Below are 103,613 nucleotides of genomic sequence, written 5' to 3'. Positions count from 1 at the left end.
GCCCCCGGGCACCCATGGAGGATACAGGGGCAAAATAACTATAATGATACAGAGCCAATCGGGCAGAGAATAGCCCCCGGGCACCCATGGAGGATACAGGGGCAAAATAACTATAATGATACAGAGCCAATCGGGCAGAGAAAAGCCCCCGGGCACCCATGGAGGATACAGGGGCAAAATAACTATAATGATACAGAGCCAATCGGGCAGGGAATAGCCCCCGGGCACCCATGGAGGATACAGGGGCAAAATAACTATAATGATACAGAGCCAATCGGGCAGAGAATAGCCCCCAGGCACCCATGGAGGATACAGGGGCAAAATAACTATAATGATACAGAGCCAAACGGGCAGAGAATAGCCCCCGGGCACCCATGGAGGATACAGGGGCAAAATAACTATAATGATACAGAGCCAATCGGGCAGAGAATAGCCCCCGGGCACCCATGGAGGATACAGGGGCAAAATAACTATAATGATACAGAGCCAATCGGGCAGAGAATAGCCCCCGGGCACCCATGGAGGATACAGGGGCAAAATAACTATAATGATACAGAGCCAATGGGGCAGAGAATAGCCCCCGGGCACCCATGGAGGATACAGGGGCAAAATAACTGTAATGATACAGAGCCAATCGGGCAGAGAATAGCCCCCGGGCACCCATGGAGGATACAGGGGCAAAATAACTATAATGATACAGAGCCAAACGGGCAGAGAATAGCCCCCGGGCACCCATGGAGGATACAGGGGCAAAATAACTATAATGATACAGAGCCAATCAGGCAGAGAATAGCCCCCGGGCACCCATGGAGGATACAGGGGCAAAATAACTATAATGATACAGAGCCAATGGGGCAGAGAATAGCCCCCGGGCACCCATGGAGGATACAGGGGCAAAATAACTGTAATGATACAGAGCCAATCAGGCAGAGAATAGCCCCCGGGCACCCATGGAGGATACAGGGGCAAAATAACTATAATGATACAGAGCCAATCGGGCAGAGAATAGCCCCCGGGCACCCATGGAGGATACAGGGGCAAAATAACTATAATGATACAGAGCCAAACGGGCAGAGAATAGCCCCCGGGCACCCATGGAGGATACAGGGGCAAAATAACTATAATGATACAGAGCCAAACGGGCAGAGAATAGCCCCCGGGCACCCATGGAGGATACAGGGGCAAAATAACTATAATGATACAGAGCCAATCGGGCAGAGAATAGCCCCCGGGCACCCATGGAGGATACAGGGGCAAAATAACTATAATGATACAGAGCCAATCGGGCAGAGAATAGCCCCCGGGCACCCATGGAGGATACAGGGGCAAAATAACTATAATGATACAGAGCCAATCGGGCAGAGAATAGCCCCCGGGCACCCATGGAGGATACAGGGGCAAAATAACTATAATGATACAGAGCCAATCGGGCAGAGAATAGCCCCCGGGCACCCATGGAGGATACAGGGGCAAAATAACTATAATGATACAGAGCCAATAACTAATGTTCCGGCTGCCCCTCCCTGTGCCCAGCGCCCCTAGAATTTGGGTTTTAGTGTTTTCTGCTGATGCCACATAATTGCTTCAGTCTATCATCTATCTATCCATCTATATCTATCTGCCATCTATATGAATCTATCTACCATCTTTATCTATCTATCTCTATATCTATCTATCTATCTATCTATCTATCTATCTATCTATATCTATCTATCTATATCTATCTATCCATCTATATCTATCTACCATCTGTATCTATATCTATTTACCATCTATATCTATCTATCTATCCATCTATATCTATCTATCTATCTACCATCTATATCTATCTATCCATCTATATCTATCTACCATCTATATCTATCTATCTATCTATCCATCTATATCTATCTATCTATCTATATCTATCTATCCATCTATATCTATCCATCTATATGAATCTATCTACCATCTATATCTATCTATCTATCTATCTATCTATCTATCTATATCTATCTATCTATATCTATCTATCCATCTATATGAATCTATCTACCATCTATATCTATCTATCTATCTATCTATCTATCTATCTATCTATCCATCTATATCTATCTATCTATCTACCATCTATATCTATCCATCTATATCTATCTATCTATCCATCTATATCTATCTATCTACCATCTATATCTATCCATCTATATCTATCTATCTACTATCTATATCTATCTATCTATCTATCTACCAATCTATCTATCTATATCTATCTACCAACTATATCTATCTATCTACCATCTATATCTGTCTATCTATATCTATCTACCATGTATATCTATCTATCTTTCTACAATCTATCTATCTAACTATCTATCTATCTATCCATTTATTTATATCTATCTATCATCTATCTATGTATCTATCTATTGATCCATTCATCTATATCTATCTATCTATCTATCTATCTATCTATCTATATCTATCTATCTATCCATTCATTCATATCTATCTATTTATCTATCTACCCATCCATATCTATCTGTCTATCTATCTATCGATCCATTCATCTATATCTATCTATGTATCTATCTATCTGTCTGTCTATCAATTGATCAATAATGTATCTATTCTTCATATCTCTCTATTACTTTCATCTATATATATATATATATCCATCAGTCTATGTATTTATCTATCTACATATGAAGTAATCATATAATTATTCCTATTTCTGATCATTACGTATCTTTCTATTTGCCAATAAATACTTTTGGACGTAACCGTAACCTTTCTGACTTTTTTCCTCACTTTGCAAATTTTTTCAGTTTGCAAAGTGGAATTTCGCAGCGAGTCCATGCCCGGCGAAAAAAATTTGCTCACAATATATGACTTTACATTCCTAGGGGTGTATCTGTTACACGGGATCAATCGGTAGCGTGACGCACGGCGCCGAAGGCTGCAATAAATCAGTGGCGCCCCCCGCGGCTTTGCACAATGTCACTCACAGCGAGTGTCTGTCACTAGGATTCCCTCGCTCACTGCGCCGCCCCATACACTCTTATGGCAAAGTCTGGAGGATGTAACTGGAATGAATGGATCTCAGCCAAAAAAGCAGTATTTGTGCCCTGTCCAGAGCCTTTATAATTATCATTCTGGGGGCAAACACAGGATTTATATTCTTGTAGGAAAAGCAGTGCCGCGGGGGGGGGGGGGGGGGGGGAACGAAGCTCCCACGCACCGGCCAACACAGCACCCATGCACCGGCCAACACAGCACCCATGCACCGGCCAACACAGCACCCAGGCACCGGCCAACACACCACCCATGCACCGGCCAACAAAGCACCCATGCACCGGCCAACACAGGTCCCACGCACCGGCCAACACAGCACCCATGCACCGGCCAACACAGCACCCATGCACCGGCCAACACAGCACCCAGGCACCGGCCAACACACCACCCATGCACCGGCCAACAAAGCACCCATGCACCGGCCAACACAGGTCCCACGCACCGGCCAACACAGCACCCATGCACCGGCCAACACAGCACCCAGGCACCGGCCAACACAGCACCCATGCACCGGCCAACACAGCACCCATGCACCGGCCAACACAGCACCCAGGCACCGGCCAACACAGCACCCATGCACCGGCCAACACAGCACCCATGCACCGGCCAACACAGCACCCAGGCACCGGCCAACACAGCACCCATGCACCGGCCAACACAGCACCCAGGCACTGGCCAACACAGGTCCCACGCACCGGCCAACACAGCACCCAGGCACCGGCCAACACAGGTCCCACGCACCGGCCAACACAGCACCCATGCACTGGCCAACACAGGTCCCACGCACCGGCCAACACAGCACCCATGGACCGGCCAACACAGCACCCAGGCACCGGCCAACACAGCACCCATGCACCGGCCAACACAGCACCCATGCACCGGCCAACACAGCACCCAGGCACCGGCCAACACAGCACCCATGCACCGGCCAACACAGCACCCATGCACCGGCCAACACAGCACCCAGGCACCGGCCAACACAGCACCCATGCACCGGCCAACACAGCACCCAGGCACCGGCCAACACAGCACCCAGGCACCGGCCAACACACCACCCATGCACCGGCCAACACAGCACCAGGGCACAGGCCAACACAGCACCCATGTACTGGCCAACCAGCCAACACAGCACCCATGCACCGGCCAACACAGCACCCATGCACCGGCCAACACAGCACCCAGGCACAGGCCAACACAGCACCCATGTACTGGCCAACACAACACCCAGCCAACACAGCACCCAGGCACCGGCCAACACAGCACCCATGCACCGGCCAACACAGCACCCATGCACCGGCCAACACAGCACCCATGCACCGGCCAACACAACACCCATGCACCAGCCAACACAGCACCCATGCACCAGCCAACACAGCACCCATGTACTGGCCAACACAGCACCCATGCACAGGCCAACACAACACCCATGCACCGTCCAACACAGCACCCATGCACTGGCCAACACAGCATCCATGTACTGGCCAACACAGCACCCATGCACCAGCCAACACAGCACCCATGTACTGGCCAACACAGCACCCATGCACAGGCCAACACAACACCCATGCACTGTCCAACACAGCACCCATGCACTGGCCAACACAGCACCCATGTACTGGCCAACACAGCACCCATGCACTGGCCAACACAGCACCCATGTACTGGCCAACACAGCACCCATGCACCAGCCAACACAGCACCCAGGCACCGGCCAACACAGCACCCATGTACTGGCCAACACAGCACCCATGCACCGGCCAACACAGCACCCATCTGGGCAAAGGTGAACAGGTGACTCGCAACAGGGACCATACTGTATTTGCTGGCCCCCATCATTACTATCCCGTAGGGGAATGTCCCTCTAGTGTCGTGGGGTTAAATAAGGCGGATCCTGCATTTTCTTCAGGTTAAACTTAAACCAAAAACTATCTTTATTAGTCTATAAATGTTTCAGGGGAATGTTAAAAGCAAAGTTATAGAAGGGGAAAACCAGATTGGGATAGGTCACTCATATTTACCTACGTATGTTAGTTCAGTTACATCAGAGCACAGCGCCCCCCGGAGGGTATGGGACCATAACAAATTGCAGTAAATGCCCCCTTGGCATCAAAAAGAAACAAGGCAGGACCCCTCACTCAGAAAGAACACAGAGATCGTAGGGGCACTTTCATTCAAAATGGTGTAGTCACGGCAACAAAACTGTGCATTATTTCCATGGCAACAGCAGCAACCTTATGGCAGTGAGGCTGGGGAATGCCCTATCGGGTGATGTTAGTTAGTGTGTATGTATGTATATATAAATATATATGTATGAATGTACGGAGAGATGTGGGGTAATTTATCAACCCTGAGCAAATTTGCCCATGGGCAATAACCCATAGCAACCAATGAAATTGTTGCATTCACTGTTCTACCTGCAATTGGCTCAAAAGACCTGATCACGGATTGGTTACTATGGGATACTGCCCGTGGACACATTTGCCCAGTGTTGATAAATGACCTCCTGTGTCTCTTCCCTATTGGGGGCCACAGAGCCTGGGGGGGGGGGGTCACACTGAGGGGTTGAACTTGATGGAGTTGTACTTTGCCCAATCAGCTGCACAGTAACACAATACCCAGGGAAATGTCACTGTACAGTGAGTGTGAGAGGCCGGGGTGCCCCGGGGCTATTAAGATTGTATCGTACATCAGGGCTATTGTACTGGGAGCTTTAGTACATAAGCCAGACACACAACAATCTCAGCCCCACATTCTGTAATCCTGAAAAACCACATTCTGCACTTCTGCTGTTATAACTACAAAGAAAGCCCTAATCCTCACCCAACCGGCTCTCAGGCAACCGGATTGTCAGCTGCATTGCTCTAAACCTGCGACTCCTGGCTATTGGTCTACTGGCGTATTATGTAAACGGCAAAATGTCATTTATTGTGCTTAGTACAGGGGAATCCCTATGTGCCATAGTTTTATGGTATCTCTCTGTACAGGCTATGAGCAAACTTAGGGGGCTGTTCCTGCTGAATTGTGCTTAGTACAGGGGAATCCCTATGTGCCATAGTTTTATGGTATCTCTCTGTACAGGCTATGAGCAAACTTAGGGGGCTGTTCCTGCTGAATTGTGCTTAGTACAGGGGAATCCCTATGTGCCATAGTTTTATGGTATCTCTCTGTACAGGCTATGGGCAAACTTAGGGGGCTGTTCCTGCTGAATTGTGCTTAGTACAGGGGAATCCCTATGTGCCAGTTTTATGGTATCTCTCTGTACAGGCTATGAGCAAATTTAGGGGGCTGTTCCTGCTGAATTGTGCTTAGTACAGGGGAATCCCTATGTGCCATAGTTTTATGGTATCTCTCTGTACAGGCTATGAGCAAACTTAGGGGGCTGTTCCTGCTGAATTGTGCTTAGTACAGGGGAATCCCTATGTGCCAGTTTTATGGTATCTCTCTGTACAGGCTATGAGCAAATTTAGGGGGCTGTTCCTGCTGAATTGTGCTTAGTACAGGGGAATCCCTATGTGCCATAGTTTTATGGTATCTCTCTGTACAGGCTATGGGCAAACTTAGGGGGCTGTTCCTGCTGAATTGTGCTTAGTACAGGGGAATCCCTATGTGCCATAGTTTTATGGTATCTCTCTGTACAGGCTATGAGCAAACTTAGGGGGCTGTTCCTGCTGAATTGTGCTTAGTACAGGGGAATCCCTATGTGCCATAGTTTTATGGTATCTCTCTGTACAGGCTATGGGCAAATGTAGGTTGCTGTTATTAAAGGCCACTCACTGAATGGCTGAAATTCTATAAAAGGAAGAGTGGTGGAACCAGTCATTTGTTATGGACCCTAAAGGCAGACATGTCAAAGCATTATTTGTTGAGTCAAATTTCCATGTTGAAGGTTATTACTGCAGCTCTTTTAGCCACAGCAGAGCCCTGGTTATGGCAGCCAGCAATGCCCGAAATGCGCCAAATCAAGTCCTCAGTCTGGACACTTACTGCAACAAAGGGGGGTGAAGCAATGGGTTGTTTATACAGAGCTCATACAGAGTAGGAAGAATCAGTAGGGGAGATAATGAGAAACACAATGCTCTTGTTACTGCTACAGGTATATAAAAATAATTACAGATTTAATTTTGAGAAGTTCTATTTCTGATGCCCCTGTTGGAACAAGGTGTAGGGGTATCTAGACATAGGGGTATCTAGGCATAGGGGTATCTAGGCGCAGGGGTATCTAGGCGCAGGGGTATCTAGGCACAGGGGTATCTAGGCGCAGGGGTATCTATGCGCAGGGGTATCTAGGCGTAGGGGTATCTAGGCGCAGGGGTATCTAGGCATAGGGGTATCTGGGCGTAGGGCTATCTAGGCGCAGGGGTATCTAGGCACAGGGGTATCTAGGCGCAGGGGTATCTATGCGCAGGGGTATCTATGCGCAGGGGTATCTAGGCATAGGGGTATCTGGGCGTAGGGCTATCTAGGTGCAGGGGTATCTAGGCACAGGGGTATCTAGGCGCAGGGGTATCTATGCGCAGGGGTATCTAGGCGTAGGGGTATCTAGGCGCAGGGGTATCTAGGCGCAGGGGTATCTAGGCGCAGGGGTATCTATGCGCAGGGGTATCTAGGCATAGGGGTATCTAGGCATAGGGGTATCTAGGCGTATGGTATCTGGGCGTAGGGCTATCTAGGCGCAGGGGTATCTAGGCACAGGGGTATCTAGGCGCAGGGGTATCTATGCGCAGGGGTATCTAGGCGTAGGGGTATCTAGGCGCAGGGGTATCTAGGCGCAGGGGTATCTAGGCGCAGGGGTATCTAGGCGCAGGGGTATCTAGGCGCAGGGGTATCTAGACGCAGGAGTATCTAGGCGCAGGGGTATCTAGGCGCAGGGGTATCTAGGCGCAGGGGTATCTAGGCGTAGGGGTATCTAGGCGCAGGGGTATCTAGGCGTAGGGGTATCTAGGCGTAGGGGTATCTAGGCGTAGGGGTATCTAGGCGTAGGGGTATCTAGGCGTAGGGGTATCTAGGCGTAGGGATATCTAGGCGCAGGGGTATCTAAGCGTAGGCTGCCCCTTTACCCCATGACTACACCCAATGAAACGCTATTGTTCTAATCAGAGTCACTGCAAACATTTACATTGTGACTTTTTATGACTTTCCTGTTTATCCAGAACTTTGATGAATGGATTCTGATTCTCTATGAGAATTCGGGGCGTGTAACCCAGTAGGGAAGGTCTATTGGGCATCACTGACTGATACCCTGTAACCCCGGGGCATCCGGGCAACACATTCTTTTACTGCCCCAAGTGCAAACACTCAGTCACTATTCTATACATGTAACTGGCTGTGTCTGCTCTGGAACTGGGATTCTGGGACTTAATTTAATGAACTAGTCCTCTTTAACTAGGTCCAATCTGAATCCTACTGTAAGCAGCAGTCCTGCCCTGCTTTATGGCTGAGATTCTAGCTATCTGTATAACAGAGCATTCTGTCACAGTGGCACAGATCCTATCTGATCCCCCCATTGTAAGCAGCAGTCCTGCCCTGCTTTATGGCTGAGATTCTAGCTATCTGTATAACAGAGCATTCTGTCACAGTGGCACAGATCCTATCTGATCCCCCCATTGTAAGCAGCAGTCCTGCCCTGCTTTATGGCTGAGATTCTAGCTATCTGTATAACAGAGCATTCTGTCACAGTGGCACAGATCCTATCTGATCCCCCCATTGTAAGCAGCAGTCCTGCCCTGCTTTATGGCTGAGATTCTAGCTATCTGTATAACAGAGCATTCTGTCACAGTGGCACAGATCCTATCCCCCCCCATTGTAAGCAGCAGTCCTGCCCTGCTTTATGGCTGAGATTCTAGCTATCTGTATAACAGAGCATTCTGTCACAGTGGCACAGATCCTATCTGATCCCCCCATTGTAAGCAGCAGTCCTGCCCTGCTTTATGGCTGAGATTCTAGCTATCTGTATAACAGAGCATTCTGTCACAGTGGCACAGACCCTATCTGATCCCCATTGGAAGTCCTATAGTGAGATTTCCATGTCTGGAACAACTAGGGTCGCCCCCTTACCCCTTTATTATTCAGATGCAATAGAAAGCTGGGCATCCAAATTGGCACTAGTCATAATGGCAATGACAAAACCATAAACCAAAAATATAAAGATAATTATGAAAAATGATGCAGCGCCTGAGGAAAATATTTTAGTCTGGTTGTGGCGCCGGTGCACAGTCCGGACTCCACTAGTTACATCCTATGATGAAGACAATGCTTGGACCAGAGTTTGGTTAAGTTGAAAGTTTGAAAAGGACTTTTTATGTCTGGGTGACAGGTCCGCTTTAAGTGTGGGGCTAGAGACCACCTCCCAAAAGCTTGTAGGGTCTAAAAATTCAGAGTAAGATAAAGATATCCAGAGGCATCTCATAATATGAATAAATTGTTCTCTGAAACAAATACGAGATATGCATTCAAAGGAAAGTGAAAAAGAGCAGGAACAAGTGGCTGAGGTGTTGCCTTGAAGAGGCAAAGGGAACAAGTACCTAAAGGTGTACAGCAAGGTAAAACTTCAAAAAAAGAGGTTGCAGGAATGGGAGTAGATAAGGGAAATGGAGAAGGAGAGGGCTGGAAGACAGAAAGTACAAAAATAAACAGTTTGGGGAACATCTTGATCTAGAAGATACTCCAGTTGTCATGACCTTCTCACTCAACACTGTAAATAAGTTCTTGGTGTTACTGAAACTTAGAATGACAGGGCGGAAAGGGAAGAGCAAGAGGAGATGGAGTGTATGGGAAAGGAAGAGCTAGAGGAGATGGAGAGTATGGGAAGGTTAGAGCAAGAGGAGATGGAGAGTATGGGAAGGGAAGAGCAAGAGGAGATGGAGAGTATGGGAAGGGAAGAGCAAGAGGAGATGGAGAGTATGGGAAGGGAGGAGCAAGAGGAGATGGAGTGTATGGAAAGGTTAGAGCAAGAGGAGATGGAGTGTATGGGTAGGGAAGAGCAAGAGGAGATGGAGTGTATGGGAAGGGAAGAGCAAGAGGAGATGGAGTGTATGGGAAGGGAAGAGCAAGAGGAGATGGAGTGTATGGGAAGGGAAGAGCAAGAGGAGATGGAGTGTATGGGAAGGGAAGAGCAAGAGGAGATGGAGTGTATGGGAAGGGAAGAGCAAGAGGAGATGGAGTGTATGGGAAGGGAAGAGCAAGAGGAGATGGAGTGTATGGGAAGGGAAGAGCAAGAGGAGATGGAGAGAATGGGAAGGGAAGAGCAAGAGGAGATGGAGAGTATGGGAAGGGAAGAGCAAGAGGAGATGGAGAGTATGGGAAGGGAGGAGCAGGAGAGTTTAGGAAGGGAGGGGCACTATGGGCTAAGATCATTCTTTCCAAACCTTTTTTATTAGGCTATCTGTACTTTGGAAGGGTCACAAGTATAAGAAGTACCTGACTCTATTAATGAAATTGATCCTCCATTTTCTATAATAGAGCTATAAATCTCTTGTGCAGAAAGGGAGTTTTCACTTGCCGGACCCCCTTGTCAAGAGAACGTTGGGCAGAAACGTATAACAAATATGATTGATCCCAAGGGTGAGTTGTAACAGCAAGTGAGGCCTTCCACACTTCTCTGTTCTGGACCGAGGCTTTGGATGAAGGGGGGGATTTCATTCTTCATGGAGGAAACCCCCGGGGCCTGATGTTTCCAATTTGGACTTTGAGCTTTTTTTGCTATCAACTGCCTCGCCACCTGAAAGGGGGTATCTTCCCGCTCTATGAGAGAATCCTTGTTGATCTTGCTCAAGGATCCAAAGCAGATTGAGAATTGGAAGCCAATTGCCCTTCTCAAGACCAATAGGAAGCTTCTTGCAAGAGGATACTTGTTGCTAGATTGATATTATATCCAGGCACTTTATTATATCCTATTCAGTTCTGCACGGTGAAAGGGCAAAGTATCTTTGGGGAGATCCTTATGATAAGGGTCCAAAACATTGGGTGCTATTTCTTTGTCTCTTGGCCAGGCTAAGGCCTCTAATTGAGCATCTGTTGGCAGTTTTGACAAAGTACGAATGTTCATTAGATGGCTATCAGATAGGGGTGCCCTTTAATCCCTCTGTGGAATGAAGGGTCCCTCTGTACCCTGTTACCGGCCTGCACAAATGACTTCACGGTGGCAGTCTCTTGTCCAGAATATGTGAGAGTGCTGTCTGAGAAGTTGCTCGGAGGCCTCTGCTCAACATTGGAAAGTCAAAAGTACTAACTCTGCTAGGACAGGGAAAGTTATCTATTGCCATGCTAATTAACTAGTCAGCTACTAGCAGGAGAGAGTGTTTGCATTTGATTGAACCCTGCTGGAGTACTTGTTGAGTTAATAGAACCTAACGAGTGCAGTGAGAGAGAGTGTTGACTACCTATTGGGTAAGGATAGATGGTGGCAATTCTCTAGGGTGGGTAACTTTTGGGGTGTGTGGCGTTAGTATAACCTGTGTGCGAGTTGGGTAAGGAACTGAGTGTGTAACTGAGCCACACCCGGGGTCACGTACGGCTGACAGTGCCGTCTTCCTGACAATAAGTGATAATTCAGTTTACACAGGCAGGTTCGTTTGTTATATGTCACTAATAAGTATTGTGTGTTGGGTTGTGTGTGTTGGGTTGGGTGTAGCTATTTTCTGCTCCGCAAACTTTGAACAATGGGGATTCATGACTGCTACAGTGAATTTATCATCTCCAGTGTTTAGATTAGCACTGAAACCTAGCTGTATAGCTGGCACACTTTATTAATGAGACCCTTTTATCTCCGCTACCTGTGGGTGCATGTTCCAAGGCCTACCAGTTATATGGTTCTATTATCATGGTGGGTGGTGCAAAGTTTGGTCCCATTGTAGTAATCAAAAACATAGTAACCAACAATGAGTATTTCTTGGTCGGCCAAGCATGGCTGCCATAAAGTTTGGTTTGGGGGGGGGTTCAAAGTTTGGTCCGATTGTAGCCGTCAAAAACATAGCAATCAATCAACAATGAGTATTTCCTGGTCTGTCAAGCATGGCTGCCATTAGGCTTGGAGGGTGGGAGGGGGAATTAAAGGTGCAAAGTTTTATCCCATTGTAGTAATTATAAACATAGTAACCAACAATGAGTATTTCCTGGTCTGCCAAGCATGGCTGCCATTAAGGTTATGGGGGGGTTGAAGGTTCAAAGTTTGGTCCCGTTGTAGTAGTCAAAAACACAGCAACCAATCAACAATGAGTATTTCCTGGTCTGCCAAGCATGGCTGCCATTAAGTTTATGGGGGGGGGTTTCAGGTTCAAAGTTTGGTCCCATTGTAACCTTCAAAAACATAGCAACCAATCAACATTGAGTACTTCCTGGTCTGCCAAGCATGGCTGCCATTAAGTTTATGGGGGGGGGGTTACAGGTTCAAAGTTTGGTCCCATTGTAACCTTCAAAAACATAGCAACCAATCAACATTGAGTATTTCCTGGTCTGCCAAGCATGGCTGCCATTAAGTTTATGGGGGGGGGTTTCAGGTTCAAAGTTTGGTCCCATTGTAACCTTCAAAAACATAGCAACCAATCAACATTGAGTATTTCCTGGTCTGCCAAGCATGGCTGCCATTAAGTTTATGGGGGGGGGGTTACAGGTTCAAAGTTTGGTCCCATTGTAACCTTCAAAAACATAGCAACCAATCAACATTGAGTATTTCCTGGTCTGCCAAGCATGGCTGCCATTAAGTTTATGGGGGGGGGTTTCAGGTTCAAAGTTTGGTCCCATTGTAACCTTCAAAAACATAGCAACCAATCAACATTGAGTATTTCCTGGTCTGCCAAGCATGGCTGCCATTAAGTTTATGGGGGGGGGGTTACAGGTTCAAAGTTTGGTCCCATTGTAACCTTCAAAAACATAGCAACCAATCAACATTGAGTATTTCCTGGTCTGCCAAGCATGGCTGCCATTAAGTTTATGGGGGGGTTGAAGGTTCAAAGTTTGGTCCCATTGTAGTAGTCAAAAACACAGCAACCAATCAACAATGAGTATTTCCTGGTCTGTAAAGCGTGGCTGCCATTAAAGGGGTGGTTCACCTTTGAGTTAACCTTTAGTAGGTTATAGAACGGCCAATTCTAAGCAACTTTTTCATTGGTCTTCGTTATTTGTTTTTCCTAGTCTTTGCAGCTTTACAAATGGGGGGTCACATGTCTTTCATTCAAACCACACCCTGGTTGCTTAGGTCATTTGGATCCTAGCAACCAAATATCTGCTGAAACTGAAAAGCCGGAGAGCCGCCGAACAAAAACTCAAAGGTGGAAAAGCCCAGTGTCACCCAATTATGTCAAATACTGAGAACGACTGTATATTTACTGTTCTTGTTCATTTTAATACAGTCTGACAGATATAGAAGGACAAATAAGGTAAAAACAAGCAGAAATTAGTCTTCTTCAGATCCCATAGGTATGGGATCCCTTATCCGGAAACCCGTTATCCAGAAAGTTTTGAATTACGGAAAGGCCGTCTCCCATAGACTCCATTATAAGCAAATAATTCTAATTTTTAAAAATGATTCCCTTTTCTCTGTAATAATAAAACAGTACCTGTACTTGATCCCAACTAAGATATAATTACCCCTTATTGGGGCAGAACAGCCCTATTGGGTTTATTTAATTGTTAAATGATTCCCTTTTCTCTGTAATAATAAAACAGTACCTGTACTTGATCCCAACTAAGATATAATTACCCCTTATTGGGGCAGAACAGCCCTATTGGGTTTATTTAATGGTTAAATGATTCCCTTTTCTCTGTAATAATAAAACAGTACCTGTACTTGATCCCAACTAAGATATAATTACCCCTTATTGGAGGCAGAACAGCCCTATTGGGTTTATTTAATGGTTAAATGATTCCCTTTTCTCTGTAATAATAAAACAGTACCTGTACTTGATCCCAACTAAAATATAATTACCCCTTATTGGGGCAGAACAGCCCTATTGGGTTTATTTAATGGTTAAATTATTTCCTTTTCTCTGTAATAATAAAACAGTACCTGTACTTGATCCCAACTAAGATATAATTACCCCTTATTGGGGGCAGAACAGCCCTATTGGGTTTATTTCATGGTTAAATGATTCCCTTTTCTCTGTAATAATAAAACAGTACCTGTACTTGATCCCAACTAAGATATAATTACCCCTTATTGGGGCAGAACAGCCCTATTGGGTTTATTTCATGGTTAAATGATTCCCTTTTCTCTGTAATAATAAAACAGTACCTGTACTTGATCCCAACTAAGATATAATTACCCCTTATTGGGGGCAGAACAGCCCTATTGGGTTTATTTCATGGTTAAATGATTCCCTTTTTTCTGATCGAAGGTGGGTTCGACCATCTCTTTGAGGCCAATGTTGGGAATGGAAATCTATATCTTCACGCATTTATCAGAGGGAGTTGAAGTCTGCAGATCTGATTGTCAGGCTTTCATCTTCTTCTCCACATTCACAGCTAATAATTGGGTTTAGATGGATGAGATACTTTTCCTTTTCAGTCAAATGATGACATGTTATTGTTCTATTCTCCACGGAATCGCTCTGTGTATACAGTAACGAGTTCACTTGCAGTCATTGTGTTTCTTTAGAATTACAGGTGCCAGAAAGAATGAAGTTGAACCAAATACATAATTGTTTCCTGGAGGTGAAGGAACCTGATCACTGGCCACTAGGGCTTCATTTGCTTTCTTAGCCACAGGTACAGGAGTGGGACCTGTTATCCAGAATGCTCGGGACCTGGGGTTTTCCAGATAAGGGATATTTCCTTAATTAGGATCTTTATAACTTAAGTCTGCTAAATATCATTTAACCATTAAATAAACCCAATAGGACTGTTCTGCCCCCAATAAGGGGTAATTATATCTTAGTTGGGATCAAGTACAGGTACTGTTTTATTATTACAGAGAAAAGGGAATCATTTAACCATTAAATAAACCCAATAGGGCTGTTCTGCCCCAATAAGGGGTAATTATATCTTAGTTGGGATCAAGTACAGGTACTGTTTTATTATTACAGAGAAAAGGGAATCATTTAACCATTAAATAAACCCAATAGGGCTGTTCTGCCCCAATAAGGGGTAATTATATCTTAGTTGGGATCAAGTACAGGTACTGTTTTATTATTACAGAGAAAAGGGAATCATTTAACCATTAAATAAACCCAATAGGGCTGTTCTGCCCCCAATAAGGGGTAATTATATCTTAGTTGGGATCAAGTACAGGTACTGTTTTATTATTACAGAGAAAAGGGAATCATTTAACCATTAAATAAACCCAATAGGGCTGTTCTGCCCCAATAAGGGGTAATTATATCTTAGTTGGGATCAAGTACAGGTACTGTTTTATTATTACAGAGAAAAGGGAATCATTTAACCATGAAATAAACCCAATAGGGCTGTTCTGCCCCAATAAGGGGTAATTATATCTTAGTTGGGATCAAGTACAGGTACTGTTTTATTATTACAGAGAAAAGGAAATCATGTTGAAAAATTAGAATTACTTGCTTTCATTTTTTGGTGTTACTGTTCCTTTAACTCCTAATTCAACAAGGATCTTGGCTTGGAGACCCCACGTAGATATAATATTGTTTGGTAACCTTCAGTTTTTCCATATTTAATCCTGTCATTCTAGTTCTGGTTTAGTTTTGTATCCAGTTGACTGCATGAGAATTTGTTGTTCTGTAACATTCTATTGCTCGTTGCTTGTACAGTAATTCTTTTGTTTAAATAATGAGATATTTAAAACCAGATATTTATGCACCATCCTGGTTTCTCCTGGCCCAGTTGCTGGCAGGTAACAGGTACTAAGCTTTCTGCTCTCCTTACATTAATATCCCCGGCTCTACTGACTACCCACAGTCCAGATAGTTCTGTCTTAACTTTTTTATGCTACTGAGGCCTTTCCAGGCTCTTGGGGTACAAAGGGGCCCATCTTGCCCCTGGACATGCCTAACCAGTAGATGGGCAATGGCTTCACCGACTCACTAAGAGACCCAGCCAATAGCTGCCATTCAGCCATTTCTGAGCAAGAGATGGACTCAACTCCTACTTTCCTACATTAATTTACACACCCCAACCCAACCGGGTCAGCACTTCAGTACCCCCCAATGGAGCTTACAATCTAAAGCCCCTTTAACGTCCAACAACAGAAGGGGCAACTTTATTAGTTGACCTTTTGGAGAGAAGAACCCTTTGGGAGGCTTAATGCCCTATAGCCCTATTGTCCCAATGAGGCTGGGAAGGCCATGAACACTGTGGGTGCCCGTTGCCCAAACTGCCCACGTTTGTTGGGTGGGGCCCTGAAGGCCGTGGACTCCAGTACTCAACCCACAACCGCAGGAGGTTTCTCAAGGATGTTTCCCAGTTGTCTTAGACAATAATGCAAGATACAACTCAATATTTGCTGCAGGGAGGGGGGAGCTGGGAGAGGGAGGACAGATGGAGCAGGGGGGAGTTGGAAGAGGGAGGACTCAGTAGGGAGTGGGAGGGAGGAGATGAAAGAGGGAGGACTCAGCGGGGAGCTGGGAGAGGGAGGACGGATGGAGCAGGGGGGAGTTGGAAGAGGGAGGACTCAGTAGGGAGCGGGAGGGGGGAGCTGGAAGAGGGAGGACTCAGCGGGGAACGAGGAGCTGGGAGAGGGAGGACGGATGGAGCAGGGGGGAGTTGGAAGAGGGAGGACTCAGTAGGGAGCGGGAGGGAGCTGGAAGAGAGAGGACTCAGCAAGGAGCTGGGACAGGGAGGACTCAGCAGGGAGCGAGGAGAGGGAGGACAGATGGAGTGGGGAGTTGGAAAAGGGAGGACTCAGTAGGGAGGAGGGGGGAGCTGGAAGAGAGAGGACTCAGCAAGGAGCTGGGACAGGGAGGACTCAGCGGGGAGTGGGGAGCTGGGAGAGGTAGGACTCAGCGGGAAGCGGGAGCTGGAGGATGGACGGAGCGGGGGGAGCTGGAAGAGAGAGGACTCAGCGGGGAGTGGGGGATGGAGCTGGGAGAGTGAGGACTCAGCAGAGAGCGGGAGGGGGGAGCTGGGAGCACTCAGGGGGGAGCTGGGATAGGGAGGATAGACGGAGCGGGGGAGCTGGAAGAGGGAGGACTCAGCGGGGAGTGTAGTTTGACCCCGCAGCAGGGAGCTGGAGCAAGGGAGGAGAAATTGAGAAGACTATACCCTAACAGTCTGAGGGACCCCTGATGTAGAGCATAAAAAAGGTATTACACAATTAGTAAATGGGATTTTTTGTTTCTGGTGGCACGCAGAAACAAGATCTTCTAGACGTATTTAGCTAAAAAATCCATCCCTTCATTCAGAGAAACCCAAAGAGCCGATCTCGTTACAGAAGGAAATGAAATACTTTTCGGTTCGTGTTTCTTGTAAGCGACAAGATTTGTCCCCTTTTGTTGGAGAAATCCAATAATGGAACAGAACGCGGAAGAAAATCACTGAGAAACTAAAGGGCTAAAGGGCTGCGAGTCCGAATAACCCAAGCAACTTGGGGCAAATTCATCAAAAAAATTCATTTTATTTGCATTTTTACTAAAAAAAACTTTCTTGATCAGGTTAATTTGTAGCAAAAATGTGACTGAGTTTGAAATTGGAATTGTTCCGTTCGTTTCAAATAAAGCTTTACCATCTTGAAAGATTTAATAAACTTGAAATCCTTTTCATGTCTCAAACCTGCAAAAACTGAAATTGCAATTTGAATACATTTCTCCATAATAGTCTCAGATGATCTGTTACAAGAAGGCTATGGTTAGCAGAATTATTACATTTATTTGAAATCTTCAAGGAATTAATCTACAAAATTAACTCAATAAAATACAACTTATTTACCCAGGAAAGACCAGAAGCCTCAGATGCCTTTATCCATCTCCTCCCTGAGCAACATCAGAACCCTTCTCAGTTTTCCTTCTGGAGGGATATCTCTTTCTCTGTACAGTTACAGGAACTGACCAACAGGTGGTGCCGTTGTTAAAAATGTCATTATGTTGGCAGTTAATAAAAACTTAAATTTGCCTTGGAACTGAGCCCATTCTGTGCACTTTACTTGACTTGGCATACAAAAGATACCAATAGGCCAATAAAAGGGCAAACATGGGTAGGACAGGCCAGACCAGGGGTGAGTGAGGGTAGGACAGGCCAGACAGGGGGTGAGTGAGGGTAGGACAGGCCAGACCGGGGGTGAGTGAGTGTAGGACAGGCAAGACCGGGGGTGAGTGAGTGTAGGACTGGCCAGACCGGGGGTGAGTGAGTGTAGGACTGGCCAGACCGGGGGTGAGTGAGTGTAGGACAGGCCAGACCGGGAGTGAGTGAGTGTAGGACTGGCCAGACCGGGGGTGAGTGAGTGTAGGACTGGCCAGACCGGGGGTGAGTGAGTGTAGGACTGGCCAGACCGGGGGTGAGTGAGTGTAGGACTGGCCAGACCGGGGGTGAGTGAGTGTAGGACAGGCCAGACCGGGGGTGAGTGAGTGTAGGACTGGCCAGACCGGGGGTGAGTGAGTGTAAGACTGGCCAGACCGGGGGTGAGTGAGTGTAAGACTGGCCAGACCAGGGGTGAGTGAGTGTAGGACTGGCCAGACCGGGGGTGAGCGAGTGTAGGACTGGCCAGACCGGGGGTGAGTGAGTGTAGGACTGGCCAGACCGGGAGTGAGTGAGTGTAGGACAGGCCAGACCGGGGGTGAGTGAGTGTAGGACAGGCCAGACCGGGGGTGAGCGAGTGTAGGACAGGCCAAACCGGGGGTGAGCGAGTGTAGGACAGGCCAGACCGGGGGTGAGTGAGTGTAGGACTGGCCAGACCGGGAGTGAGTGAGTGTAGGACTGGCCAGACCGGGAGTGAGTGAGTGTAGGACAGGCCAGACCGGGGGTGAGTGAGTGTAGGACAGGCCAGACCGGGGGTGAGTGAGTGTAGGACTGGCCAGACCAGGAGTGAGTGAGTGTAGGACTGGCCAAACCGGGGGTGAGCGAGTGTAGGACAGGCCAGACCGGGGATGAGCGAGTGTAGGACAGGCCAGACCGGGGGTGAGTGTAGGACAGGCCAGACCGGGGGTGAGTGTAGGACAGGCCAGACCGGGGGTGAGTGAGTGTAGGACAGGCCAGACCAGGGGTGAGTGAGTGTAGGACAGGCCAGACGGGGGGTGAGTGAGTGTAGGACTGGCCAGACTGGGGTTGAGTGAGTATAGGACAGGCCAGACCGGGGGTGAGTGAGTGTAGGACTGGCCAGACCGGGGTGAGCGAGTGTAGGACAGGCCAGACCGGGGGTGAGTGAGTGTAGGACTGGCCAGACCGGGGTGAGCGAGTGTAGGACAGGCCAGACCGGGGGTGAGTGAGTGTAGGACTGGCCAGACCGGGGGTGAGCGAGTGTAGGACTGGCCAGACCGGGAGTGAGTGAGTGTAGGACTGGCCAGACCGGGAGTGAGTGAGTGTTGAACTGGCCAGACCGGGGGTGAGTGAGGGTAGGACAGGCCAGACCAGGGGTGAGTGAGTGTAGGACAGGCCAGACAGGGGGTGAGTGAGTGTAGGACTGGCCAGACTGGGGGTGAGTGAGTGTAGGACAGGCCAGACCGGGGGTGAGTGAGTGTAGGACTGGCCAGACCGGGGGTGAGCGAGTGTAGGACAGGCCAGACCGAGGGTGAGTGAGTGTAGGACTGGCCAGACCGGGAGTGAGTGAGTGTAGGACTGGCCAGACCGGGGGTGAGTGAGTGTAGGACTGGCCAAACCGAGGGTGAGTGAGTGTAGGACTGGCCAGACCGGGGGTGAGTGTAGGACTGGCCAGACTGGGGGTGAATGAGTGTAGGACAGGCCAGACCGGGGGTGAGTGAGTGTAGGACTGGCCAGACCGGGGTGAGCGAGTGTAGGACAGGCCAGACCGAGGGTGAGTGAGTGTAGGACTGGCCAGACCGGGAGTGAGTGAGTGTAGGACTGGCCAGACCGGGAGTGAGTGAGTGTTGAACTGGCCAGACCGGGGGTGAGTGAGGGTAGGACAGGCCAGACCGGGGTGAGCGAGTGTAGGACAGGCCAGACCGGGGGTGAGTGAGTGTAGGACTGGCCAGACCGGGGTGAGCGAGTGTAGGACAGGCCAGACCGGGGGTGAGTGAGTGTAGGACTGGCCAGACCGGGGGTGAGCGAGTGTAGGACAGGCCAGACCGAGGGTGAGTGAGTGTAGGACTGGCCAGACCGGGAGTGAGTGAGTGTAGGACTGGCCAGACCGGGAGTGAGTGAGTGTTGAACTGGCCAGACCGGGGGTGAGTGAGGGTAGGACAGGCCAGACCAGGGGTGAGTGAGTGTAGGACAGGCCAGACAGGGGGTGAGTGAGTGTAGGACTGGCCAGACTGGGGGTGAGTGAGTGTAGGACAGGCCAGACCGGGGGTGAGTGAGTGTAGGACTGGCCAGACCGGGGGTGAGCGAGTGTAGGACAGGCCAGACCGAGGGTGAGTGAGTGTAGGACTGGCCAGACCGGGAGTGAGTGAGTGTAGGACTGGCCAGACCGGGGGTGAGTGAGGGTAGGACAGGCCAGACCGGGAGTGAGTGTAGGACTGGCCAGACCGGGGGTGAGTGAGTGTAGGACTGGCCAGACCGAGGGTGAGTGAGTGTAGGACTGGCCAAACCGAGGGTGAGTGAGTGTAGGACTGGCCAGACCGGGGGTGAGTGTAGGACTGGCCAGACTGGGGGTGAATGAGTGTAGGACAGGCCAGACCGGGGGTGAGTGAGTGTAGGACTGGCCAGACCGGGGGTGAGTGAGTGTAGGACTGGCCAGACCGGGGGTGAGTGAGTGTAGGAGTGTGTCCCCTTTATATATTGATAATGGGGGAGTGCAGAGGGACTCTTGTTTCTGCTTATATGAAGGTCATACAGATATACATTTATAAATCAGGAGTCCGTCCCACCTCCTCTTCTGTATAAGGGAGCCAATCAGTGCAGAGGAACCCTGAAGCTACCACAATGTCCAAGCTGGTGGTGATTCTGGGGCCTTCTATGGGCAGTGCCGATAGGCTCTGTAGACTTCAATCAAGAGCGAATGTCAAAACTGTGTTCATTGTAACAAAGAATTGTGGTGGATGCAACTCGCAACTACACAATGATGCTAGAACTGTCAGAAAAGCCTTGCATTGTGGGTAATAAACAACAACAGTTTTGGTGAAAGTAACGCTGAACTGCAAACAGGTTTTACAAAGGGATCTAATGGGTCTGAGAAAGTAGGAGTCATTGCAGTCTCACTATACTACTTGGTTAATGGAATCCACTTCGTACCTTCAGGGCTGTTTGTGAGTATGACGGCAAGAACCCTTTGAACTGTGGGAAAACTGGGCTAAAAAGACAATAAACTGGAATAATCTCACACTGGTCTGACTTACCAAGAACCGCTAATAGGCAAATTGTTACACGGAAATACTCTTGTATCAGAGCGTATTGTCCCATCAGCCATTGGGGGTGTAATGACCAGGCTCTACACATTATACCATCCAGCCATGAAGCACCTAGAACCAACCCAATAAAATCAATGCCAAATATCCAGCGTTCCACTTCCAATTCTGGTCAAGCCCAAAAGGACTAGAGAACTAGTTACCCTCACACCACTCATTTTGTGCATGTATCTAATTCATATTGCTACTAACTGCCAACTGGGTTCTACAGAAAAACAGGTAAATCAACCCTCCAGCTCAGGAGTCTGGCTCTAGACAACATAATAACAGCTTTGGAACATTCATCAGTCACAAAAACAGGATCTCCTTCTTCACTGGAAACCAGGGCAAAACAGTGAGAGCAAAAGAATGATTAACTGTGCCCGGAAAAAGGGGGGAAAAGCTGAAACTGACAGTGATTGGCTAATACACAGAGGTTTCTGAAGAACTCTAAATATAGTACAAAGCAATAGTGGAATGTTTTTGACCTTCCTATGCACCCATCAATACTCTGAGCTTTACATGGACAACATTGGGGTGCCTGGTGGGCAATGAATGTCCTAATGCACCTTGGGGGGTAGTCAGAAGTTGCAAACATTGTACCCCAAGCCTATCACAGACTTTTGACCAACCAAAACCCTAGAAATGCCCAAGCTTCAGTGTTCTATAGATAAAAAGAGTCAAGAAGGTCCATGGAACTGTCTGAATGTCCCAAATGATCCAACTTTTTGAAATTCAAGCATAGGAAGGTGCCCAGCCAGAGTTCTAGATAAGGAAAACCCTCACTGCTCAAGACTACAAGCCTTGTAGCTCAGAAGCCAACTCCAATGTCAGATGTTTTCCACTGTTGGAGGCACCATGGCAGGAGATGGTAGGTATGTCATTGCTAGAGACTTCACTCATTGGGCCACATTTAAGAGTTTAGAGCAGGGACCCCCAACCTTTTTTACTTGTGAGTCACACCCAGATGTAAAAAGTGTTGGGGGAATAGTGTCTCATCATGGTGCAGACCCCCGCTGGGAGGGCCACATACTGGGCGCTGGGGGGATATTAAACTTGGCAGTGCCCAATGCCCTGCGGTTGGTGGGGGCCTGGAGTTTAAGCAGGGTCTTCCCAAGAACAGGTGGGGGGCTCCTGGGGGAGGAGTGATAGGGTCTCAGGGGGGCCCATCTGGAACACTGCTCCTGCTTGTATGGGGGAAAATGGCCCCTGGGACAAAGCCCTGAGGGGACACAACTGTGCAAAGAGGAGGGTGGCACCCACCCTGATGACGGTGCTAGTGAGTCTGGCCATGCTAAGCTTCTGTCTCCCTAGCACCAGGAAGTGCAACCAACATGTGCCCCAATCAAACCCCTCCCTCCTCATGCCCGAACCTGACCACGCCCCCTCCCTCCATACCTGTCTCTGTGCCAGTTTGGATGGGGACTTGGGGAGGGTCTGGTATTGAGACTAGTGGGTGGGCGCTGGGTAATTATAGATTTGACATAAAACATAACAAAGGGGGTATAATGGGGATCCCTATACTAATAAATACAGCAGCTATAGTAATAAATACTGCCCCCCTTGGGGCAGATTCTGAACAGTTCCACGAACATTTCACCCTACCCTCTACTTTAAATAAGCCCCACCATTCACTTCCTGGGTGCCATTAACTATATTTAGACCTCTTTTATGGGGTTTCACTGTAAAAGTTCATTTGAAACCCTGGCAGGGGAGGAGGGACTAAAACACTGACGTTACAAACCGTAACAACTTCTCCACATCTTACAGACACAAGCTGGGAAAAAAGTTCTTAGGGGGTGACAAATGAGGACTGTGATTGGCTATTGGGTAGCCCCATGGGGACTGCTGGCCTGCAGGAGGCTCTGCTTGGGGTAAAACTGTGTCTCTGGGCTTCCAAAACTTGCCTCCAAGAAATGTAAAAATGGCACCTACTTTGAGGCCACTGGGAGCAACATCAAAGGGGTTGGAAGTAAGTAAGTGTTAGTTTTAATTCAAAAGACAAAAGGGCTATATTATTAATTAATAATGAACTCTTACCTTCAGAACTTGATGCTCTACAGCTTATTGTGGAGGGAGAGGAGGGTAAGGAACATGAAGGAACATGGTCATATTTAAGGTCCCCATACACGGGCCGATTCTAGCTGCCGATATGGGTCCCTTAGACAGATTCGGCAGCTAATCGCCCCATGTATGGGCACTAACGACGGGCCTGCCCGACCGATACCTGGCCTGAAATCGGCCAGATCTCGATCGGGCAGGTTAGAAAATCTAGTCGGATCGGGAACCGCATCGGCTCGTTGATGCGGTCCCCGGACCAACTTTGCCTACACCCGTCGTTATAATTCGATAGTTTGGCCCCAAGGCAAAACAATCAAATTACCCTGGATTCTCCTGATATCGCCCACCCGTAGGTGGAGGATATCGGGAGAAGATCCTCTCGCCAACATCGACAAACAATCGGATCTGAAGGTGTATGGGGACCTTATGTTATAAAATACAACTAGGAAAAGGCAGAGATATAACATTTACAGCATAGGGCTATATTATTTATTAATAATTATCTCTTATCATCAGAACTGGGTGCTCTACAGCTTATTGTGGGGGGAGAGAAGGACAAGGAACATGAAGGAACATGGTCATATTTAGAGTTTTTACTAATAGGCATGGTAAAGATGACAGTGGGGGTCATTTATCAACACCAGCAAACCTGCCCCTGGGCTACAGTCCATTTGTCAGTCCAAATCTTGATTCTGGTGAGTTTCTAGTAGGACATGGGTGTAGTAGTATGTATGGGGACTATCATTTAATTGTATGAATGTACATAGTACACAAGATAGCTTTGATCAGTGAGTCAGTCAGATGTTAATTAAGTTGCTTCAAAGTGCCTTTGTGATGGTTCCCTTGATAGGCAGGTCATCAACACCAAGATATCCCAGGAAGCCAACTGGAGGGTCTTTAGCATTTCAAAGTAAACTAATTGTTGAGCTGTTTATGGTGAAACCGCATCCTAATGGAAATGACCTGACTGACTAACACAACAAGATTATGATACCTGATTATCTTGTCAGCCAATCAGAACACACCCCTACTTGTAACGATTATAAGGAAGGTCAGGGAGAAGTCCTCTGAAGGCTGTTCCCTATAGAATAGATACAATCTGAATAAAATCCCTTTATCTCTGGAAAAGGACCGTGGTTGTTTCTATTTACCTGGCTGTGGTAAATAGTGGAATCTCCAGTATATTTGTAATAATATACTATATTCCTGTATCTACACTATACAACATACATACAATGGGTTGACTGAAAGACCCTAGATCCGGGTGCTCTATTCTTTAACTTATTTCTCTATTCCCTAACCCAGGGATCCCCAACCTTTCTTACTCGCGAGCCACAGTCAAATGTAAAAAGACTTGGGGAGCAACACAACCACCATAAAAGTTCATGGAGGAGCCAAATAAGGGCTGTGATTGGCTATTAGGGACCTCTATGCACCCTATCAGCTTACAGGGGGTTTTATTTGGTAAGAAATCTTGTTTTTATTCAACCAAAACTTGCCCCCAAGTCAGGAATTCAAAAATAACTCCCTGGTTTGGGGGCACTGAGAGCAACATCCAAGGGGTTGGGGAGCAACACAAGCACCATAAAAGTTCATGGAGGAGCCAAATAGGTTCTGTGATTGGCTATTTGGGGCCTCTATGCACCCTATCAGCTTACAGGGGCTTTATTCAGTAGGAAATCTTGTTTTTATTCAACCAAAACTTGCCCCCAAGTCAGGAATTAAAAAATAACTCCCTGGTTTGGGGGCACTGAGAGCAACATCCAAGGGGTTGGGGAGCAACACAAGCACCATAAAAGTTCATGGAAGTGCCAAATAGGGGCTGTGATTGGCTATTAGGCAGCCTCTATGCACCCTATCAGCTTACAGGGGCTTTATTTGGTAGGAAATCTTGTTTTTATTCAACCAAAACTTGCCCCCAAGTCAGGAATTAAAAAATAACCACCTGGTTTGGGGGCACTGAGAGCACCACCCAAGGGGTTGGGGAGCAACACAAGCACCATAAAAGTTCATGGAGGAGCCAAATAAGGGCTGTGATTGGCTATTAGGCAGCCTCTATGCACCCTATCAGCTTACAGGGGGCTTTATTTGGTAGTAAATATTGTTTTTATTCAACCAAAACTTGCCCCCAAGTCAGGAATTCAAAAATAACTACCTGCTTTGGGGGCACTTGTTGCTATTTACTTTGGCTCAATGTTTTGTAACCTTCCTCCTCTTTATATATTTTTGCATTAGAATTTGAACGTTTTATGCTCATTCTGTTTAAAAAGAAAACAGTTACCTAATGGAAACGCAGTATTGGTCCCAAACTGGAACTCTAAATCCACAGTTTTTGTATGGTACTTAACATATAAACTCACCCACGTTCAATTCATTCCTATGGGGGAATCTGCCCAAGGGGGGGATTTAGTAACATTCTGATTTTCATGGTTTTAGAGGTTTTTGAAACGGCGAATAAAGCTTATTTCCACTAAAACCCTGCATGTCTAGGCATTTATTACAAGATCCCAACTGAAAACCAAAAACATGAAAACCACTCATTTCTCGTGGTTTTTACATTTTTCCTTGAATCTTCATGGACTTTCAAATGAAGGAAAAAACAGAAACAAATGAAATAACGATTATTACAATTTGCCTGGGACAATTCCCATTGACTTCTACGTGACCTCGACGCCTTTTAGAAGGCAAAGTTTTGTATTAGTGGTTTTTACACTTACTAAATCATGAAAAAATGAAGATTTCTTTGCACAAAAAATACGAGTTTTAGTACAAAAAACACAAATCGTAAAAAAAAGGACCGTTAAATGGCCGCCATAGGGTTTCTGGCTGAGCACAGGAGAAACTGGCCATAAATGAGGGAGTAAAATATATATCTCCCGACAAGAGATGAACCTCAAGGAACAATGTAACTGTGGCTCCTATTGGCTCCGGTCATGTTATCCTGTATTCCCAGAAGCCATTGGGAAACGGGAAACAAAAGGGAGTAAAATATATATCTCCTGATAAGAAATGGACCTCAAGGACCAATGTAACTGTGGCCCTATTGGCTTCAGTCATGTCCTGTATTCCCAGAAGCCATTGGGAAACGGGAAACAAAAGGGAGTAAAATATATATCTCCTGATAAGAGATGAACCTCAAGGAACAAAGTAACTGTGGCCCTATTGGCTCCGGTCATGTTATACGATATTCCCAGAAGCCATTGGAAAACGGGAAACAAAAGGGAGTAAAATATATATCTCCTGACAAGAGATGAACCTCAAAGACCAAAGTAAATGTGGCCCTATTGGCTCCGGTCATGTTATCCGATATTTCCAGAAGCCATTGGGAAACGTGTTTGAAGTTGCCCAGCTCCCAGTTAACTGCAAAAGATCCCATAGGGGGTTCATATTAGTTCAGAATCCTGGCATTTCATATCAATAACATTTTGGGGCTGTTCTGAAGAAGAAAAAAAATCACTTCATCTGATAGGCATGGTTAAAAAGACAATGGGGGTCATTTCTCAACACCAGCAAATCTGCCCATGGGCAATAGTCCAAATCTTGATTCTGGTTTAGTTTAGAGCAGGGATCCCCAACCTTTTTGTACTTGTGAGTCACACTCAGATGTAAAACATGTTGGGGAGTCACACAAGCTGGAAAAAAGTTCTTTGGAGATGCCAAATGAAGACTGTGATTGGCTATTGGGTAGCCCCATGGGGACTGCAGAAGGCTCTGCTTGGGGTAAAACTAACTCTGAGAGTAGGGCAAGGATCATGGTCATATATCTGTACTGATAGGCATGGTTAAGAAGACAATGGGGGTCATTTAGTCCATGTCAGTCCAAATCTTGCTTCTGCTGAGTTTCTAGTAGGACCTGGGTTGGCTGAAAGACCCTAGATCCTGGCGCTCTATTCTTTACCCTAGTTCTCTGTTCCCTAACCAATACTTTGAGATTTTGTCCTATGAAATAAGCCGGTTTATGTGTTACACGCACACTTGTTGCTATTTACTTTACCACAGAAAGCTTTTACCTAAAGGAACTGCACTCAGCTCAATGTTTTTGTAACCTTCCTCCTATTTATATATTTCTGCATTAGAATTTGAAGGTTTTATGCTCATTCTGTTTAAAAAGAAAACAGTTACCTAATGTAAACGCAGTATTTGTTTCCAAAACTGGAACTCCCCAACCTTTTTTTACTTGTGAGTCACACTAAGGGGCTGATTTACTTACCCACGAACGGGTCGAATGGAGTCCGATTGCGTTTTTTTCGTAATGATCGGTACTTTGCGATTTTTTCGGATTCTGTACGAATTTTTCGGATCCAATACGATTTTTGCGTAAAAACGCGAGTTTTCCTATCCATTACGAAAGTTGCGTAAAAAGTTGCGCATTTTGCGTAGCGTTAAAACTTACGTGAAAAATGCGCAACTTTTCGCGTAAGTTTTAACGCTACGCAAAATTCGCAACTTTTTACGCAACTTTCGTAATGGATACGAAAAACTCGCGTTTTAACGCAAAAATCGTATTGGTAACGAAAAATTCGTACAGAATCCGAAAAAATCGCAAAACATACGAAAAAGTCGCAAAATGTTCGTTTTCAAGTCGGAACTTTTCCAATTCGGGTCGGATTCGTGGGTTAGTAAATCAGCCCCTAAGTTGTAAAACATGTTGGGGAGCCACACAAGCTGGAACAAAGTTCTTTGGAGGTGCCAAATGAGGACTGTGATTGGCTATTGGGTAGCCCCATGGGGACTGCTGGCCTGCAGGAGGTTCTGCTTGGAGTAAAACTGATTGTGAGAGTAGTGCAAGGAGCATGGTCATATAGTGTGAGGCGCCCTGCCGGACCGGCGCGTTCCCCTACCTTAGGTCGCGCCGGCCGGCAGACGCGCTCTATTAGGGGCCCGCACTTCCGGGTTCGGCAGGGACGGCACGGCGTTACTGCGCATGCGCGATGACGCGCGGACATGCGCAGTCGCGCGCCCTGAAGCATTAGGCGCCATCTTTGTGTAGGTTTTTTAGGTTTCCGGTTCCTTTGATTTTTGGCGCCAAATTCGGCTATTTAAACCCCTTCCTTCATTGTTTTCATTGCCCAAGCTGGCTTCTGTTATCTACAGTACCTGCTCTTGCATTTTGTTTGCTGTTTCCGGATTTGACCTTTGCCTGACCCTGACCACGATACTTGCTACCTGCCTTGACCGTTTGCCTGTACCCCGACTACGAATATTGCTGCCAGCCCCGACTTGTGCCTGTACCCCGACTACGTTCTGCCTTTGCCTTGCCTGTACCTCGCATCTCGTCTGAACTCTGAAGGTTTGCAGGACCCCAGCTTGGACCGCAGCAGAAAGTCCGGGGCCCCAAAAGGGCGTCGGTGAACACCGGGAAGAGCTGGGAGTTCCTGTTATACTGTAGGAGTCAGATTTTGCATACAGCGGTCGCACACTGGTTCCATTCTAACTTGAACGTTACATATAGTTTTACTGATAGGTATGGTTAAGAAGACAATGGGGGTCATTTATCAACACCAGCAAATCCGCCCATGGGCAATAGTCCAAATCTTGATTCTGGTTTAGTTTAGAGCAGGGATCCCCAATCTTTTTGTACTTGTGAGTCAAAAAAAGTGAAAAAAAGTTCTATGGAGATGCCAAATAAGAACTGTGATTGGCTATTTGGTAACCCCATGGGGACTGCTGGCCTGCAGGAGGTTCTGCTTGGAGTAGGCTTGGTTAAGAAGACAATGGGGGTCATTTATCAACACCAGCAAACCTGCCCGAGGGCAACAGTCCGTTTTTCAGCCCAAATTTTGCTTCTGCTGAGTTTCTAGTAGGACCTGGGTTGGCTGAAAGACCCTAGATCCAGGCGCTCTATTCTTTACCCTAGTTCTCTATTCCCTAACCCAATACTTTGAGATTTTGTCCAATGAAATAAGCCGGTTTCAATGTGTTACACGCACACTTGTTGCCATTTACTTTACCACAGAAAGCTTTTACCTAAAGAACTGAACTCGGCTCAATGTTTTTGTAACCTTCCACCTCTTTATATATTTTTGCATTAGAATTTGAACGTTTTATGCTCATTCTGTTTAAAAAGAAAACAGTTACCTAATGGAAACGCAGTATTGGTCCCAAACTGGAACTCTAAGGGGCAGATTTATCAAAACACGAGTTCGAATCCCGAATGGGAAAAATTCAGATTGGAAACGAAAATTTCGCAAATATCACGAAAATGCTTACGAAAAAATCGCATTAGTCACGATAATATAATATTGGCGATCGGAAAGTCACGGAAATTTTCGTACCGAACGATTGTCGCGCAAATGGCAAAAAAGTTACAAGGTATGAAAAAGTCGTGGAAAATACGATTGGAGCGATCGAACGAATACTCGGAGCGTTCGTGGATAAGTAAATTATTTTTTTCTATCTTTTTTGATAGAAAAAAAAAAAACATAAATTCAACCACAATCGAAAAATTCCGATGGGGGATCTGCTCCCATGGATTTTCGTGGTTTTAGAGGTTTTTGATACGACGAATAAACTTATTTCCACTAAAACCACGAATGTATTTATTACAAGATCAGAACTGAAAACCAAGAACAGGAAAATCACTCATTTTTCATGGTTTTTACATTTTTACTCAAATCCTCGTGGACCCATTGGGGGTCATTTATCAACACTGGGCAAATTTGCCCGTGGGCAGTAACCCATGGTAACCAATCAAATTGCTGCTTTCATTGTTCTACCTGCAGCAGGCTGAAAAAAGACAATCGCTGATTGGTTGCTATGGGTTAATGCCCACGGGCAAATTTGCCCAGTGTTGATAAATGAGCCCCATTGACTTCTAAATAACCTCAACACCTTTTACATGGCAAAGTTTTGTGTTAGTGGTTTTACCCTTAATAAATCATGAAAAAATGACGTTTTTTTTGCACAAAAAATATGAGTTTTAGTACAAAAAACATGAATTGAATGTTATTAAATGGCCGCCGTAGTGTTTCTGGCTGAGCACAGGAGAGGTTGGCCATAAATGTGGGCAGGGGAACAAAAGGGAGTAAAATATACATCTCCTGACAAGAGATGAACCTCAAGGACCAATGTAACTGTGGCCCTATTGGCTCCGGTCATGTTATCCTGTCTTCCCAGAAGCCATTGGGAAACAGGAAACAACAGGGAGGAAAATATATATCTCCTGATAAGAGATGAACCTCAAGGACCAATGTAAATGTGGCCCTATTGGCTCCAGTCATGTTATCCTGTATTCCCAGAAGCCATTGGGAAACAGGAAACAACAGGGAGGAAAATATATATCTCCTGATAAGAGATGAACCTCAAGGACCAATGTAACTGTGGCCCTATTGGCTCCGGTCATGTTATCCTGTCTTCCCAGAAGCCATTGGGAAACAGGAAACAACAGGGAGAAAAATATATATCTCCTGATAAGAGATGAACCTCAAGGACCAATGTAACTGTGGCCCTATTGGCTCCGGTCATGTTATCCTGTATTCCCAGAAGCCATTGGGAAACGGGAAACAAAAGGGAGTAAAATATATATCTCCTGACAAGAGATGAACCTCAAGGAACAATGTAAATGTGGCCCTATTGGCTCCGGTCATGTTATCCTGTATTCCCAGAAGCCATTGGGAAATAGGAAACAACAGGGAGGAAAATATATATCTCCTGATAAGAGATGAACCTCAAGGACCAATGTAACTGTGGCCCTATTGGCTCCGGTCATGTTATCCTGCATTCCCAGAAGCCATTGGGAAACGTGTTTGAAGTTGCCCAGCTCCCCGTAAACTGCAAAAGATCCCATAGGGGGTTCATATTAGTTCAGAATCCTGGCATTTCATATCAATAACATATTGGGTCGGTCACATCTAGTTTGGGCGGTTCTGAAGAAGAAAAACAAAATAACTTCCTTTTTAGTCTGAATTTAATTTAAGGATTAACGGAGGCACCAGGCGTAAACCTGTAGAGCAGCCAACAGAATGTAGATTGCAAGCTCTCCCGGAAGGGCCTCAGGTCTCAATTAACACATCATTCCATTGTTAGCCATCCAGTTCTGATTGTTGGGGTCAGTGACCCCAGCAACAACAACAAAAACAAAAACAGTTTGACTATGAGAATTCAATTTCTATTCAGGTTCTTTACTATTCATCTTCCATTTCCATTTCAAGTTTCCTCACTGGTTGCTAGGGTACCTAACCTCTAGCAAACAAATAACAGTGTAGATTCTGTTCTACGGGGTGTTAGAGTTTATGGAAGTTGTTGGGTCATTTATACTCTATGATTGGATCAAATGCCTATTCCAAGCTAAGTTTTTATATGTTTGTAAGTTCTTCTAGAATATTTTGAAGCTTTATTGGTTTCTCCACAGTAGTGCAAGAGTGCAGGTTGCTGGTTGACAAGATTACCACCTTACGGGAGGATATTCAAAGGACACTTCGGCAAACTAACGTTTGCGAGGTTGGCAATGGCAATGTTGGGATTAAAGAAGCCCCATCATTTTGTCAGGTTGCGGGCAGAACTCAAGGCAGATCTTTAGGTTTGGGTGAAGTTCCTTCCAACAGTGACCTGCAGTTGTTTACCGATGCAGCAGGAACACTTGGGTTCTGGGAATTCCTCTATGGTAGCTGGTGCGCGGAAAGATGGCCCAGTGCATGGTAACCAGTGGGCTAACCCATAATTTAACCCTTCTTGAGCTATTCCCAATCCTGGTAGCCATAGAACTACAGAAGGGGTCCAAGTGCACATAGCACGGCGGGTACCCAGGGTGATGTTGGATATGGTCAGTTACTTCCCCAGGTCTTGGTCAATTGTAGATTGTTTGTTTAAGTAAAGTGGTGTGGATATTGCAAAGCTACGTGTACTCATTGAGCTAGGTATAAGCGGCTAGTGGGTATTGCTGGCATTTGGAAGGGCAGACTGGCAGAAACACAAAGGTATAGAGCAAAATGATTAGTTCAAGAGGCTGTTGCAGTTGTACTTAATGCTGATCCAGCTGTAACGATTGAAGATGACAGTGATCATCACAATAGTGACGATAGTGGCAGTGGTGGAAGGACTCTTCCTAAAGCCATGATGATACAAACTCTAATCTGGGTAAATCACCAAGTGTGAGATTACCTGTTGGTCTAGTGGGGCAGCAGCGGAGACGCCCGCAGTCGTCTTGTGTACCCCGGGCACGTGCACAAGTAGTTGTCTCCTCGGCGTAGGTGTGCCAATAAGTCATGATGCGTCATGTGACATCATTTTTGGTGCAAAAATTCAAATACTAAAACCCTTGCACCCAGTAATTCAGTGCCCATTGTTGGTCTATAGGCACAGTTCCTGGGTGGGTTTTGTTATTGCCTTCTGTTACCGACCTCTGCCTGCTATTGACCTTGATTGAACTCTGCCTGGACTGACCATTGCCTGCAACTTGACCTTGCCCATACTCTACCTCACCAACTCCTGCTAGTTCCCTCTGCATTGGTGTTTCCTCCTGCCTTTCCCTTTGCTACGACTTGGCCCCTTTGCTACGACTTGGCCCCTTTGCTAGGACTTGGCCCCTTTGCTAGGACTTGGCCCCTTTGCTGGCCCACAACCCTCGTCCTGTTCCTCTCACATTAAGACCTGGTGGCATCTGAGTAGCTGAGGGCTCCTCTGGAAGCCAAAGGCGGTTGCTATAGGCAGAAGAGCGAGCTGAGACCGTGCTATTGACGTCGGTTCTGGGTTTAGGGTGCCAGTCGGGACACCAGGTAGAGAAAGAGGTCCATCATCTTCTAAAAAAAAGTGCAAAAGGCATTTGGAATAATTGTATTGTTTGGAAACAAAAATAATCAACCTGTGCCCACTAATACTGCTGAAAAGGAAATAAATGCTTTCCATCTGGATCCACATATTGATTGCTCAGAACAGTGATTCCCAACCAGTGGTTCGTGAGCAACATGTTGCTCTCCAACCCATTGGATGTTGCTCTCAGTGGCCTCAAAGCAAGTGCTTATTTTTGAATTCCTGGATTGGAAGCAGCTTTGGTTGCATAAAAACCAGTGGTACTGCCAAAAAGAGCCTCATTTAGGATGCCAGCCCACATAGGAGCTACTAAATAGCCAATCACAGCTGTTATTTGGAACCCTCATGAACATTTTTAATGCTTGTGTTGCTCCCCAACTCTTTTTACATTTGAGTATGGCTCAGGGGTAAAAAAAAGGTTGGGGATCACTGCCTCAGAAGATCCTGTTCAATGGTGGAAAAGAAATAGAATTATCTTCCCAAATTTAGCAAAAACTACAGAGATCTATCTCTGCTCTCCCCCTACTTCAGTTCAAAGTGAACAGCTTATTAGTCCCGCTGGGGGCGTTTGTTCCCATAGTCGCTCTAGACTTTCGACTACTGCTATGTGACTGTGCAAAAGTGACTGCCGTCTTTCTGATGAGTTACTAAGTTTAAGTTCGTTTTTTCACTAATTCCAGTTGCCAACTTGCCGCTACCAGGAGGAATTCCACATATTCAAACTATGGAAAAATGCAATGCAATTAACCCTTTTGACAGTTCCACTGCTTTTACATATGTTTCCAATGTTTTCTGTAGTAAATGTTTTACTGTCTACTCAATAGGATTCGGATTCGTCTGAATCCTCCATGTAGGATTTGGGGTTCAGTCAGATCCAAAAATTCTGGATTCAGTGAATGCCTAAAAGAAAATAAGAGAGATAAAAGATCTTGATTTAGTCTCTTGGATCCCTACAGGAAAACAATGACCTTAACAGATAAGAGACTGACTCATTTATTTCCAATTAAAATGGGGAAAACAATCCAGATGTTATTTTTAAATCCTTTATGTGAAGAAGTGTGGGAGCTTATAGAAACTCCAATCCTTTTGCATCTAAAGCCTTGTTATTATCCAATGGTCTCATTTCTTGAATTGCAAGATTCTTCCACAAGATCTTCTTATACTCATTTAAGATCTCGTAACCACGATCATTTCTGAAGTTCTAAAATGTCATGAAAATGCGTTTATCGTTCCTACGAGATGCGTTCCGAAAGTCACAAAATGTTTGTGCCGAAAAGTGTGTTAAGCCACGAAAACATTTCTGGTTTTGATACCTGTCTGGCTTTGGAAGCCTTCCATAGGACTCAACAGATCAAACCTGGTCAAAAGACAATCCCGAGGAAAGTGTAACCAAAGCTTTAAAGAATTCCGAAATGTCCGTAGTTTTTTTTTTAGTGTTTTTTAACGAAAACCATGAATTTTAACGAGCTTTTCGCATACGTTCTATAAGTGAAAAAAAAAAGTTAGAAAAAAAAATATGACATTATCTCAAAATTGTTTAGTATATGGGCCCCATAGTGTTTTGTATAACAAATAGAATTCATAAGGCAATATCTTTGGTGTTTCATTACCTTTTGACTTAAAATCAGAGCTTTTTGGAAAGATTGGGAGAGATTCTTAAGTCACAGACTAAAAACTATAATAAAACTTTCTCCTGGTTTCACTCGACTTCATCTTATTTCAGATAAATTATTCCCTACTAACCACGATAATTTCTGAAGTTCTAAAATGTCATGAAAATGCGTTTATCGTTCCTACGAGATGCGTTCCGAAAGTCACAAAATGTTTGTGCCGAAAAGTGTGTTAAGCCACGAAAACATTTCTGGTTTTGATACCTGTCTGGCTTTGGAAGCCTTGCATAGGACTCAACAGATCAAACCTGGTCAAAAGACAATCCCAAGGAAAGTGTAACCAAAGCTTTAAAGAATTCCGAAATGTCCGTAGTTTTTTTTTAGTGTTTTTTAACGAAAACCATGAATTTTAACGAGCTTTTCGCATACGTTCTATAAGTGAAAAAAAAGTTAGAAAAAAAAATATGACATTATCTCAAAATTGTTTAGTATATGGGCCCCATAGTGTTTTGTATAACAAATAGAATTCATAAGGCAATATCTTTGGTGTTTCATTACCTTTCGACTTAAAATCAGAACTTTTTGGAAAGAGGGGGAGAGATTCTTAAGTCACAGACTAAAAACTATAATAAAACTTTCTCCTGGTTTCACTCGACTTCATCTTATTTCAGATAAATTATTCCCTACTAACCACGATAATTTCTGAAGTTCTAAAATGTCATGAAAATGCGTTTATCGTTCCTACGAGATGCGTTCCGAAAGTCACAATATGTTTGTGCCGAAAAGTGTGTTAAGCCACGAAAACATTTCTGGTTTTGATACCTGTCTGGCTTTGGAAGCCTTGCATAGGACTCAACAGATCAAACCTGGTCAAAAGACAATCCCGAGGAAAGTGTAACCAAAGCTTTAAAGAATTCCGAAATGTCCGTAGTATATGGGCCCATTAGTGTTTTGTATAACAAATAGAATTCATAAGGCAATATCTTTGGTGTTTCATTACCTTTCGACTTAAAATCAGAGCTTTTTGGAAAGATTGGGAGAGATTCTTAAGTCACAGACTAAAAACTAGAATAAAACTTTCTCCTGGTTTCACTCGACTTCATCTTATTTCAGATAAAGGATTCCCTGATAGGCTATTAGATTCTCTATTAGATCTATTGATATTATTTATGGTGGCATTATTTTCTTTTTGGTTACAAGATGATACTCCTTCTATAACAGACCCTATGGAGCAGATTAACTAAAACTCAAACATTTCTAATATTTTTACTTTCTAAAATTTCGACCAAACTCATTTCCACAAAAGTTCGAGCAGGAAAAAGTCGGCAAAACTGCCACTTTCTCTAACTGTCGCCCCGAAAAGTTGAATTTATCGAGACAAAACTACACGACTTTGGCAAGTTTTAGCCGGCAAATTGCTGGATTTGGATTTTTTTTTTTATACAAAGTAAATTTCCAAAAAGTCACAACTTTTTTTCTTGCGTCTTATAGCGCTAAAAATCCGAATCAGAAATGAAAACAAAAACTGGTGAAGCCAAACTAAATCTGTCATTCGAAAGGCTACCGTCTCCCTATTTCAACTCGATTCAAAAAATAAGCCTCGGATTTAACTATTGGGTGGCGGCTGCTTGATCTCTCAGTTCTTTCCCTATTTGAATCAGATAAAAAAACTGAATGTAAAATGGTTCAGGGTGCTTATATAAGCACTTTTGCAATTTACATTCATTATTTATTGTTTTCAGTTTCAGAGATATTGAAGTTTTTATTAACTGCCAATATAATGAATTTCGTAACAACAGCGCCGCCTGCTGGTCAGTTTCTGCTTCAATATACATTTAACAAAGGGACTGAGTTTTACCTGCAACTTACTTGCTTTCAAGGTTAAACCCCCAAATGGTTGCCCATTTATTGGCCCATTGGGATCACCTGACTGTAGCTTTTGTAGAGCCTCTGTAGAATAAGTCACGCCAAGTCAAGTAAAGTGCACAGAGTGGGCTCAGTTCCAAGGCAAATATGACATTTTGTAATAACAGCGCCACCTGCTGGTCAGTTCATGTAACTGTACAGACAGAGAGATATCCCTTCAGAAGGAAAACAGAGAAGGGTTCTGATGTTGCTCTGCTCAGGGGGGAGATGAGAAAGGGCAACTGAGGCTTCTGGTCTCTTTCCAGCAGGTGGCGCTGTTGTTAAAAAAGTCATTATATAAAGCTACAGAATATTCCCACACACACTTCTGTTTTCTCACCAGTGAGACCGTTCCCATTGACTTCTATTGAACCTCGCCGGCTTTTTCTTGTAGAGCATTTTCTGGTGACTTTTTGTGGGTTTTTTCTTTAATAAATACCAATTATTCATGGATATAAAGAAACCATATATATTTTGCCACTTTTTTTTGTCTTGAATCATAAAAGAAATGCAACCCCCTTCATTTTTTCTTCTTCGGGTTTACTTACCCTTTAACTTGGAGCTCACTGCCTGGTGAATCTATACATATTTATAAACAAAAGGATCATTTAGTACATTCCATAGATTATTGGAATAAATATGCCATATAAATGATTAGTTATGTTCAGGAGTCAAGCCTCGGACATATGTACAATGTCGCCTGTATATGAATGCCAAGGGCGTACCAGATAGGAATGCGATTGGTGCCCCCTAATCAATCATTGGCCACCTGGGTGACAAGTTCAACAAAATACCTGAAAAAAGGCGTCAAACAAATATTCTGTAGAACGGCAGATGACCCCCACAGGGCAAACACATGACAGCTGGAATGATTTGCCCGACCTGAAGGACCAATCACAGCAAGAAGAAAATTCATTAAGTTAATGGGACACGGATTCCTTTGTACTTGTCTATCCAGTTGAGTGGCCCAGTCAGATATCCCACTCTCTATTTAAAGGGGTAGTAGTTCACCTATAAATAAACTTTTAAATAAAGTATAATGTAGAGAGCAATATTCTGAGTAAATTTGCGATTGGTCTTCATTGTTTTATTTGCACTTTTAGCATTATTTTGCTTTTCAGCAGTTTGGAATTTCAGCAGCTATCTGGTTGCTAGGGTCCAATTCAACCTAGCAACCAGGCAGTGATTTGAAAGAGAAACTGGAATATCAATAGAGGAGGCCATACATAGAAAGATAAGTAATAAAGAGCAACAATAACAATAAAACTGGAGCCTCACAGAGCAACAGGGTTTTGGCTGCCGGGGTCAGTGACCCCCATTTGAAAGCTGGAAAGAGTCTGAAGAAGAGGGCAAATAATTCAAAAAGTATAAAAAAAAATGTAAAATTGAAGACCAACTGAAAAGTTGCTAAGAATTTGTCATTCTATAACATACTTAAAGTTAACCTGAAGGCGGACCCCCCCCCCCTTCCTTTTATAAGCACAAAGAAACTCAAATTAATTTAAACAGGTTGGGGGGTAAAGTAGTCTTTGTGAGGGTCCATTGTTTCCATGTTGTTGAACTACACCTCCCACATCCCTAATGCTATAGGGAGTTATGGCTACTGTACTTACTAATACAGGTATGGGACCTGATATCCAGAATGCTCTAGGCTTGGGTTTTTCTGTAATTTGGATCTCCATGCCTTATGTCTACTAAAAAATCATCTAAACATGAAATAAACCCAATAGGGCTGTTCTGCCCCCAATAAGGGGTAATTATATCTTAGTTGGGATCAAGTACAGGTACTGTTTTATTATTACAGAGAAAAGGGAATCATTCAACCATTAAATAAACCCAATAGGGCTGTTCTGCCCCAATAAGGGGTAATTATATCTTAGTTGGGATCAAGTACAGGTACTGTTTTATTATTACAGAGAAAAGGGAATCATTTAACCATGAAATAAACCCAATAGGGCTGTTCTGCCCCCAATAAGGGGTAATTATATCTTAGTTGGGATCAAGTACAGGTACTGTTTTATTATTACAGAGAAAAGGGAATCATTTAACCATGAAATAAACCCAATAGGGCTGTTCTGCCCCCAATAAGGGGTAATTATATCTTAGTTGGGATCAAGTACAGGTACTGTTTTATTATTACAGAGAAAAGGGAATCATTTAACCATGAAATAAACCCAATAGGGCTGTTCTGCCCCAATAAGGGGTAATTATATCTTAGTTGGGATCAGTATGGGGAATATGACTTTCCCATTAATCGGATATAGGATCCCATACCTGTAGTAACATAAAGGGGACAAGAAACCACAGAACAGTATTTAGCATTGCACCTCACCCCCAGCTACACCACATATGGAGGAACAATTAGCCCTATAATAAATTGCTAAGCAGCCGGGCAGCATGTGGGTTTTATATGCAATTTGCTTTAAAGGGGCCAAGTAAAAACCTATCAAGCTCAGTGTGGGGGTTGTTTCCGGGGGGGGAAGAGCCTATACAGAGAGAGACTGTAACCTTCCCCTTGTTAATTCTGCAGTTAACCGTATTGTAAATCCAGTGCAAAGGTTCAGGCAGGAATATTCTGCCCATCTCCAGCTTTCAACTAAAACCTTGGTTGTCAGGGTCACTGACCCTAGCAACCAAAAACAGCTCAGCTGTTAAAGATATAATTTCACTGTTCTCAAGTTTTCTTTGAGGACCTCTCCTACAGGTCCTTCAGTTGCACTTCCAAACAGCTGTCTGGTTGCTAGGGTACTTAAACCCTAGCAACCAGACTGCCGTTGCGATTCCAAGGCTAGAGGGCTGAAGGATATAAAACACACTGGCGTCTTTGCCATAGTAACAGTTCATTAAAGGGCATTATCCCTAAACAGGCAGTGCTTTCAGTACTGAAATAGTTAATAATTGAGGCTGGGAGGAGTCGGGCTTAGCTGAGGTTAATAAAGGAAACCAGTAAGGGAAGGTTGCTTGACCACACTGCTGGTAAGGCCATGAAGTACGTTGGTTGTTACAGGGGCTTGGTTTATAAAAAGAATTCATGCTGCAGCCTGCACTGATAGTTATACAGCCATACAGAATAATAACTTGTGGCTATTTATTAATCATTCTCTTTAAGTTTATGCTGCAGACTGTGCTGATTTTTATATAGTCATGGTGAATACTAACTTGTGGCTATTTATCTATCATTGCCTTTAAATTCATGCTGCAGCCTGCACTGATCGCTATACAGCCATAGTGAATACTAACTTGTGGCTATTTATCATTTTCTTTAAATTCATGCTGCAGACTGCACTGATCGCTATACAGCCATAGTGAATACTAACTTGTGGCTATTTATCATTGCCTTTAAATTCATGCTGCAGCCTGCACTGATCGCTATACAGCCATAGTGAATACTAACTTGTGGCTATTTATCATTGCCTTTAAATTCATGCTGCAGCCTGCACTGATCGCTATACAGCCATAGTGAATACTAACTTGTGGCTATTTATCTATCATTGTCTTTAAATTCATGCTGCAGCCTGCACTGATCGCTATACAGCCATAGTGAATACTAACTTGTGGCTATTTATCTATCATTGTCTTTAAATTCATGCTGCAGCCTGCACTGATCGCTATACAGCCATAGTGAATACTAACTTGTGGCTATTTATCATTGCCTTTAAATTCATGCTGCAGCCTGCACTGATCGCTATACAGCCATAGTGAATACTAACTTGTGGCTATTTATCTATCATTGTCTTTAAATTCATGCTGCAGACTGCACTGATCGCTATACAGCCATAGTGAATACTAACTTGTGGCTATTTATCTATCATTGTCTTTAAATTCATGCTGCAGCCTGCACTGATCGCTATACAGCCATAGTGAATACTAACTTGTGGCTATTTATCTATCATTGTCTTTAAATTCATGCTGCAGCCTGCACTGATCGCTATACAGCCATAGTGAATACTAACTTGTGGCTATTTATCTATCATTGTCTTTAAATTCATGCTGCAGCCTGCACTGATCGCTATACAGCCATAGTGAATACTAACTTGTGGCTATTTATCTATCATTGTCTTTAAATTCATGCTGCAGCCTGCACTGATCGCTATACAGCCATAGTGAATACTAACTTGTGGCTATTTATCTATCATTGTCTTTAAATTCATGCTGCAGACTGCACTGATCGCTATACAGCCATAGTGAATACTAACTTGTGGCTATTTATTTATCATTGTCTTTAAATTCATGCTGCAGCCTGCACTGATCATTATGCAGTGTGTATTAACCACAAAACAGCCATGCAGCGTGTAGATTTTATAGGCCGGTTATAAATGTAAATGTCCCTATGTTGTTTAATTAGGGAAATGTTGCCCTTTGCAGTGAGGATGCAACATGTGCAGTTAATGCTTCTTTTCCCTTTAATTGCAGAAATGGGTGTGACATGGACCCCTGTCCTCTTGCTTTCTCTCTGCCTGTCTGGTAAGTAGCTAATATATTGGATATTATATCTATATTGTATCTATATCATGTGGCCCTGGCCTAAGAAGGGCCCCTTACCATGCAAACTGCTTCAATATAAACATTTTATTTTTCTTTTTTATACCCTGAGGCCCTTAATCTAATGAACTACATCTCCCAGCATCCCATGTAAAACCCCACCAGCTTCGAAGGGACTTCAGCATTCACTGAAATTAAAGGTTAACTTTTAGTATGTTATAGAATGGCCTATTCTTAGCAACTTTTCAATTGGTCTTCAGTTTTTTTTATAGCTTTTGAATTATTTCCCTTCTTCTGACTCTTTGCAGCTTTCAAATGGGGGTCACTGACCCCGGCAGCCAAAATCGATCACTTTGTGTGTACTTTTTATTACTTATCTTTCTATGTAGCCCCTCCCCTATTCATATCCCTGTCTCTTTCAAGCCACTGCTTGGTTTCAAGGTTAAATTGGACCCTAGCAACCAGATAGCTGCTGATATCCAAACTGGAGAAAGCTAAATTCAAAAACTGCAAATAATAAAAAAATGAAGACCAAACGCAAATTGTCTCAGAATGGCAAAGTTAATGACCCCTTTAACTGATAGCTTCAGCAGTTATTTGGTTGCTAGGGTCCAAGTTACCTTAGCAACCAGGGAGTGGTTTGAATGAGATGCCATTATTTGAATAGGAGAGGGGCTGAGTAGAATATAGTAATAGTTACAAAAAGTAACTAACAATAAAACTGGAGCCTCAAAGAGCTTTCTGGCTGCCGGGGTCAGTGACCCTTATTTAAAAACTGAAAAGGGGTTGAAGAAAGCAAATAAAAAACAAAAAAAACCCAAAACTATAACACAAATAATGACCAATTGAAAAGTTGCTAAGAATAGGCCATTCTATAACATACTTGAGGTTAACTTAAAGGTGAACTACCCCTATAACTCATCTGCTTTACTCAAGGGGTTCCATCTACCTTCTATATGTGAGTGTATATGAATGGATAACCTTATATTTTTCCTTAAGGTCTAGGTGTTGCCGATCCCGTGGGTAAGGAGTTTGCTTTGGTCTTCATGGAAAACTCCCTCCCTAACGTCTCTATGCCCCACCTTAAAGTCTTCCTAAGTGGCTTCTTCTCTGGAACCGAAGTCCAAGTCCGGCTTCCCAACGGCAGTTTTGAGAAAGTCATCTCTCTAAGCCCCGGTTCCATGGAGAAGGTGGAACTACCGGCGGAACTGGAGATACTTCAATGTTCTAGATCAAACATGACCATCCGGATCTCCTCCAACAAGGACATTTCCGTGTCGGCAGCCAACGAGAAGCCCTCTTCCACCGGTGTTTTCCTTGTTTACCCGGTTACGGACTGGGGAACTGAATACTACATAGTCACGCCTGACCGTGGCCCCGCCAACACATTTGCCCAGATAGCCATAGTAAACGGGCCCCTTATGAACCCCATAGAGGTTGACCTTGAGGGATACGTGCAGTTCGAGGGTAGGATCTACAGTCCTGGAGAGCAACTTCGTATTACACTTGGCCCGTGGGAATCGGTGATGCTTCAAAGCAACGGGAGTCTAACGGGGACACATTTAAAGGCGCAGGAACCCGTCGGAGTCTTCTCAGGTCACAGTTGTGCTCAAAGGTCGACCCGGTGCAACCAAGTCTGCTTACAGCTCCCTCCGGTGGCTTCATGGGGGTTCCATTTTGTGGTTCCGACGCTTAAATTTCACGGGAACTCCGACACCCTCTACGTCACGGCGGCCTCCCCGACTGTTCTAGATATAAGGAATGGCAGCTCGCTCCTCACGAAGAACCTGCTTCCCGGGTACATCCAAGAGCTTGCAGTCGACTCTTTTGTGTTGATGGACATATCTAGCTCTGCTCCGGTTATGGTTCTACTGTATGGATACGCCCCGAGAAGCTTGCACGTGTTTCTGGTCAATGTCTTGTCTACAGAGGATATCTGTACCGCCTACTACCTGTTCCTAATGCCTGGTTACAATAGCACCGCCCTGGTGGTAGTGCATAACGACAGCACGACGGAGTTACAGTATAATAACGAGGAGCTGCCGTATATCGACTGGCGCAGCGTCAATGGCACCGACGTGCTCTGGGGCCCCATGTTTCTCGGTACAAACGGGCCCAATATCATCTCTCATCCTGACGAGGCTTTTGCCGTGTACAGTTTTGGGAGGAACGGAATGAATATGTATACGGCAGCAGGAGTCTGTCTGGAACAAGGTGAGTCCATTTTATAGGGGTCCTATTGGACCATGTGACTTCTAGGCGGCCCAATGGGGCACTGACCTGAGAAGCAGTTTCATGGAAAACTCTTCAGGGTGCTGTACGGACATTATGGGACGCAGTATGTTCTAGTTAAACCAATAATTGTAAGTCTTAAAGGGGCGGTACACCTTTAGCTATGAATGATATTCGTATTATAACTTTTGGCAAATTATTTATATTTATAATTTTGCCCTACATGGATATATCATATCTTGTCCCTGTATTCAATATAATACAAAGTTTAAAAAAAAAAAAAAAGCGTGTTCTAGAATGGGCAATTCTCAGCAGCTTTTCAATTGGTCTTTTTTTTTTTTTCCCTTTTTCTTTCCTGCTTTAAAAGGGGGCAGCCAAAAACACTATTGCTTTTAGGCTACAGTGTTATTATACTTATTACTTATCCATCGTTTCAGCCCCTTTACTATTCACATTCTAGTTCCTCATTCAAACCACCGCCTGGTTACTAGGGTAACTTGAACCTTAGCAACCAGATACATGCTCAAATTCTAAACTGGGGAGCTGCTGAACAAAAAGCTGCATTCAAAACCACAAAATAGTTACTCATTGTGTTGATTTAAAGGTCAACAACCCCTTTAGAAACATTGTATATATGGCTAAGGGGTTGTTCACCTTTGAGTTAACTTTTTTTTTTTAGTATGATGTAGAGAGTATTTGTATTTCTGAGAGAATTTGCAATTGGTCTTTTTTTTTTTTTTTAATTTCAATAATTGTTCAGCAGCTCTCCAGTTCGTAGTTTCAGCAGCTATCTGGTTGCTAGGGTATAAATTACCTTAGCAACCAGGGAGTAGTTGGAATGAGAGACTGGTATATGAATAGGGGAGGGGCTGAATAGAAAGATAAGGAATAAAAAGTAACAATAAAACTGGAGCCTCACAGAGCAGTAGTATTTTGGCTGCTGATTGAAAAGTTGCTAAGAATAGTTTGTTTTATAACATAATAAGTTAAATAAAAGGTGAACTTCCCCTTTAATGGGCAACACATATTATTCCATTTAGATCTGTACCTACTGAGACTCGAACTTATGCCAATGGTTTAAATGCAAGTCTATTCTGTATCCCATGTATCTCAGTGCTACAGTCATGCAAGGATCAGGGCTGTGAGGGGGCCCTATGCCCACTAGTGGAACAGCCCACGTGTTACACTGACTATCAGACCTGCATGGCCTGGGGCAGTACATATTATCGCACATTTGGCGGCCGTCATACCTTCCAGCCTGCCCAAGACTGCGCGACTTTGCTTATTGCCTACCCTGGGGTAATGGGAGAAGATTGGCCCTTTAGCGTGGAAAGGTCCCCTGAAGAAGAGTTCTCTTTGACATTCAGAACTTACGGAGACACCGTGGAGGTGACAGAGGACATGTCTGGCAGAATTAAGGTAATTCAGTAAATGTGTTCTAATGTGTAGCGCCGGCTCCTTCTGAAAGCTCAGACTCAGGCACACTTTACTGCTGCGCTGCAAGTTGGAGTGATATCCCCCCCCTCACCCCCAGCAGCCGATCAGCAGAACAATGGGAAGGGAGCAAGATAGCAGCTCCCAGTAGGTATCAGAATAGCACTCAATAGTAAGAAATCCAAGTCCGGCTTGGGACTCCTCCAGTTACATGGGAGTAGGAGAAACAATAGGTTAGCTGAAAGCAGTTCCAATGTGTAGCGCTGGCTGAAAGCTCAGACTCAGGCACAAGGCACTGAGATGGCGCCTACACACCAATATTACAGCTACAAGAATAAAAGGTTAAATGGCAGAGGGAGTTATTTGCTGTGTAACAGAGTCATGATTTCATAGTGTTTATTTCTAAATGACAGACTCCCTCTAATGGGACAGTAACACCAGATGGTACACATTTACCATATACAGGTATCTGACCCCTTATCCAGAAACCCATTATCCATAAAGTTCCGAATTATGGAAAGGCCGTCTCCCATAGACTCCATTTTAATCAAATAATTCACATTTTTAAAAATGATTCCCTTTTCTCTGTAATAATAAAACAGTACCTGTACTTGATCCCAACTAAGATATAATTACCCCTTATTGGGGGCAGAACAGCCCTATTGGGTTTATTTAATAGTTAAATGATTCCCTTTTCTCTGTAATAATAAAACAGTACCTGTACTTGATCCCAACTAAGATATAATTACCCCTTATTGGGGCAGAACAGCCCTATTGGGTTTATTTAATGGTTAAATGATTCCCTTTTCTCTGTAATAATAAAACAGTACCTGTACTTGATCCCAACTAAGATATAATTACCCCTTATTGGGGACAGAACAGCCCTATTGGGTTTATTTCATGGTTAAATGATTCCCTTTTCTCTGTAATAATAAAACAGTACCTGTACTTGATCCCAACTAAGATATAATTACCCCTTATTGGGGCAGAACAGCCCTATTGGGTTTATTTCATGGTTAAATGATTCCCTTTTCTCTGTAATAATAAAACAGTACCTGTACTTGATCCCAACTAAGATATAATTACCCCTTATTGGGGGCAGAACAGTCCTATTGGGTTTAATTACTGTATTAGTTGACTTAAGGTATGAGATCCGAATTATAGAAAGACCCCTTATCCGGAAAACCCCAGGTCCCAAGCATTCTGGATAATGGGTTCCATATCTTTTATATGAATAGGGGAGGGACTGAATAGAAAAAATAAGGAATAAAAAGTATCAATAACAATAAAACTGGAGCCTCACAGAGCAATAGGTTTTGGCTGCCGGGGTCGGTGACCCCCATTTGAAAGCTTAGTTAGAAAACACCTAATTAATGGAGACCAATTGAAAAGTTGCTAAGGAATGGCCAGTTAACTTGTTTAACTTATACATAATGTTTTTTTGTTTTTATGCCTTCAGCTGAATGGGGAACTTATTTACTTGCCGGCAACCTTGTTTGACGGGAGGCTAACCATCAAACAGTGGGGATTGTCCACTGAGGTATCGTATTCGTTTGGGCTCCGGGTGACCATAGGCGTGCGTGGGCTTCTTCATCTCCAGCTCCACAACCGCTATTCTACCCAAGTATTTGGCGCCTGTGCCGACGCCGGATCCCAGGGGCCGTTAAACGCCTATAGCTGGATCTCCAGCGCCAATGGAGAACTCTGTGACCCCGCCAGTCCCGTTACAGCGAGGGATTGTGGGAGAATGAACTCCTCCGTCGCTCAGAACTGTTCCTTGATGGCGGATCATGCAATATTTCAGGCTTGCCATAAACAAATCTGCCCCAAACCCTTTATAGACAGCTGTCTCCATGCCTTATGTACGGAGACCTGCTCAGCGCTGGAGGCTTACGCTCTTGCCTGTGCCATGGAAGGGGTTAATTTGACAACATGGCGGACCATCGCTAAATGTGGTAAGTAGAGGCGTTCCTCTGGCATTAAACAATCGTTCCTAAAACTTGAGAAATAACCAATTCTTACATGAGAGAAATTAAAATTAAACTCATTCGTTGTTGTATTTCTAAAATGTCACAATAATGCGGTCGTATCATAATATAGAGTTAACGTTTCGAAAATCACAAATTTTTTGAGACCGTATCGTTGACTCGAAAAATTCTATATATTGTCTCAAAATTCAAGTTGAAGTGGACATTGGTTTCCATGAATCCTCTTTATTTTTCCCAAACAGGAAGTGCTCCAGCGGCCATTTTAGGAGCATTAGTGCTCATTCTTGGGAAACCAATGGGGCTAATTTGTAAACACAGGGCAAACTTGCCCGTGTGCAGTAACCCATAGCAACCAACCTGCCAGCTGCAGGTAGAACAATGAATGCAACAATTTAGTTACCGTGGGTTACTGCCCATGGGCAAATTTGCCCAGTGTTGATAAATGACCCCCAACAATACAATTGTATACTGCCAAAAAAATGCACATAAATCTCGGGCGGGGGGGAAAAATTAAAAAAGAAAAAAAAAAACACTTCTAAGAAAATGGGCCCCATAATCTCAAATTTGGGAAAACTTCAGAATATTCACGACTGCAGCTGTTTATCCAAGTAAATCTTGAAAATCCTATTTCCATTCCATTTTTTTCAATTAAAAAAATAAAAAGCATCAGGTTTAGCCTTTTTTTTTCTCTTTAGGGTTTACAGGTTTTTTTTGGTTCAAATCCTACATCTATTTATATATTATTGTTCATATATTATGTATAAAATTACTTGATATTTCTTAAACACAAATGTAGGATTCGAAACAAATATATAACTTTTTTTTTCTGTGAATTTCTTATTACAGAAAAAATCCTTATGAATACTAGGAAATTCCTCCATGCAATAAAATATAATTTCCAGAAGCTTATATGGAATTAAAGAGCTCTAACCATATGTTTATGGGAAACTAAACCATTTACAGACACGGTCTCCCTGGTGGGCTATTCTAATTGGTTCAACTATCAATAGTTGCTTTAGCTTCCAAATGTTTTTTCCTATCTCAAAACTGAACTTTGCTACAATTAAACCAACGCTTTGATTATGGGTTTTCATTCCATTTTGCAGACTTGCAATGCCCACCCCAGAGTCACTATGAAACCTGCCCTTCCGCTCCCCCCCGCGCCTGTCTGGTATCTGAGGGGTATTTCTACTCTCCGTGCGACGGCAATAATTGCATTGAGACCTGTGTCTGTGAGGAGGGGCTTCAGCTCAGTATGGGGGCGTGTGTTCCATCCAACCAATGTGGCTGCAGCTGGAAGGGCGGTTATTACCCTAATGGGGCAGAATTCCTCAGCAGTGGTTGCAGTATGAAGTGCCGGTGCCAAGGATCAGAAGTGGAATGTCAACCTACTCAAGGATGTGGCGTTGGCCAACGCTGTGACCTTGGCTCTGGCTCCTGGTCGTGTAACCCTTATACGTATCTATCCTGCTCTGTGCTTGGAGACCTCAATTACACCGCGTTCGATGGGCAGCAGTACAAATTCCAAGGGTCTTGCTTGGCGAAAATGGCAGGACTTTGCTCCTCGCTGCCTGGGCTGGAGTACTTTGAGCTGTATTTGGAGAAGGAGGGAAAGTCCAACTTCACCACCGCAGTCATTCTTAAAATCTTTAGGACAACTGTGACCATAAGCCAGGATAATGATCATGTTGAGGTAAAAAAATAACATGGGGTTTTTATAATAAGCAATATGTCCACAGTCCAGTAATCCATAGCAACCAGTCATTGAAACCTATGCAGATCTTGATGTTTTGCCCAAGTGCATTAGCTCCTTAGAGTCCTGCATCAGGTGGGTACCCACAGAAAACCTGCTTTTCAACAGAAAGACCCAATTCCCTAAACATGTGGGCAGTCTGGGGAACCCTACCTGGGTAGCTGGGCCGATTGGAGGCTCAAATTTCCCCCCACCCCCGCCCCCAACATGGTTGATCTGCTTCTGGAGTGGACACTTCTGCCCACCGGTGATGTCCCTTTGGCTTTCTTGGATACCTGGATGAGGTTAAAGGCTTTGGTAGGGGTGGGTACAAGGGACAGGGTACTTCGTAGAGGGTCAGTGAGTCCAGGTTGAGTTGTTGAGTTAAGGGGTACAGGTTGCCTAACTAGACCCCCACAGTAATCTACTTTAGATGAAAGAACTGACCAGAGCGTTGCCTGTAGAGTTGCTGGAAAATGCACAGTAGCTCAAACTTGGTGATTCCCATTGTCAATGATAGATTAAAGCAGCCAAGTTATTGGTCCAGCTCCATGGGGCATCATGCACATACCAAATTGTTTTGTACAATATTATTGGACTGTGTATGGGCAGCTTAAAGACCTTACACCTTCAAGTAAACTCCTAGCATAGACATTGATATTCTGAGACAATTTGCAATTTTATTATTTTTTTTTTTATGGTTTCTCGGTTATTTAGCTTTCTCTTCGGCAGCTCTCAAGGTTGGCATTTCAGCAGCTATCTGGTAGCTAGGGTCTTGTTTACCTTAGCAACCAGGCAGTGGTTTGAATGAGAGACTGGAATAGCAGAGGATATGAATTTTAAAGATAAGGAATTAAAAAGTAAAAATAAAAACTGTAAACTCAAGAGCAATCATTTTTAGACTGCTCGGGTCAGTGACCCCCATTTGAAAAATGGAAGGCAAATAATAAAAAAATGAAGACAAATTGCAAAGTTGCTAGAAATAGGGCTATATCATACTTCAAGTATCATACTTAAAGATGAACCACCCCTTTTAAAGCTTGCTGTTTAGCACATTTTCGCTGATATGGATAAAGTAAGGGGTAAGTATAGGTATGGGACCCATTATCTAGAAACCTGTTATCCAGAGTTCAAAATTACAAGAAGGCAATCTCCCATAGATTCCAAATGATTTCATTTTTCTCTGTAATAATAACAGTACCTGTACTTGATCCCAACTAAGATATAATTACCCCTTATTGGGGCAGAACAGCCCTATTGGGTTTATTTAATGGTTAAATGATTCCCTTTTCTCTGTAATAATAAAACAGTACCTGTACTTGATCCCAACTAAGATATAATTACCCCTTATTGGGGGCAGAACAGCCCTATTGGGTTTATTTCATGGTTAAATGATTCTCTTTTCTCTGTAATAATAAAACAGTACCTGTACTTGATCCCAACTAAGATATAATTACCCCTTATTGGGGCAGAACAGCCCTATTGGGTTTATTTCATGGTTAAATGATTCCCTTTTCTCTGTAATAATAAAATGTATTTCTGGATCTGAAAATGGGCATAAACAGGGATTTTTTTATTTTTTTCCCCTTCAGGTGAATGGAGACTCGGTAAGACTTCCCTTTGTGTTACATGATAGACGGCTGCAAGTGTTCCGGAGCGGCCTGAATGCCATCGTCCTACAGATCGACTTTGGACTGGTAGTTTCATTTGACAGTAGCAACGGCTTCCTGTTGGTGAGAGTGCCCGACTCCTACACCAACGCAGTGTGCGGGGCATGTGCGGCCCCCTCAGACATTGTTCCTGGGGTTCAGGCTTGTGGTGCTTCCTGCACAGGAGACTGTATAGAATGTGGTGCCGCGGAGAAGGAATCCTACCGGTCGTTTAACAACTGTGGGATAATAACCGATTTGCAGGGACCTTTCCGCGACTGTCGTACACGAGTAAACACTGAAAGCTACTTCCAAAACTGTCTCGGGAATATGTGCCGGCACAACGGTAGCCAAGTCGCCCTATGCCAGTCGCTTGGCGGGTTTGTGGCAGCGTGCCAAGAAGCAGGGGGAACGGTCTACTCATGGAGAACTGAAGAGCTTTGTAGTAAGTAGAAACATCTCCATTGCCTCTAGGACTTTCATGGTCTTAGGACAGTGGTTCTCAACCTCCCTAATGCCGCAACCCTTTAATACAGTTCCTCATGTTGTGGTGACCCCCAACCATAAAATTATTCCTAAGATCGGAAATATGTTTCTCAATGGTCTTGGGCGACCCCCGTGAAAGGGTTGTTCGACCCCCAAAGGGGCCCCGACCCACAGGTTGAGATCCACTGTCTTGGGAGATGGAACATGCAGCTTGTTATGATGTACGGTATATAATATACAGTTTTACCATTTCCCTATGGGACCAAACTGTAAATTATATCCTTATAAACGGTGCTTAGTGATGTCATCAGTTATAATCGGAGCTTAGTGATGTAATTTCTGTCACATGACTCAAATTTTTAGATTCTAATAAAGTACCCGATGTTGTAAAACATGAGAATATTAGAAGTCAGCTTGGAGTTCCATGGCCTTCGGCCTCGTGCTTTTATATGGTCATGGAAACTTACTACAGGTATAGGACCCATTATCAAGCATGCTCAGGACTAAGGGTATTCCGGATAAGGGGTCTTTCCGTTATTTGTGTATCTATACCTTAAGTCTACTAAAGAATCAATAAAACATTAATTAAACCCAATAGGATTGTTTTGCATCCAATAAGGGGTAATTATATCTTAGTTGGGATCAAGTACAGGTACTGTTTTATTATTACAGAGAAAAGGGAATCATTTAACCATGAAATAAACCCAATAGGGCTGTTCTGCCCCCAATAAGGGGTAATTATATCTTAGTTGGGATCAAGTACAGGTACTGTTTTATTATTACAGAGAAAAGGGAATCATTTAACCATTAAATAAACCCAATAGGGCTGTTCTGCCCCCAATAAGGGGTAATTATATCTTTGCAGAGCGATTTGACAAAATTAGATAACTGGGCAGCAAACTGGAAAATGAGGTTCAATGTTGATAAGTGCAAAGTTATGCACTTTGGTAGAAATAATATAAACGCAAACTATCTACTGAATGGGAGTGAGTTGGGGGGATCCTTAATGGAGAAGGATCTAGGGGTTTTTGTTGATAACAAGTTGTCTAATTCCAGGCAGTGTCATTCTGTGGCTACTAAAGCAAATAAAGTGCTGTCTTGTATAAAAAAGGGCATTGACTCAAGGGATGAAACATAATTTTGCCCCTTTATAGGTCCCTGGTAAGGCCTCACCGTGAGTATGGGGGGCAGTTTTGGGCTCCAGTCCTTAAGAAGGATATTAATGAGCTGGAGAGAGTGCAGAGACTGCAACTAAACTGGTAAAGGGGATGGAAGGGTTAAACTATGAGGTGAGACTGTCGAGGTTGGGGTTGTTTTCTCTGGAAAAGAGGCGCTTGCGAGGGGACATGATTACTCTGTACAAGTACATTAGAGGGGATTATAGGCAGTTGGGGGATGTTCTTTTTTCCCATAAAAACAATCAGCGCACCAGAGGCCCCCCCTTTAGATTAGAGGAAAGGAGCTTCCATTTGAAGCAGCGTAGGTGGTTTTTCACGGTGAGGGCAGTGAGGGGGTTGGGGAATGCCCTGCCGGGGGATGTTGGGTAGGGGGTTCCTCACGGTGAGGGCAGTGAGGGGGTTGGGGAATGCCCTGCCGGGGGATGTTGGGTAGGGGGTTCCTCACGGTGAGGGCAGTGAGGTTGGGGAATGCCCTTCCTAGTGATGGGGTAATGGCAGATTCTGTTAATGCCTATAAGAGGGGCCTGGATGAGTTCTTGATCAATCAGAATATCCAAGGCTATTGTGATACTAATATCTACAGTTAGTACTAGTGGTTGTATATATAGTTTATGTATTTGAGTGTATAGATTGGTAGGTGTGGGTTAGGTGTGCTGGTTTTACTCGGATGGGTTGAACTTGATGGACACTGGTCTTTTTTCAACCCTATGTAACTATGTAACTAGTTGGGATCTAGTACAGATACTGTCTTATTACAGAGAAAAGGGAATCGGTGTTAAAACTCTGTATTTGATTTAAAAAGGAGTCTATGGGAGATGGCCTTTCCGTAATTCGAAGCTTTCTGGATAATGGGTTTCCGGATAAGGGATCCGATACCTGTATTAACCTTTAAATAACCACCACTCCAGTTGTTCAAAGTTTCAAAGAGGCTGTTCACTGATTACATTTTTTTGTGGTGGGTACATGACTAAGGAAGAAAAGCTCTAAAGTATCAAGGTCAACCGATTCAAGGTTTTACTTATTTTATTCACTTTTTCTGTATTTCTCTTACAGAACCATCCTGCCCCGCCAATGCTCAATATGAGCTGTGTGTGTCCAGCTGCCCCGATACCTGTAATGGCTCCCTCCCACTCCCTTGCCCTCTGCCCTGTAAGGAAGGCTGCCCTTGCAACCCAGGCTACACGCAGAGTGGGGACATGTGTGCCCTCCCAGAAGACTGTGGTTGTCTCTTTCATGGCCAGTACTTGAAGCCAGGGGAGGCCACGCTTACGGACGGCTGCTCCCAGGAATGCGTTTGCCAAAATGGCGCCACCGCATGTAAAGATTACGCTTGCGATCCTGGGCAAATGTGCCTCGTGCATCAAGGTGTTCGCGGCTGTTCCGCCCCAAAGTCCCCTATCTGCTGGGTGTCTAACAATCTCCATTATCGTTCTTTTGATGGCACCACGTTCAATGGGAATGTCAACTGCTCGTACGTCATGGCCAAGGTTTGCAAGATGGATAACCTGACGACCGAATTCGAGCTCCACGTAACGGGAGATCTGGATGAGAACTCTGGGATGTACCAACTAAAGGAGGTTCTGCTGAACGTCTATGGGTACACGCTAAGCTTATCCACCGAGACCCAAGGGATACTGGTAGGGAACCATTGCTTCTAAATTATTGTGTTATGGGGCCTATTGTGCTTTGTCAGTGGTTCTCGACCCCATTGGGGGTCGAACAGCCCTTACACAGGGGTTGCCTAAGACCATCGGCAAACACATACAGTTCTCTTTAAAAGGTTGAAGCATTAGGAAGGTTGAGAACCACTGCTTTATGTAAAATCTGGCATTTGGATGATATTTTTCATTTATTTTACACGCCTGTTTACTAGGGATGCACAGAATCAAATATACAGTTTGGTATTTGGCCCTTCATCAGGATACAGATTCAGCCGAATCAATGCCTCTGACTGAACTGAATCGTGCAGATCTCAAGTCCTTCCTATGACATCTGCAAATTAGTACAGGTATAGGACCCATTATCCCGAATGCTCTGGAATAAGTTTCCGTAGTTGGGATCTTCATACCTTAAGTCTACTAAAAAAAAAATCAATAAAACTGAAATTAAACCCAATATGATTGTTTTCCATCCAATAAGGGGTAATTATATCTTAGTTGGGATCAAGTACAGGTACTGTTTTATTATTACAGAGAAAAGGGAATCATTTAACCATGAAATAAACCCAATAGGGCTGTTCTGCCCCCAATAAGGGGTAATTATATCTTAGTTGGGATCAAGTACAGGTACTGTTTTATTATTACAGAGAAAAGGGAATCATTTAACCATTAAATAAACCCAATAGGGCTGTTCTGCCCCCAATAAGGGGTAATTATATCTAAGTTGGGATCAAGTACAGGTACTGTTTTATTATTACAGAGAAAAGGGAATCATTTAACCATTAAATAAACCCAATAGGGCTGTTCTGCCCCAATAAGGGGTAATTATATCTTAGTTGGGATCAAGTACAGGTACTGTTTTATTATTACAGAGAAAAGGGAATCATTTAACCATGAAATAAACCCAATAGGGCTGTTCTGCCCCCAATAATCAGTTTCAAAATTCTAAATTATTTGATTAAAATGGAGTCTATGGGAGACGGGCTTTTCGTAATTCGGAGCTTTGTGGATAATGGGTTTCCAGATAAGGGATCCCATACCTGTATTCAACTGAATACAGAGCAGAATCTGAATCTTTTAGAAAAGATTTGGGGACGGACCCTACAATAGTCGGTACATCCCAACATTTTTTTTTTTGCCGAATTTTGTTTTCCACCGCATAATAAATAGGCCCCTGTGTGTTTGTGATGGGAAATTTTATCAGTTCAAAAACAAGTGTTTGGTTTTTTTTTTTCTCCCCCTGTAGGTCAATGGCACTGCCCAATACAACCCCATTGATTTAGAGAACGGTAAAATCTCGGCCATCAGTCATATCTCTTCGATCCTCGTCAGTACAGACTTCGGCCTTTCCGTGTCGCTCAGTTACTCGCTACTTTCGATTCAAATCCCATCAAATTACTCTGGAAAAATGTGTGGCCTTTGTGGAAACGCCAACCAAAATGCCAATGACGATCAGAATATAAATGCCACGTTGTCTAAATGGCTCTCCCGCCCGGGACAAGGAATGTGTGATTCGCCGGTTCAGGATTTCAGCAACGATTTTCCAAATGAAACCGCCCAGTTCTCCAATTCATCACAGTACTGTGCGGTTCTCGTGGATCCGGAAGGTCCATTCATGTCCTGTCTAGTATCTGTTTCGCCAGTAAGCTTCTATGAAGACTGCCTGATGAATTTTAATATGGGAGGTGGTTTTAATAAGTATATCTGTTCTACCATTGAAGGATACGCGAGGACCTGCCAACTGGCTGGCTCTACTGTCTACCCATGGAGAAATGAGTCCTTCTGTCGTAAGTTAACTTTCAAAATTAGAAGTCATTTTATGCTTTGAATGACATTTTATTGGGGGATTATCACTTATTGCCATTAAAGGGCCAGTATACCTTCACCTTTATTTGCTGAATTGTTCTGCTGGGTTCACTTGGAAAGGTTGAACTTGGACTTTGGTCTTCAACCCTATGTAAATGTATATACTGCCATAGTTTGTTCTTCTACTAGGAAACTTAGGAAGATTTGCCTTTCTTATGAAGCATTTTCCTTTTCACTATTATCAGAGCATATACTTTCTCACCTGAAGGTCCATGTCTTCTTCAAAGAGGACTACAACCTAACAGTAGGGCTATGAGGTTAAGTTAACTAAAAAAAATCATAGTGAGCACCTAAAAATGACTGTTTCACACTTGATTGTTCTGTAAACTTCCAGTTATGCTTTTTTTCTTTGGGTCTTATAAGGGGCCCTACACCTTCCTTCACATGAGCTAAATAGGACTAAAATGAGGGAAATGCTATTGTTAATGGTTTTGTGTATATATAGGTCAGTGTGGGTCTGAATGTGAGTGGATAGGTCAGTATGGGTCTGTATGTGAGTGGATAGGTAGGTCAGTATGGGTCTGTATGTGAGTGGATAGGTCAGTGTGGGTCTGTATGTGAGTGGATAGATAGGTCAGTATAGGTCTGTATGTGAGTCGATAGGTAGGTCAGTATGGGTCTGTATGTGAGTCGATAGGTAAGTATAGGGTGTGGGTTTACTTGGAAGGGTTGAACTTGATGGACTCTGGTCTTTTCAACCCTATGTAACTATGTAAATGCATTCTGACCATATACACTTCTCTTTCCAGCTGCGGGGTGTCCAGCGAACAGTAATTATACAATCTGTAAAGATCCGTGCAGCCCAACTTGTATTGATCCTTTCAGATACACGCCTTGCCAGAGTGTATGCTCAGAGGGCTGTGAGTGTAACAGTGGGTTTTATGAAGATGGGGGTAGGTGTGTACCCACTGAAGCCTGTGGCTGCTACGTGCAGGGCTACTATTATCCGGTAAGTAGACTTGGAAAAGGATAAAAGAGTTTAGTTCCCCTTTGTAGGGTTGCACAATGAGTACTTGTGGTTTTTGTTACACAGGTAGCTTACATTTTCAATAAAAGACTAACAAATGTAATGTATTTGTAGCTGTAATATTGGTGTGTAGGCGCCATCTCAGTGCCTTGTGCCTGAGTCTGAGCTTTCAGCCAGCGCTACACATTAGAACTGCTTTCAGCTAACCTATTGTTTCTCCTACTCCCATGTAACTGGAGGAGTCCCAAGCCGGACTTGGATTTCTTACTATTGAGTGCTATTCTGATACCTACTGGGAGCTGCTATCTTGCTCCCTTCCCATTGTTCTGCTGGTCGGCTGCTGGGGGGGAGGGGGGGGATATCACTCCAACTTGCAGCGCAGCAGTAAAGTGTGCCTGAGTCTGAGCTTTCAGCCAGCGCTACACATTAGAACTGCTTTCAGCTAACCTATTTCTCCTACTCCCATGTAACTGGAGGAGTCCCAAGCTGGACTTGGGTTTCTTACTATTGAGTGCTATTACAATACCTACTGGGAGGGATCCCCCAACCTTTTAATTTTTACCTTTTATTTGCCGCAAAACAAGATGTCTTATTCTATCTTCCAGCAAGGATATGTGGGTATTGACGAAGACTGCCAGCAGAATTGTTCTTGCCCTCAGTTTAATCAGTGGCAATGTGAGCCCCTTTCCTGCCCATCTGAGAGTATCTGTGAGGTGCAGGAAGGAGTCCGCAACTGTTATCCAAGAGGTATGAAACGCTTTCTAAACTAGTGCTCCCTATTGAGTAAGCTCACTAAGATATCTCAATGTAAAACCCAACCATTAGATGTTCTTGGGGTTGTCTAGTGTCACAAACAAATCCTCCCTCCAATGAATGTATATAAAGGAAAGGTCACTCGAGATTCTCTTGGAATGATCTTCATTGAGGATTTTCCAAAGCCATAAATAGTAAGATGTGAAGGAGATAAATGTGTGGTGGTGGCTCAAAGGGTCAACCAAGGCTAAGATGGTAGGGCTGCAACTTTTTCTTCATGGGCTACTGTCCATAGGGTAACCTGTTGTATATCCCACTACTGACTGAGAGTTGTACATCAATAGTTTAACTACTGGGATAATGACAAGTAGAGCCAGATACTACCTCCATGCCTGTTCTTCTCATTCAAAACTGCCTGAACACTAAAGCAGGGAATTCTATTGGTGCCCCAGAGGATGTGCAACCAGGAGAGGGACCCATAACAGTAACTACACGGGTAAACCGTTTTTTCCTGAATCTGGGCCCTGTATTATCAGTCCTATCAAGTTGCTTCCAAGAGCAGTCTGAAGGTGAAAAGCCCACCATTAGCACTATTACTAAAGTCTGTGATATGGTGTCCCTGGTGGGATCCTTTTAGCCTTGGCCATGCTAGAAATGTAAAATCTATCCCAAGGAAACACTCTAGTTTAAATCTATGGTACTCACTATCCCCTGCTCCTTGTGGTTTGAAGAACTTCAGTTGCCATTTTGTTTTTTTCCCCACCAGAAATGTTAAACCCAGCAGATCATACAGAGTGTATCTTCAGCCCCGAGGCGCCGGCTTGCACAAACGTTATCACTTGTGGCTTCTATGGTTCTTCAAGATATGAGACATTTGGGAGGACTCAATGGAACCAGCCCTCGGGAGTAAATGCGCTTTCTGTGGCCTACTCCTGTGACTCTGACCTTGTGTACAATGTAACGGCCACGTCGGAGAGCTTGGGAAGTGTGGAAGAAGTGATCATAAACGTGTATGGGATTACTATAGTCATAGATAGGATACAGGAAATCTGGGTAGGTCTGCACTTCCTGCTAATTACATTAGTGACTCAACCACATAAGGGATTTTATTTAAGATATTACCCCTTATTGGGGCAGAACAGTCCTATTGGGTTTATTTCATGGTTAAATGATTCCCTTTTCTCTGTAATAATAAAACAGTACCTGTACTTGATCCCAACTAAGATATAATTACCCCTTATTGGGGCAGAACAGCCCTATTGGGTTTATTTAATGGTTAAATGATTCCCTTTTCTCTGTAATAATAAAACAGTACCTGTACTTGATCCCAACTAAGATATAATTACCCCTTATTGGGGCAGAACAGTCCTATTGGGTTTATTTAATGGTTAAATGATTCCTTTTTCTCTGTAATAATAAAACAGTACCTGTACTTGATCCCAACTAAGATATAATTACCCCTTATTGGGGCAGAACAGCCCTATTGGGTTTATTTAATGGTTAAATGATTCCCTTTTCTCTGTAATAATAAAACAGTACCTGTACTTGATCCCAACTAAGATATAATTACCCCTTATTGGGGGCAGAACAGCCCTATTGGGTTTATTTAATGGTTAAATGATTCCCTTTTCTCTGTAATAATAAAACAGTACCTGTACTTGATCCCAACTAAGATATAAATTACCCCTTATTGGGGGCAAAACTAGCTTATTGGTTATTCAATATTTTAAATGATATTTAGTAGACTTAAGTTATGGAGATTCAAATTATGGAAAGATCCCTTATCCGGAAAACCCCAGGTCCTGAGCATTCTGCATAACAGGTCCCATATCTGTACTGCTTTTAATGTCTGGGTGACAGGTTCACTTTAATACACTCAGTATTGCTCCTTAATGAAACCTTTCCCCAATGACGCCATTAAAATTCAACAATGGCCGAATCGGAATTTCTTCCAATTATTCTGTAAACCAGACCAAAATTGCAAATATTCAGACTAGCACTTTGCAAATAAAATTTATTTTTTTTTTTTTCTATTTTTAGTGGTTTCTGAGATTCTTGCAATTTTAGACGGCTAATACCAGGCTTTCGGGCCAGCAGCTCCTTGAAACCCTGTCGGGGCCCTACCTGACTATGTAACCCCTGCATAGTGAGTTAGCTGTCGGGTCACTGATTCTCTTTGACCATGAAAGACCTGCTGAGCAAAAAGCCTGGTAGTGGCAGTCTAAAAGTGCAGATATCTCAAACCACCATTTTTTTTTTTCTATGCAAAAGCATTTAGAAAAGGTTTATATAAACTTGATATGAGAGAGCCATGGAATAGTTTACGTCCTTTATCGGCCAGTATATGTATAGATTGTTTGATGTAAACACCAATCTATTGTACGGTGCTGTGGAATATGTTTTCACTTAATAAATGTGTTGCTATACAAAAGAACATGTTTAGAACAATAGACTGCAGACCCTGCAAAAGCTACGGGCAAATGGGCTGTGTGGGAGACATTGCTATTGGCCAATCCCCTGCATTGCGTGTCTATAGGTCTGTTATTTAGCCATTATAAATTACCCCAATGGGGAAAACCCCTTGTAATTTTTGGCCTTCCACCTTCTAGCAACGCTACTCCCACTATCTACAGCTTGAGCCATAAATATAAGGGAAATAACTATTTAAAAGACTAATTCAATTAAAGCATAATTACACCCCCAGAATGAGTACTGATATCATATAAGTGGCCTATTAAAGAATCTCCCCAAACTGGAATATATATATATATCAGTAAATATTGCCCTTTTACATCCTTTCCCTTGAGCCGCCATTTTGTGATGGGCTGTGTGCTCCCTCAGAGATCAGCTGACAGGAAGTGATGCAGCTCTAACTGTAACAGGAAGTAGTGTGGGAGAACTCTGCCCAATTATTGGCTGATGGGGCCTAGCATGTATGTGTGCCATGGCTTGTTTGTGTGCACTGTGACTCCTATGATCCCAGGGGGCGGCCCTTAGTACTTAAAATGGCAGTTTCCTATTTAGGATTACCCAATGGCACATACTAGTAAGTGTATTTTTATGAAAATGATTATTAATTATAGATTTCTGTAATATACTCGTTATAACGGAACTATGACCATACTTACGCTATATAATCCTTGCTTTCCCTACAGGTAAATGAAACTAAAATAGATGTTCCCACAGAACTAGTCCCTGGCAAAGTCTGGCTAAAGGCACATTCTCATGCGGTTTTGCTCAAAACGGACTTTGGGCTCACGGTCCTGTTTAAGGGTGGAGAATACCTATTCATCATGCTTCCAGCCGGTTATTTGAACTCCACCTGCGGCCTCTGTGCGGGGGTAAATATGACCATGGGTTTGGCTGCCACTCCTAGCGCCACGGTGGCGGCAGTGACCACTCCTGGTGCTGTGGCTACAGCGGCGGCCACTCCCATGACTCCTGTGGCGGCGGCCACTCTCGTGACTCCTGTGGCTGCGGCCACTTCTAGTGCCATAGTGGCGGTGGCCACTCCTAGTGAAGGTAACCAATCATTCAGTGACACATTGAGCAGCTGGAACTGCAGTGACAGTGACCACCCCGGAGCCAGTCTCTGCATGATTTTGTTGGACAACGATGGTCCTTTTGGTGCCTGCCACGAGGTGCTGGACCCATACCTGTATTACGATGCTTGTCTGTCAAGTCAATGTCAGAAGGGTGGAAACATCGCTGGAGTTTGTCAGAGTCTTCAGAATTATACACTTTCATGTCAACAACAGAATCAAACGATCGAGCCCTGGAGGAACGATTCTTTTTGCCGTGAGTTCCCAATGCTGACCCTTAAATAGGAGTCTAGTCGTCCAGTCTTAGTCGTCCAGTCTTAGTCGTCCAGTCTTAGTCGTCCAGTCTTAGTCGTCCAGTCTTAGTCGTCCAGTCTTAGTCGTCCAGTCTTAGACGTCCAGTCTTAGACGTCCAGTCTTAGACGTCCAGTCTTAGACGTCCAGTCTTAGACGTCCAGTCTTAGACGTCCAGTCTTAGACGTCCAGTCTTAGACGTCCAGTCTTAGTCCCTCGCAATCTTCCTACCCTTCAACAAACCTAGAACTTCCAGCAAAAACATTTTAGCATTGCTTCCCCCCCCCTTTTTTTTGTGATCATGTGACCTATGTGAAGCTTCAGGCAAGTAAGACATGAAGGAGACCCCTTTTCCCCTTTGTTGATTCAGCAAAGTAGGGTCTAGGTGAGCAAGGAAAGCTATGGCCAAATGACCTCTATGAAGCTTCAGGCTAGTAAGACATGAAGGAGACCCTTTTTCCCCTTTGGTGATTCAGCAAAGTAAGGTCTAGGTGAGCAAGGAAGGATATGGCCTTGTTGAGAACTTTTTTCATCTGTATGTGCACTTAATGTACATAGTCTTCAAAGTCCCACTATTGGATGCTGAGCAGAAAGAAGGGCTTTCCCCAACTACTACAGAATGCATTATAATGCCAGTCTCTCTTCTTCCAGCCTTTGCCTGTCCAATGAACAAGCATTATTCCATTTGTGTTGATCCATGCGGAGAGACTTGTACAGCACCCAATGGGACCTCCTCTTGCAACTTGACGTGCATAGAGGGATGTGAATGCAATGTTGGGTTATATAGGGAAGGTGATAAGTGCATTCCCATCGAAGCTTGTGGTTGTAATGCCAATGGAACCTATTTCAAGGTAGGGGCACTGAGGTGTGAGAGGTGGTTGGGTTAAACTGATGCTTGTCAAGCACAGCGTGGGGTGCAGTTGGACTAGTTCTGTTGGCAAAACTGATCATTTGCTGTATTATCCCACCATGTTAGAGTCTGAATTAGTCTGATTTTGGTTAGTACTTGATGAACGCAATGTACTGCCTGGTATCCAAGAAGACAAATGCCCCCAGAAACCATAACTATATTGTGATGCCCTTCTATTGATCCTCCCAATATGTTTGTGTCACTTGGTGAATGTAAATGTGTGGATAGAGAGAGGATAATGTGTTAATTTGATTTGCTATGAGCTACTAAAGTCTTCTAACGAAGGTCAAGCTTTGTAACTAGTCAGGAACATGGACTGCCATTTTTAATAGTCTCCACCTCTCTCCTTATAGAAAGGCACTGAGGTTTTTGGAGATAATTGTCATAGGAAATGCTCCTGTCCTCGGTTTGATCAATGGCAGTGCGAGTCCTTTACCTGCCAGCCCAATCAGATCTGTGACATGTGGGCGGGCATTGAGAGATGTTTCCAAAAAGGTATGAGTTGATTTACAAAATTGTGTAGCATTTTGGGTTCTTGGCGGGTTTTTGGAGAATTCTAACGCTCTCTGACATAACTGTTTCTTTCAGACCTTTTGGCCGTTTTAAAAGCCTTAGAATGTTTGTTATTTCCAAAGGAACCAGGCTGCGCTAACTATACAAACTGTGCTTTCATCGGTAAATTGGGTTACCTCTCTTTTTGGAAGAAAGTCATATTTGGTGGCCTGTCTACGTCGGATTCCCTGTCTGTGGCCCAGTCCTGTGTTGAAGCTAATGCAGGGAATTCTACAAATCCATTCTATGATATATCCGTCAAGTTTGCCAATGGCAGTGAGCAACAGATTGAAAGTGTTCTGATAAATGTGTATGACATGGATATAGTCATTGAGAAAAGTGAGCACTCGAAGAAATTTAAGGTTTGGGTAAGTCCATAGTGAATAAGGTTAATGTGCTTAAAGGTGTGGTATAGCCACCTGGGGGTCTATTCATCAAATCACGAGTTCGAATCCCGAAATGGGGATTCAACGATTATTTCTGATGTTTGCAAATATCCCAAAAATGCTTACCAAAAAATCATAAATATATTACTTGGTGCTCCGAAAGTCACGAAATTTTCGTACAGAACGATTGTAAACAGCGGGAAAACCTTTCCAACTTTGATTCTTCTGTGCATGATTTTGGAAGCCTCCCATAGGGCTCAATGGCACTCTGCAGCTCCAACCCGGCCCAAGGAAAGTCTCCCATAGGGCTCAATGGCACTCTGCAGCTCCAACCCGGCCCAAGGTAAGTCTCCCATAGGGCTCAATGGCACTCTGCAGCTCCAACCCGGCCCAAGGAAAGTCTCCCATAGGGCTCAATGGCACTCTGCAGCTCCAACCCGGCCCAAGGAAAGCCTCCCATAGGGCTCAATGGCACTCTGCAGCTCCAACCCGGCCCAAGGAAAGTCACCCATAGGGCTCAATGGCACTCTGCAGCTCCAACCTGGCCCAAGGAAAGTCTCCCATAGGTCTCAGTGGCACTCTGCAGCTCCAACCCGGCCCAAGGAAAGTCTCCCATAGGGCTCAATGGCACTATGCAGCTCCAACCCGGCCCAAGGAGAGTCTCCCATAGGGCTCAATGGCACTCTGCAGCTCCAACCCGGCCCAAGGAAAGCCTCCCATAGGGCTCAATGGCACTCTCCTTGGGTCGGGTTGGAGCTGCAAAGCCTCCCATAGGGCTCAATGGCACTCTGCAGCTCCAACCCGGCCCAAGGAAAGTCTCCCATAGGGCTCAATGGCACTCTGCAGCTCCAACCCGGCCCAAGGAAAGTCTCCCATAGGGCTCAATGGCACTCTGCAGCTCCAACCCGGCCCAAGGAAAGTCACCATACCCAAGCTTGAATGAATCCGAAACTTTCCTACTCTGCACGACAATACGATTTTGTCAAAAGCTACGAAACTGTCGCTCAAGCTACGAAATTGTGGCAGAAAATACGCTCTGAGCGTTCGTGATTTGATGAATAGACCCCCTAAGTGTTAAATTGCAAACACACCTCCAATTTTAACAAAGACCCAAGACCAAAGCAGATTCTGGGAGAGCTTCAAAATCAAAACACTCAAGTTTCTAAAAAAACAAAACTCCTTATGTGAAACTTGGTAAATCAGCCTCCCATTCAACCTATCCATATCCATGTTTGGAACAGTATGTACATATCCAGAGGTTTTTAAGATGCTCATTTTTCCAAATTGTATTCTTCATGGCTTTTTGGTTCTTGACTCTTACTGGGGATACTGAGGGCTAATAACTAACCTAGTACAAGGTATTTCAAGAAGGTGGTTTTGATTTCTGTTGACCATATGGATAGTGTTTCACTAGAATGTCCTACCTTCTGTTAAGGACTTGGGGGTCTATTCATAATTTGTCTGTACATCTTGTTGCAGGTTGTCCTCTACCTCTTTTTCCCCTTCAACTTTTCCAATTGTAACTGGGTCTTCTCATATGTCCATAATAAGAATTTACTCAAAGGTAGACTCTGAATGTGCAAGTCCAACAAGTGGATGGGAATTGGTTAGGTTTAGACCTCTCAGAAGGGCAGTATTCTATTCTAAACTTTTACAAATGTTTCCTTTTTATGTACAGGCCAATGGAATTCAAGTAAATTCTTCTTCAGCCTTAATTCCTGGAAAAATACGGCTAGAATTAGATATTGTTGCTGTAATTCTTGGAACCGACTTTGGCCTTTCAGTTGTGGTTAATAGTCCAGGGTATCTCTACATTTTTCTTCCAACCAGTTATTTGAACTCCACCTGTGGACTGTGTGCCGCGACAGTTGCACAAAATACCTTTTCCAACACTTCGGTGGGTAACCAGACTTTAAATGACATTCCAGTCACTTGGAACTGCAATAACACTGACCCAACAGGTTCTAGCCTCTGTAGGATGCTGTTGGACGAAGATGGCCCATTTGGAGCTTGCCATGACGTGCTGAGTCCGTCTACGTATTTTAATGTTTGTGTAGACTACCAGTGTGACAACAAGGAGGACATATCTGCAGTTTGTCAGAGTCTTCAGGATTATACGGATTCATGTCAAGCACAGAATCAGACCATCAAGCCTTGGCGGAATGACAGTTTTTGCCGTAAGTGTTTTTTTATTGCTTTTATTTTTCTATATCAAAATTGTTAGATAATGGAAGGTTCTTTCTACAGAAGCATAGTATTCCCAAGGAGCTAGTTGATTCCCCTTATTTTATGGAACTCTAGGTAACCAGTGACAACAGAACTTAACCACCTTTTGGTGTTTTTTTTAAAGCTCTTCCCTTCCTTCAATGTATGTCTTATTGTAGAATTTGGGGGCAAATGAAACCCCTTCAAAAATCTATAAACCGTAGAACTAGTTGTATAGGCAGCATTTTTAAGTTGAGTCCTCATGATGGTGTTGGGGAGAAAAGGAGTGAAGCTGAACTGTAACCCAATAACCCAACATACAAATGCCAGTGATCATCTTAACCCCCAACCCCCCAAAAAATATCTAAGGTTTTAATTAAAAAGGGCAATGTAAACTATGTATTGCCACTAAGTCGTGTAACTCGTTAACAGAATGAACACAAGTAGGAGATGCTTTAAATGCAAAAGCCAGTAATTTGGCAAGATGCAATGAATTATGGTTCTTATTTTTGGTGACTTTCCATATTGGAGCGCCGAACCTCTTATGTAATGTATAATATGAACCTTATTTCTAGGAGTTCTTGTGAAACAGATTTTCCACCTACCCCTGAACTTCTTGCTAGACACCAGTCTTAACCCTAAATAAGGTTTACAATAGCACAAGTTCTCCTTTAATACTGAGCGCCACTGCCTATAAAGATAGAACTTGTGAAGGTTTTATTCCTACAGGTAGAGAGACCTTTAGTGAACTTTATCCCCCATCAGTGGAAGCCCAAGTCCCTTTCCAGCTGTGAGGTCCCCATACACGGGCCAATTCTAGCTGCCGATATGTGACCCTTAGACCGATTCGGCAGCTAATCGGCCCATGTATGGGCACTACCGACGGGCCTGCCCGACCGATATCTGCCCTGAAACCTGGCAGATCTCGATCAGGCAGGTTAGAAAATCTAGTCGGATCGGGGACCACATCGGCTCGTTGATACGGTCCCCAGACTGACTTTTCCTATGCCGTCGTTATAATTCGATCGTTTGGCCCCAGGGCCAAACTATTGAATAATCCTGGATTCTCCCGATATCGGCCACCCATAGGTAGGGATATCTGGAGAAGATCAGCTCGCTTGGCGACATCACCAAGCGAGCGGATCGGCCTGTGTATGGGGACCTTTAGGCCAGGTATCACCTGGAAGAGCTGCCTCCACACTACTTTGTGGAGAGGATGCTGCTCTTGTATAGCTGAACTCAAATCTACTATCCACTACAACTTTTACAAGGTCACTGTTCAATGTATCTAATGTTTGAGTAAACGTAGTCTTAAATTGGACTTCTTGAATGAGGTCTACCTTCATCTCGGGCCATCTGGCAGATTCACAGAATGGCATCCAAGAACATTAATGTGTTTCCACCCATAATATAAACTAAGGGGAGGACATTTTCACCAGATCCCAAGACCAGTTATGAAACTTCTTCCATAGGGGACTGCAGCCAAGACCTTTCAGAGAAGTAATGATTTTTAGTTAGAAGAACCCAGTTGCCTTGGGTTCTTTGATGCATCCGCTTCTATTGGTACCTACATGAGTCCAATTCTACCCATTAGGGTGACATCTCAGTTTGGGAAACCAATAAGCAGAGGTTGAACGTTTTAGGTTTATCATTTACTTTATTACCTAGTCTCCCAACAAAGAGGGAGTGGCAGATAGCCATTCCCACAAATGTGGAGAGTAAAGTGACCTTTACACTTTTTTTTTCCCCCCCCGAAAATGACCGAGAATGTAATTCTGATGAAATTTCCAGTTGGCTGTTGTCATATACTGTATTATAATAATGCAATTTCTACCCACCCCACCAGCTTATCAGTGTCCACCGAACAGCCATTATTCCGTGTGTGCTGATCTCTGTGAACCATCTTGTATGGCACCCAATGGATCCCTGTCTTGTGACATTATCTGCATGGAGGGCTGCGAATGTGACCCTGGGTTCTATAGACAAGGTGACCTGTGCACACCCCTCCAAAAGTGTGGTTGTATTGACAATGGCTCCTATTATCCAGTAAGTGGCTTTTAAATAATTGCTTAATGTTGTAACATGACTCGCTTAAGAGTTTCTGTACCCCCTACTTTACTAAGTCACCTTAGTTTCTGATCTGTGTAACAGGATTGTGCCTTTATATGGTGACAGAACCCCTCGGTGACTGCTAATATCCTTATCATTTACAGTAGGGGGTACATTATCCCTTATAATACATGAGTGATACTCAGAGTTCCCTGTATAACTCAGCCTGCAGCCTTGTGCCTTTATATGGGCACAGAACCCCTCAGTGACTGCTAATATCCTTATCATTTACAGTAGGGGGTACATTATCCCTTATAATACATGAGTGATACTCAGAGTTCCCTGTATAACTCAGCCTGCAGCCTTAGTAGGGGGTACATTATTCCTTATGATACTCATGCCCCCTGATCATGTACCTCAGCCTCCTAAAATGTCACAACTTGGTGACTTCTTCAAATGATGATAAACATTGTAATGGTTGATTAACTTCTTATATTCTCAACTGCAAGGCCATTGTCCAGCATGGTTAATTAGTTAGCGAGTTGGCCAGATTACCACAACTTCCATTTTGGTGCCTTCACTCAACTTTTGGTAATGCTGAACAGTCACCATTGGCACCTTTGTTTTCCCTTTATTTGACTTGAAAGGCAAATGAACGTTTGGTGGTTTTAGTACTGTTCTTGTTGTGTAGGATAAGGTAGATGTTCCTCACACTCGGCTCTCGCTCTTTCAGCAAGGATCAGTGTTGGTTGAAGCCTGCAGTCAAGTCTGTAACTGCACTCAGTATCAGCAATGGCAGTGCAATCCCATTTCATGTCGGCCACAGCAGATCTGCGATGCACAGACAGGGGACCCTAACTGTTATCCAACGGGTATGTTGATTTTTACTTTGGCACTTTATCATAATAAAGAGATAACAAGTGTCCCTAAACTGGTCAGCAACATTCTGCCTTGATTGGATGGGGTAGTTCTTTGGGTAGACAAGTGTTATCTCGGTTGTCTTTCCCTCAACTTTTTTAAAGCTGCCAGATACCTGGGTGATTTTTCCACCAGATATTGGTCGGGCAGGGTGTTCTGACTGCCCCATATGCTGGAAAACTGATCAATCGCCAGCTTTATCAGCCGGTGTGGCCATGAATGTGGTAAGGAACTAAGGAGACCTGTGCTATCTTCTGTAGACCCATAGGGTGAATATAGGTGCTTTAAAGGTTTGACTAACACACGTGAGGTCTGTCATTATATTTAGTCAAGCTGACTCAAGTCATGTGTCTCTTGCAGGTCCTACAACGTCTGAAGAAAACCTACAGTGTGTCTTCTATCCAAACAGATCAGCCTGTGCCCAGGACATTCACTGTGCCTTCTCTGGCCGAAATGGATATTTGACTTTTGGGAGAAAGTTTGGCTTTCAACATCTCCCTTGGCCACATGTTCTGCCCCTGGCCCACTCCTGCGACACTGATAATATAGACAATTCTATAGATTCAACTTACAATGTATCCGTCAAGGTTCTAGATGGTTCAGAGAAGGTGATGGAAACAGTCATAATAAATGTCTATGAAACGGATATTGTCATGGAGCAAAAGGAGCAGCTACGTGTTTGGGTGGGTCAACCATGTAGAACTGGCAGTTATTCATCTTTATATGATTGGGTTACTATAGCAAATAGTACAGCCAATAAAACAGCAAGTAGATGTATCGGTTCTTTAGCTGAAAGTGTTAACATTACTCTAAATCCACCTAGTATTTCTAATATGCTGATCCTCAGTCCTAGAACGGTTTGTATGAGGAAACAACAAAACAAAGTTGCGGTGTTTGTTTCCACTGGATATAAATATATATTGCACAAGAGCGATAATATACTGTAAATTGTATCCTTATAAACAGTGTTTAGTGATAGTCATCAGTTTTCAGTGCTTAGTAATGAAGTTTGTCACATGACTTGCAAGAACCCCCTGTTGAAAAATGAGGATAGAAGTTGCCTATTTATAAATCTCTGACCACATTTCCACATTACATAGATTATGCAACATTCCCATCAGTCCCTGCCCCAGTGAGCTTACACTCTAAGGCCCCTATCCCATTCCCATCAGTCCCTGCCCCAGTGAGCTTACAATCTAAGGTCCCTATCCCATTCCCATCAGTCCCTGCCCCAGTGGAGCTTACAATCTAAGGTCCCTATCCCACTACCATCAGTCCCTGCCCCAGTGAGCTTACAATTGAAGGTCCCTATCGCTTTCACACACACTATGTTCAATTTAGTCATCGGCCATATAGCCTGCCTATATGTTTTTGGAGTGTGGGAGGAAACTGGAGCTCCTGGTGGAGACCCACACAGACACTGGGAGAACATACAAACTTCTTGCAGATAGTGCCCTGGCTGGGGTTGAACTCAAGACCCACAGTGCTACAAGGCAGGAGTGCTCCTCACTGAGCCACCATGCTGCACCCCTTCAGAGTTTCATGACCTGTATATGGCTATGGAACACCTCAGTGACTTATAATATCCCTATATGTTACAATAGGGGGCACTTTATTCACTATATATTTTAAGGAACTCCTCGGGGACTTATAAAATCCTTATTTTACAAAAGGGGGTACTTTATTCACTATATGATATCTCGGTGGCCACGTGAAGAACCTTTTAATTGGGTCCACAAACTCTAACTCAATTGTGTAACCTTAATCACCTGGCACCTTCTCTCTGCTTTGGTCCGACGGTTCCTACCAAGACTAATGGAGACCTTTGGGGATTTCACCACTCCCCCTTATGTTTCTATGTTCCCAGAAGAAACCTCACAAATTCCTCCTTTTGCCTTATCTTTACAAACTGAGCTTTTTTTTCATATGTACATGCTGACTCTTGGTTCATCCATACTTTCTCCTTCCATGAACACCATTAACCAGTTGGACTTCAAAGCCATTTTTGAATGCTCCAGTAATACAGCTATTTCGGGGAAGCCAACCCCAATCCCACCACTGTCTTGACATTTAATAATTTTTTTTTTTTCCTTCTCTGCAGGCGAATGGAACTCCAGTGGTCATTCCTTCAGTTTTAATTCCAGACAGAGTTTGGCTAAAGCAAAGTGATCACTTTGTAATCCTAACAACGGACTTTGGCCTCACCGTCCAGAACGACGGAAGATACTTTCTATACATTGACCTTCCTCAGAGTTACCTAAACTCCACCTGTGGTGTGTGCGCATCAACCGAATCGCCAACGGATACAACAAATGGGTCATGGGGTGGTAACCAAGCTCTTAATAACGCAACCAATACAATGCCCACTAATGCTGTGCTAGGAGGTGGTACCCAAGCTGTAACCAGCACTCCAAGCTCTTGGCATTGCAATGAAACTGATTCAATGGGCGCCATTTTGTGTGAGATGCTGTTGGAGATCAATGGTCCATTTGCAGCCTGCCATGAGGTGCTAAGCCCTTCTCCATATTATGACCTGTGTCTGTCGCATCTGTGCCAAAATGGCGTCTATCTCCCAGCAGTTTGCCAGAGTCTCCAAAGTTATACGTCTGCGTGTCAAGCACAAAATCGGTCAATTGAGCCTTGGAGAAATGACCGCTTCTGCCGTGAGTTTAATGCTTTTGGAACTGTCCCTAGTAGAGTGTGTAGTCCTAGATGTACCTAAAGGGGGTGGTTCACCTTTTACATAAACCTTTACTATGTTACAGAATGGCCAATTCTAAGCAACTTTTCAATTGGGGGTCACTGACCCCAGCAGCAAAAAATCTATTGCTCTCTGTGGCAACAGTTGTATTGATACGTTTTTATAACTTCAGGAACACTCCTATTCGTATACCAGCTTCTCATTCAAACCACTCCCTGGTTGCTAAGGTAATGTAAACCCTAGCAACCAGATAAATGGCAAATTCCAAACTGACGCGCTGCTGAAAAAAGTGAGACAAATTATAAAAAAATGAAGACCAATTGCAAATTCTCAGAATTATTACTCAACACTCTACATCATACTGAAAGTTAACTCAAAGGTGAACAACCCCTTTAATGATTAGTTATGCTGGGAAGTTGCACAGCCCTGTAGGAGTCAACACTATTTTCCCTTGAAATTAATGCTTTTACAAGTTATGCCATATAAGTTATGCCCCCCCCCCCAAAAAAAAACCCCCATTACTTTTGAACTTAAGGGGAAGGAAAGGTAAAAACTAAGTAAGCTTTATCAGAAAGCTCTATGTAAATACAGCCATAAGCACTTACAGAACTCAAATAATGCAGTCCTCAATCAAAAGAAACACAGGATTTCTTGTCTTTTTTGTAAACATGTTCTTCTGTGTCTGACTTCCTTCAGGACACAGGCACAAGTCTGCTCAGTTTGCTCCTCTCTCCTTCCATTTTCCTCCCCTCCCTTCTCCTGCTCCCCCTCCCATCTCTATGTAATCTGAGCTACCAACAGCCAGAGCTGCAGCAGGAAGCTACTGAGACCAAGCTAAAATGGCAGCTGCTATCTTAAACAGAGGGAGTTTCTAAAGCTGTTTGGTAAAGCTTTCTGCAAAATATAGCGTCCTAACTTGCACTATTGTGCCAAAATGCCTTTCCTTCTATAAATCTAGGGTGGTAAAAACAGTAGAGGCAATAAAACCTGGTCATGAACCTGTGGGACGTTTTAATGCTTATTCAGAATATACATTAAAGCTCATGTTGTTCTTCTCTCAGCTTTTGTGTGTCCAGGTAACAGTCACTATGAGATCTGCGTTGACCCCTGTGAAGCAACTTGCAGTCATCCTAACAGAACCTCCTGTGACTCGTTGTGTATGGAGGGCTGTGAATGCGACCAAGGGTTTTATGCAGAATATAACCTGTGCCTACTCATTGAAGACTGTGGTTGCTATGTAAATGGTTCCTATTATCCGGTAAGGGGTGTTTAAAAACAATATTTATTTCTCTAGTCTGCTTTGAATGTGCTCTTAGTATAGAATATTTGTATCCCAAGTCCCCATCAGGCCAAAGGAGGACCCTAAAAACCTTCGGGTTAGGCCTTTGCTCCAGGAGCAAAGCAGATTCTTTGCAGGTAGATATTATGAAAATTATTTTTTTATTTTTGGGAGGGGGGGATTCTGTCATTTTATGGGGTAATTTTTATCTCTAAATGACGCTATTACATAGCAAATAATTCCCTCTGCCATTTAACCTTTTATTCTTGAACCAACAAATGTATTTGTAGCTGTAATATTGGTGTGTAGGCGCCATCTCAGTGCCTTGTGCCTGAGTCTGAGCTTTCAGCCAGCGCTACACATTAGAACTGCTTTCAGCTAACCTATTGTTTCTCCTACTCCCATGTAACTGGAGGAGTCCCAAGCCGGACTTGGGTTTCTTACTATTGAGTGCTATTCTGATACCTACTGGGAGCTGCTATCTTGCTCCCTTCCCATTGTTCTGCTGATCGGCTGCTGGGGGTGAGGGGGGGGGGATATCACTCCAACTTGCAGCGCAGCAGTAAAGTGTGAGTAGAGTTTATCAGAGCACAGGTCACATGGCTGTGGCACCCTGGGAAATGAAGAATATGGCTAGCCCCATGGGAAAAACGGATTACAATGCAGGATTCTACTGGAGAAGCTCTATTAATGGGTTTGAAAAAACCTGTTTTCCCATGACTATTGCTTTAATTAAACCAAGGGCTCATAATGGGAAGGTGTGATTTGTGAGTTGTCAATCAGACCAAGAAAGTGGGTGGAGTTTTGGGATTAATGGGTTGTGGTTGGGTAGATTAGGGGCATTCATGCTTCATTGATAACCCATTTTACTTAGCAGGGCCCACCACCCAGAGGACCCAGGTAAACGGTGGGCTGCTAACTTAGTAGTAAGGGACCCCATGATTACCAATGGTGGCCCTGATAATCCTAGGCATGGAGTACAGCATGATAGACACAACTGCCTTTAATATTGGGTAGGTACAGTATATATCACATGTAAGTTCTCTCTCCCACCTTATAGCAAGGGTATGAGATTATAACAGAAGGCTGTCAGTGGAAATGTTCCTGCCCTCAGTATAACGAATGGACATGTGATCCTTTTTCCTGTCGATCCAATGAAACCTGCAAATGGACAAACGGAGCCCGTAACTGTTATCCCCAAGGTATGAAGATGTTCTTAAGCTTCAATATTAGCAGTACGTTCTCTAGAAAATTGAGTATTGATTGTCCTTGACTAGGTGCCACACCTTTTTGATATGGCCTCCTATGGGCCAGCCCCACCGTTTGAGAACCTCCATTCTGAGTCATGCTGTATTAAACATGAATTTCCACAATACGGCTTCTAAAACTGCACGTTTAGAGGTGGCAGGAGTGATGCTAAAGATCTAGATCAGTGGTTCTCAACCTTCTAATGCCATGACCCTTTAATACAGTTCCTCATGTTGTGGTGACCCCCAACCATAAAATTATTCCTAAGACCATCAGAAATATGTGCTTTCCGGTGATCTTAGGCGACCCCTGTGAAAGGGTTGTTCGGGCCCCCAGGTTAAGAACCACTGATCTAGATTCATTGTTCTGCAGCTTTTTGTAACGGACTATTCCTCCCAATGTAAGGCTTTTCTTGTCCGCCTGGAAATGAATACAGTGACTGCACTACAGTCTGCGACAGGACTTGTAAGAATAACAGCTGTCTGCGTCCGTGCATGGAGGGGTGTCAGTGCCCAAATGGATCCTACTGGGATGGGAATAGCTGTGTGACGGCGGAACAATGCCTTGGATCAGGCAACCAGGTAGGTTTATTCCACTCCATTGTAGGATATACTTGTGTACACTGGGGTCTTATAATTGCAGAGAGGGTCTTGGTCGGTGTTTCCAGTGAATGTGATACAAGACAAAATGTCGTCATAGGGATAGAATGATTCAAATCTTATTGGCTAAATACCAATTAAGGGGCGGAACTGTAGACCTGGTCGCAATCTTAATCCTGATCATGTGCGGTTATAGCCGGTTCTGCTGCTAAAGAAGTTGGCACCATAACCTTGACAATAAAGCACTTATTTGCTACTACACTGGTAATGTCTGGGCTTCCTTTGCTCTGAACTCGTGCAACCAACGTAACTTTGAGGCTGGGATTAGCGCCAATTTGAGGCAAATCTGAGAATCTGGACGGACCAATCTGCAGCCAGTTGGTGGTTGCAATTTATACTCCACTCTTCAACATGAGTGCAGCGACTAGGATATAGAAACTAAGGGGCCTATTCATTAAATTAGGATTTAGTCCGAATGGGACTTTTAGAACTGTGCATATTTTCTACAAAATTTTCGTTAATTTCTGTGACTTTTTTTGGGCGTTAACCGTACTTGTCACAATGAGTAGGAAAGTTTTGGATTCATTCAAGCTTCGTTATCGTGACTTTCCTTGGGCCGGGTTGGAGCTGCAGAGTGTCATTGAGCCCTATGGGAGACTTTCCTTGGGCCGGGTTGGAGCTGCAGAGTGCCATTGAGCCCTATGGGAGACTTTCCTTGGGCCGGGTTGGAGCTGCAGAGTGCCATTGAGCCCTATGGGAGACTTTCCTTGGGCCGGGTTGGAGCTGCAGAGTGCCATTGAGCCCTATGGGAGACTTTCCTTGGGCCGGGTTGGAGCTGCAGAGTGCCAGTGAGCCCTATGGGAGACTTCCCTTGGGCCGGGTTGGAGCTGCAGAGTGCCATTGAGCCCTATGGGAGACTTTCCTTGGGCCAGGTTGGAGCTGCAGAGTGCCATTGAGCCCTATGGGAGACTTTCCTTGGGCCAGGTTGGAGCTGCAGAGTGCCATTGAGCCCTATGGGAGGCTTTCCTTGGGCCGGGTTGGAGCTGCAGAGTGCCAGTGAGCCCTATGGGAGACTTCCCTTGGGCCGGGTTGGAGCTGCAGAGTGCCATTGAGCCCTATGGGAGACTTTCCTTGGGCCGGCTTGGAGCTGCAGAGTGCCATTGAGCCCTATGGGAGACTTTCCTTGGGCCGGGTTGGAGCTGCAGAGTGCCATTGAGCCCTATGGGAGACTTTCCTTGGGCCAGGTTGGAGCTGCAGAGTGCCATTGAGCCCTATGGGAGGCTTTCCTTGGGCCGGGTTGGAGCTGCAGAGTGCCATTGAGCCCTATGGGAGACTTTCCTTGGGCCGGGTTGGAGCTGCAGAGTGCCATTGAGCCCTATGGGAGACTTTCCTTGGGCCGGGTTGGAGCTGCAGAGTGCCATTGAGCCCTATGGGAGGCTTCCAAAAACATTCACAGAAAGTTCAAAGTCAGATATTTTGAATATGAAAATTTCGGAACTTTTGGATCGTACCACGATATTTTCGTATCTAATACGTTTTTTCTACGCGTACTTTTTGAAGTCTGAATTTCGGAATTTGATAAATCGGCCCCTTAGTCTTCTGTGTGTCTTATTTTTAACTTTTTTTTTTTCTTCTATGCTCATAGATCGGAACCCTTGTGCAAAAAGCAAATAATCCCAAACTACTGCTACCTACCCAAATTGCACCTTCCCTTTTAGTTTATATTTATCTCTACTCCTAGAATATTCCTTGCACACGTTGAAGACATCCATGTTCCATTGCTTTAATGTTAAAATCTTTATTGGGGCTCTCCATTAAGTGGGGGAAAAATGTAGAATATTGTGACTTTGCCCCTTTACATCTCATAACTGCATTGTGATCTGGGACGAGATGTTGTAAGAATAACACGAGTGTAGTGTATAGGGAGGGGTGTCTGGTCATCTCCACCATTGGTCTCAGCCACCACCTTTCTGTGTCAACGACATCTACTGTTTTGTCTCCATATTAACCCTTTCTGCTACTTAACTATGGAATTCCTCTGAATATCTTGGTTCTTAAGTGTATCCACAATGATATTGTGTCTTCACTCCAGGTACAGAGTTCACCTCAAGCAATAGGGGTTCCTTGCGAAATCTCTTCCCAGAATTCCTCCCAACCACTTTGTCTTCAGTGCATCGTAAGCTCCCAGAATATCATCACTTGGAATAGCACGGCAAGAAGTCTGGAGGCAGATGTGCCGTACGAGATCCTGCGAGTCTGTGAAGACTCAGACAAATTGTGGCTGCGAGTTGTGCTCCAGACTCTAACAACTGGCCAAATGCTTCATGTGTTCTTTGGCCAAAGCTTCATCACCGTGAGATCCGACTTGGAAGTGCTGGTAAGAATCTCCAAGTTGTCCTCTACTCTTGTGCTCAGACTTTGATACAAACTACGCAAGTTCCCAGGGTTCAAATTGCAGTTGATATCTCATACAGATAGGAGCGCTAGCTACCACAAATGATCTTGGAATGAGTATCCAGAGTGTGTTTGAGGCTTATCAATTGGGAAAGCTAGGCCACCATTGGTATGTTGCAGAAGTGATAACATGATTACCAAAGATCCAGCTGCCTCAATTTGTAGTCATTCAGCAAGTAGCACTTATTGGTCAAATGCCCACTGACATGGGTTCCTAGTCATTGGGAAATGTTCTAGTACTCTAGGCTTATTTAAACCACTACAACCTGCTTTAACAAGTAACAACTACATCCTAAAAAATTCTAGTCCAATGTTTAAGAAAAAACACTGGCCCAGTAGCACGGAAGTTTGTTTTTCTCCCATCAACCCTCTCCCTTTCCTGATGACTCCAGAGTTTATCCTGGTACCATCATACTGCACACCCCACAGTAGGACACGTCGGATGGTTTCTAGCTTTATTTTTAACCAGGCATGTTCTTCTGTGTGAGGGGAATGAACCCCTAAATTTCCAATAAAACCCCACTTCCGCATGGTTGGGAATCAAAACAATGCACTAGGACTGGTCAAGTGACTCTACGGATCACTCAAACTTGTTGATCTCAACTTTTCAAGTCATCTTTTTCTAGACGGGGCCTCTGAATGGTAGGGAGATTCATCTGTCCCCACTTACAGAAAAGCAACCAATAATTAAGCTAAGTTTGGGAAACCCAAAACTCAAAACTACTTTAATACTTTATATACTACTTTGAAGAGCTGAAGCTAGCTAAATACTATCCAGTCATTGTGTTTATGAGCATGTACCACTGGGTTCAGCATGGTACAGCCAATTGTACAAAATGGCCACTAATAGAAAGTAGTGAGGAAGTGAAGAGGAGCAAAGGCAACTGGACCAAGAAAAACCAGATATAGTGCAAACTAGTAGAGCATTGGAGTAAGAAAAAATAAGATGTGGGCCATTGAAATCTCTTGAACATGTGCTTTCATATTATACACGCCTCCAATTGATGGAGTGTTGCTTAAATAGGAGGAAACTTGGGGTACAATCAATTTACTAAGCCAGTACTACTAGAGAGGGACGTCAATGATATGTGATAACCAGTTTATCTTTATGCTTGACCACTGAATGAAATATCAAACTGGGGATAAACTTAGAGTGGTCCTAACATACCCATCAACAACCACAGGAGTCAAAGGGGCACAGCCGACAAGGTCTTCTGTATGGTGGTCTTCTACTACATTACTACATTTATGGCTACATGTACAGTGAATGGGGGAGATTACCTGCATACATGGAATAATCACAGCCAATCCGCTTCTGTGGAACTCAAGGTTCTGGGAATCTTCCACTACATTTAACATCCCTCTTCCTCACTCAGGTTAATGGTGACACGGTGTTAACTCCACTTACCGAGTTCCCAGATCTACAAGTCGACCAATCGGATAATGCAGTGACCATCAGCCTGCCCGGAGATATGGTGGCCACGTTCAGCTGGGATGGACTATTAACGATCATGGTGTCTATGGACTTCTCCACCACTCTTTGTGGCGCCTGTGCCTATGGGAATATGGCTCCTGGCAATACGACTAACAACCTATTGGACTGCTGCAAAGCAGAAGATTTCGCTGATTTGTGATTAAATCCCTATTTACACCTTTGGCTCCAATGTGTGAATATGTCGAGACTTACCAGTGTCCTACAATGGGGGGTGGGGGGGGCAAATACAATAAGTAGATGAGGGAAAAGACATGGGATGCTGGGATAGATTTAGGGCAGGAAACACCAACTTTGCACCTTTTTTAAAGGGAAAATAACACTTTAATATGCAAAAGTCAAAGACCTGTTGCCCTAAGACAGTGGTTCTCAACAATACAGTTCCTCATCTTGTGGTGACCCCCAACCATAAAATTATTCCTAAGACCATTGGAAATGTGTTTTCTGATGGTCTTAGGCGACCCCCCCCCCCCCCCCCCCCCCCCACCACAAAGGGGTCCCGACCAAAAGGTTGAGAACCGCTGGTCTAAAGAGCTTTTCTTCCATCTTGGAATTACACAATCACAGCTAACGGCAGCCGCCATTTTGTAGACACTGCTAGCCCATACCCAAGGCGTAGAGGCGGGGCAGGCAACATGATTGACAGCAGGAATTTTTAAATGCCTTTGATAATGGTTAGGGATATGTTCAAAACATTTAATTGGGGTTTAATGGCTGGGTGACAGCCCTGCACTGGCAAAAAAACAAAATATATTAAATATTTAATATATTTTGTGGTTGGTAGAAACCTTGCAACTGCCATAGCTAACTGTCAGTTTCTGTATTAACACCCACGCAATATTTTACAAATGCAGCCGTTACTGGTCAGAATATTATACAGGAAATGTGAATATCTGACCTTAATTCACGTTTAGTATGAGAATAACATCAAATGCAAGCTTACACTGTTTTCAACTATCCTACTATATTGTGTCTGGTATGCAAAGTGTCTGGTTGCTAGGGTCGCTGACCTCAACATAAAACCTGCTTGAGTGAGTTGTATTTGCAACTACTACAGTTTAATTTGGGGGCTTCCCCCCACCGTATTAGTTTCTTGCAGAAGACTGCCTGGTAAGTCTGACACTTACACCACTAACATCACATTTTTGTATAATGGAGAAATTAATGTGATAATATTAACTTCCTTGTGCTCCTTCCCCCTATAGCTTCTGCTCCTCCCATCCCTGCTTATGTAAACATATATTTCCCCCTAAATAGAAAGGGAACCATGCTTTGTCGGAGATTTTAGCTATCTGTATAACAGAGCATTCTGTCACAGTGGCACAGATCCTATCTGATCCCCCCCCCATTGTAAGCAGCAGTCCTGCCCTGCTTTATGGCTGAGATTCTAGCTATCTGTATAACAGAGCATTCTGTCACAGTGGCACAGATCCTATCTGATCCCCCCATTGTAAGCAGCAGTCCTGCCCTGCTTTATGGCTGAGATTCTAGCTATCTGTATAACAGAGCATTCTGTCACAGTGGCACAGATCCTATCTGATCCCCCCATTGTAAGCAGCAGTCCTGCCCTGCTTTATGGCTGAGATTCTAGCTATCTGTATAACAGAGCATTCTGTCACAGTGGCACAGATCCTATCTGATCCCCCCATTGTAAGCAGCAGTCCTGCCCTGCTTTATGGCTGAGATTCTAGCTATCTGTATAACAGAGCATTCTGTCACAGTGGAACACAGATCCTATCTGATCCCCCCACTGTCAACTACAACCCTAATCTGTCCCTTTTCTGTGGTGGTGATTGATTGAGTACCTACGGACTGTGCAACCTTTATCCTGGTTACTGTCTCTTTAGACTTGGCACGTGACATATGAAATCTCTAACCACATGAGCGAGTACACTTGTGCTTTTGCTGACAAGTTCTCTTTTTAGAAAAGGAAGTGGTTAGACCCCGATAGGTGCTGTCTCTTGGAATCGAGTGTAGCAGTCTGCTGTAGTCTCTCCCCCAGACACGGCGCACATATACATTGGTCTCTCTACCGGCCGGATTCCAGCACCGACACCGGGAGGGAACTGGAAAGAGGAGACTTAATAACGGACTCAGGATTTCAGAAAGGCCAAAGTGAGTAAATTTAATCTTAATCCTATAAAAAAAAAAAATGGAAGCCTTTCCATTGCTCAGAGTGATACTGGGGGATATCAACTGCATTTAACCCATTCACTGCCAGCTGATCAGCTTGGGGTCTCATACCTCCCAAGCATTTCCTAGGTGAAATATTGTACATAAACATTTTATTATTGTACAGTCTTACCATAATGGTTTCTATAGGGAAGCCAGTCCCCAAATGCTTTAATACACGAGTAAGTAAAATACTTTAAAAACCAACAAAAGGGAACTAATAAACGCCTGAAAAGGAATAACCAGACTTTAGATTAGCATTTGTCATGTTTTGGCCTTGCAGTCTGTTCCCTATATTTTGAATAAGCAGATGTCCCAACGAAATTTGAACCTAGAACTAATTAAATTTACATTAACATTTATATAGCTGATGCTTAAGCCCCTGTAAGAGAGATGGTGCCTATAGTAGCAGTGGGGGGATAATAGCCTCTGGGAAGGGACTGGGGCTGTGGGATAGCAGGTATAGTAGGGAGAGATGGTGCCTATAGTAGCAGTGGGGGGGATAATAGCCTCTGGGAAGGGACTGGGGCTGTGGGATAGCAGGTATAGTAGGGAGAGATGGTGCCTATAGTAGCAGTGGGGGGGATAATAGCCTCTGGGAAGGGACTGGGGCTGTGGGATAGCAGGTATAGTAGGGAGAGATGGTGCCTATAGTAGCAGTGGGGGGATAATAGCCTCAGGGAAGGGACTGGGGCTGTGGGATAGCAGGTATAGTAGGGAGAGATGGTGCCTATAGTAGCAGTGGGGGGATAATAGCCTCTGGGAAGGGACTGGGGCTGTGGGATAGCAGGTATAGTAGGGAGAGATGGTGCCTATAGTAGCAGTGGGGGGATAATAGCCTCTGGGAAGGGACTGGGGCTGTGGGATAGCAGGTATAGTAGGGAGAGATGGTGCCTATAGTAACAGTGGGAGGATAATAGCCTCTGGGAAGGGACTGGGGCTGTGGGATAGCAGGTATAGTAGGGAGAGATGGTGCCTATAGTAACAGTGGGAGGATAATAGCCTCTGGGAAGGGACTGGGGCTGTGGGATAGCAGGTATAGTAGGGAGAGATGGTGCCTATAGTAACAGTGGGAGGATAATAGCCTCTGGGAAGGGACTGGGGCTGTGGGATAGCAGGTATAGTAGGGAGAGATGGTGCCTATAGTAGCAGTGGGGGGATAATAGCCTCTGGGAAGGGACTGGGGCTGTGGGATAGCAGGTATAGTAGGGAGAGATGGTGCCTATAGTAGCAGTGGGGGGATAATAGCCTCTGGGAAGGAACTGGGGCTGAGGTATAATTGTAGTAGGGCAACAATGTAGACACAGAAGCAGCCATGTTATAATTTGATTAAACTAAAAAATGGAATAACCTTTAGTTTTATAATAAAAGAGAATATATAGTAAGCCTTTTATTGGGTATATAGCCAATATTCACTTTCTAAACCCGATTGCTCTGTTACAGCATGGACAGGCTGACCTGGTTTATGATTCTGTATTTAATCCCAGCACTTTTTGGTAAGTATTCCATTATCTAAATATCTTGTACGGTTGTTTAATAATTAAGATTTTAGTGTTTAAGTGCTGAGAAGCCTCTAATAAACGCATCTCCATGTGATTTCTTTGCCCAGCAAGGGAAATATTCCACAGCTGCACTGAACATTCTAGTTCCACGGCCTCTATACGTGCTCTCAAAAATGTACATTTCCTCCTCTAAAAGAAAAAAGATCTTGCTGGGTTTGCTTACAGATTTTGCATTAACTGTACAATCCATTGTTGTCTCTAGATAATAAGAGAGATTGTATTAAATCCCTATGGAAATCTGATGTTGCCCGTACACTGCAATATTTCAATGTTAAAGACCCTTTTCATCATTAAAATGACCCTACTTGCCATTATCAGACCCCTTATCCAGAAACCCATTATCCAGAAAGTTCAGAATTACAGAAAGGCCATCTCCCATAGACTCCATTTCAATGAAATAATTCAAATTGTAAAAAAATAGTTTCCCTTTTCTCTGTAATAATAAAACAGTACCTGTACTTGATCCCAACTAAGATATAATTACCCCTTATTGGGGCAGAACAGCCCTATTGGGTTTATTTCATGGTTAAATGATTCCCTTTTCTCTGTAATAATAAAACAGTACCTGTACTTGATCCCAACTAAGATATAATTACCCCTTATTGGGGGCAGAACAGCCCTATTGGGTTTATTTCATGGTTAAATGATTCCCTTTTCTCTGTAATAATAAAACAGTACCTGTACTTGATCCCAACTAAGATATAATTACCCCTTATTGGGGGCAGAACAGTCCTATTGGGTTTATTTCATGGTTAAATGATTCCCCTTTTCTCTGTAATAATAAAACAGTACCTGTACTAGATCCCAACTGAGATACAATTAATCCTTACTGGAACCAAATCAATCCTTTTGGGTTGAATTCCTGTTTAAATCCTTTTTTTAGTAGACTTAAGGTAGGAGATCTGAATTACGGAAAGACCCCTTATCCAGAAAACCCCAGGTCCCAAGCATACTGGATAATGGGTCCCATACCAGTATAATGTAAACCCAACTCAATGGCTTTCAAAAGCAATTAGTATTTTTTTCAACACAACTATAGAAGAGAGGGAGGTGGGTGTTGCTTTACTCTTCCAAACTGCTGGTATCTGGCCATTAATCTCTATTGATGACATTCATCCATAAATTTCTATTGACATGACATTGAATGGTCCATATAACCATTAGTGGGTAGAGGCCTATCCATACTTTGCCCATTGGGAGGTTCCAGTTGTTTGTAACGTCCGTAAGTACCTTGGTGTGTTCCACCATTGTACGCACCCAAGTCTGTAGAATTAACCATATGAAGAATCTATTGAGCTTCACATTGAGGTCTTCAATGACACGTTCTATCTAGGTGCATTTTTTTCCTCCTAAAAATGCAACTTGCACCCCTTACTCTTACCTATACCAAGGACCAGGGTCTGACTGGGCTTCCGGGGCACTGGGAAAAAACGTAGTGGGCCCCGGCGGCCAGGTCCTGATGCCCACCGTGCACTTCACTGATCTTAACTCCCCCAACATTCTACAAGTAAGTTTCATTTATATGTGCTCGGTGGAGGAGTTTGTGTGAAGGCAGGGGCAATTGGGAGGTGCAGGGGCCCCTAAGGCAGAAGCCCTGGTGGACCCTGCACCCCCCCCCCCAGTCCGACCCAACCAAGGACCCATCCAAGTGAGGAGCCCAATGTGACTTTCTGCTCTATACCCCTTATCAAGTTCTCATATGTGATGGAAGCTCGGTAATCCTGGAAGAACAAGATGACGAAAGTGAGATGGACCAAGGTGGAAGTTCTGGTGAGTAAATAGTTTTATTTTGAACTCAGACAGGCATTTCAGCAATACGGGGAAGCAAATGGTTATATGGAACCCGACCTCTGCCACATGTCACAATAAAATATTTAGCATCTTCAACCTACTGTGTTGACAAAAACCCAATTGAATCCATATTAATTGGGGGGGGGGGGGGTCAACACATAAAATACATTTTAACCATAATACTGTCATTATATCCGACAGGGCTGCTGAGACAGCCTCTCAGGTCAGAAGCTCAGCTGAAATGAGGGGTGGGAGTGTCTTTTCATTGTCCCACAGGAAGTGGTCACAGCACTGACAGGAAACCACTCCTCCCCTCCTGTCTGTTCTTTGATCCCAGCCCAGTCTTATGCAGTTTCCTGATCAATAAACTAACATTAATAAAAACTATATTTTCCTTTATTTATAGTGCTATAGTATGTTCCTATGTTCCACAGAGGTATATGAGGTGCAGGGAGTTACAGGGAATGCAATGATCAGGGGCAGGGAGTCGCAAGAGAAAAATGCAGCTGCCCCATAACTGACGACTCCTAGACCGAAAAGTAGCAAAAGGGGCGGATCCAGCACACCAAACCATATTAGTATAAACATTATTCTTTCCATTTCACATTTTACATGGTTGTGAAAATTTACCCAATATATGACCCCTGTAAAAGGAGAAGGAAAGGTAAAAACTAAGTAAATACAGCCATAAGCATCACAAACGCTGCGCTGAGTCCTCTATCAAAAGAAACACAGGATTTCTTGTCTCCTTTTTTGTGTACACATGTTCTTCTGTGTCAGACTTCCTCTCTAAGAAAAATCCTTCTGGGCAAAAGTCTGCTCAGTTTGCTCCTCTCTCCCCCTTCCATAATCTCTTAGCTCTCCCTCCCATCTCTCCTCTCTCCCCTACCTGCTGTGCTGTGTAATCTGAGCTACCAGCAGCTAGAGCTGCAGCAGGAAGCTACTGAGACTGAGCTAAAATGCCAGCTTTTTAAACAGACTGAGTAGTTTACTCGAGTATAGTAAAGCTTTCTGCAGGATAAAAATAGGTATAGTGTTCTAGGTGGCGCTAGGGTTCTAGGTAGCACTAATGTGGCTAATCTATTGGCAATAAAATGCCAAAATGCCTTTCTATCTCCTTTTTAAGGCTTGTTTTTTATTCTTTCCATGGTCTCCATAAAAACAGGGGTCCTTGGATAGATTAGTGAGGCAAAAATTACCATTTATGACGCTCACTATCAACAACGCTATCATCACTATTTCAGTCTCTACCCCAGGCCTCAAAATGTTGCACCCACTGTGTTACTAATAACTGGCGGAAGCCTGGGACCCTACTACAGTGTCGCCCTAAGAAACCTACATACTATAACTTAAAATCAATACATATTATTGTCTTTCTGGGTCATCTAGACTGTAGCCCTGAAACCCACGCAAACCTAAACTCTATCAGACTTTGCTTGAAAATCAGCAAAAGGTGAGAGATGAAAACCCGTAGTAAATGTAGGTCTGCACACTGAGTGGGGGGGGGGAAACTGCACTATTTTTAAGTGGTTCACACACCAGCCCCCCCTATTTATCACACTGCTAAACTGTGTTAAACCACAAACTACACGTGCTAAACGGCCTTCAGTGCTTCCCAAATTTATCTGCACCGCTCCGTGACACACTAACCTACCAAAATGAGATGTAAGAGGCGCGATCATGTGGTGCAGAGGAACTGCACCCAAGTAGGAAACCACATCGACTAACTGATCTCTCTAGAAAACCCCAGAGGCCATTGTTATATATTTCTTTAAAAAAAAGTTTTGGGCTGATTTATTGAGAAGTTTCTCCAAAACCCTACTAGTTCAGCTTATCTAGGAATTTAGCCTTTGGCCTCGTGCCTTTATATGATCATGGAATTCCTCAGTGACTTAAAAAATAAAATCCTTACATTTTACAATAGGGGGTTCTCTCTCATTCATATATATATATATCTATTTACGGAAACTGTTGGTGAAGTTTCACCTATTTCCGCGAATGTTGACCTGTACCATGATCTGTTACGACTGAAAGAAATTGACCTTAAACTCCACGGAATCGAATCCTCCGATTTCTACAAGAACTAACATATCCCACGCGGTTTCAGAATCCAGAATATACCAACGATTGGAAGAAATAATATTGAGTTCTGCAAACGCTGGTGCCAGATACTTAACAAATGTTCTATGGACTTCAGCACATCTCCTATCTCTTTCGTCAGACCAGGACATGCGGTGGTTAGATAAGCTTCAACAGCAAATGTCCCACTACACTAGAACTACATCAATTCAAGAAGCAGAAAGTAGCTACGGATTATCAGCGCTGAAGAGTCTATAGGTGGCGTATGGGGGGGACGGGGACGGAACCAACACTATAAAACCATCCTTCAAAAGACAGAAGCCTTCCCATCCCTACCAGTTTGACTCCTCAGCCAATTCCTCAGATGCGGACACAATGCTCGGCAATAGGTGGAGACCAAGGGGATGACCGAGACACTGACCGCAACTTTTTCAGCACACCCCAGCCACTCATATGGGGCGCCTACATACAAGAGGAGGGGGTCGGTCCGTCAAAGGTGTGAGACCACAACCTTAGTTTCCATAATCTTTCTGACGCTGAGATGTGTCTACTGTCTAAGGGATTATCTTTTGTACCCACACATACCGGACACCATGATAGACATTTTATAAATTCCAAAGGAACCTGAAACTTAAGGAACACTTTAGAACCCCCAGTGTAAACCCTGACTCTTTTTAAGGCACCGAATGACTTTGAACCCACAAATACTCCCAATGTCAGGAACTGTGGGGAATCAAACCATGGACTTCGTGCTGAACTACAATTGCACTTACTGAGCCACAAGAGGCTCTTTGAGCTACGTTGGGTCATTTGCCCTGATGTGCGTCCAGCATCTCTGCCTGTTTCCCTTCAGGCTCCGCCCATCTTGCCATCTTGTTAATTGCATGTGTTGCTAATTAGCAGCCTTTATAAACCTGCTCCTGGGCAAGTCCCAATGCTTGATCATTGTTGCTGCTGAGCCTGATCTAGCCACGTCATGAATTTGACATCCGTAATTCCTGACTCCTGATTCCTTGTGTCCGTTCTCCTGTCCCCACCCGTTACCCTGTCTTCTGTGGATCCCCCCTGGCTTGACCTTCGGCCTGTTTACTTGACCTCGTTTGCCTGCTGCCTGCCACTGACCACAGCCTGCCTTTTGGACCTTGCCGGTATTCTGCCAGTCTTGACCAACTTGCCAGTTATCGGACTCTATCTTGCCTTATATCAGGCCTATATAATAACTCTTATGTTCTGTTTTCATTAAATATCTAACTTGGCCTTGCTACTATCCAGCCCTTAAAGGGTGTTCCTGGGGCTTACACTGCACATAGGCTCCTACCCGCTGGTCACACACCAGAGGCCAGTCCTGACACCCAAATCCATTGAAGCCTTGACTAGGTTACTTGTAGATGAAACTAGGAAAGGGCATGCTCATGACAAGATATACCCCAATGTTAGATGATCGGAGAGGGAAACATTACAGTTTGGGCAATAACCCAAACGTTATTAGACCAGCGGATAAAGGGGATTCCATTGTGATACAGAACTACACGGACTACCGCACTGAGATTCTGAAATAACTCCTCTTAGGCGACAGTTTACAAACGTCTAACCAATGATCCCAAAATTGACGAGATATTACAGATGGGTCAATCAATTTTTATTGATTTTAACTGGAGAGGTAATGGGAAAGTAGGAAAAAAATGGGGGGAGGGAAGCTGGACGGTCTCCGATAAGAGCCCTAACCCAAGCCATACACAATCATAGGACAGTCCTTGGTAAAGATAAAGCAATGCCTCCTATTCGATTTTGTTCATCAATTTTGCCTATTTCTGAAGATGACTGTAATATATTTTTATAAACACTTGGTTTGATTCAACCGAATTGGTCAAATCCATGTGAGAGCCCCAAAATGTATTTGTTGTGAGTTAAATGTATTTTAATACAATCTTTTTAAATAAATTATATTTTTCAAGAAACCATATCCTCCTGCATCCTAAAAAGGGACATTAAAATCAGCAGTAAGCCATATAGAGTTCTATCCTATGTAAGAAGTGGGGTTCATGTTGGTTAAACTGACGTTAGAACTTGAGGCTTATTGGGGAGTCTCTGGTTAAAAACAAAAAAACATTTATAAATCTTTAATAGTTTTTGTTTGCTTCCTTCCCTCTGTAGGTGAAGGTGTCGGTGAACAGATGGGAAACAGTGAGTCCTTTCTTTCCTTTTTTGTGTTCTAATATGTGTAATTATAATCTATGGGGCTCCCCCTTGGAGGGCTGTGGTGGTTGGGTCTGAGCATAAATGCCAGTTAAAAAATGAGGAGAATGGCAATTTGCTTTTTATGTGCACCTAAAAGCCAAACCTAAATGGCGGCCAGGGTGAGTTATGGGATGAACTTAATTTACTTTTCTAGAAATTCTTAAGACTGTGCCTGGAAGATAATGGCAAAATACATGTGTATCGGTCTAACAGAGCCCAGCCTGAAGGCCAGTTAGGGGGGGATTTGGGGTGAGTGCTTATTTGTGCCCTGGGTACCCCTGGAACTATAGCAGGGTGACTGTTACCCCAATGTTTCTATATATCTGTAACCTTGTTATGGGCTAAGGGGGCCCAGCCTGAAGGCCAGTTAGGGGGGGATTTGGGGTGAGTGCTTATTTGTGCCCTGGGTACCCCTGGAACTATAGCAGGGTGACTGTTACCCCAATGTTTCTATATATCTGTAACCTTGTTATGGGCTAAGGGGGCCCAGCCTGAAGGCCAGTTAGGGGGGGATTTGGGGTGAGTGCTTATTTGTGCCCTGGGTACCCCTGGAACTATAGCGAGGTGACTGTTACCCCAATGTTCTCTATAACCTTTTAATAAGCTAAGGAACCCCATGACCAACGCTGGACTTCTAAATGGGCCTTGAACTGAAAAAGATCAACCATTGGACTAAACATATAATAAGGCAACTATAACCCATATCCTTAAATATAAAGAGGAGTGTGCCGTGCATATAGAATGACCCATTGTAATGTAAATTAAAGAACATTTAGAATCTAGGTACAGTTAAGGTACAATTTAAACTTTATGTATAAATGTACAGTTAGATAGGAAATGCAATAGGGGTTGTTTTCATAAAAACAGAATGACCTGTTATAATCTAAAACTGCATTTCCACTCTAGGGGCTGAAGAATCTATAAGCGGAAATGGTGAGTCCTATGTACAGTCTTCTATGTTTCATTTGGTCTCCTCCTCCAGATTAATGATATTACACAAATGCATTATGGTCCCATTGTACAAAGCTCCTGACCGTTACAGATCCTCCCCAATACTCCAGTACTATGCAAACCACTTTTGGGTGTTTAGTAACACCTTGAAAGGAGACCTATATTGAAAGATGGGTTCTACAACGATCACCACTAGTGGTGAAAATGTGGTACTACAACTATCCCAAATCTCATCGGCCATAAGTTATTTCTTTTTGGATAAATTAAATGGATAAATTTAACATGCATTTCTTTAAAAGGGGTGGTTCACATTTAATATCATGTAGACATTGAAAAAACATAACAAGGAAACAGACCAATTGCAAATGAATGTCAGTTATTCACCTTTTTCTTCAGCAGCTGTTTAGTATTTTAGAAGAGATCTGGTTTCTAGGGTCTTATTTATGCTAGCAACAAGGCAGTGGTTTAAATAAGAGATGGCAACATGGATAGTAAAGGGCCTGCATAGAAAGAAAAGTATTTAAAAGTAACCATAATAAAACTGGAGCCTCGTAGAGCAATAGTTTTTGGCTGTCTGGGTCAGTGACCCCCATTTTAAATGTAAAGAGGCAGAAGAAAGGCAAATAATTCAAAAACTATAAATAAATAAATCATGGAAACCAATAGCAAAGTTCCTAGGAATAGGCCACTGAATAAAATACTAAGTTAACTACCCCTTTTAAGCTGCTGATAAATCTTTTAGTATAAATTGGGCAAATATGACCATTCTATACCATGTACATTCATTAACCTGATCTGCTTGACAGTGTCATCTGCTAATGAATGGAAAAATATGGAGGTGACCATGCCTTGTGGTATCCTGCCATTCAAACCAGTCTGAGCAGTCCAAATGCACCAGTATGGGTCACTGAATGGTCACTTTATTTCAGTTTTAGTGTCCCTATAGCAGCACAATGGGTATCTCCGTTTTACATTGTATTTCTTGGAATGCAGGTATTGACTCCAAAATGAAGATCAGCACCGGTAAGTGGCCAACATTTAATAGAGAAAATTTTTAAAGATATACAGGTCTGGGATTTGTTATCTGGAAACCTAGTATCCAGAGTGCTCCAAAATACGTAAAAGCCATATCCCATAAGACTCCAAATATTCATTTTGAAAAATGATTCCCTTTTCTCTGTAATAATAAAACAATACCTGTACTTGATCCCAACTAAGATATAATTACCCCTTATTGGGGGCAGAACAGCCCTATTGGGTTTATTTAATGGTTAAATGATTCCCTTTTCTCTGTAATAATAAAACAGTACCTGTACTTGATCCCAACTAAGATATAATTACCCCTTATTGGGGCAGAACAGCCCTATTGGGTTTATTTAATGGTTAAATGATTCCCTTTTCTCTGTAATAATAAAACAATACCTGTACTTGATCCCAACTAAGATATAATTACCCCTTATTGGGGCAGAACAGCCCTATTGGGTTTATTTCATGGTTAAATGATTCCCTTTTCTCTGTAATAATAAAACAGTACCTGTACTTGATCCCAACTAAGATATAATTACCCCTTATTGGGGCAGAACAGCCCTATTGGGTTTATTTAAGGGTTAAATGATTCCCTTTTCTCTGTAATAATAAAACAGTACCTGTACTTGATCCCAACTAAGATATAATTACCCCTTATTGGGGGCAGAACAGCCCTATTGGGTTTATTTCATGGTTAAATGATTCCCTTTTCTCTGTAATAATAAAACAGTACCTGTACTTGATCCCAACTAAGATATAATTACCCCTTATTGGGGGCAGAACAGCCCTATTGGGTTTATTTCATGGTTAAATGATTCCCTTTTCTCTGTAATAATAAAACAGTACCTGTACTTGATCCCAACTAAGATATAATTACCCCTTATTGGGGCAGAACAGCCCTATTGGGTTTATTTCATGGTTAAATGATTCCCTTTTCTCTGTAATAAAACAGTACCTGTACTTGATCCCATACCTGTGCTATAAAGAATAAAAATCTCTGGGCTATTCATGCAGCAGTACATGTGGCAATATTGCAATATAAATAATGAAAGATATTGATTTAGCTTACAGGGGGCTGGGACACAGCCAAAGTAAAATATGAATGGGGGAGACCTAAAGAACTGAGGTTTAGATTCAGTACTTGGCATCTTTTTTTAGATTACAATATTTATATACTGCGAGCATCAAAGACATCTTTACATACTCATATACACACTTCCTTTGGCTTTAGCAAAAAAAAAATTAGCAAAAATTGCAAATATTAGTGTTAATAATGGTACAGGTTAGTTATAGACTCATGCAACACCCTAGTTAGCTAATAGCCTGTACAGAGAGATAACATAAAACTATGGCACAAAGGGTTTCCCCCTGTACTAAGCACAATTCAGCAGGAACAGCCCCCTAAGTTTGCTCATAGCCTGTACAGAGAGATAACATAAAACTATGGCACAAAGGGTTTCCCCCTGTACTAAGCACAATTCAGCAGGAACAGCCCCCTAAGTTTGCTCATAGCCTGTACAGAGAGATAACATAAAACTATGGCACAAAGGGTTTCCCCCTGTACTAAGCACAATTCAGCAGGAACAGCCCCCTAAGTTTGCCCATAGCCTGTACAGAGAGATACCATAAAACTATGGCACATAGGGATTCCCCTGTACTAAGCACAATTCAGCAGGAACAGCACCCTAAGTTTGCTCATAGCCTGTACAGAGAGATACCATAAAACTATGGCACATAGGGATTCCCCTGTACTAAGCACAATTCAGCAGGAACAGCACCCTAAGTTTGCACATAGCCTGTACAGAGAGATACCATAAAACTATGGCACATAGGGATTCCTCTGTACTAAGCACAATTCAGCAGGAACAGCCCCCTAAGTTTGCCCATAGCCTGTCCAGAGAGATACCATAAAACTGGCACATAGGGTTTCCCCTGTACTAAGCACAATTCAGCAGGAACAGCCCCCTAAGTTTGCTCATAGCCTGTACAGAGAGATACCATAAAACTATGGCACATAGGGATTCCCCTGTACTAAGCACAATTCAGCAGGAACAGCACCCTAAGTTTGCTCATAGCCTGTACAGAGAGATACCATAAAACTATGGCACATAGGGATTCCCCTGTACTAAGCACAATTCAGCAGGAACAGCACCCTAAGTTTGCTCATAGCCTGTACAGAGAGATACCATAAAACTATGGCACATAGGGATTCCCCTGTACTAAGCACAATTCAGCAGGAACAGCCCCCTAAGTTTGCTCATAGCCTGTACAGAGAGATACCATAAAACTATGGCACATAGGGATTCCCTTGTACTAAGCACAATTCAGCAGGAACTTCTTTATGGTGTGTCTATATAGTATAAGCAGTTGTGTTATTTTACTCTTTTGGTTCCTTTCAGTGCAAGTGATAACGACTGTGAGTTCTGTGATCCTGGGAATGGGCACCCTTAAATTAGTTGGTAAGTGCTGTGGAGTATAATATTTACCTACTGTCTGTCACTTAAAATGAAAATAGGCTATATATGAAGATGAACAGTATCTTTACCATTCAAAATGGGCCAGTTCAGGTGAGAACATTTTTCGCCCTCACCATATGTTAAACTACTCTATAGTTGGCATTGAGCAGACGCCTCTTTCACAGCTCTTCACTGGCCTGTATATACGGACTGCCAAAGTAGAGGGGAAATTGCACACACTGTCCAAAAAACTGAGATACAATGGGCAAGCATAACCATAAAGCTGGATATAACTCCTATAAACAGCTGCATGCATGTATCCGTCAATACTATATTATTTGATAGAATAGCTCTCCAATGAGGAGCCCAGCAAGGTTGCCCTCTTTTACCCTTACTATTTGCGCTAATAACTGAGCCACTAGCTAAAATCATATGTCAAAATCCAATAATACACGGCCTTAAAGTAGGCAAAGTAGAAGAGAAAATAGCTTATCCTAATGGTTTATGGGACTATTCCCTGAAGGAAGAGGCACAGAGAGGATCAATTCAGGGGCTGCAGTGGGTTGACCAGTTTAGATATTTAGGCATTATCACTACATCTAGGACCCTGCATGAATCTGGAACCCATTCTTTAAAAATTTAAAAAAGATGCCCCACACTGTAAAACTATTGTTGATGGTGTGGGGGTAGAAAGGTAATAAAAATGATTAAGACACATTCTTCAACAGATTAAATAGTGACATAAAGTCAATTATATGGGCTAATGGACCCCCTAGAGTTGCCTGACGCACGCTTACCGCACCCTTTGGTCAGAGAGGCTTAGCCCTGCCCAATATGGATCTGTATTGCCTAGCTACTCAAATGACAAATATTCATAAGTGGTTTCAAGCTAACTTGAAAAACCCACTCATGGTTGTACATCAGTGGTTTTCTCTTATAGGTTTCTGTGGGACACAGGGACCTTGGGGTATAGCATTCACCAGCATGAGCAGGACACTAGAAGAGGAAGCCAGCCCCTCCTCCCTCCTGCTATATCCCACAGCACTTCCTGTTAACCTCCATTTTTTTTTTCTAGTGTCCCTCAAGGAGACTGGACGGTTTTCATTCTCTCTGATTCCCAGACTTGGAAAGATTATTCTGCGGCCAGACTGAGTCCGGCACCAGGGGCTGTCCTTTGGACCTTCGTGAGGAGGTATCCTGACAAGGTTTTCCCCTTCGTGGGACATAAGGCTATGGAGCCACTAAGTCTTCTCTGAGGCTGGCTACTGCAGATTCCCTGGCTGACTCGGAATCCCCCCACGCAACAGCAGAGTGGGAGCACTATTCGCTCAGTGAGGGTGAGATTTCATCGGATGAGGCGGGCGACAATGACAATCCTTCCCTACACTCATCAGAAGCTATTGACTCCTTGATATCAGCGGTCATTTCCTGTCAGGACCTGATGGCTCCAGATTCCATACAAGAATCTTCTCAGCCATTATTTAAGCGACAAAAGAAGTCATCAGCCATCTTTCCCTCTCATCAGCCATCTTTCCCTCTCATCAGCCACTAGACAACATCATCCAGTCAGAGTGGGATCACCCCAAAAAACGTTTTCAAGCTAATTGACATTTTCAGAGGTCCTACCCCTTTCCACAGGCTCTCCAAGACTACAGCCCTCCCTGTTCCAGACTCCTCGTCCTTCAAGGACCCCATGGACAAGAAGCTGGAGGGTTTTCTTAGATCCATCTTCACATCAGCGGGCGAGAGCATGAGACCAGCATTAGCTGTGGCTTGTGTCTCCCGAGCCACCCAGACTTGGACAGACACGCTCATTGTGGCCATCAACTCCGGCACTCCTCGACACGAGTTGACAACTATGGCCGTCCAGATCATGAGCACTAGCAATTTATTTATGCGAGGCTACCCTAGATGCAACACAAGCGATTAGCCGCACCTCAGCCCTTTCAGTGGCGGATCGTTGGTCCTTATGGTTAAAAATGTGGTCAGCGGACCTTTCATCCAAGAAGTCACTCACCATCTTACCGTTCAAGGGGAAGCTTCTCTTTGGCCCGGAGCTGGATAAGATTATCAACCAAGCCACAGGGGGAAGGAGCACCCTCCTCCCACAGCCTAAGAACCGCACTCCCTTCCGTTGGGGATGTTCCTTTCACCCCAAGGCTTCCAAGTCTTCCTCCTCAAGGGATTTCTCCGCTCACGGCTCCTCAAACAGATCCCGCTTTCAGACCCGGTCCAAATATTCTTGACAGAACAAGAGGACACAGCGCAAGCCAGCAGACAAATCCTCCTCATAATGACTATCCATTGGCAGAGCGTGACCCGGTAGGGGAGTGACTGCGACTCTTCAGGGATGCCTGACTACAATTCACCGTAGACCCATGGGTTCACCAGATAATCTCTTCGGGTTATCGCCTAGAATTTTCCTCAAGGCCGCCACCCCGATTTTTTTTCATGTGCCGACTGCCGGCAGACCCCCACAAACAGCAGGCCTTCATGTCCATCATTCAGAGCCTTCTGGGAGACAGGTGGTTGTTCCAGTACCTTCGGCCGACCGATTCCGAGCTTTCTACTCCAACCTCTTCATTGTTCCGAAGAGAGATGGATCCTTCAGACCAGTCCTAGATTTAAAACCCCTGAACACCTTTCTCTGCTTCTCATGCTTCAAGATGGAGTCTCTCCACTCAGTCATAGCCGGCATGTCTCCAAACAAATTTCTGGGGACATTGGGCATAAAGGACGCTTACCTCCATGTTCCCATTTTCCCTCCGCACTGGAAGTTCTTGCGCTTTGCGGTCAAGAATCAACATTTCCAATTCACCTCCCTTCCATTCGGACTCGCATCGGCACCCAGGGTCTTCAGCAAAATCATGGCTGCTGCAGCAGCGGTGGCACTGAGTTCCCAGGGGGTTTCCATCACTCCCTACCTAGACAATCTCCTTCTCAAGGCCCCCACTCTTCCAGCAGCAATGTCCCAACTTACACAGGTCCTAGACACATTGGCCTCTCTGGGGTGGAAGATCAATAAGACAAAGTCCTGTCTGATTCCCTCTCAGCGCACGTCATTCCTAAGCATGATATTCGACACAAGACTTCAGAGTCTTTCTGCCACCGGACAAGATATCCAGAACTCAGGACATGATACGACTTCTCCTTCGCACTCCTCCTCCCATTGCCTTGCCATGCAGGTACTGGGGATAATGGTCTCAACCATACAGGCCCGTCCCCTTTGCTCAGTTCCACCTAAAGGGCATTACAATGGAACATCTTAGACCAGTGGAACTGAACAAGTCTGTCTCAACGTATCCATCTCCTTCCCAGGACCAGAGTTGCCCTGTCACTGTGGCTCGACGCTTCTCACCTATTAAAGGGGTGCATGCTTCTAGATCCCCAGTGGCTCCTGCTGATGACAGATGCCAGTCTTAAGGGGTGGGGAGCTGTCCTACACCAACACACAACTCTGGGAACATGGTTGGAGTCAGACACGTCTTCCCATCAACATCCTGGAGATCAGAGCGGTGCGGCTAGCCCTCCTTCACTGGCAGACAAAGCTACGGTGTCAGGCAGTAAAGATTCAATCAGACAACGCCAACACTGTCGCTTATCTCAACCATCAAGGGAAGCCGACAGGCCCTGAAGGAGGTCAGCAGGATTCTATCCTGGGCAGAGTCCAGGGAGGTGCATCTCTCAGCAGTCTACATCTGAGCAGACAAATGCTCGACCCAGGAGAATGGTCCCTCAATCACGGCATATTTCAAGACATCGTAGACAGGTGGGGTCTCCCAGAGGTGGACCTCATGGTCTCCCGAACAAATCGGCAGGTGCCTTAGTTCATGGCCAGATGCCGAGACCCACTGGCAATTGCAGCAGACTGGTAGTTCACACTGGCTTACAGCTTTCCTCCCCTTCCACTCTTTCCCAGAGTACTCTGGAAAATCAGGAGAGAGGATTGTTAACTAATCCCTCAGCAGGGACAGCCCACGGCGTGTCCCTCCCCTTCCCGACCTTCTCTCGCAAGGGCCGATTCGACACCCCAACCCATTGTTTCTCAATTTGACGGCATGGCTCGAGTCGCTAGTCCTCAACCACAAGGGATTCTCCAAGGAGGTCATCCAGACGATGATGACTGACTGACAGAAAACCCATATAAGCCAGAACTTACCACCGAGTCTGGAGGACCTACCAGGAAGTTGCCTTTCCTTCGGATATTAATTTCAGGACTTCTCCATTCCCCGGTAACTTTCCTTCCTGCAGCTGGGTCTCTCCAAAAGCTTATCCCTGGGTTCCCTAAAATCCCAGATTTCCGCACTCTTGGTACTCTTTCAGCAACCCCTAGCCATTCTTCCTGACGTGGTAACATTTCTACAGGGAGTATCCAGTCTACACCCGCTTTTCCGTGATCCCATTCCTCCTTGGGATCTCAACTTCGTTCTGGCCGCACTGTTTCGGAGCTGAGTTCCCTATCCTGCCAGATGCCTTACCTGATCTTAAACAAGGCCTGCGCAGTCCTAAGAACAACTCCTTCCTTCCCTCCAAAGGTAATCTCTGCTTTCCACATCAATCAGGATATCACCATACCATCCTTTTGCCTTCAGCCAACGTATCCTAAGGAAGTAGGCATTGCATTCACTCGACCCATTTCGGGCCCTCGAGTTTTATTTGCACCGTACCAAAGACTTGCGTTGCTCTGATTCCTTGTTTATTCTACACACGGGCCCCCAAATGGGTTCTCCAGCTTCCAAGACCACTATTTCTACATGGATCAAGGAAGCAATCAGTAGGGCCTACATATCGAGAGGCAAGACTCCGCCTCTGCGAATCAGAGCCCGCTCCACTAGAGGCATAGGCACATCCTGGCCCTTCAGGAACAAAGCCTCAGCTGAACAGGTCTGCAAAGGTGCAACCTGGACATCCTTACATTCCTTCACAAAATTCTCTAGCTTTGAGGTGTTTGCAGCATCTGACGCTCTTTTTGGAAGGTAGGTGCTTCAGGCTGCAGTCTACCGCTTCCACCCTCCAGTTAGTTTATGGGACAGCTTTGGTATGTCTCCAAGGTCCCTGTGTCCCACAGACACCTGTAAGAGAAAAGGAGATTTTGTGAAACTCGTCATTAAATCCTTTTCTCTCAGGGGGTCTGTGGGACACAGGGCTTCTCCCGCTTGGATGCGGTCATACTCTATATTTTTTTTCTGCCAAATGTACATAGTTACTGTTCTAGTTATCTTCTTGACAAAACTGAGGTTAACAGGAAGTGCCGGAGGGTATAGCAGCAGGGAGGAGGGGCTGGTTTCCTCTAGTGTCCTGCTCCTGCTGGTGGATGCTATACCCCAAGGTCCCTGTGTCCCACAGACCCCCTGAGAGAAAAGGATTTAATGGTGAGTATCACAAAATCTCCTTTTCAACCTTCTTAATGCAGCGACCCTTTAATACAGTTCCTAATATTGTGGTGACCCCCAACCATAAGATTATTCCTAAGACCATCGGAAATGTGTTTTCCAATGGTCTTAGGCGACCCCTGTGAAAGGGTCGTTTGACCCCCAAAGGGGTCCCAAACCACAAGTTGAGAACCGCTATTCTAGATGGAAGCATTTTGGGCCCCCTAGAGAGTCTGACAAATGCCCCACATAAGACAAAGCCGGATCAGATTAAGGTCCCCTAGGTGTTCACTACCTTAGTCCAGGCTTTAATCTGGGTAGTAAAAAAAATCTTTGGAAGATGCTCAGAATTGACCTACTAGAGTTGTAAATGATAGGAAGTACCTGTACTTGATCCCAACTAAGATATAATTACCCCTTATTGGGGGCAGAACAGCCCTATTGGGTTTATTTAATGGTTAAATGATTCCCTTTTCTCTGTAATAATAAAACAGTACCTGTACTTGATCCCAACTAAGATATAATTACCCCTTATTGGGGGCAGAACAGCCCTATTGGGTTTATTTAATGGTTAAATGATTCCCTTTTCTCTGTAATAATAAAACAGTACCTGTACTTGATCCCAACTAAGATATAATTACCCCTTATTGGGGGCAGAACAGCCCTATTGGGTTTATTTAATGGTTAAATGATTCCCTTTTCTCTGTAATAATAAAACAGTACCTGTACTTGATCCCAACTAAGATATAATTAATCCTTATTGGAGGCCAACAAGCCTATTGGGTTTCTTCAATATTTATATGATTTTTAGCAGATTTAAGTTAGGGATCCAAATTACAGAAAGATCCCTTATCTGGAAAACCCCAGGTCCCTAGCATTCTGGATAATCGGTCCCATACCTATACCGTGTTACATGGATTTTCCAGTGTAATATACACAGCTACTTTAATAACCTATTTTGTGTTTTTAGTTCTAGGTCTCTGATCCACCACAAGGACACAAAGTTGTACAACATTACAGAATCCAGGAGATCGGATAACACATCTCTTGATGCTACTTTGGTTTAAAATTGGGCATTCTTTAGCTTCTCCCATCTACTGTCCAACTTACTTACAAATAAAAGGTTTGCTTAGAAGCTGGGCAGGGGCAAATGTAGCAGTCCCCTATGGTAAAGTGGTAGAACCTGCCCAACTACATTCAATTCGTCGCTTTATTAATCTGTAAAAATAATTATAGTTTATAGGCTATTTGTGCCAAAATGGAATTCCGTTGAATATTCCATAACAATATTATTGCGCTATATACATACAGCATTGGGTAAATATCCATAGATTGAATACAAGCAAATATATTTCATTTGATTATGGACAATAGGTGGGACCTCCGATTTTTGGAGGCCTAAGCTTGCTGGGACTATGCTGGTAAATCAGGAGCATTAGCTACTGGTTAAATAGTTACTACTCGAGGTTGGAAAAGGCAGCCTCTCCCTCATTCTCCTTGACTTCTGGTTGATCCAGAGGAAGGTGAAAACCCCCTATGAACTGTCCCCAATTTAATTCTATTCCTTTCCATGAATGTAACAGATTGGGTTATTACGCCGTTCTGCTGTTTCTCATAATTCTATTGAATCTGATAACCAATTTATTATATATCCATGCATTTCTAAATGGATGTAAATTTAATAAAAGAAATTGAAACCTGTATTTTGAAGCTATTTCATTTCATGATTTTTTTTTTTTTTTACCTTTCCCAACTGAAAAAAATTCCTTGTCCACATTTTGTAATTTGTTTTTATGTGTAAATTGCTTATAGGTTGAATAATGTACACCTGTTTAAGAAGAGGGGGAAGAAATTGGAATAAGCACATGATTTACCGTATTAAAGACAAGTCATCTCAAATATAGTTACATAGGATTGAAAAAAGAACAGTCCATTAAGTTCAACCCATCCAAGTAAACCCAGCTCTATAGATGAGAGATTGATAGAGATGGTGGAGATGGAGATGATGGAGATGGAGAATTTATAGTAAAGATACCATTACACTATAAATAATATAATAGCAAACAAAAATATATATTTTTTTTTCTTTGGTTCGTTATTGCCCATTGGTAACACCACAATATAATTAATGTTGTTTTTGGAAAACTATAACAAAAATAGTTATAAAACTAATGTACATTACTAAACTCAATACCAATGAAGACAGTGTTGCTTCCAATTATTTTTCTTTTTATTTGTGAAAAACTTCTAGCTCCCTAGTGGAAGTTTGATATTTACTGTATATTTTCTTCATACAGTGATCTATTATCCGGAAACCTGTTATCCAAAAAAAATCCAAATAGCAGGGAGACTCTCTCCCATAGACTCCATTATGAGCAAATGTATATATATATATATCTATGTATGTATATCTTTATTTATAAAGTGCTACTTATGTACGCAGCACTGTACAGTAGGATACATTAATACAAACAGGGGGTTAATAAGATAATAGATAAATACAAAGTATAACAATAAATACAAATAAATACAGGATACAGTTGCAATAAGTTAAGAGTCAAAGACACAAGAGAATGGAGGTCCCTGCCCCGTAGAGCTTGCAATCTATATAAGAGGGGTAACTAACAGACACAAATAGGCAAATATAAGTGCTGTAGGTCACAGTGGGTGACAATACAGTATAAGTGCCAGTTCCCAGATCAGGTGCTGGGTGAGGGCTCCAATGGAATGACAGGTCCTATACCCCCGGCAGGTGGAGCCTAGCTCAGTTTTTGTTGTGTCTTCAGGAGTGAAGGATCTTTATTTTCTCCAGACTAATAGTTCTAAGAACGGGCAGCAAGCCTGACTTAGGGGATAGCCAAGACCCCCACACTGAGTAGGAGGTCTCTCCCGGGCATCACCCAACGTGGGACAGTCTCCAGAATAACAAGTGGCAGGGTCTATTCCACCCTGGGTGCACTGACCCTCCAGCATCAATTCTCTCCTTCCTCCTTACAGGAAGAGAGCAGCTGGCCGGACGACTGGGGAGGAACCTGCAGATCAACAGTCGGTTCTGCATGTAAGGTACGGGTGGGTTCTCTCGCTCCTCAAAGCCTACTGCCACACAGACACGGAGAACTCAGGGAGACCCTTCACTTATAGGGCTAAGTCCCTCTGAGGAGTTCTGACCCCGTTTTTACAAGCGCTTAGGTGGCACAGTGCAGGTTTTATTACTTGGCGCCATCACATTTGAAATTGGCGCCACTTTCTCGCCACACCCCCTTCTTCCTCCGCAACCCGGAAGCGCGGTACTGCTCGCGGCGGCGCATCCAGACCGCATACCGCTCGCCTCAGGCCAGCACCTTCAGTTTCTGGGTCCCCCCCGATTGACTTCTCTACCTCAGCAGCACAAGCCACACTCAAGCCCCGGAACACCGCCTCTGTCTCACACAGCATCTCAGAGACACCGGCGGGGCACCTGCACACTGGGAATAGCTGCTGCCACTTCTGCAGACACTCTCCCTTGGGTCTCCCTCTGGCTCCTCTTTCCTGCTCACCGCCTGCAGGTCAGTTGGCTAGCACAGCCTGTTTATTTTCTTGCCTAATAGCGCTGCGCATGCTTATTTCACAGCCCCTCATCATGTCCAGTGATAGCCCCTTCTCTAGGTGCGCGACCTCAGCGCAGATAAAATACCTAAGCCTGTGCCAAATGTTGCAAACGCCTCCCTGCTGGTCATAAGGACCCCATTTGTACCTCTTGCAAACCATAGATCTGTAACTCCCAGGAACTGCTCCCCCTCCAGTGAACCAGCCACATCAGGAGGAACCCCCAGCAACTGCACAACCTCCCCAAACAGGAGCGCAGCCCATACCTGAGTGGGCCTCTCAGTTAGCTACAGGCATCCCATTGCTGGCCTCCTCGCTGGATAAACTCCTTTCGCGCCTGGACAATCCCAAGGTTAAGCCCTCCAAGCACAGAGCTCCATCACCTTCGGACGAGGACAGTGAGGACTACTCCAGAGCACCCTCACCTATAATTCCTGAACCCAGCCTATCTGAGGGAGAGCTATCCGACTCATCTGACCAAGAGGAGCATGAGCCAGCCAAGCATTCATATGAGGCAGTGGACACCCTAATCTCCTCGGTTCGTGAGACCTTACACCTACAGGAGCCCGAAACCACTTCGGACTCCCCCAAGGCGCTCTTTAAGAGGCATAACAAATCCTCACCTGTGTTTCCTACACACTCTCAACTGGATCTCATTATCCAACAAGAATGGGACAAACCAGAGAGGCGTTTTCAAAAAATTGTACCCTTTTCCTACAGACCTCATTGAGAAATGGGCCACCCCTCCATCAGTGAATGCTCCAGTCTCCCGCCTCTCTAAGACCACAGCCCTTCCAGTCCCTGATGCCTCCTCCTTCAAGGACGCTATGGACAAGAAAATGGAGAGCCTTCTCCGTTCTTCCTTCGCAGCCTCGGGCACCTCCCTTCGACCGATTCTGGCCACAGCCTGGGTCAGCAGAGCTATCCAATCCTGGGTGGATGTACTACTTCAAGGGCTCATCTCTGGGACCCCTCGTTACGAACTATCCCAGCAGGCCGCCCAAATAAAGGAAGCAAATGACTACATCTGTGAGGCAGCACTAGATGCCGCACAACTCGCCAGCCGCACAACTCGCCAGCCGCTCCTCCGCCTTGGTGGTGGCAGCCCGCCGATCCCTCTGGATGAAACTATGGTCAGCAGATTTTTCCTCCAAAAAGGTCCCTGACTTCTCTCCCCTTCAAGGGCAAGCTCCTCTTTGGACCGGACCTTGACAAACTTATCAGCCAAGCCACCGGGGGCAAGAGTACTCTACTCCCACAACCTAAGGCCCGCGTACCCTTTCGAAGGGGAAGGTTTTTTCGTTGCTCACAAAAAAAGCACTCAAGATCACCCACACGCCAAATGACATCAGGCAAGACCCATTTCGGGAACAAGCATAAAACACCCTGGCAAGGCAGGAAGACCTTCACCAAACCAAACGACAAGTCCACTTCAGCATGACTATGCACTCCATTCTCCAGACCACACGGCCATAGGAGGAAGGCTTCGCCATTTCTCCAACGCCTGGCTCTCTCTCACTCGAGACACATGGGCTCACAAAATCGTGTCCACCGGCTATCACATAGAATTTGTGTCACCTCCACCATGCCGATTCTTCATGTCCAGACTTCCACAGGAAACATCCAAATGCAGAGCCTTTCTGGACGTGATTACCAAACACCTATAAGTGGAAGTGATTACACCAGTTCCTCAAGGCGACCGGTTCAAGGGCTACTACTCAAATCTCTTCATAGTTCCCAAAAAGGACGGCTCGGTGCGCCCAGTCTCTATCTCAAAGAACTCAAGTTGATCCGGCCTCGGAGGTTCAAAATGGAATCCCTCCGATCAGTCATCGCAGCGATGTCCCCGGGACAGTTCCTGTCATCCCTCGATATAAAGCATGCCTACCTACATGTACCTATTTTCCCTCACCATCAGAAATTCTTGTGATTTGCCTTCCAAAACCAGCATTATCAATTCACCGCTCTCCCATTCGGCCTATCCTCAGCCCCGCGGGTCTTCACCAAGATCATGGCAGCAGCCACGGCAGTGATCAGGAACAGGGGAATATCAATCCAAGTCCTACCACCGGGTCTGGTCCATATACCACCAGTGGTGTGATCGCAAAGGAGTGGACTTCAAGACCTTCTCGATCCCTACCATCCTAGAATTCCTACAAGATGGACTCTCCATGGGATTGTCCCTCAGCTCCCTCAAGTCACAGATCTCGGCACATTCAGTCCTGTTCCAGGATCGCCTAGCGCTTCTTCCGGACATGTAGACCTTCATACAGGGGGTATCCCACCTGTCACCTCCATACCGAGCCCCAACAGCCAACTGGGATCTCACCCTAGTTCTACGGGCGCTCCAACACCAACCCTTCGAACCATTAGCTTAAATACCGCTGCAATGGCTCACTTGGAAGACGGTCCCGCTCTTGGCCTTGGCGAGACGCGTCTCTGATTTTGTGTACTCGCCGTTACATCTCTTTCTCTCCAGTCGCTTGGGGGACATAGGACTTCCCTCCCAGAGAGAGGCCCTCGCTGTGTTCATCAGGCATGTATATAGTTGCAGATGTTTATGTAAA

General features: G+C 44.2%; 1 protein-coding gene and 1 long non-coding RNA gene across 3 annotated transcripts; both read left to right on the top strand.

The window, feature by feature from the left end:
* Positions 1-39,720: 39,720 nt before the first annotated feature.
* muc5acl (mucin 5AC, oligomeric mucus/gel-forming like) lies at positions 39,721-77,974 on the top strand. 2 transcript variants are annotated; one of them, XM_012967592.2, is made up of 26 exons: positions 39,721-39,752; positions 41,177-41,227; positions 42,245-43,459; positions 44,592-44,896; positions 46,371-46,866; positions 48,006-48,592; positions 50,224-50,725; positions 52,998-53,581; positions 54,849-55,389; positions 56,218-56,417; positions 57,041-57,182; positions 57,955-58,241; positions 60,344-60,986; positions 61,673-61,872; positions 62,285-62,426; positions 62,520-62,851; positions 64,548-65,046; positions 66,921-67,120; positions 67,857-67,995; positions 68,402-68,724; positions 70,143-70,704; positions 71,804-72,000; positions 73,082-73,223; positions 73,675-73,850; positions 75,961-76,245; positions 77,699-77,974. In XM_012967592.2, the coding sequence occupies exons 2-26, from the start codon at positions 41,179-41,181 to the stop codon at positions 77,954-77,956; spliced, it is 9,006 nt and encodes a 3,001-aa protein (XP_012823046.2). In that variant the 5' UTR covers positions 39,721-39,752; positions 41,177-41,178; the 3' UTR covers positions 77,957-77,974. The 2 variants fall into 2 exon arrangements, with proteins under 2 accessions (XP_012823046.2, XP_031761599.1); XM_031905739.1 differs by lacking the exon at positions 39,721-39,752 and adding an exon at positions 39,890-39,910.
* Positions 77,975-79,756: 1,782 nt separating this feature from the next.
* LOC100492346 lies at positions 79,757-99,164 on the top strand. The gene is made up of 8 exons (XR_208874.4): positions 79,757-79,929; positions 81,430-81,482; positions 83,241-83,318; positions 87,573-87,602; positions 88,563-88,589; positions 89,601-89,630; positions 92,033-92,092; positions 98,432-99,164. It is a non-coding gene; the product is annotated as an uncharacterized LOC100492346 (long non-coding RNA).
* The last annotated feature ends 4,449 nt before the right edge of the window (positions 99,165-103,613 follow it).

Source organism: Xenopus tropicalis, chromosome 7 (genome assembly GCF_000004195.4).
Source record: "Xenopus tropicalis strain Nigerian chromosome 7, UCB_Xtro_10.0, whole genome shotgun sequence".
Classification (NCBI taxonomy): Eukaryota; Metazoa; Chordata; class Amphibia; order Anura; family Pipidae; genus Xenopus; species Xenopus tropicalis.
Note: the sequence above shows the minus strand (reverse complement) of the source record. Positions and strands in the feature narration are given on the sequence as shown.

Coding starts and splice junctions, on each gene's coding strand:
- muc5acl (XM_012967592.2), top strand. CDS start 41,179: ATGGGTGTGACATGGACCCCTGTCCTCTTGCTTTCTCTCTGCCTGTCT. Junction 53,582..54,848: donor CCGAGACCCAAGGGATACTG/GTAGGGAACCAT, acceptor CTCCCCCTGTAG/GTCAATGGCACTGCCCAATA. Junction 67,121..67,856: donor ACAATGGCTCCTATTATCCA/GTAAGTGGCTTT, acceptor TCGCTCTTTCAG/CAAGGATCAGTGTTGGTTGA.